General features: G+C 39.9%; 1 protein-coding gene across 1 annotated transcript; it reads right to left on the reverse strand.

Moving 5' to 3' along the window:
- Positions 1-12,319: 12,319 nt before the first annotated feature.
- Positions 12,320-91,609, reverse strand: oprl1 (opiate receptor-like 1). Its single transcript, XM_071477491.1, has 6 exons — positions 89,726-91,609; positions 82,868-83,114; positions 35,539-35,626; positions 33,963-34,145; positions 33,232-33,322; positions 12,320-13,347 (listed from the first exon to the last, which is right to left on the reverse strand). The coding sequence occupies exons 2-6, from the start codon at positions 83,074-83,076 to the stop codon at positions 12,800-12,802; spliced, it is 1,119 nt and encodes a 372-aa protein (XP_071333592.1). The 5' UTR covers positions 83,077-83,114; positions 89,726-91,609; the 3' UTR covers positions 12,320-12,799.
- Positions 91,610-144,179: the final 52,570 nt, after the last annotated feature.

Here is a 144,179-nt window from a genome sequence, read left to right on the forward strand (position 1 = left end):
TTTGCTAATTTTGAGAAAATCAATTCAATTGTTTGGTCAGATTGGCAAATGTTAATAGATTTGCTCTCTGGTTGAATTATCCACTGTGTTTAAAAGTGATGTTGGACTATCAACCCAGGTCAAGGCTGGATGACAGGAGGGAGAGCACATATGAATTAAAACTAACAAGTTCAACAAGTTCTGACAAGTTCATTTTACATGAATAAAAAGGGAAATTTATGTAAAGACAAACTTACTGCAACAAACAGGGTGAATGGGTGAACATCCCATAGGCTGAAGAATATACAGTAACAATACTGACTGGACAAAAATCAATACTAGTTTTTCTCTTCATGGTACATCTGGATGCATCAATTTCATAAAATGGAAGTAAAAAAGATTGCAAAGTCAATTTGGGCTATTTTTCATTTTATTAATTCTCAGTGTGCCTGCTGGCACAAGCCTTTATTGCTAATTGTTCAAGCAGCCAAGAGTGAGAAGGTCAAAGGTCACTGATAGCACTGTATCAGTACATTTGGCAAATATGCTGCTGACCCTACGGCTGGAATACAAATCACTGCACAGATCAATTTGACAACATTCCCTCACATTCATCACTCACAGCTTTGTAAAGGAAATAAGGTGAGAGTTCACAACCCCCTGTGGAGGTCAAAGGTCAAGATGTTACTATGGAAATTTTCTCCTTCCATCATATCAGCAGATGAATGAGAGACATTTATCAATGTAATGGTCACATTGGCCCTTGGGAGAAAATTATGTGTGTGTGTGTGTGTGTGTGTGTGTGTGTGTGTGTGTGTGTGTGTGTGTGTGTGTGAGAGAGGAATTATAATGTGTGTGTGCTAAAGTCAGGTGCAAGGTATATTACTGAACATGCTGTGAGTGTGCTTCACGCTATTGAATGTCATCAGAGTCATCAGATTTTGAGTGGTACTTATCAATATCTTTGATATTTCTGTTGGATCGAAGGACACTTTTTAGCCTCTTAGCTCATTCTTTTGGTTTCATGACACATTAACCACAGTAGGTCTGAGGCTCCGAGGCAGAAGTTGGGTGATGCAGCAGGGCAATGACCCTAAACATCAAAGTAAATCTACTACCTGGTCTGATCACAGGTCTTAACCCAATACAGATGCTCTGGAGTGACCTCAGCAGCTCTGGAGTGATCTCAGCGGCTACTGGTAGAGATTGTTTGAGTTTATTGGAGCCGAGGAAGGTTTGACCAGTTATTAAATCCCAGGGAGTGCTTACTCTTTCCTTTAGCACTTTGAATGTTTAACGGCTGTGTTCCACAACACACAACATGAGATTGTAATTGTTTCTTTCCCTCAACCATACAGGTTGTTTTTTTTTAAACTCTCTGATTCGACCCATAGGAGTGTCTCCTGAAAAAACGCTTCTACGGCGTCAGGTGCACCCAACCTGGTGGTTACAATAATAACCATGCAGACTGTAGAGAGAGCGGCACACCTACCTTTGTCGCCATGGTTACTACAATAACGATCATGGCTTGGTTAGGTTTAGGCACTAAAACTACTTGGTCAGGTTTAGGAAAAGATTGTGATTTGGGTTAAAATAAGTACCTCCGCAAGATCAGAGAGGAGCTTTGTTGTCATGGTTACAATAATGATAACATGGTCATGGAAATGTTAACTTTGCTGAATGGTCATGGATAATAGAAACGACATAAATTAGTACTTCCACATACTTTCACTGTTTTTTGTTGACCCATCCATCCACCGCAACCTGACATGGACTTTGTCGCTCTATAAACTACATCACCACATTTTTCCCTTTGCTCCTGTCATCTTACTACGGCCACTAGATGTCGCCTAGCAACAAAACATAACTATGGATCATGATAACCTGCTGCACAGATGACCTATGGGCTCATTTTTCACAGCAGGTTAGTCTCTCTTGTCATATTAGCTTGACCACATTGTGTTTGTCTATACTTATGACTTAGATAAATATCAGATTTTATGGCCAATTAAATCACCTAATTTCCAAGAGTTCACATATTTTCTTGGCGCTGTATTCATATATTCATGAAGTATATGCTCAAAGCAGGCACTTTGGATAAAAGCATCTACTAAATGCACAGGTACAGGTAGATGAAAAGGAAAGTGAGAGGTAAGAGAGTGCTAGAGAGAGACCCAGGAGTGCATAGAAAGGGTTTGTTATATGATAAATTTGATAAAAGGTGGAGGAGAAGAAGCAGGTAAAAATCACAGGAAAGACAAAAATGGAAGGAGAAGAGGTGAGTGTATGAGAGATGTTAGTGAGAGCTTTGAGGGCAGATATGGGATATCCAAAAGCTTGGATGACAGGTAGAGAGAGGTTAAGAGAGGACAGAGCTGTGCTGTTATATAATGAAAGGGGAGAGGAGGGATGGGTGAGGAAGATAAAAGGAGGGAGGCAGATGAATAGATACAAGGACTTTTACTTGTAAAGACAAGACCTCAAAGTCTTTGTCCTCACAGAACCTTCGCAGAAAGTGTTTTTTTTAATGTGTCATCCAAGTTAATTTCAATCAATAGCACTGACAGAAAGAGACAAAAGACAGAGGAACAAACAAGAAATATATAAGTTTATCTTGAAAACTAGTTGCAATAAATACTATATGTATCCAAAACCATATATACTGAAGTTTATTGCTCTGTGCCATAGAGCTCTATCAAAAACCCATCAATAAGCCTCACTGTTGCACTGGGTAACTTAATCCGAAACATATCCACTGTAGTTTATTTGGAGTTAGTCCCTAACACACCGTCCTTCAGCTGTAAATACTCGCTATAGAGCATCAAATCCACTGCTGAAAATAGGCCCCAAAAAATGCACTATTTATTGTTTGACCCACATTTTCTGCGGAAATTACAGTGCTCAGCTGTTTTAGGAAATTACAGAGTCTTCTCTGAAAAGGAAACTATACGTTTGTGACCTGTTTTCAAAGATTTTCAAATCTTCAGTAGGAACCAGAGGGCTTAAGCCCGAGGGCTCCAGACAGGCTAGGGAAATTAGAAAGTATTGAGAGACCTGCTAACACTGTTGTGTTGGTTTTGGTCTTTTCCTGTATTTTGTTGAAAATAAACTAGTGAATATGTCCAATATTGTTTAATGTGTTGACAAAATGGACTGTATTGTTCTGTGAATTATGTGCTACAGTATACTAAGTTTGAACTGTTGAACAGCTAAGTTCTAGAGGTAGGGTCATAAGGTCATCAAGGTCAAAAGGGTTCATCCTCTGAGCAGAATGAATGTACCCGTTCAGTGTTGAGGTTGTATGCCCATTAGTTTATGAGATCCTTTGTGTGCAAAGGTGACACTTTCTCTTTGTGATGGTGCAAGAGACAAGGTCATTATGTTTTAAAATCAAAAGGGCTTATCCTGTGGGGAGCATAAGTGTCCTTAGTCTAGCAGAAGTCAGCAATCTGATTTAAGTTTAATATTCCTGGGGTACAAATGGTAATTCTTGTCCTGTTGGATTTGCTAAAGGAACGACCAGGGGCTCAATAGGATTACCAGGACTAATCCTAATGAAAATTTAATCTGGTAATGGTGCAGAGGAGACCTACACGGGCCACTATCATCAAAGCATCATGGTCATCTCGGAACCATGAATAGTTGTTGAGATTTCTTGCTCCAGACCAAAGTGATTCATGGATCAACAAAGCAACCCACTGAAATATCAATTTCAAAGTCTGCCACTTCTGAGTCAGAAACAAACACTTTACACTCCATCTACAGTATCCACTATGCTGCAAATATAGGACAGATGCAAAGGCAGGAAACAGCTGACCTTCAAGGCTGAAAGGTTGATGTGGGGAAATTGCGTTAACCTTTTTCCTCTCACAACTACTTCGAAACCGATGAGGTGGGAACTCCGAAAAAAACTCACAGTTGATTGTTATTCACATTGTGTCCTTCAGGGAAACATGAATTTTATTCTACCCACATACCACGTCTTGGTAGGTGGCTAAACTGCAGTTTCTAACTTGTAATGGGTTATTTTTATGTTGTAATATTGATGTTTGTATCAACATACTCCCATGGTGCTGCAGTTTTAACATTGTTGACTGATGTTATGTCTCATCATCTACTCCTGGAGATATTTTCCCTGATGCTCATAACTGTTTCCACTGTCATTGCTATAAGACAAAGTTATATAATGTGTGTATTAGAGTGTTCACATCGAATTACTAGTTGTGTATGTTCCAGATTAGCTTGCTCCTTGAGTTTTAACCATACTCACCTCACACTTTCTCAAGACAGCTCTTCTCTCCAGGCTTGGTGTGATTTTATGGGGTTATTTATATTGCCTGGGAGGAGGCAATGCCTTAAGAGCAGAGGACAGAAACAGAAAGTCATAAGACAGAAAGTCTCCCATGCTCAGTAAACACCATAGATTACATGGAAGAAACTAAAATCCTTTCTTGCAGTATTGCTCTGCAGGATTTGCACTGATATGTATAGCTGTGGCTTTATTTAGGTAGGTCTGTGGTAAACCTGCCTGCCCAGAGTTCGGTATGCACCATACAAGCACCATTACACCTCTGATTGAAAAAAACACCTGCCACAGTCTTTCCAGTGGTAGGTTTGATGCCAGTGGGAATCAATGACTTTTCAAGATAAATAAAGCAGGTGATCTCCCTGGCAACTGTTGATGTGTTACAGACCCACATGCTCACTGCCAGAAAGAATGGGCATACAATAGCGCTTGGTGAAACTTTAAAAAATGACATCATTGTAAGGCAAAACACATGGAAAAACGAAAAAGTCTTAATGTGTGCCTCCGGGGGTTAATTTCAAATTAAATGTGAGCTCTGTATTAAGCTATTTTTAATGTTGGATCAACATTATTTCAGAAAACCAAATAGTTGTTAAGCTGAATGTTGCCATTGTTCTATGTGTGCAGTGTGGGAGGCAGTGTCGGCTCCAAACTACTGATATTAAATCAAAACATACTGACAGTGCTGTATAAAGACCATGACTCATTTTAAAAGGGATAGAGTTTGCTTTTTGTAACCAAGATCGATGCCTGATGTGTTTCTGTGATGGTTGTCTGTAACTATAAACAGGTTTGATTAATTGAGATCTCCCACATGAACTTCAGAAGTAGGTGCTTATGAAAAGCCTCCTCCTAACTAAATAATTTAATGGTAAAAGTTTCTTATTAAAGACAAAATAATCTGTTCTGAGATTTGTGGCCTTGTTGCTAAAAACAGAAATCTTCCACTGCACCTGCACAGTAGGAAAATGCTTATATCTCTATGACCATGAAAGAATAAACTAGTCACCATTTTTGCCAAATAATCAGCAATAGGCCCACAGGACCCAAGAAATGGCACCTGGATAGACAAACAACTGACACCCGGTGAAAAAAAGAAGGGTTTGTTTCTGACAGGCCAAGACCATGAGACTTTTTGATGAAACACATTTGTTACAGTAAAAAAGCATGTGTAAATAAAAAACTACAACTACTACAATAAGTAAAGATTTTTGCTGTTTAAATACATATTTTCAACAAAAAGGACTTTATCTAGGTAAAAATAATGTATACAAAATACCACCTCTTGAGCTAACTAGTGTATGAACAAGCCAACAGGTTTCCTCATTGCTCACAGCTTTTAATCTTGTAGTGTCAGAAACACTCGATTGTGCAACTTGGACATACAGTATAATTAGTGACGAACCCGGGGTCATTGGGTGTTTTGGGTCTTAGGTCATCAGAGACCTTCACCAGGGTGACCCAACCAGTGGTGATCAGTCCCCAGCTTGTGTCCAAGACCTCCTGATGCCAGATAAACAGAGTCCAATGTAGAGACTGCCCTGCTGAGTCTCTGCAGTCCACCTTAATGGGTTTGGTTTGGTATTTGGCATTCTTACACCCACAAGCCTCCTCTACCCGGTCTTCAGGGGACAGTGAATTCCAACAACTTTTACCTGAGGTTTTTTATTCTTCACTTCAGTTTTATGTAGACGATACTCTACTTGCAAAACTAGATGATTTAGTTTATTAGTTTAAGACAGTGTCACACCAAAAACTAGACAGAAATTAAGAGTAGTAACTGTTTTTATATAAGCTAACAGATCATATTTAGAATGCACCTGACAAACAGTCAAAGCAATAAATCAATGAGTCATACATGGCCATCATTTATTTATTCATTTCATATGTGGAGAAAAATATACAATTTAAAATTCAAGCGTCAGCAAAAAGTCTATGCATTGACAACAAGCCAGCTAGCATGTTAGTTCAGTCTGCCATCTGCAGAACAGGAACTCGTAAGTTTATGTAGCTACAGCCAGAGTCATGTGATATAAACAGCTCTGTCACCTGACCCCATTTACAACCAATATTCAAATCCCATCAGAAGTAGTAAATTGTGACTAGATAGTGTCAGGTCAAATTCATACAACTACATTACAACATTTTATGCATCTAGCTGATTTTCTGACCCAGCCCTTACCAACAAAATGAGGTAAGAAAATTTGAAACTACTTCAAGTTTTGTAATCACAGCCACTTTGTGTGTGTGCAGATTTGTGGTTGAAAAAAAAGGGTGAGACAAGGTTTGAGAGATACGGCCTTCACAGCAACAACTCTTGTTGAAGAAAAACTTCTTTAATTTCCCAGCCTTAAGAACTGTTTCATTCCATGACTCAGGCAGTAAGCGATATGCAGTCCACAAGTAATACACTGATACATACCAGACAGTCTCCTGCACAGCAAAAAAACACTAATGCGACACTGTTTTTCTCTTTTGATAGCAATAATAGCAATAACAACAACATCAACATCATATGCTTTTTTATTCTTCCTAGATTTGGATCTTCAACAGGTTTTAATTTGACATTCATGTGGTCTGTAAAATGTAAACGAATGAAAGGAGTCTCCCTGCGTTCAGTTGGCAAGAAATAGTTTTTTTTTTTAAATACACCAAGAATAACAAGAGAAAGAGGTCAGACATTAAACGATGATCAGAACCATGTTTTATACTTTTACATAAGTGTAAGATTCAAACAGAATGTCTATACAGAGCTAATTGATTTCGCCCTCCTGGAGTCCTCTTTATGTAGTTTTGTGCTATAAAAAACACCAAACAGTAATACAAAATATAGTTGCGTCATCAGTTTAAACAGTGACAGTTAAGCACAAAGAGCCTCACAGCTGCGTTACAGCACGTCTTCATAAAGATGAATCATGTCAAAGCCAGTGTCCTTGATGCTCCAGACACTTTTCCTACTGAATGTCTGCTAGGTTGTACGAAAGGTGACCAGTATTCATAAAGCTCTCTCAGAACAGAACAGACAGGCTCCATCGTTAAGGATACTGGAGGTATACCTAAAATGTAGACCTCCGACCAGACTCAGTTAACAATGTTAATGATTATTGTTAATGATTGTAATTTAAACTTTTTCAAGAAAAAAAAGCTAGATACCATCTCTGTAAGCAATTTAAAGATACTGCCTGTTTTTGTTTTGTTAAACCCATTAAGACTGGATGCAATGTATGCATTTCTCCCTTAAGGACTGGTTGAGACTTACTGTGTAGTATCCAATTTTGTGGATTTTAAGACTTGTTGATGTGATTTGCTCAAATTCATGTCAGGGAGATGGAATCCATTATTGGAAATGTATATTTTATTTTTCATTTTTTTTCCAGCGATTTTAGCCCGAAAAAAAAGTTTTTAAAGTCGGTGTTCGGACAATGGCTAACAACCTGGGTGAGCGATAATGAAGCAAGTTATAGGAGCTCATGGTGAGAATGTTAAAAGAAATTTAACTGGACTGAGAATGTTCACCAATGTTTTTTTCAGCCATGTACAATTGCCAAGGTAAAGCCAGTGAGTTACAATAAAAGTCAACGGTTTAAGGTCACAAATGTTTTTTGTTTTTTTTATTATGTTTCTATCTGCTTCAGGGGCAGAGCAATAAAGGTTTTAGTGGATATAAAGGTTTCAGAAACCCTCAAGAGGTTGTTTTCAAACAATACTGAGGTTTTAAGATATTTTTGGAGGGCACCTTAGGTCTTAGGGCACCTTGGATATTAACCTGGGTTAATATTCAATTCACTCCCTGCCCACTCTTTATGATTTGCCACTGAATTTACTTCACTTTTGAGTTTCAAAGAGTGAGCTGAAAGGAATTTTGAGGATTTGCAGGCCACTGGATACTGTGAACAATCATGTACAGAGACTCTCAATGTAAAGAAAAAATGTAGAGTTTGGAGGTGAAGCTGAGTCCTATATTAGAATATCTTGGAGTGTATTATTGTGCTTATGGCATGGCGACCTAAAAGGAGCTGTGAGGATTTGTTTCATCTGTGTAAACTAGTGATTGATTGATCATGTATGATTTTCTTACTCTACAGCTTGTTTTACTTTTATGCAGAAACTGAATTTAAAAAGCACTGAATGCCTGGTTTGTTGAAACATACTGTTCATACTGAAGCAAAGAGCTCCCAAATGTACAACGTTCAGTAAGTGATAATATACTTTGAGCAGACCACAGAGTGCTATTAGGTTATATAACAACCGGGTATCACAGGCAAAAAGCTCCTAATGCAATTTTTCAGTGTCCATGTTGTCAATTTAACCTACTAACAATTCCACATCTCCAAAAGGACAAGAGCATTAATTACACTAGATTTAGTTGTGATATTTTAGCAAATGTTATACATTAATAAAGGACTTAAATCTTATTTTAAGGCTAAAAAAAGCAAGTTCAAGAAATATTAACTAAAAATATCCTCTGGCCTGAGGCGTTCCCTTCTCAGACACTTTATGAATACAGTTCTGGACTATAGTATAAACTAACAGCGAAGCACCAGTAAAAACTAGAACATGTTTTATCCAGCCAGAGAGCGAGTTTCAGTAACAGACTTCACTTGATATTTAAGGCAATGTAAGTTCATAGAATTTTTTTCCTCTCAAACAAAAGTAAACAAAATTTGAAAAATGAAAAAAATAGAATAAAATAATGAAACGTTCTGCAAATCGATTTGTATAGACAGGAAACAAAACAATATAATAGCAACACATAACATAACCATTTGTTACAACAAATGGAATCAACTTTTATCCTGAAACTGATTGTGTTAAAGAAAATAAAAATAGGTGAAAAAAAAAAAAAAAAACAATTTCTGAATTCAAAGACAACCAAGAAACAACAAGAGACAAAAAAAATATAAAATTAAAGGGGATACCAAGCGTAAAACAGAACTCACTGGTTCATTCTTAAAATCTGGACAGTTTAAACATTAACTGCAAACCATCAGAGCAGAGGAAATATCCAAAGCAAGACACTGTGAAACTACATAAATGTGACATAAAATTGTTATTTTTTTCTTTAAAAACCCCCAAGTTACATAAACAAACTGTGAATTTAGCATTGCATCAGAAGATGCACCAACTTTTCCTTGGAACTGGGAAATGCTGACTGACTCTGCTGTTATTATAAATAAAAATCATGAAAATTCTACTATATTATCTACTTGTAAAACTGCCTGTCTTTCCATATTTTTATTTATATATACAAATAAAAGAGATTCTTTTGTTGTATGTAATGAACAGTGTCACAAAAAAGTGTAAATAATTGTTCTGATATTATAGTTTTTGCATTTGCGTAGGACAATGTTACAATGTTACAATTTGTGGTCAATCACAGTATCACCCATATAAAAGCTCCTATAAGTAGAATAGGACTTAAGTAAAAACTTAATTTAAATAGTTTCTGTTAGATTTGTAGTAGTGTAAGAGACAAATTAACAGTTAAGAACTGAAATCAATTATATTCTGAATTTTACATGAAATAATTTTTTGCACTCTTTTGATATTTTGTTCTATTTTTCTCAGTTAAAGAGTCAGCTAAGAGTTTGCATTGACAATGCGCATCTTGACTAATGCTGTCTAGATAATTTCCGAAACTGTCCAGGACCATAAGAATACCAGATGTGATTTCTGTTTCAGGGCTGATTTCCACTTTAAGACACTAAGAAGAGAGAGAGCCCCTTTGTCCCTTGGAGTGGGGTCAGAGCACTGTGACCCCTTCCTCCTGCTTTGCCACGGTGGTGCTGGGAGTCAAAATTACTCCACTGATAACACCCCTACCCAAACCCCCGCCCAATGTAAATGCCCCCACTTCAAAATAGCTCAAACCCAGAGTTTGCCACCAACACTCCCAAAAACCCAGCCTTGACCCCAAACCTGATCACAACCCACAAACAGCTCCATACCTGGGAAAAAACAGCACACCCAGATATGTCATTTTAAAATGTGTGATTATATTGCCTCTAAGATGTTAACTTTGCTTTTGTTCAGAATACCTAATTGAGATGGAAGGTGTCGGTGGAAACACAGCCATAAACTGCAAGCAAGCATATTACCATATTAGACTTTTCCTAATCAGGGGTCAAATTTAGTGGCTTGCATGAAACAGTAAGTGGCCTTCCTTTAAACCTGCCACTTAAAGTTTGGGTTCTTTTTGCTTGTAAAATTCAGTCTAAATCACAAGTTCAAATACATTACTGCTTATGCATAGTGTACACAATATGACCAGTCACTAGTAGTGCTAAAAAGACAGTGGTGACACAGAAAGATGCACACACTTTTGGAAAGTTATTTAGGAGAGGGAGGGTGGTGATATTTTTATGCAGCAGGTATATGCAAAGAATCAGGACTAGGATTAAATAAGAACCAGAAGAAGAAAGAAGCATCAGGATTGATGAAATCAAAATGATAGGCAGCCTGACTAATCATCAGTAGGCCTACTACCAAATATTCATGAGGGTCTAAGCTAAGCTACCATATAGGTGTTTGTCCCTACTCCTGGAAACGACCCATAGCAGCATACCAGCGGTAGGCGTACAGGATGTTCACGGTCGTTGTTCATGCTTAAAAAGAGCAACACTGACAATATGTTGTTCAAACATCTCTTGTTATGTGTTATGTCGACCCATCCACCCACTGCAACCTTGTCCTAACATGGACTTTGTCTGTCTCTATGTTCCTTGCTCCCACTGTAATTACTATGGCCAAAAGAGGTAACTAAGGGACATAATAAGCAGACCTACAGGTTGGTTTTTCACAGGAAGACAGTATCATTATTTTCACTTCATTTTAGTAAACACCAGACAAGGCAGATTGTGTGACACTGCCATCATGTTTTGGGTAATGTGTTTTTATTTTTATTAATTTCCAAACATATATTGGCCTTTTTGCATTTTTGGGTGGATTGTAAGGCATCCTATGTTCCCTAAGTGCTTGAAGCTTTTACGGAAGCATTGTTTATGCCCAGGTTAATGGAAAGATTTATTAATGGCAAACTTTTGAAGTCCTAGCCGTAAATTTAATATGGGTAGATCTACCTTTGGATACTAATTTACATTTCATGTTTGGACCCACCACAAACAGCACTGTCAGAACAAGAAAAAGAAAAAGGGTTAATATCCCTCCTGGGCTTAGCCCAAACACTGAATATTTTGTTGAGTGTTTGCGTTTCTTTCAGGTTACAATCTCACCAGCTTCCCCCCGACCCCAAACTCTAAATTTCTAACATGTGGTCATAGAAAGTTTTCAAAAATCACAAAACCTCTAAGAAACGTGTTTTAGGTCAGGATTTCTTAGGCATATTTTGCTTAGTTGAGGACACATTGAGAAATGTTGTTCCTACTAGAAATAACATTCATGTGACCCATTCCAGGTCCATAGACATAGTTTAAGAAAAACTGTTCAAGAGTAGCTTGTTGCACATTATTCTTCTTCCTTATGCCAGCTCTTGTTTGCAGATATTACATCCAACTTCCTGTCTACATGCCCATTTTAGTCTTGATAAGGGCTCAGCAGCATATTACAATTATGAAGACCCATTTTGAAAGGACCGATCACAATAGAGAACCCACTCTGAGATGAGTATGGGCCACAGGGCTTTTTGTCCACAGCCTCCCACCAGTGCTGATGGAAAGTTCTTCAGACTGAAACATCGACTGATAAAGATACAATAAACTGTAGTGAAAATGTTTACCATCCATTTCACAGAAAGCTTTTCTCTTCCTTGGCAAATCTTCTGTCTGTGGTCCTTCCCACCAAATAGCCACAATCCATGCTTCCAATGTTGTTTATAGTCTTTCTACTAGCACCAAAGTAGTGCATGATGGTTTCAGAGATTTGGTATCAGCAAGTCTTTCAATTAATCCCTAGCTGTTTATAAGTTCACAATAAATGTCTGGTTCCAACCCTTGCTTTCTCATACACAGAGTCAGGCATTGATCTTGAGCTGCACCAACTAGGTATCAGCCTTAGTTGGCAGATCTAGTTTCAGATAATCCTTTCAATTCTTTCGTTTTTGTCTCCAGCTCAAGACAGCTGGATCCTTAAGGAGGTTTCCCTAAACTCTGTGGCTCTATTCCAAAACATTACCACCTCAGTGGGGTTAGGGCCATCGTTGTTCCAAGATTCAGCATCCAGAATGGATTGAGCTACTTGCATATCTTGTACCCAGATGTCAACCACCATTTCCACCCAAACTTTCAATATATCCCATTTCCCTCCACCCATATAAGCACCCTAGGGGGGGTCCTATTTTTGACACCCCCATCCTTATTCTTAAATTCGTTTTCTTTCAATCCCGTCCTCCTCATCCCCCTCCCCCCCGCCCCAGGCCAGTCTTCTAGTTGGGGGGCGGGAGGGCTCGTGCCGCTAGAGAGCTGTAATCTGAGTTAATTCTGTGTTGGAGTTCCCTGTCCCCTGGGTCTCTCTCCTCTGTGGGGGGTCTACCCCCACCAAAGGGAGCTCCACGCCTAGTCATGCTGGATTAGGCGTCCCTCCCCCAGGTCCCCCGCCATCTCCAGCCTTGCAACTGTAGGCCGCTGCCACCTCCCTGGCGATGCTCCTCATCCTGCCTGACTGCTGGGTGTCAAGGCGGAATGGTGATGGGTGGCAGAACTCGCGGAAGCAGCGCTTAAAGTTCTCATCCAGGAAGGCATAGAGCACAGGGTTCAAGCTGCTGTTGACGTAGCCCAGCGCGATGCAGAAGTGCATCAGGACCAAAGTGAACAAGCTGCTCAGGTTGAAGCCCAGTGACTGAGCCAGGACCATGATCTGGATGGGCGTCCAACAGACGACGAATGCTGCTACCACCACCAGGACCATCCTGGTGATACGCCTCAGATTGCGGTCCTTTTCCTTGGAGCCGGACAGGATGCGAACATTGCGCAGGCGCTTCACCATCAAACTGTAGCAAATGCTGATAATAGCCACAGGGATGAGGAAGGAGAAGAGGAAGACGCAGGTGCCGAACACGGGATCCCAGTGACTCCTTGGTTCAGGTAAAACCACAATGCACTCAACACCTAGATTCATTGGAAAGAAGGGGAGAAGAAGAAAATAAAGTGAAAGTTAATTATGCAGCATACAAAATACTGGGTGAAGTGTAAAATTACTAATCTTGCTGTTCATTGAGAAACAACTATCTGGAGCAATGATTTCAGCATCTCACAAGTTCTGTCTCTCATGGGGTCCAAGTTTGAGCTTGGTTGTAAACTGAACACAGCCCTGGTGACTCCTGGATGCTACAGTATCAAACAAAAACATCAGCTTCAAGAAGTTGTATTTTTTCACTACTGACAAACCTTTGTAAAGCTAAGCTAAACAAGTCTAGATGCACAGAGACTGAATGTAACTGAATGTGCATTTCCAAAAATAAACCTTTATTATGCAATTAAACTGGGATAAAGTTGACTTTGTATGTTACAGAGAGCAGTGTGGATGATATCTGAATACTAATTGATTTATTAAAAGTGCTAATTACAAATGCAGATAAGGTAGTGATACTAATAATAGAAGATAGGCACAGAGAATTGAGGGAAGAAAAAAAATAAGTCCACCTCTATAGTTGGAACATGATGACAAAGGTATCAAGTAGACAAAGTATGAAAGGATAAATGAACAATGACAGGGGTGTCAGTTTTCACAGGGAGACGGGTTTAATCAGTTTAATCATAATACAGTCAGCAGCTAAAGGAGGAGGACTGGGCAGGAGAGAGAAGACGGGAAGATAAATGTGTCTGGACCTATAGAGAGATAAGAAGTGACAGGTAAAATAAAAGAGAATGAATGATGACTTAAGACTCTTAGTGGAAGCAGATAGGGTGGTGAAATTTTACATTAAAATAAGAAAGAAAATTTTGCAAAACCTGTGCAGGGGAGCTACATTTATACAATCTTACAATTCAACAAAATAGAGGAGAAAGAGAAATGAGGGGAAAACATGCATCCGCACTATGAGGATATACTCATATACTGAGTTACAAATAGGATGAACAACCACGGTGAATGATAACAGGAGAATACATTTTACAACATTTGTACACAAACACAGCTGCGCGCTGATCCTAAATTACAACAGAAAACAGAGTCCGGGTCCTCCTGATAAGACCTTGATTTCCCAAATGAAAGTCAGATGTTGGGTTTGGACTCTGGAGGAAAATCTTCTTAACATGCAGGGAGCAGTGCATCACAAAATGAAGTGAAAATGCAAAACTGACTAGACAGGAGTGGGCGACTGCTAAAACAGTGCTCCTCTCTACCTCCAGCAGATCCAAGAGGTGCAGTGTTTACTGATGAGTGGGTTAGATTTCCGGGAAATGATGACTCTTAAACATACACTTATCCTGAGTCCTATTGAAGACAACACTGATTTATTCAAAGAGATTCAAACTATGTCAGACAAAGGGGAAAAAAAAACAACGTATTTAATCTTTAAGGGTGTGAGGGATCAATGTAACATGTAGCATGCTCAATGATCGATTAAAGTTAGTTTATTTATTTTGTTTATGAATAAGAAATCTATTTTGACCAATATATATGTATTCCTTTCTTTACACATTAAAGTCTGTACAAGGTGATTATGGTTACAGCATATTAGCATGTTAGCATGCTAACTTTTACAGATTTGCACTAACAACAAAGTGCAGCTGAGACTGATGGGAAAGTCATTATTTCTGCAGGTATTTTGTCAAAAACCAAAGTATTGGATAGGCTGAAATTTTGAACATGGCTTTGATAATGGCTCTATAGCAAAAGTTAACTGATCATCAATGTGATTAAGATTCAATGTGACAGGGAAATGAATGTGTGTACAAAATCTTATAGTAATCCATCCAGTAGTTGTCAAGATATTTCACTAAAAAGACACGGTTGGTGATACAGGGAAAGTCAGGGGATGACTGAAGACGTAAATAAATCCTGTGGGGACCATGAATGTCTGAATATAATTTAATGGCAATACATCTGATAGTTGTGTCGAGATTTCAGTCTGGACCAAAGTAGTGGAGCATCTGACTGACATTGCCATCCCTGGAGTCATGCTCAAAATTATGATCAAAAAGTTTTTTTTTTCCTATATCATATTTTAATGAACATTAAGAGTTATACAGTGGGTTGGCTTGAGAAAATTCAATAACATGCAGCCCTTTCACTGTAGCACTTCCTAAAAACCTAACATTTGAATTTAAGAGGTATCAAGTACTTGAACTGCCTACAACAGCAGTTTAATACTTTCTTGCTTAGTCAGCCTGGCGAAACCACAGCACAGTCTGAGTGTGGTGAAGCACAAAGAGGGATGAGAAAGAAACAGAGAAAATCTTCTGTACGTGCTTTTCCGTAATTCTTTCACATTACACTTGTCAAAGGGTCAAACAGTGACTGATTACATCTTAGAGGTGATGTGGTTCCTGGATTTCTGCCATTAGATGGAGTTCATGTTTTCATCACAACACTGGAGAAAGCAAAGATTAAAGATTTCAATTTTTTGAGACCAAGAAATCAAATTTAAGTGACAGCAATGAGTATGAGAATAGTTATCCAGCATTAATTTGTGTGTTTTTAATGATGTAGTTCAATTTTTAAATATCTTGTCACAAACTGGCTCAGCGAACGTGACAAGATGGGAGTTTCATGTACAAATGCAAACAATAATGCCAAAAATAAATGGATGCCAGCAGTTGGCAGGAACAGGAGCAAGTAAGCGCATGGGCCAGCTTTTATAGTCCAGAAGGCCCAGGTGAACTGCATCAGTTGACGACCCTCCCATGTCAACCAATGGCCTGCTGAGGTTGGCCAAGACAACCTTCAAGGCAGTGGGAGGGGCATACGGAGCGCAGTTTCAAATAAATGATTCTCTGCTTTGTCCCTGTTTTTAAAGAAGAGAAATATTTTGAAATATTAAGTGATAAATCAAGTGGTTGTTTTTCCACCACCAAATAACTTATCATACTTCTGATCCAGTGCCCCTGGCTATAAAAACAACATAATGCAGCGTTTTTGTTTTGAATTAAATCCTTAAACTGTGTTTGCACCAATGGGAAGATAAGGCAGACACACACACATACACACACACACACACACACACACACACTGCAGAATAAACTACACAACAGTCACAATAAAGCCAGATCAAACAAATAGGACTAGGAACTGTTGACGGAAAAAGTTGATCTATTATTCCATTTGGTGGAAGCTTTTATCAGATGCATCTCACAGAGCCACGAGTGCGCACAATTTACAGTGTGTGGGCGTCCCCAGTAAAGATAGAAGCCCCAGCCCCGGCTCCATTACTGCCACACTCCAGCCATTGATCAAAAAACACAGTAAAAGTCTGTGTGAGAGAGCAGGAATAGTAATAACCTGCTTGATAGGGCTGTGAAGTTTATGTGTTTTATAAAAATCACTGTAGATGGCTCTCTGTTCCCGGTGGGAGAGGGTGGTAGAAATGGAGCTGCAGGTTGGTTTTAAACCTAAAAGGAAAGCAACAAAACAAATATAATGATGGTATTCATCCCTCTGGGGAAATAATCCCTCATCATAGAGGGTCAGAGGGCAAACAGAACAGACACCTTCATGTTGTAAGAGGTGGGAATCTAAGAATAGTGAAGCTGCTGCTTAATTTAGAGTTTCGTCTTCTGGTGTGTAATGGAAATGACAGCCCTACGCTAACGCTAACGCTAACGCTAACATGACCGCAGAGTAGCTTCTCATCACTTTCTTCATTTCGTCTTCCCCTTCTTCATCCCGAGGAAACCACTTCCTCTGTCTCATCCTGTCTATTTTTCAGACGGCTCTGACATCTCTGACAGCGACCCTCGGGAGACACTTCAATTTATTATCTATGATTTCATTTTCATTCAGCTCAGAGACAGGCTGACAGCTCATCAGTGCACCGACACACACCGCGACATTCACAACCTCAATAACCACGGCTTCAGCTTCTGAACAGGCGAATATGTGAGCATTTGTGGACACACGTCAACATGCAGACACATACAAACATACGAATGTGTTTCAGATTTTCACTGTGCTGTCTGCTATGGCCAAATTCCCAACAGTATTTTTTTTTGTAGCTTCAATGTCGCACCCCAGCAAACATCCCATTTCAGTGGGAGTTACATCACATAAAGGAAGTAAACATGTCATTACATGAATGTGTAGCTTTGAGGCACTTGACCGAGTGTATTTCCAAGGAACATGGAGAAGGGAGAGTTTATTAATAGCTCAATACTACAGCAACACAAAAAAAAAAAAAAACACGCTTTTTTTGTGAGACCACTGCATTTAATTGAGTGGCCCTCATCAAGGTCATCACAACACACTACAAGACACATTTCAGTCTCTGTTGAGGCGTGGGCCTCAGGTTAACGTGAAGACATTAACCCCCAACAATCTCTGAGGAAACAGGTTTTCCACTGGAACAAAATGCTCATACTCTCACTGTGCACTTTATGAGGTACACCTGTGCAATCTAGTGCAATTCAGTACAACAGCTCTGCCCTAAGTTCTCCCTTTATGAAGTTCCAGCTTTCAGTGATGGTCGGAGCTACGTTATTGTGAGGTTTTTCAATTTTTTGTTTGTCCTTCCTGTTTACACATGAGGGAGGCAGGATATCAGAAACACAAAGCACGTATATCTCTATGAAAAAAAACTAACCAAACAAACATTATAAGCAATGATAGTGATAATTTTGTCATGGAGTGATAAATATGCTTTATGGCGTTGAGATGCAAACTTATCTTCAAGCTAAGGGTTACCAGATGTTCCTACCATAACTGCCTTGGTGGCAAAGGTATGAAAGCTTTGTGGTTTCTTTGTTGATCGTGAAGTTACTGACCCAGCACTGATATTAAAGTGCCTCATCTGAGAACGGTTGCCTCTCATGTCTGATTGACTGACTCATCTGAGAAACTTCGACTTCATCATCTCCTGCAAGATTTCTCCCTTACAGGCATCACTGAATTAGACTTTATAGCAGGACATGATACAAATCATTGTAGCTTGATATGCCCCTAACATGTAGACTAGTATGTTTCAGAGTTTGTGCTCACCCTGTAAATTTCCATAAAGGTTGCTTTGCTGAAATATGACACTTCTATAACAAGAAGCCTAAAAAACAACCAGCTCCTCCGACCTGAACATACAGGTCTTTTTTTTCAACCCTCTGATGCGACCCATGGGAGTGTCTCCTAAAATAGCACTCCAGGGCGCACCGGACCTCGGTTGTCATGGTTACAATAATAAACACGCTGACTGTACAGAGAGCTGTGTACCTATCTTAGTTGGCACAGTTACTATTATGTCGATCATGCTTTGGTTAGGTTTAGGAAAAGATGGTGATTTGGGTTAAAATAAGTTCTTCCTCAAGATTACAGAGGAGCTATGTTGTCATGGTTACAGTATGACAATATGGTTAACTTTGTTGAATGGTCATGAATAATAGAAACAACATAAATTAGTACTTTCACATGGGAATTAAACTGCATTTTGTTGACCCATCCATCCATCCATCCACCCCAACCTCCTCCTGACTTAGTCACTCTGTATTACGTCACCACACTTTCCTCTTCGCTCTTGTCATAATTACTATGACCACTAGATGTCACCTAGCAACAAAACATAACTATGGGTCATAATAACCTGATGAACAGATGACCTATGGGCTCGTTTCTTACATAAGGCCAGTTTGAAAAAGTACAGGGGACATCACTGTGATCTCCATGAGTTTTGTCTTTAAAGATGAACTAAACTATGTCTACAGGTACATTATTACATTATCTATTGACCCTGGTCCCATTATAGACCATAATGCCTATTGAAACAGTTTTCCAGAGTAAATCCAGCAATTTTGTCCATTTCGTCCAAACACACACTGTGAAAAATCTATGCCATTCAAATATCGCCAGGAAATGATATTTGCTAGTGCTTTTCCGCACATGAATACACACATATGTGCACAGTGTCCCTGCCAGCTTTATTCTGACAGGAAATAATAAACAACACTTGATTCAATTCTCTGGGGACATGCTGTCGCCTCATAAATGGCCGTTTTCATGGTTGGCCCAGACCGCCTGCTGCATTAATGCACACACATTCCCACACATGCAAACACACACAAACATGTGCGTTGATGAAAATATGTTGACGTGTGCCCGCAGAATACATGCGCTTGTCAGTCGCTCGACCGGAGACACATCTCTCTGAGGAGCTGATGTCTGATAAAGCATTTCTGCAGCTGAACACAACTAAAGGTCAAGCTGCAATCACTTGATAGCTGTTAGCTGAGCAGCAGTCACTCAACGGCTGTTTCTATCTCAGCATCTAAAATGCCAAGAGATGATTTTTTTTATTTTTTACTTCCCTCTGTTTTTATACATACCAGTATTGTCATTTTTATAATCATGCAGTGAAAGAGTATTTGCCATTAGCACAGATGAACCTTCATTAATTCAAGCTTAATGTGACACAAGTTCATGCCATGAACTTCTCCCATCATATATAAGGAGGAATCTGTGTCCCATCCTGGTCTCCATTTCACACTTGATGATTCTCCACCTCTGCTTTCGTTCCTCTCATTCATCACTTGTTTCCCCTCTATTGCGTTTTGCTCGCCTCTTCCTTTTTCTCTTCCTGTCTGTTTTTCTCTCGCTCTCTCGCTCTTCCCATCTATTTTATTTCAATTCCTCAAACTTGCCCTCTCTTACTTTCCTCACCTCTGGTTCAGAGCCATTATTTTCTCTTTTTTAATTTAGCTTTAACCTCTTTCTGGTCAGTTTTTGCCCAGTGTCTTGTCTTTTGTTGATTTTCTCTATCTTTCACTTTATTCTACTTCTATGTCTTTTCCTTCTTTCCAGTTTTTCTTTGTGTTCTTCTTTCCTGTTAATTTTTCTTTCTTTTTTTTTATCTCCCTCCTCCTCTTAGTAATTTTCTCTTGCCTTCTTTACCTTTACTCTCAGAAGAAAATAAATGTGTTCAATCCATTTCTTTTTCTCCAACCAGCTTTGCTAAAGCTTTGCCTTGTAATTTTTATTTCTTGTTTCCTCCTCCCTCTCTCTCTCTCTCTCTCCCTCTCTCGCTGGTAATCTCCTCTGCCCTCCGCCTCTTTCATTTTCAATCAGAGCAAAACAGCATTCTCCTCTTTTTTTCCTCCCTCCCCTTCACCTTTCCTCACTTTCTCACTCGTCATTTTCTTTCTTCTCCTTCCCCGAAATCTTCCATTTCCTCTCTGAGCACAATAGCTGTGGTCTTGCAGAGATTGCTTCTTGCTGGCCTCCCACCTGAGCGCATGAAAGCTTGTTACCTCCTTTAAACAGCCGCCTCAGTAGCTGCTGAGTCCAAAGATCCAGGTGCCACTTTTGATATCCTAGAAGATTTTAGGTATTAGACTCTCCGGTACTTTACTGAATAAGAAAAGATGAAGGAAATAGAATAGGATATGATAATACAATTCCACTACTAAAGTCATATGCAATTAACTTCACAATGGTTCATTAATTTCAGTTCAATGATATCTTTAATTGCATGGGTTACTGATAAACCAATGATGTGTCAAATGAAATGATGTCACGTGTCATTACCTTCCCTTGTTAATGATGACAAAGACACAACCTGTGAGGTACAAGCTTCCTTCATATTAACTATTGAAAACCTTGACTAAGTAAAATCAACAGCAGAATTAGGTCTGGCTGTAATGTGTGGGAGGCCCCATCAGCTTATTACATATTTTTTTGCATTACTGTGGTGACAGCAGGTGAAACGATACTTCACCACACCCTAAAGCCACTCACAAGCGTCAGCACAAACAAGCCGCTTTCCAGTTTCTGTTCCTTCTCATTGTAAATTCAATCTCTTGGCTCGTTTGACTGACAAAAGATACATTTTTATGATATCATTTTGGGCTCTGGATATGTGAGATGAGAGGGGGTCGCTACATGTTCTTTTATTGTCCGACTTGCAGGACAGAGGAGAAGAGGAGAACATTTAACCAGTCTTCAGCTGCTGTTACGGGGGAGTTACCCAGGACAATCACAGTCTGATACTGCACCACTGAGCTGCCTTTACGTCGTATCTTCTCGGCAACATAACATTGTTTCGCTTTTATTATTTATCTCTGTCTAGCTTGTTTTGCCATTTCTTCACCAGTTTTTATTTGAACTTTGTTTCTTTCCTCTTTACTTTTGTTTTCTCTGTCTGATTTCTCCTGTTTCTCCTGCTGCTGAAAAGGACTCATGATACTTAGGCCTAGAGCAGATGTGGTTGGATCTATTAATAAGACAAGACAAAATTAAAGTTTGCAGTGGCAAACAATTATTAAAAAAAAAAACAAACATTATGCATAAGTTGTATGTGCCCTTGTTTTCCTGCTGTTGCATGCTTTAGGTGGATCTTTAGCTCAGTAAACTTGTTGCCTCGCACACTATTCTAACTCAGACATCATCCACATCTGTATAGTTGACCACAGGTTACATAGAGACACATCTGGGACATTTCCATGCTGCCTGGACTTGAATTTGCTCTGCAGCACCAGCCTTGTGGCTGATGCCTGTCTCTTGTGGACATTAAGAATGCATTCTGCCTCAGGGCTTTTTTCCTCTTAAATGAGTAAAATATGCAGCAAAGGAAAATAAAAATCCCCATCGGCTGTCACATTTTTGGTGTGTGTGTGTGTGTGTGTGTGTGTGTGTGGGGGGGGGGGGGGGGGGGGGGGGGAGTCACTACTTCAGGCTTTAATTCAGGTTTCAGAGTCACATTTGTTTACCTGCTGCTGATTCAAGCTGACGAATGCACTGTGGCAACCACAGACTTATATAACATGTTGAAGTGTGTGTGAGTAAAAGCAAATGTTTGGTCCTGTGTGTGACATTAGTTTATTTACAGCTGATCTCCCACTGTAGATTCAGGCAAAACATAAGGGGAGGAACAGGATTGTTTGCATGACTGTCAGAAGGCTGGGAGTGTGTGTTGGCACGTGTGCAGCTTTACTCCATGAGTGTGTATCCTCTATGTCCCTGGGCACGTGTGCTTTCTCTATGTGTGCATTCTGAGTTAGTGTGTGTGCATGTGTGTGTCTGTCCTCAGGCAATACAACAGTTATCATCAAAGTTATATCTGGCTGCGTCAGCAGGGGAGGGTGCACATGACTCTATTATGCACGGCGATCATCTGTTTTTGTTGCTGTTTTCTTTATGGCTGTTTTTTTTTTTTTTGTTAATATCTATTCAATATCTCACCACACACCAGATAAACTGAACGTGGAACCAAGAGACTGTTCATCTGTTTGTATAATTCCTGCAGAACCGGGGATCAGATCCATGGAAAAGATGTGTGATGTCAGCTCTGTCGGACTCAACCGTCTTTATTCTCCATTATGTTTCACTATCAAGTAAGTATTATGGATGCCTAATGAACTACTTTGTTTACAATAAACAGCTCATGAATAAGCCTGTGATTGTGAGGCATGAATGTCAATCAGTGAGTGCAGACGGGGTTCAGTGCTATGCCTGCGCTAACACTATGCTCCCTGTGGCATTATACAAATACAAGAATAGGTGCATTGCTGCATATCTTAGTGTGTTACCATCACTTACAGATCAGTGGGATAGTGGTAAATCTGTGTGTGCATTAATGTGCATGAAATACACAAAATGGGTCCCCATTCATATGAAAACAGCAACAAGTCCTCCGACCCTCTGATACGACATACCCACCGTCATTGCCATGGTTACTATAATAATGGTCATGGCTTGATTAGGTTTAGGCACTCAAACTACTTGGTTTGGAAAACATTGTGAGTATTTCCTTAGCATTAGAAAATCTTTGTTGTCATGGATACAATAATAACAACGTGGTGAAGTGTGTCACCTTCCTGTGTTTTGTTGACACATCCATCTGCCCCACCCTCCTGTCGCTCTATATACTACGTCACTGCACTTTGATCCTGTCATAATTATTACGGCCACTAAATGTTGCCTTACAGGGGGACAGTCTTGAAAACAGCTCCACAGCACTACAAGCACACTAACATTAGTTCATTTGTTTAAATATGGTTGAAGTGGTGCAAAGTCGAACATCTTCAGTAATGGACTGCTTTCAGCTGCAGGTTTGGCCTGGAAGAAATGCAACACTGATACAGAAATCTACAAAGTTTCAAATGAGCCCCTCATCAACATTCCTCTGCTATGTGAACTTGTGTGTATGTTGGTTTAAGTGACAATAAAGTTGGATTAAACTATTTAAATGGAAGACAGAGTCAGAAAAACCCAAAAAGTCAGAAGGATCGTGAGGCCCCGCTTTCACGGTCTGTATTCATACTGAAAATCAAGATCAAGCGAGCTTTTGCCCTTCTGCTCCACGGGAGGTTTCTGTCCTCCCTGAGCTCAGAGCTTTGAATATGAAAATGTGGACAGTAAATAGAAAAAGGTATATTAGACTATGCATTGTACATCATTAGTATTCCTTTTCTTTGACTTTATGTGCATTATGTGGGGGTGCAATATTTCATGTACTAGAAATCTAATACAGAAACACTCTGACCCAGAGGAAAGTGCAATTAAAAGCACACTGGCAATCCTGATGTAAGGACACAATATTCTTGCCAGCACAGAAGGATAATGCTGGGAAACTGTACTGCTCTACTGAAACAATCCACTGTAAACTAATCCTGAAATGGACCAACCTTGGCTTTTTGAAACCAGATGCTCTGATAGTCTGGCGATAGAAATTCTTAGTCCTGATGTGTATGAGTGCATCTGTGTGTAAATCATAACAGTGATGAAATATAGGATCATACTTTGCTAACATGATCTTTTTCTGGATAAAAAGCGGTTGAGTCTGACACCAACAATCCCTTTAAAACTCATCATGAGTGTCATCATCAAACAAAAGTAATGATGTGTGACACATTACCTCATTATACTGTTCGTATCACTGCTTTTACAATAACTAGCTCAAAAAAGTGATACCATGGCATCACAGATGATGAGGCATGGCAACATTAATTATGCATTGTTAATACAGTGGCACTTTGTTAGCAGAGCTGTTGGCCTTTGTGATTACTCATAAACTTACATACAGTAGCTTGGAGGATATAGAAATAACAGCAAAGACAATAAATGGAGGGAGGGACCCCCGACTTGTGATCTCAAAGCATCGTCACTGTGGGAACGCTGCTAAGGTTCTGCTTCATTATATAAGGAGTAAAACTCCATTTTAATCCATGACTTTGACATAAACAAATGTGTTTACTCTTTCCTGGTTGGGAGAGATTTTACATCAGGGTGCAGCTTGTTTGTTTCCTTCTTTGCTCATTTTCTCTCCTCCGATAACTCTCGGCTCTATCTCTGACCAGCTCCTACACACTCGCTCGATCTCCATCTCCATCTGCGTGCTCACCATACTGAGAATGGTTGCAAATCACTTAAGTGAGCAGTGGAAGCAAACTGTAATCCACCAGCGAAGCCTGCACAGGTGATAAGTTATCTTTCTCAGGAAATTTCTTCTCTCAAACATAATCCACCTCTAAATGCCATTGTAACCAAACTCAATGCATGCCTGCAGACCTTAGCTCCGAGCTTTGCTATGGAGTCTTGGGATATTCTGCCTCTAGGGGGTGCTACAAATTTGTAAAGTTTATATCCCAGAATCAGCTGGTAGAAGACATGTGAAATTTTGTTAGCACAATCTGAGATCATTACTCAGTCGATGAATAAAATTTGGTAATGATTGATTTAAAAATATATATATATATTTAATATACTTATAATCATTCTACCTTCCAAACTGCCAGCCACTGAATGATGATGAAAGTTTGCTTCATTGTAATCTATGTTCAGTTCAGAAGTCCATCACTATATATTTTTCAGAAAAACTTCTAACCTCTGAGTGTCAAACTCAAAAATTAGCACTGGACATAAATTGTTGCTTTGCAGATTCATTCAAAGGGATTCTGGGCTGATCCAGAGGAAAAGTTTTGGAGTTTTACTCAACACTTTTCAAACACTTATGAAGTTCCTTCTCTGAAAGAAAAGTGGACTCGATAAATTCACATGTAAGCAAATTTCAAAGCTGCTCCTACATTTCTTTGTACAGTCTAACCTCTTTGTTGTTGTCTGTATCTGTACACTGAAGCACGAACACACATCTCTACAACGCTGCTACGAAATACACTTTGACACATCTTCTAGTCTTTTGGATGGATTAGTCAGAGCGACTATTACTGACGGCAGGGTAGCTGCTGATTACAGCCTCCTTCCTGCCACTGTGTCCTTGGGCAAAGCTTTTGACCCCAATTACTGGGAACTTTCCCTGCAGCTGTCAGCTCTGTCCTCCTCCCTATTTGTTTAGAGGCGACAGGAAGAGGAGCTGAGAGGAGAGGAACAAAAGCGGAGAGGAGTGAACTTTTATTATCCCTGAATATCAATTTGTTGTACAGCTAGCAGTCATATAAGAACACAAGCAAACAAATTGTAATTACATAGAAAGTAGAGGAGGGTAGAAAAAGAAAAAAAAAATAGTGGATGGATAAAAAGATCAAAGTAAAGTGAGTAAAGTGAAAGTCAGGGCTTGAAATATATATATATATATATATATATATATATATATATATATATATATATATATATATATACACACATACACATACATACATACATACACACACACACACACACACACACACACACACACACACACACACACACACACACATACATATATTCCCCATATTAATGTCTGGAAGAATACAATACAATTTCAATGTAATTTCAATTACATTACAATTATTTTTTCAATTACAATGGAATATACCATAAACCTTGACATAAACGTCTATTCTGCCTGCCTCACTCCATCAGTGGTTTGTGACCTCAAGTCGCTCAAGCTAAATAACACACTGTAGGTAAATGTTAGAAGCAGCTAACTATCTAGCTTGTTAGTACACTTTCTTACTTTTAGAGTTTCCCTAATGTTATGTTATGAATGCAAATGTTGGCTAGTTTCTGGTGTTAGTTAACTAAAGTGTAACTTAAGGCTAATATTATCATCCCTGTTGGAGAACACCTCCCACCCCATGCAGGACGCTCTGACAGCACTGAGCAGCTCCTTCAGTGACAGGCTGCTGCACACACGGTGTGTGAAGGAGAGATACCACAAGTCTTTCCTTCCAGCTGCTGTCAGACTTTACAACAAACACTGTGCTCGGTAACCACACACACCAGAAAAGGACAACTTACTCACCACTGTCACAACCGCACGCATCTGTGCAATATCCCACAAACGCTGCTACTGTTGTTGTAAATATGTAATTTTGTTGTATCTATATATTTTGTATATTATTATATTGTTATTATTTCTCTTCCTAAATATTTGTTATTGCAGTTTCTTGCAGATTTCCTGTTGTCTGCGCTGCCACTTTGCTGCTGTAACACTGTGAATTTCCCCACTGTGGGACTAATAAAGGCAATCTTATCTTATCTTATCTTAGCTGTGTCTAACTTTAGCCTTAAGTTACAGTTTAGCTAACTAATGTTAGCTTGCTGTTAGTGTGCCCTTTCATTTCCAAAAATTTTAGCAAACACTGGTGCTCAGTCAGTAGTAGTGAGACCGTGGAGGATTTCCTCTAGAGATACATGTTTACATCAATATAGAGTTTATTTAACTTTAATTTAACTTTAACTTAAGTGTAATTGAACAATGTTAAAATCCATGTGTGCTGATGGCTAGTATTAGCAGTGGTGGAAAGTAAACACATTTGCTTTCTTAAATAAATACAATTCAGAGGTACTACTACAGCATTTCCATTTTATGCTACTGTATATGCGTATTCCATTACATTTCTGAGGACGATAAGGACTGTAACACTTTAGTTCGTGGAACGAATATTCAAAGGAATGAGATGTGAATGAAATAAATCAAGACGTAAATGAGAATAAATGGAATTTGAATTAAGAGACTGTGAATGAAAAGAACATTAAAGAAATTAAATAATTAAATGACCATTGAATTGAAGTGAATGAATGAGGTGAGGGTGATATTGAAGTAGTAAAATAAAGGGAATGAGAACACATGGTTAGAATAAAATGTAAGCTAAATTAAGAGGAAAGGAATGAAAAGAAAGAAGGACAGATGAATGAGATAAAGGGAGAGGAGAAAACAGGCAGAAGAAGTTGAAGAGAAAGCTACTGAAAAACAGAAAAAGAGACAAAGAAGAAGGAATAAATGGGCAGGCAGTAGATAAACAGAAAAAGCAGACACATGAGAGCAGAGATGAGTTCTAGTGCAGATGTAGCTCAGCTGTAGAGTAGACTAATAAAAATGATTATAAGATTAGGCCATAGCTGCAGGCTGAGAGTGGATCAATATCTAACTACTTGGCCTCCTGTTCCCTTACTAGCTACAACACATTACTCGATTTAACTGCAAAATAGCCCTGATAATAACTGTGCTATGTGTGGGCATGTGTCTGGAAAATCACTGACTGTTTCTGTTAATGATTTTCTTTCTGTTTAGTATTAACATAGATATCAAAAGTGTAATCGATTCAGCACTGACTTTTTTATATGCAGTATTTCTCAAAATGACATCACCGCATGATATGTTCATATACAACAAAAGATAACACAATAACAGGGAGTATATGTAAGTCTAAATAAGTAAATAGATTTAGTAACAGGTACTGACAGATCTGGGAAAAGCAAGAAGAGCTGTCAGAGGTTCTCAGGCCTCGCTGAGACTCAGAGGGGGAAATCAGTTCACATGTATTAGCAAGAACCTGACCATGCCTTCAAAACCAGAACCAAGGTCAGATCTAAAATTGACAGGAACCCAGTGATGGGCAGAAAGGATTGGAATAACGGGATTGTCTCCTCTTGGAAAGTGTTGGCAGTCTGGCAGCAGCTATATGCACTGGTTGCTTTAAGAAAATGTATTTCTGACTGTGGAAGGAAGCCAGCTGCAGTGGTAACACCTGGAGGACTAGCACAAGCACAATGGCTTTCATCAGGTCTGTGGGTGAAAGAAAAGACCTGAACTCTGTGATGTAATGTTCTCATGCAACCGAGGCTAAAGCACAGAGAAATTGTATTTGGTGGTACTGGTGTGAGAAATTAGACAGAGCTCCATCAAAACTAAAAAGAAGCTGGGGAGGTTTTTGTCCATAGAGCAAAAGGAAACACATAAGAGCGGCAGCAGAGGATGAAAATTATACTGCAACAACAAAAAAACAAATTATTTCACAAAAAACTAAATTAATCAAATTTTTGGGTTTTGGAAGGTTTTGGAATGTCAGTTGTCAATTGTGTGTCTCCTCTTTGCAGATGATGTGGTTCTGTTGGCTTCAATAGATCAGCATGCTCTAGGAGTCGGTGCCCCAAGTGAAGCAGTGTAAGTATCTTGGTGTTATGAGCTCTGGGTCGAAGTAGACAAGCTGCTCCATTGTGTAATCTAATTCATAATAAATGGTCTGGATTTTCACCAAAATTTAATGGGTTCTTCCCCAGTCCATGTCCCATCCCTCCACCAAGTTTGGTGCACATTGGTTCAGTACTTTTTGAATTATATTGTATATAATAAAAAAAGAAAGATAGACTTTGGGGTGGAGGTATGTGTGAAAAAAAAACAAGGCAGAAAGAGGCAGACTAATACTGAGAGACAGTGAAAACCAGACAGTAAGAGGAAGAGACAACCAGTCAGATGGATTTCCAAGGTTGGCATTCATGATGAAATTCGGAAATGAAATGAAACTCTTCTGCTTTAATATTTGGGGAATGATGTTCTAGCCTGTGACCCTTAGTTAAACAGTTCAAGCAAAAGATTTGTTCAACAAAAGTTTGGTTTAATACACTAAAAACAAATGTCTGTAATGTGGGATCAAAGTATCCTATAATACAGTTTCAGATTTTCTTTCCAGCCTGTTACAAGGTGTATCAGTATTCTTTATAAATTGAACCTCATATACTTTTGATCATTTAAAGATTCAGTGAATGAAACTATATTTTACAGAAGATCATCTATAATCTTAATGTATCCATTGGAGGATGGCTGAGGATGCTTCACTTCAGCACTGACCTGCTTCATATTTCAGGTTAAATGATAATGAAATATTAATGAACCTAAAGAGAGAAGGACTGTGTTTCTCAGAGACAGGATTGATATTAAAAAGTAAAAGTTGTGTAGTCATTACAATCAAAATGGTTCAACCCATAAGAACCACGAATAGGTTTTGAATTTTGTTGGCTTACATAAGTAGGCCCAAACCTAGAGGTCTACAGCAGGTCATAAGATGAATTGAGGGGTTGGAAGATCCATCTTATCACCAATAAACCAAAATCACAAATTACACCCTATCCTTTCTAACTTCAGCTAAACATGTCATAAACAGTAGAGTCACTATGTCATAACACAGATGAGTAAGCTAGCTAACCAGGCAGTGAGTTACAGTGGCAGTGGGCAGGATTTTTTGTTTCTAAACAGACTAAAGGTCAGAAATTTAATTTTATGAGCCAGCAATCTCAGCAGCTGCTGAAGGAAGGTTGAGCAACTAGTATTGATGAACAACCCTGTTTACCTACATGTGACAAATTATAGTGATTTTGTTCTTTGGTATAAACCTCATGCATTGCCCCTTTAAGGTCATATGAAATCCTTTGGGCACCTGTTCCTGTAGAAACTGAGCAGAATTCTTTCAGTGTTTTTGGCCTTTTTAGACGAAGAGCTGCCATCTGTGAGCTGTAAGTTTGTCATGATATCCAGGGCTGCCAGCACAATCAGATCACACACACACACACACACACACACACACACACACACACACACACACACACACGCTCATCATCACTCTCACACAACCATATAAGGCAAATGCCCCGCTTTGAAATACACACACACACACACACACACACACACACACAGCTTAATGTGTGTAGAGTAGAATGTGTTCCCCTGCAAGACTTTCTCATTAATATTAGACTGTAATTCTGTCCGTGTGTGTGTGTGTGTGCCATAAAGTAAAATATATGAATGCCTGAGCGAGATGATTTATGGCAGCAGCAAACACACACTTTCGCAGTGTATAAAGACAAAGGACTCAGCTAGATCCACTCAACTGAAACTGATAAGCAGCTATAAGAAGAGGAATGAAATGAGCCTATTTCAAAGTGAGAATGAAGCTGCTGTTATCCATCAGGCGTTATCAGGTATCAGGTATCAGAGAGAGAGAGAGAGAGAGAGAGAGAGAGAGAGACTTTTCGAGTTACGCACTTTTGCAGATGATTGCACCACATTTCCACAAGTTCAAATCTAGCTGTGGCCCTTTAGAAGAAGTCCATGACACTGCTCTGTTAAAGTTAGGGCTCTTTTGTCATTCAAACATATGTTGCATAAATGTTGATTTTGGCTTTATTCGAACATGACAAGAGTCTCAGTGTACAGGGAGCAGTCAGTAAAGATAAGGAAGAATAGTGTTTTCTAGAGGAAGAGCAGAAAATCACCAGCTCTCTCTCAGGCTGCAGCAGTGATGGGTTTAAAGGGGATTTTGCCAGTGAGGCCTTAATTAATGCCCATCATAAATGTGCAGGGCACTTGCCCTTTCCTCTCTCTGTAAATCCCCTCATAAATCTTCTCATTGATTTTCTCATTTATTAGATAGAGAATTCTGCAGCCTGTTTCATAATGCCTGACAGTGCACAAGCATAAAATTACAAGACATTAAGTTGGGAGTCTCATTTAATTCCTCTTTGCTCATTTTTATTTCATATTTTAATTAATGAGAGCTGAAAGTATGATGCGGGAATGCTTTCTGATTATTATTATGACTTTATGAAAACGACTTCCTCCCACGCCGTGAAGGGAAAAATAATTTTTATGAACCTCTCTGATGTCAAAAATCTCCTCAATAGGCCTGGGCGAGATTCAAGATCCAAGATTTTATAAATTACAGTCCTGCCCATGTATTGCGATATACAATATTATTGCAGAGATGAATACATAATTGTATTATTGTAGTTATGTTTCAGGTATGAGAGATATACTCATACCTGCCACTAAACAGCAGTTCAAAGTTTTCTATTTGTCACAATGTGGACTAGACAAAGCAGTGAAATGAGGGTTGGACTCAGCAGCAGGGCAGACTTTGAATCAAGTCTGCTGTAGTAAAACTACAGTCGTGAGTTGTTTTAATTGTTAGCGCAGCAAGGAATTGAGAAATGGCATTTTCTCCTTTCCTTTCATAAAGGAAGGTCCAGTGTTTCCTATGCTAAAGGAGATAAGACAGGAAGCACTGAAGCTCTTTTCCTTATTAGAGAATTTGACCAGCTCTAATCATGGCTGCCACTTACATACTTCTGGCTCATTTCATTCAGTTAGGAACATTCCTGAGCAAAAAAGAATTGGACGACAGCCCTGGTCTTTCTTGATGAAACAGGACTTAAACTGACAGGGTTGTGATTTAGCAGGTGAGTGGTCGACAGCAGCAACACTATATCAGTGAATGAAGAAGAACCTGTGGATCCTTTTTGTGCAGCACCAGCATGCTGAGGTGTTTGATGTGTGGGTGGAAATGTCAGTTTCCTTGTTCTTCATTTTTCATGCTCATTGTAAAATGAATGCCTTGAAAACTCCCTGTTTAATTGATTGTGGTTCTGAATTACTTGCATGATAATTCCTCTGCAACTGAGTTGCCATAATTATGTCTTTCTGCTGATTAAATCCCGCTGTATTGAATTCATTTGTATTTTCCTCAGTTAATTTCTACCATGCATATTTATGATGGAAATGATGAGTGTTAGTAATTCGCACATGATGTGTGGGGTGAAAATATTCAGTCGGCTCAACTGTCATTATTCAATAAAGCTGCATGGACCTTGTGCAAAACCTCACATTACACAAATTTGGACCCATACAAACTCATTTAGCTTTTAATAATCAAAACTTAACAGCTAGTGACTCAAGCTGTTGTCTCACGGGTCCATTAACATCACCTCTGCTGATTGGTTTGCATTTGACGAACGAAATCAAACCTTAGGAATCTTTCTATTCTGGTCCATATAAATGTGCACCTGCTGTGTGCAGCTTCATTTCGTGATGCAGGAGCGTTCCACGACAGCGTGCGCTGAGCCCATTAGTCAGATGCTGTGCAGTGAAAGCTATAAAAACTGGGACAGCAATGACATTTGTAAACGGGTTCACTCACATCACACTTCCTGAGGCGATCTCTTAAAATACAACTTGAACCTATTTTTTCCCCCACACCCACCTTTTACAGCAGCAGATATTAAGAAAATATATCTGTGAAAGATGTGTTGTGTGTTACACAACTGAATATTGTTCTGCATATTATTAACACATTAAATTCACAATATTGTAGTCTTATGTGATGCTACAGTATATATGGTGAGACTGTGCAGAGTTCCCTCATGGTTTGGTTTCAGTCCTGGCCTGCTGTGTGAATTGCAGGACCTTCTATACAGAGGCGTGTCCCTTTCTCAACTACGTCCAATCACGTCAATCTGCCACAGGTGGACTCCAGTCAAGTTCTAAAGACAGCTCACAGATAATTACAGCAAACAGGAAGCACCTGACCACAGTTTGGAGCCACAGCAAAGGCTCTGGATACCTTCATAAATGAGAGATTTCAGTTTTTAAATTTTAAATGAATGAGGGAAAAACATGTGTTCACTTTGTGCTTGTGGGTCATTGAGTGTAGATTTTTGGGGGAAATAATTGTGCAATTTGATCTGTTTAAAAATCAAATCCACATTACAATGAAGTGCGTTAAAAATGAAGGAGCCTGAATAATTTCTGAAGCTGCTGTATATGCTGTAAGGTGCATGCATGTGTGTCAGTGCATGTATACTTGCTTTATGTGCTCAGGTATATATATATATATATGTAAAGTGTGCGGGTGTTAATAACTTACTGTTATGCTCTTGTTCTTCCTCAACGTTTCCCATGACCATGGCTGGAACACCAAACGCCGAAGCCAACACCCACACACAGATGTTGACCACCTGATGACATGATAACATGAAGGCAAAAAAACATATTAACATACAGCAACATTCTTTCCAATAACTTAAACAGATCGTCATTTCGTACACCCACATCTAAATCTAGAATGACTGTTGGCATGACACCTACATTCAGTGAGTCAACACTCAGATAATTATAATATAATAATCATTACAATCAATTTGTAGTTTCTCCTCTTTCCACAAAGATTTTATAGAGATTTTTCACATATGCAGCAGCATTCCCCAACACCTGTAAAAAGACTATAAATAAGTTAAAGTCAAAAGAAACAGGAGGCTAGTCTCATCATCATGTCTGACTTTACGTTTTAACCACTGTTATTTCTCCAAAGATGTAGCGCACAGATCGTCACAGCTTGTACACAGTTCTGCAATGTTGTGGAATAAAGGAATAACGTTGCTGTTTCTTTTTTTTTCAGCTTCCCCACATGACAAAAACACACAGAAAGTCAGTTTGAATGGTTCATAGCCTGACTGAACTCATGACAATAATGTCTGAAGAGAGCTGAAGTGAGTGTTGACAGCTGATCTGATGTCAGCGCTCGTTTCCCGGAGAATAATGGAGGTGTGAAGGTTTTGAAAAGGTTGAATATCTCACTTTGAAATGAAATGCTTTTACCTTGGCCTTGTGAGGTGTCCTCATGTCCAGGGCTTTGACAGGGTGGCAGACGGCCACGTACCTGTCCATACTCATCACTGTCAGGGTGAAGGTGCTGGTGAACATGTTGTAGTAGTCGATCGACACCACCGCCTTGCACAGAGCGTTCCCGAATGGCCAGAAGCCCAGGAACACGTCAGTGCCCTGGAAACATTTCAGAAATCAAAGAATGAACACAGAAATGCAGCTGGAGGCAGAACAGAGAGCTCCATTGCTGCTGAAATATGACTCTGGACAGTTAATTATCCACTGAAGTGGAAACACATTAGTGCAGTGGAGCACAGAACCATAACACCTCACAACCAACCAGTGACTGTCCAGATAATACTGAGAGTAAAACCTGATCACTTTCTCTGCACAGAACTGATCATTTCTAAGTAAACAGCACATGTGATGTGGGGTTGTGTGAGGTAGGCTTCTTTTCTATAGTCAGAGTCTTACCCAGCAGTGTATCCAGATCAGCATGCTCCCAAAAAAAGTGTTAGCTTTATTTTGAACATGTTCACCGCTGCATCTTGCTGTCAAATAGGCCTTTCCTGCTGAACTAAAGATTGTGAAGCACTGGACCAAATGGAATGTTCTTATATATATATATATATATATATATATATATACTTTTCTAGTCTTATCAATCACTCAAAGTGCTGGACAATGGAATCCACACCTGTTTGATTCAGAAAGAGCTAAGTGCAGATGCACTTCAGGACAGGAATACAGTAGTTCAGTGCTTAAAAAACTGTAATTTCTGATCTTATAATGCTGTTTTTTCTGTGGGCATTTTTTAAGTGGCTAAAATATGTTTGCTTTTTGGTTTTTTTTGCCGTCCCCGTCCACAGCAGCAGATCGCTCAGCTTCTGTGCTGGTGCTCCTACTGCTTCTCTAAACTGGCAGCTCGCTGATCCGAGTATACTGCAGGCACACAACCCCAAGTCAAATAACCTGAACTATCACTTTAAATAAGTTGTTTTATGCGTAAATTCATAGATTTGTGAAGATTTAAAAGCAGTAGTGAAAAGTCACTGTATCTTAAATTTAGAAAAAAATATATATATATTACGAGATGATATACTGGACACTGGTGCTGCATGATAAGGTACAAAGCAATAAATCACTCATATATGAATGTTTTAATATAAATCATAGAGAAACCAAATTATACCTTATGTTAGTATGTGAGATTTGAATCAGTGATGTAGCGCAGAGCGAAACTATTTCCACAATATATCATAGAAATAGTTATTCCAGGATGCACATGATAAAAACTACATCTGTGTGTGACCCACAAGAAAATCATGGTCAGGCTAAAGACAGGTGATTCAGTGGTTACCTGGCAAAAAAAAGAAAAACAAAAAAAACAAAACACCACAATGCTGTTTTTTAAAATACGGCTTTAATGAAAAAGACAGAGTGCATTTTGCAACCTGCAAAAGCAAAACGCACTCTGCCTGATGCTGTCATTCTTCCTGGCTGGTCAGTCTGGGCAAAAAAAAAAAAAAGGATTCCGGTCTTAATGTGTAGCTGGTTGATAAATTCCTACCTGGAAGGGTAAAGTAGCCAGGAACAAAGAGTCAGCCAGAGCCAGGTTAAAGATGTAGATGTTAGTGGCCGTTTTCATTTTGGTGTATCTGAGGAGACACGAAGCAGAGAGAGACACAAGTTCAGTGAAGACAGGAAGCTCATTTTACTGTAGGTCACACACACACCTTTAACACCTTAATCAAGCTTCTGCAGCCAATTCAGGGTTTAATCCAGTGAAAGACACTGTGTGTGGCTGCAGGTGCATCAAACCATTAGGATGCACAGAGTGTTTTTATGAGGAGCTGCGGCTCAAACTCCTGGTTGTAATGAGATTTGGTGTGGAGGCTTTTATCCAAAGCACCTGGCAGCAGCAGGAGTGAGGACACTGTTAACACCGGTGGTGACTGTGGGAACCAGACCCCAAAACCTGGCAATGCTAATTGAGTGTCGCAGGAATGAGTCCTAAAACCTATTAATTAGTTCGCATTTTAGCTCTTCTGGTCCCCTGGTTCTTTAGACTCTGGGTTTTTTGAATGGGTTTTTGGTTAAATGGCTGAAATAAGGTCTGTGCTTAACAAAAGCTCAAGACATTTTCACGTTTTATTCTACGACATAAAAGTCAGTAAATGTCAGTATCATAAACTGTTGTTTGAGTTTATTTTCTGCAGTAACCCAAAAGCCCAAGTAGAAGTCCCATTGGGTTTTTGTTGAGGGAACCAGGGCAATGCTAACATCTGGGTTAGCCTTTGAGGTTAATAAAGAGTACAGCCTGTGGTGACTTTAAACTTTTGTTGCCAAGTTTGAACTGTATGTTTTATAATATTCCAGCATTAAGCCTGTAGTTTGATGAAACAGAAGTAACATGATGTGAGCTATAGTCAGATTTGTAAAACATTATCCATTCTGTTAAAGGCAACAACATTTATTGCTCATCTGAATGCTAAACATTTGGAATAATAATTAAAAAAAAAAAAAAAAACATTATTATGAATTAGATTTCCTTAGAGCCTTATCAGTGGTTGAGCTACAGTGTAACTGCTGTAAAAGCTTGTCCTGAGGTTGGATGTTATGTGCCCCCTCTGCTGGGCCTCTGTGGCTTCTGTCCTGATCTGTCCTCTCCCCTACGGTGACGAAGTCAGGAACAGGCTCGTCAGCCTGATCTGACCTTGTGGTTTTCTGCTTTGTTTAGTTTCCTGTTTCCTGTCGGGGTTTGGTTCTCAGTTATCCGTTAATCTTTAGGGAACACCCCAGGTCTGATGGTCCAGAGTCTGGTTTGCCTGAGGCATTCTTCTTATTTTTATTTCATCTTGCCTGTCTCTCATGGTCAGACTGGCATCCCTCGCCCAATGTCAGCTGGGATTGACTCCAGCCCCCCAGACCCTGTATGGATAAGCATTTTTTAATTTATCGATTTATTTTTCAACATTTTTTGGTCGACGTTTTATGCTTTATTGTTTTTGGGACATACACAATCATCACAAATAAATATGTGTTTACTTTCTGTCTTCTGACTCTGTTTGATATATAGCAAATAAATATCAACACAAAAATTAATAGGAATCTTAAAAGTAATGATAAAATAATAATAAAAAAAAAAGTTCATGAAGACATTAATTAGCCACTAATTATCTGAATGTGTGTGGGCGTGTCCAATGTACTTCTGTGCCTCTTTGGCCTGGGAACAAACTGAAGGCTTTTCTGCTTCAGATGCCCTCAATAAAACTTTACAAAAACGCACTGCAGTCAAATGCCCCCCCCCCATCCCTCCACCCCCTTCATTCAGTTTGGCCTCAAGCTCTTTTGCACTCTCCCCTCTTCTCCTCAACACATCCCCTTCCTTCTTTTTCCCCTTTCTCTCCATCTCCTCCTCTGCCTCCCTTTTCCTCTTCATGTCCTCTTTTTTCCCCCATCTTCCCATTTTAGAAGACGTTCACTGTACTCAACACCCTTCTCCATTTTTTAGGTCTCTCACTCATTTATTCCCTTGCATCTCAGCATCTGTGTCTTTCAGTCTTTCATCCCTCTCATTACCTTCCTCTGACTTTCAGTTTGTATCTGTATCTTCCCTCCTCTTCACTTGTTATCTATCTCCACACCGCTTCTCTCATCCTTCCTGCCTCAGTCTGCATCATATCTGCAGGTTTCAGGAAGCCACTGAATTTGAGATGTTTTCAAGACTTTTAGAGCTCTTTATGCCTGGAATCAAATCTACACTCTTAATAACCAAAACACAGAGACATAGGACTCAAGAACTGTTGCAAAAATGCTTTTCATGATTTTAAAGGTCCCATATTGTCATTTTGTGGGTGCTTACAACTACTACTAGTTGTTTTGAGTCTCTTGGAGGCTGCTTTTGTGTGATCCTGCATCTGTTTGTGGTTGTTTTTTGTCTCTTTGTGGTTGTTTATGTGTATCTGTATTCAAGAAATGTTAACGGTTACTTCAAACGGAGGCTCTGGCCCTGAGGCCGTCTGATCCATTCTGTCGTCACTCTTCACTGCCCATCTCTTGATCACCTATTTTCTGCCTTTATGTTTACTTTCTCTTGTCCCTTCGCCCCATCATTCACCTGAGCTCTCGCTCTCCCCCTCCCTCTTCACCCCCTCCATCCCAACCTCACTTGTACCTCAGCTTCTTTACATCCCTCCCTCCCTCTCTCTACATACTGAAGAGAGAGCCTGAGAGCCTTCAGAGAGAATATTTCATGGCTGTTCAGCTATCCGGCCCTCTTTACATCGGGGACCAGAGTCGATCCACCCAGACCTTCTTTTGCTGTCTTTCTTTTTCTCCTCCAGAACATCTTGTCTTCCCTCCATACATCTCTCTGGGTCTCTCTTGTCTCCTGGCTGTCTGTCTCTCTGGCGAAAAAACATCCTCTCTCTTGCTCTTTATCTGAATTCAGAACATCTCCAGATATTCATCCCTGTTCCCTGTTCTCATTTTCTTTCTCCATGCCTCTCCCACTCCCTCTCTGTCATTCAGTGAAAGCATAATTGCATTATAATTATGAGTTCAAGGCTCCTGGCAGCAGCAGAGAGAAGAGACGGAGAGAAATAAAGAGGGCAACATGAGAAAAGAAAGGACAGAGAGGCGAGCCCCGAGCAAAGAGAAGCTCCAGTCAGTAACGTACAGTGAGGGAAACTTTCAGGCAAATCTAAGGCTGCGACAGCAGGCGAGGAGATTGTGTCACTGTAGTTACTTTGATGATACAGGAACATCTTGTTTGTTGTACATGAATGCTGAAAAATCACAGGAAGCGTTCAAATATAAAGGAAGGCAAATGACTCGTTCATGCACAACATAATGAAGGCGTATCTACAGACAAGTCGCATCACAAAGAAGAGTAAAAATACAGAGGCAGAGATCCATGTACTGTGTCAAGATCTTTGTGGCAGGAAACAGTAAAGTAACAGTCTCATCGTTCTTATAAACTGGTCAAAGAAGAAATGGAAAAAAAGTTAAAAAGTTAAGAAAAAAAACAACTTTGGACATAAATCTTTAACTCAACAACATTAAAAAAGTGACCTGATCACAAATTAAGACAGTTTTAATCAAATCTAATTTAATTTGTTAATTTCTTTGTCAACCAACTCCTCAGTTAATTCACAAACTCATCCTCAGCAGTGAGTTAAACACTGGATCAAAGCTTTTCTCTGGATCAAACTGGAAGCTCGGCACACGGTCCTGATATTTCCAACCCGTTAGTGCATCTTACTTCCATTCCTGAAACGCAGCAGAAACACACTGATCTCTTTAGACTCTGTGTTGTTAGCATTCACTACTGTCGGTCTGCACTTAAGGAATTCCACAATCACCAAAATAAGCATGAAATATTCAACCATTACATCAAAGAGGGTTTACTGCTTCATGCCTCTCTCATTCTCCCTTGTGCCGGCTAATTCCTCTGCTCGCTATCGCTAATTCTCTTTTGACTACTTCTGTCTTCTTTAGTAAACACTTAGGCTGGTCTAATCCTCTGAACAAAATTCAATCTGCAGGCTAATACCAGAAGATGATTGCAGCTCCCACCCCTTCTGCAAGACACAAGGTTCATATTTTAAGATTCTCCAAAATGGTGGGACATGAACTCCAGAGTCCCATATAACATTTTCTGATTTTCTACCTGCTAGCCTCCTCGTAAGTTTTTCTATCGCTACATGGCCATCGGTAGAATTAGCAGCTGTTTACTTACCGGTTCTGCCAAGCACTTCAGTCATCATTACGTTTACAATAGAGGAGGTTATAATACACCTTCTGAGCAGCGCTATGATCTGAGCAGACTGAACGATACAGCGACTCGGTATTGGAATGTGACGAGGCTGTGCCGGAGCTAGCTGGTTAGCATGCCAACTTCAGTAGAAAAAAAGAAATGATAGAAATAAAAGCCAAGTTTGATGCAATTTGCAGAGTTTCCTCTGGAGTGGGAAGTAGTAAGGCTGCTCTTGGTTTAAGCTCACACTGCTCCATCACCTGAAAATCACTGACTGCACACACAGGTCACAAACACTAGATCGATGTTATCTTTGGCCAGTTTGGCAATTTCTGGTGACCTGTCAGCCTGACAACAAATTTACAGACTTGAATTCAGTTGATCTAATTCCAGCTGAACATCAATGCAGCTTTGCTAAACTGTTCTCGCTATTGTTTCCCCATTTCAGTTGTTCATACCTGTCAAGAACACTTGATATGAGCAGTGGCTCAGACTTCTTTTTGACACCTTTCAAAGCAAAAAGCTGCTGGATGTGACTCTTTACATTCATATCAGCGATGTTTTGCCTCATTTCCTGCCCCTCTGTGAAACTACACCATTAGGCCTATAGCTGTGGCACCACCTGAGACAGATAACATCATCCAGCCAAACAAACTGAACCAAAGAGGGTAACACTCAGTTCAGATATACTGTTTCCAATATGACAAAGCTATGAAAATAACAAAACGATGTCATGTCACTCCTCTGATATACAGACATGTAGCGTATTCTTTCTTTCCGTTGCTGTTCATCTTTTTTCCTCTTCATCTTTCACCTTTATTTGCATGCATCCATGATCTTCTAATTAATAAATGCAATTAATGGATTACCCCCTTTGAATCTTCCAGGAAGCACATTTCCAGCCGATAATGACGTGTGCTGAATTTGAAGGTGCGTGGTGTATAATTGAGGGCTACAGGGTCAATATTCTACAATTCATCCAACAGTGACTCCATTTTTTATCACAGAGGAGGGAGATTAAAATCGCACATCTACCAGGAGACGGATCACTGAGAGGCAAAAACAAATTATGGTTATGGTTGTTACAATATTGGCATTACTGAGAACGCACTTACATTACACACACACGCACAGACACACACACACACACAAGCAGACCTGACTTGAATTGTAGCTCAGTCTTTGATTTGCGAACGTAATAAAATGTTTTTAGATTCACATGATTTATATATTAAATCACTCCGAGGAGCATAGGAGCATAGGTGCCCCTATAGTGACATTTTTTTCCACCCAGACTGCAGTCAGAATACTAAAACACTATCTTTGCCTATGCAGTGTCAGTTCTTGCATAAAAGCACAGAGTAGAGCACAATGTATTTCTACAGGTTGTTTATTTCCTCCTTATTTCATTCCACATTTTTATCGAAACAATACCCGTGAGTAAACTATACCACCAGAAGTGCAAGTGAACAAATGCATGGAAAACAGCGATTCAGATAACTCAGTCAAAACCACCACTTTAGTCCAGACTGAAATATCTCAGCAACTATTAGATGGATTTCTATGCACTTTTGTGAAGATGTTCAGCGTTCCCAGATGTTGTCTTGCTAACTACTGTGGATTACAATACCGTATGATTCACAGAACTGAAATGACTTAATGACCCATTAACTTTTCATGTAGCGCATCATCAGGTCAAAATTCAAAGTTGTTTCTTTGGTTTATATCTAAATACTAAACTAATGACATTCCCATCAGCCACAGCTGGACTTTGTGCTAATCAGCCAAATATTACTATACTAAACTAAAGATGGGAAAAAATTACACCTCCTTAGCATTACATGTTAGCATTGTCATTGTGAGCATGTTAGCATACTGATATTACCATTTAGCTCAAAGCACTGCTATGCTTTAGAACAACCTCACAGAGCTGCTAGCATGGCTGTGGACTCTTATACACGTCATACTTTTATATACTTTTGATATTGTAATCTAATCTAAAGGCGACATAGATCTTGCTCATAAACCTAATTTAAGTTTGTGTCGCTCAATGTAGGTTACATTTACTTAATTCAAACAAAGTATGACATAGGAACAGATGAATGTGATGTTACATTGAGTCATGACATTATTTTTTTGCTGATGATGTTGTCCTGTTGCCCTCATCACAAACTTATAATCTGTATTCACCTTCCTTGATCTGCTCTTTTTTTCTTCATCTCTTTTCATACTATGCTGCTGCTTCTTCTTCTTCTTCTCCCCATTAATGGATGGCAGAGGAAGGAGGATGAAAGGATGATTCTTTCATCCGCCGAGCTGTTCGGTTTCAAATATTAATAATCACTTTGAATTATTCACACACTGCCGGTCTGCACTGTGTCGGCTTGAATGAGCTGTCACATGCTGGCAGAAGTGTGTGTGTGTGTGTGTGTGTGTGTGTGTGTGTGTGTGTGTGTGTTTGTGTGTGTATCCATGCGCACATACCAGGCTACGTTAAACCTAATAAGAATCCTCTGATGGGACAGAACACATCAATAGTGTAAACCCACTAGAAAGTACAAAATTAAAGTAATTATTCACGACATTCATGGAAATAAATGCTTCATATGTGTGTTTTTTTTTTTATTTAACACTTTCCTGTTGCACAGATGCAGATCCAGCAGCTCTATATCAGCACCTCCTCTCTGCATCTAACTTTTCGACAGCTGCCACATATCCTGAGGCAAGTTCAGATATCTCTACCTGTTTCATACCCAGAGGGCAACACTGCTCATTCCTCATTGGTATTCAGTTGGTGCTGGAATAGTGTACTTCACTTTTTATTGGCTCTTCATGGTTGGGGCTTAATAACAAGGAGGAAGAGAAAGGAGCTCCATCAGCAGGTCTACATTATAGTTTACTACTTAAACCTTGTGTATGTCACATCCTCGGAGATCCCTTGTACAGATTTCTTTACTTGAGGATATAAAAGTAGCCTGAAATAAATAGTTTGCTCAGCTTGCTCTTCCTTTTTTCTTCCAACACCTTGTAACTTTCTGCAAGAAAGAAAAGTTGAGCTATACTTTAAAGTTTCTCTCCAGACATGTTTTAAACTGGATCAGGCCTTGTGCACCGCCCTCCACTTCCGCTTGCACTAGGTTGTCAGGTGAAAGAGCAGAAAGTATCAAAATGGTCAGAGGAGGAAACATCAGAGAGACTGAGCTACATGTTTAAGCCTCAGCCAGTTCCAGACTCAGGAGTTTTTCGTTGTTGACCAAAATAAGCGACTTGAAGACGCATCAGAATGGTTAGTATAGTTAATTGGTTCTGTTGTTTGTTAGCTTGTAACTGGCAGTGGCTGACACAGTGTTCATGGCTGTGCTAATGCAAACTCTTGCTCTCTGTACTGACAACTTTAGGGTTTACTTCAGGTTTATTTTAGTTTGGCCAGCTGTCTGAATCTGTTTTCTTGACACTGTCATTGGTTCAGGGCTGTTTCAAGTTGGAAATGCGCGGACATGATGCTGACTGATTATTTCACTCTTTAAATTATTAATTTGTATTACAGAAAAAAACACCATACAGACAATGTTAACAGGTTTAAAAACTCCATTTTCATCAGAGGGGGTCTTCAATAACACAACAAGTGCAGAGGAAAGAAGAAGTGAGACAATGAAAACTATTCTGCAAACAAGACGTCGGATCATTTTTGCTGTTCAGAGAAAAGTTACCGTGTAAACTAAGTACACACAAAGAGTAATCAGGTCATGTTTGAGCTCAGTGTGGAACAACAGATACATCTTCTGAATAAATCAAAAGATGTTCATGCAGTAATATCATCAGCAGCTGAAGAAGAGCATGTCCTATTTGCATCACAGACACTCGATTCAAAGCAGCTATCGAACCTGAGAGCCTCCCACAAAGTGAGAGTCCCACAAAGTGGCTAAACAGGAGAAGATGCTATGATTTTTTATTTTAAATTAAGGTGGTGAGGGTTAGTAATCTTGTTTTCCACTGTGGCTCATTGACCAGAAAAACAAAACAAAACAAAAAAAACATATAAATCTACTGTTTACCACTGATAAAAATGTTCTCTGCATGACGTCTTGAGCCCCACAGGCATGAGATTATTGTTTCATCCATCGAGCTGTGCAGCTTTGACTAAGACAAAATGTTACCTCGGGCTTCTCTTGTCTTCTCTCACGGCAAAAAAACAAAAAAACAAAAAAAAAAAACAAAACGTTTCTAGTGTCAGAGAAATGTTTTGTGCCATCTGTCCTCAGAGCTCTGCAGAGGTCTGTGACCCTTTGCTGCTGAGCTGCCTATTGATCTAAAAACAAAAGTTTACTGTGACCTTCACAGCTTCATTCAGTGTCTGAGGAGCAGCTATTTGAAGTAAAACTACACTTTAAGGCTTTTCACTGCACATGAATGCTTCTCTGTGGAGCTCAACAACACCTCTGTTGAAAATTATGTATAACTTCTTTTCAAAATGCACCTGTAAGTTGCTCCACGAAAGCAGAGGCTGAATGGTACAAACGTGAGTTAATGTAATCAGAGTTAAAGAATATCTCTGCCACATTCCTCTTTCAGCGTCATAGAGGGAGAAGCTTCAGGTATGATGATGACATGTAGAGAAACAGCATGTACATTTTTACAACTGTTTACTTAAAGGTCCCATATTTTACACTTTTAATGTTTTATTTTAAGTGTTGATATCCACAAGAAGAGGTTTCAAATACCAAAACCATCTCCATGTAGTTGCGTATATATCTCCTCTCTCAGGCTTCTCTCTTGTCAGAAAACAGTCAGCCAATCAGAAGAGAAACTCTGAGTTTCTCTTCTGATTGGCTGATTGGCTATAGCAGATTTCAGGTAAATCCTGCAAGGGTGGATGGTGGGTCCAGGTGGGCAGGGCTTGGGGTATGGCTGAGAGGGTTGTCTGCTTTGTTTTGACGTCATAAAGTTACAGAAGTCCTGACGGCTCATTTGAAGGCTCAGTTTCTAAATACAGGCTGTGAGCACTTTGATACTTTCACAGTATTAATATAGAACCTATACCTGAAAAAAAAGACTCACTCTCTCCAAACAGCAGAGCATCATTAGAGAGCAGAACACTACAATTCTGCCAAATCCGCTGGATAAATGTCACTTAAATCCTTTGCTTTCTCTTTTGTCTGTTTGTGTCTTATCCACTCCCTCCCCTGCTGCTCTAATGACACAGTTTCATAAAGACCTATTTATCTGCATCCTGCCACAGTATGAGCCCTTTCATATCCCCCTGCAACTTCAGAGGAAAGAGCTCTTGAAGGTAAGCCTTTCTTGATGAAAATCGCACAATCCAATTCACGGCGGCCAGCTGCTGCAGATGCACCAGCGCGGTGTTATTATCACAACCCTCCTCTGGTGACATCAGCCCTATTCTTCAAAATCTTACAGTGTCTCTGAAAGCCATTGAATGCATGTACTATTATCTCTGCCAAGTCAAGAGGGGATTTAAGTGAACAGTGAGAAGGATTATGGGAGCATATATACTGTTGTTGAACAGTAAATTGTGAGCATGTATTTTGAGGATTACAATGCTCATTTTAACATAAATACTTTGGGAATTCATGAAAGCATACAGGGGTGCCTTTTGCTTTTTGGCAGACAAAGGGAGTATTATTCACATTGTCACAATCAGAATGATCCACTGAAGCAAAATCACATCATCAAAATTGTGCCAGCACATCCTGTTTTTGTCGTGGTAGCTTTTAATGTATTTTAATGTGTTGAAAGCAAAGCACTTTTTTTAGAAGTGGTGGGATTTTATATGAAAGATGGACATGAATCTGCACATGACAAATGCCCTCAGTTTGTAATGCAGGCCTTTTGCTGAATATTTAATGTCTCCAAGAATGTGTTATTTTCTTCAGCTTAAGAAGAAGAAAACATCATGCAGCTTCTTATAGGCTGAAGACTACGACTCATGACTAGGCAACTGATGTGATGTTTTACATTAGTGAGGAGGTGAGATTATTCAATCTGTCTGTTGAATGAAACTTAGGAGTTTTGAACAAATGTCCACTTTATTAACATAATTCTGCAGTCCATCTCGCTAAATGAAAAGAGACAAAGACAAAATATGTACAACAGTATCCTGTCTCAAAGGTCCCATATGGTGGGAGCGAGATATCCGTGTGTTCTTTGATTATAAAGCAGGTCTAGGTTCTATATTAATACTGTGAAAGTATCGAAGCCTCAGTCCACAGGAAAATGCACACAGCCTGTATTCAGAAACTGAGCCTTAAAACCAGCCGTCAGGACTTAACTGTCACAACAAAGCAGTCACCACCCTCAGCACCTGGGCCCTCCATCCAGCCTCACAGGATTTGGTTTCTCTGAGTGTTTACCTGAAGTCTGCTATATTTCTTATTGAATTACTCAGAAAACAGTGAGCCAATCAGAACAGATTCCCTGCGCCTCTCTTCTGATTGGCTCAATGACCTGTTGTCAATAGAGGTCCAGAGAGAAGCCTGAGAGGGGAAATGTAAAAATACACTGAGATGGTGATACTTAATACTACAAATATATCTTCTTATGGACATCAACACTTGAAATGAAACAGTGTAAAAGTTTAAAATTTGGGACCTTTAATTTACCCTCATCTTCTTGGGGACAAGTTGTTGAAGACAAACTATGAAACCCTTCAAGTAAAAGCCAGAAATATCTCTTTAACTCTGGAGTGTAAGTGCCAGAAAAGTCCCAGAAGAAGCAACAGTGAAACAAGAGCTGAAATCAAAGGCGAGGAAAAATGATTTTTTTCATCTTCAGAGAAAAGCTGAGTGGAAGTGGAGTGATATTGAACAAGAGGATGTCAGAGAGATGAGGCTTCAAGCCTTTTAGTCCTGATATAATACTTAAAAGTGCTGATCCTGGTGGGTCATGTGCCTTAAAAGCACTTTGGAAATCCAAACAAGGACTTACAAGACCCGGTGGTGCCAGAAAAACTTGAAGATGGTTTCTCTTTTTGTCGTAAGAACCTTTAATTCCCATCATAAAGTCACATTTATTCATTACAGCACTGCAGCTTTTCACACAATGTGGCCCCTTTTATACCCTCACTGAACTCAAAATCTCACAACACAAAGTCTTGTGGTGCCTTTCTTGTGTCAGGTAACGTTTGATTCACATTTTGCCACTTCATTCAGAAAGATTGGGATTGATTTTAGCTTTGTGTTTGAAAATTTATCTGTTTATTTATTTATGTATTGAACTTTTGTTTCAACCAAGCTTTTTTTAATATATATATATATATATATATATTCTGAATGAATAAGGATCACATTTTGAACCACTTCCTTAAAAAAAAAAAAAAAAAAAAAAAAAATTGTCTATAATCAATATTTTAATAATAATCAAAGTCCAGTTGGCTGAAATTTCAGCAACAACAATCAGGATAATAAGATTTAATCAAACCCCATGATAATGTTTCATTTTCCCAATTACCCTTGAAAATGCAGCTAAAGATGGTGACGTCCATTAAACTCCCACTTTTAATTCCAGTGAGCCTGATTTTTAAATGGTCTAAGTGGCTATAAACCATTCAGATGTCTTTTTAATGGCTAATAAGATAAAGTTGTTCAGCCATTGTGGAGCTCCCCCAGTTCAATCTCATTCATACCACTCCCTGCAGTCCCACAGGTCACAGTGCTAATGGAGAGTCAGACACATGAACACACACACACACACACACACACACACACACTCAAACACATGCTTTTTACGCAGATACGGAATCAAAAATCCACTTAATTGAGCCAATCCAGAGGAAAAAGAGACTGGAGCGGTGCTGATGAGCACATGAGTGGACACACATGAGAACACACTCAAATGCGCTCAGCTCATCTGATGCACACACACCAACACTGACATCATGAACTTCTGAAACTGGGAGTGTTCTGGGAGCAGCACTGATTCAGTTCATTGTGACACCTTTGTTGCATTGTGCGTTTATGTAATATTTTGTGTTTTTTGTACTAATCAATGGCCACTAACACACACACACACACACACATATATATATATATATATATATATATATATATATATATATATATATATATATATATATATATATATATATATATATATATATATAAATAAAGTATACATATATATAAGAATTCATGATATCTAACAATCATAATTAATCGTTTGTTTTACATATACATATTCAGTATACAATCATGTAAAACCAAGAAAAGTAGCAATTGTCAAGCAATTGATTTTTTTTCTGAAGTATTTGGAATTTCTTTTCAGTTTTTCAAATTTTTAAAATGTGGATAAAAATAGCTGGATTCAAACGCACTTAGTGATTTCCTTGCAGCTCCCCTGAAGCCATCAATTTAATCTCAACTCATTTGTCTTAAGTAAAAAAACAAACACCTTACTGTTGGGATCTCAAGCCATGCATCCTGAAAGGAACAAAGGAAAGGACTGCATTTCCCTCCAAAAAGTTGAGCCAGAGCTGGTCGACCGTTTGAACAACGGAGCCACGACCACCCCCACAATTCACACCTATGTGTGAATCAGAGTTTGAAGGGAAACTCAGCATTGGCCGAGGCCAGGCATTCTCAGCAGGGATCCCCGGTGACGTCACTCAGGTGATAAAAGCGGCGCTGCGACCCTCCTCTTTCGCTTTTTACCGTGCGTCGTAGTTGCTGCAACAGCTGTGACTCCGATCGCTGAAAGGAAGCAACACAAACGTTTGGACATTTTTGTCATAGGCCTGAAGTCTTCAACTCACTGGACGAGCCAACAGACTGTATACAGTCGCTGAATGTACTGGATCTGAAGGAGACAGCCACTTCGCGCCCGCTGATCTTTAACTTGATTGCAAAGGACGAAGGATTTTCCGTCGGAGGAAATGGACCACGTTTTTCCCTCCACCAAGTCGACTCTGCTGTTTCTTCCATTGCCCCGAAGAACAGCCGCCGTTATTCCTCACGGAACGAGATAACGGCCCCGCCAGTTTTCAGGACCGCGCTGAAGCTGCAATGGCGGATCTCCACACCTCAACTCAAAGTAAGAGGCTTGTGTCTACAACCGAAAGCTCAAGCTATTCTAATGATTAGGCTACATGACTCAACCTGATCCTTTGTATTGTCATGACTGATGTACCAGTCTAGAAGAAAGATTGCAAATTCACCAAGAGCTGTCTTCAGTGGTGGAGAGCAGAACATTCAACTCAGCTCCAGTCTGCCTCATCACTTTCCCTGCCCTGTATAACCTGTAGGTTATAATACTCTCTTCAGAGTATTATAACCTCTTGTATTTTAAATGCAACGATGGCTGAAGTTCTTGCCAAGACTCTTAACTAAACAGCTGTTAATGCTAACGCTGGCTATGTAGCAATAGTACAACTCTCAAATATGTCCTTTAATCCAACAGCAATGGACTGCTGCTTTCAAATGCTTAAATGTTTAGAACAGAATTCACGTTTGTGATCCAGGTTCAACGCATTTAGACTTCTAAAAATTGTGAAAATGCTGCTGCTGAGCTTAAGTGAACCCTACTTCCTGTTCTTTTTACAATACAGATTTCTCTCTGATTTCAGCACCATCAAAAAAGTAACAAGAAAATAAGATGACAAAGGTGATGATTCTCCTGAAGCATCTTAAGGCACTGTTGTATCTTTGTTTTCATCATGTAAACATAAAAGGAAACGAATTGCACGCTTGGTTCTAACCACTTCTCACCTCTATGCAGCGTTCCTCCCTCATGTTCTGCTCTTTTATCTAAAATCACTGTTTCTGCTGTAATAAGAGCCTTTAAAGGCAGCTTCAATCATTTGTCCTCCAGACATCTTTTCATATTACTGTTATCTGCTTGTTTTCAACAGTAAGGACCTGTTGTCATTGTCATGCTTGAAAAAAGGAGAGAATATGTGAAATATATATATATGCTCTGGAATCAGCTATTCTACAAAACAAATGCCTCAAAAGACACACAAAAGACATGCAGTACACTGCATCTTTGCCTCCTCGTTGATCACATCAAATAGGTTTTCATGTCACAGCATTGTTTTTTATAGCTTTGAGCAATGTAAATGTAGTTATACTGTCTAGATTTATCTTAAGTAACAAATATGCAGTTTTACTGTCACTAAAGAAATCAAATGTGACTTCACTGAAACGATTTGCAGAAAATTGTATACTTCTTGATGTGATTTTCATATAAAACACTAGAATATAAAGAATATAAAAAGTATACATCTTTGTGTATGCTTTTTATGACACAGAAACCAAGTTGAAAAGTATCTAAAGTAATTATTTGTTTTTTTGGTTGAAACAATATCTTTTTTTTTCAAACTAATGGACTTGTACCAAATAAGCAATCCATATGATCTGTGTATGATATGTATAAAGCCAAATAATAATTATGTTAAATTGCTTATTCATGTGGCACTTCTGATTGTAGCATGGCGCATATCTTTAACACTTTATTTCACATTCTCAAAGGTCAAAATCTTTCACATTTAAAATCTGACTTTCATGAAATTATATACTATACTAGATATATATCCACACAACATATGAACATATACACTATATACTATAGTTATATACTATAATATATATATATATATATATATATATATATAACCAGTGTCATTCTACTTCCACCTTGCTTCATGGTCAGGTAAACACAATCATACATCATCAAGTCTACTGTGTCACCTTGTTCCTGGACCTCATCCCATTTTCTGCACCCCCACTGACAGACTGATCCACTGATGTCACATCAAATACAAAACAGGAAGTACAGGTGTTTTTTAGGCATACTTTTTACACAGTCCATTGCCAGCAATTATGTCTTACATGACTGTGTTTGTATGACCACAAACCACCAGCAGAACACAGGTTTTAATCAATCTCCTTCTGTAATCATCTGTGGGGCAATGTCAGACTATACACCCCCCTTCTAAGTACTGACTCCCTCTGTATTTCCTCCTTTAACACACACACACACACATCAAATATCAACGTAATACCAGGCAAAAATAATAAATTGTCAGAGGGAGAGATATCTTTTTCTTCAAGTACACTATTGAAAAACAGCAGTTGAAAAGTAATCTCCCCTGATGCTGTTAGCTAATGCTGGGAATGAAAATGGAAGAGAGAGGGGACGTATTGTGCCTCTTAACTTGTCTTTTCCACTCCAGCAAAATAACATTGTTTAAAAAGAAGCCATAAACACTTCTTTTTGTGTTACGATCTGACTTTATGATTGGAGAGGTATGAAAGCATCAGGCCATATAGAAAGTGTCACTGGATACTGAGCAGACAGTAGATACACTAAAATATAGCAACAAATGAATGCACGTGCCAAATACGTCAAAATACCTAACAAACAGAAATTGTTAAACAACTAAAATCCAGAGATGCACACAAAGCAGATGTCATCCATAACATTCACCTAAACATGACTGAGTTCAATCCTTCTGCTGCAGATCTTTTTATCCTATAGTAATTCACCAAGGACGGCTGCTCTCATCTTTACTGACTGAGATGTGGAAGATTAGCTTTGACTGGCTATGTCCACTGTACAATAACACGTGATTTGGGGTTACAAGCCAAAAAGGTTGAGAGCCATCGCACTAAGACATGTCTCTCAGCCCTCATTTTAACGGAACACTTTTTCACTTGTGTAAAATCGACCAACCACCTGCTACTGTCCAAATTACAACGTGACGGTGACAATTAGATGAGTCTGATTCAGTCACAGCCTTTCTGTTTCTGTCCCCAGACAATTACACAAACACTCTGTTTCATTTATTCTTATCTTTGTTTGCCAGTAAATCATCTCCAAACTTTATGGCAAGAGGACAAAACAGAGATAAATAAGAAACTGTGAAACACAGAAAATTGTGAGTCACTTTTAGCAGATATGATCAAAGTGAATTCATTTAATCACCATCAGCTCAGTGTTTCTCTCCAGAGAAACAACATAGCCTCATTAATTATTTTATTTTCTTGACTAATACTCCTGCTTCCAGACGACTGATGCGCAATGAATGTATCAACCATCAAAGCATCGTCACTGTTTCTCCTCCAAATTTATTCCCTGACCTGCTGCAAAAGCAGCAGAGCATCTCACACAATAGAGCCGCTCAGATGTAAAAACATAATGTGAGCAGAGTAATGTCCAAATGGCCTTGTCTCTCAAGCATTACAGGCAGGCTGTGGAGCAGAAAAGCAACATAAACCAAAACTTCTGCTCTTGTTCTATAGTCTCTGCTTCACACTTAGTGGGAAAACATCTTTTTTGAATGTAAAGGAACAAACCATCCTGTAAAATTGGAAAAGCATAATTTAAAACATAATTTATGGAGATAGTATCAGCATAACGCCAGCAGGCTTGATTTATTCACAAACCATATCTCACTGCTTTTCTAATGGAGCCTGCTGCTAATTTATATCCGCACATAATGACAATATTTTGATTGAGGATGCATTTAGACGCTTGGAATCTAAAGCGAGAAAAAGGCAATCGATGAATCTGTCCTCTACAGTCAGGTCATCGGAGTTTACCGCCTCCAAATATGAGCAACTTTTCTTCAAAGGCTTCTTTAGGCTGCATGTGTTTAGCAAGTTTCAATCATCAGGTTTTAGTATAACAGAGCGACTATTCATCGGCTGCTTGTGTGTAGAGGAGACACCACCTCAGCAGATGCTTCACTCGCTGCCGACTGGGGAAAGAGATAAAAAAGTAACAGCTCTTTCCAGTGAAAAATCAGCTAACGTGAACACGGTGTCAGGCTGAATGAATGGCAGTTCTGCCTGAATTATGAGGCCATTCTTTATTATTATAATTTCAGTAAATAAAATATTCATGTTCGGTCACCTTCTACAGAACTGTGGTAAAAAAGTGAAGTGCAGTTTTCCTTCATTTCAAACCAGCCAGAAGGAAAAGGCTTTCTCCTTGAAACTTTTTAAGTTTATTTTTCTGGAACTTACAAACTTTGGATGTGCCTCTTCATTCCTAGTAATCATGTTATGATTGGAACATTGTTCATAATTGTGGTGCATGGCATGACCACACTCAATTTTCACCCATTAAAATCATTAATTATGTTCACTAACAGCATGGTGGGATAGGAAGTTAGTGGTAAAGCAGTTGTGGTTTGGCTAAGTGCCTTGCTTAAGAGCTCTTAAACATTACTGGCTTTAATCTGAGGGAAACTCTCTGAGAATCCTGCTTGTGTTCGTTTGTCTCAGCTTCCAACAAAAGGAACTGAGTTAAGACAGGATCTGATGTGTTCAACATTCAAATTACATCTTGACTTATACCTGGTTCAGTTCATTTTACTGAATGGATTATATGACTTGAATACATCTGCTTGAGCTGGCTGTTTGCAAAGCCAGTGATGGAGAGTAAGTGCTGTGCTCACACTATTTTGGATGAACGTGCTTTTGGAAAGGTTGTTGTTCAGCAACCAGCCAATTATTTCACCAAACACTTAGCAGCAGAGGTTTTCAAATCATTTTCTAAAAGGACATTGGCTTCTTTTAATCTTTAAATTTATTACTGGCTCAGGTACATCAGCTCTTATAAATTGTTGCTGCACAACATGACATTTCGTTGCTGCTTTTATCTGGCGTGTCTGCAGAGTTAATGTAGGTCTCCACGGAGCTCCACAGTAACTAAATTTACAGTGGAGGTGTTAAAGAGCCTTGGGGACAGATTGTGTGTATTCACTTTTATTCATTTGGTTCTAAGTGAACATCAATTCAGAGAATTTCATGACATGAAATACATTTTAAAGTGTTTCAAGGCTGTGCTTGTGCTTTTCAGCCACTCTCCATCCTATAGGCCAATTGAATTTTTCCTAGACATCCCTGAATAGGTTTTTTCTTCTTCATCTTTCTTTTTTACTCACAGTAAAACACTGAAGCCATCAATTCAACAGTTAAAAATGGATATGGTTGGATTTAAGATCAAATTCATCAAATACATAAACTATGTTGTAAACTTTCACTATTTTCTGTTAAATACAATACAAAATCGTGTAAAATACAATAATAGTTTTACAAACCTTAAATATAAAATACAATAAAATACAATAATACACAATAGTATTATATATCGTGATATTGCAATATTTGGGCTAGACTGCGTCAAGATTTTTTGATACCGTCCAAGCCTACCAAAAACCAAACCATAACACCAAAATAATATGTTTACCATAGAGACTGGACTTGTGTCCTCATATGGGAATCGAGTCCCCATAATGCAGCGGTGTGAACAGTCCAATATGTTCATGCAATCATGCTACTTTTCTCATCTCTTGTTCACTTGGGCTGCACAATTTGGCTTCAATTAATCATTTACTTCAGCTTTAACACATTTAAAGTGTGTAAAGATATTGTTCCACTCTCATGACATCAGACATAACTCATGATGTGCAAATCAAAAACTAACTTATTTTGCAAGTATTTGATTACCTTTTTTTTTTTTTTTTCAAATCATTAATTGAAACAACAAGAGGTTTTAAAATGATAACACTATATGATCAAATATTCATCAAGATTCCACTAAAAGTCAATTAATGATAATATTGAATTATCAGCAGTTCTTACACTGGCTGAGTCAGTGGATGAAGATTCACACTGATATAGACCCATGGAAAATCTACCCCAACCCAATGTGCATATATTAATTTAAAACATCTAAAGGGGAGTGAACACAGTTAAAATCTATAGACCTGATCATAATTTCCCCTGAACAGACTCTAACAGAGAGAGACGTCAACACTGGCAGCAGTTTAATGCAGAGCCAGCCAATCAGATGGTGTCCAAAAGTGCAGGGATACATGTCCTTCTGCCTGCACTTCACACTCCACTCTCAACATCTTGCCTTTTTTTTTTTTTTTTTTTTTTGGAATGTTTATGACACGCCAAGTGATTGAAGATGATAGCAAGTTCACTTTGATCTGCTCAATTATTAGACACACTGACACACAAAGACCTGCAACAAAAGAAGTGATTACAATTTGATCCCTCACTTAATGGAAACCAAAGAGCTCTACACGGAAAGACAAAGATCTTCTCTCCCTCACACACATACACACGTACGTTCCTTCATGCATACAGAACAAGCAATGCTGCCCTCATTATCTTCAAAAGAGAGTCACGAACTGAGATCTGAGGATATTACTGAGAGCGGGCGACCATACTCTGGGATGAGATGTTCATTAGAGCCTCACCTGACACTCTGTCACAGTTTCTGCCGCTGTCAGCAGCTGCACATTCTCGCACTGAGTCATGCGACACCTCCCTCCTGCACAGCAGTGCAATAATGCATACAGCGGCAGCCCTCCGCAGCCTGTAAATAATGAATGATTTTTCTATAAATCTGGGCACGGTCTGCGGAAGTGCTGAGAGCGTTTGGTCGGCCGGCATCTCCTCATTTGACAGCCTTTTCATTGCTGCTGCCAGCCGGCCAGCCTCGCTCAAAGCTCTGCCAAAAGCATTAGAGTGCCGGCCTTGTGATTGCTGACTGCTGTCTCCTGGCAAATATTGTGCATTATCGGGAAACCTTTCAACTCCTGTGGACATTACAGGCGAGGCTTTTGTCAGCCACAAGCAGGTAAAGGGCGCCATGTTCTCATCGAGGTAGTTGATTAGGACCTTGCGACTGCAAGAGGAACAGACCTGTGACCTTTGTGTTACAGGATACTAGCCATTAAAGCTCCCTATTACCTCGCCTCTTCTCTTTCAACCTTATTCATTTTTCTCTCTCTCTCTCTCTCTCTCTCTCTCTCTCTCTCTCTCTCTCCACCTGTGTTCTCTCAGCTCTAGCTGCTCACTTCCCATTTTTTGTAGTAGTTAAATCTGCCAGTGCAAGTGAGATAATTTAGTTTATTCTGCTTTATTAATCTTCCGTCCTGCATCATGGAGCATTGTGTGATTTGTCAGTTGATGCACATGGTATCACAGAAGGGTGCATCGTCAGAGGAGTCTTCCAGAGGTTTGGGAGTCTCTTCACAGTGCAGAGTTCTCTGTTATTATGTTTATTGTAATATAAACTTTTGTTTATATAAGGTTATTTACAATTTATATGCTGTTCAGCATTTTAAAAAATATTTTGACCTTAATGTATCCCAACCTTTGAACTGCCACACAGGGGACCATGAATGGCTGTTTCCAAAACCAGGAAATAAGTTAGTTTTTTCATGTTTCCTGTTCAAGACATTTTCATGTTTTACTCTACAACATAAGATTTATCAGTTAATACCCCAGTCCCGATTTTTTAAGCTTTTATGTCTGTTAAAAAAGGCCAGTCTCTAACAAGTGTTTATCCAAGACTACAGAGGTTGTTGTTATAGTCTGAACCGACCTACTCACCAGTCCACCTTTGCAGCCTCTTTGTGTGTATACTTGCAAACTTATACTTACAAACTGTTACTAACTTTGTAAGTGGAAAGGCTTTTGTAGAAGAGTTGGAAGTTGGAAGTTGGAAGTTTAGTGGTGGTGACGTTGAGGTCGTGTGACCATGATGTAGTTGATTTATAGCCTAACATTAGCTTTTTACCTCGGGTGATTGTATTTAGACTTCATGAACATCATAAAGTGGAGTTGTTAGTGAAGATTATCCTGCTGAACAAAACGTGTCAGCATCATAAACCTTTGCTTGTCACAGACTTTATTTTCTGCAGTAATCCTAATGCCCATGTAAAAATCCCATTGGGTTTTGGTCGCGGGAGAGGTGCTAACATCCGAGTCAACAAAAGTGCTTCATCCTTGCTTATTATATTTAAAGCAGAACCTCTGTGGCCAGGACTAAGTGTTTCCATCACTGGCTCTTATGTCACTATGATGGATTCAAATTTAAATTTTACTTATTCACAATTCAGTTTTCTCAAACTTAATTTGGTTAATCGTACATTACAGACACAAGACTGGCTAACCCAGCATGCTAATATTCTTTGCTAGTTATGACCCATTAATGTTTCTTTTTTTTTTTTTTTACCAGCATATTTTGTTTGCATGAGAATCATGAATTTATTAGATCAACTGTTAACTTGCTAAAAATATGTTATGTGATGGCTAACACAGCTTTTATCTGGTACCAGCTGAAAATGGCTTTACAGTGGCTTTGTGTGTCAGTCACGATTCCAAAAACAAGAGGGCAAAAATGAAGTTGTGAGATCTGGAAAGGGTTTTATAATCGAACTGGTCATGCAAGTTCAGAGACTCAGCGCCTTTCACTCCAGTATATATATGTGTGTGTGTGTGTGTGTGTGTGTGTGTGTGTGTGTGTGTGTGTGTGTGTGTGTGTTTTACTGTGGCTTTGGAAAGTTTTGCAGTTTTGGAGTTTTGCACAAATCTAGAAAAGGGTTTTAAAGTTGTCTTCAGAAACTTTCACTAGAGTTTGATGGCAGTCGTTTGTTTATTCATGCATTTAATCATGATGACACCAGGTAGAGTTCAGTGTAATTTAACACTGCAGGGGCTGATTCACCAAGTCAGATAAGCCAAGCACATCAGTAATAATTTGTGATAATTTAATACAGGACCTCAGTAAAGTTTTTGACTGGCATTAGGGGTAATGAAGTTTAGGGTGTTGTTATGTAAGACTTTAAAATATGAGAGGAGGGGGTGGAAATTTATACAAATGAGACCTGAAGCTGACTGAGCACCACAGCAGAAGGGTTTGCGTCAGTGACTGAGGATCTGGGACAAGCAGGTAAAAACATTCGCAGCATGTTATCAGCCTGTCAACTTAATTCAGCTGTAGGAGCTTTTGTCAGTGTGGCAGAAAACATTTGACCAAGAATAGGGAGTCATTTTATGGGCTTTCAATTTATGCAATACTGCAGTTACAAAAATACTCACAAATTCAGTCAATGACCTGTTTTGAGCAGCATTATTTAACTGCCGTTTCCTTCCATTTACATTTCCTCTTACAGAAACAACGTGCAACTGAAGGTCTGAACTATGCTGGTTGTTTTCTTCAAATAATATTTCTAGTTCAGCAGCACAGAACGTACTCTTCCCTCTCCCCCTTAGCCCTCTCAAGACATGCACAAGATGTATGTTTAGCCTAGTTTCAGATGATCATTAGCGTCAGTGCATTCAAATGAACTCAGCTGCAGCTGTTGTCTTCGTAAACACTAAATTTAAAAGAGGCTGCGATGCAAGATTTAACAGCCGCAAGAGTCATTTGCAGTAGGTTCATATATCTGCACCTTTGTGACCTGTGGTGACTGTACCCTCCTCTTATTTTCTGACCCTAAACTCGTACATCGTCTGTGTGCGAGTCTCACCCACAACATGACCGCGTTTTAAGCATTTCTTGCCTCATATGTGTTTTAAACTGGCTGAACATGGGCTGCAAACAAAAAGCTGTTGATTCTGCTGGATTCATTTCTGTTTGTTTTTGTGCAACAAGCTGAACTACACTCTTTGTGTAAATATTTCAAGAAGTCATTCTTGCGTTCACTTCAAACTGTATTATCCTCGGTGATGTCCTGAGTCCACATTCCCTATGAGTTGTCATCATACCTATCATCGCACTATTGTTCTGAGGGCACGGGTGTAATCATGTGTGAAATTAGTTTGGATTGGGTTTGATGGTGCTTCACGTCTCAATGGATAAATATAAAGCCCATCTAATTACAATCAGGAGCAGGAGAGACCAATGACCTGTGCCACATTTATCTGCTGCTAATCAGAATCATCTGAGAGGAGAAAATTGTCAAAACGGCCTTTGGTTTTTGTGTCGAGTCATTTTTTGTGGTAAATTATGTAACAATTCAGGCTTTAAGAAGGTACTGCTTGTACACATTTAAACACTAACACCACATGATTGTCTCTTTAGTTCACTATCCTTGTACAATTTGGGTCAATTGTGCAGGAGACACTACAGGAGAGACAATAGAGTGCTGCAGGTATGATGTGTTTTTCAGGCCAACATGGACATTAGCGTCATTCTGGTTCCCTCAACAAAAAGCCAAAAAGCTTCAGGATTACTGCAGAAAACACACCATGTAATACACAACAGTTTATGATTCTGAAACATGGTTTGGTCTGGCTTGACTGTTGGTTTGTCTGACTGCTCATGTTGCTTGTCCTGTTGGACCTATTTTTAGCCATGTCACCTCAGCAAATAACTTACAAGACAAAGTTATCACAGCTTCTAGAACTAATCACTACACTATGAAAATAAGATGAAAGTTGCAATCAGCCACAGTTTTCCTTTAATCACAGCAAAGGCAGAAGCCTCCAGCCGCTACGGGGCAACTCTGCTGGTTTAACACATCAAAGTGTGTTCACAGGTGCTGGGGAGAGCTGCTGCTGAAATGAAGAAAGCTGTGAAAGCCTTTTGTGGCTCCAGAGGGAGCTGAACAAAGTCACTGGCATTTGGGGCTTAAGACTACAAGTTTCAAAATGACAAAAAAAGAAAAGAAAAAAATCTGGGGGTGTGGAGTTAAAAAGGAGTGAGATATAGGCTACCACACCTCCCTCAAGGCTACATTAGCTGCTACTAGCATAACACACCTGAATAAGAAATACAATATTTCTGGTTCTTCTTTTTTATTGTCCATCATGAGCCATAAGAGGCAAATTAGTTTTTTTTGTTTGTTTGTTTGTGTTAGTTTTTTTGCCAGATTCATTAAAAAAACAAAACAAAAAAGCAAACAAAAAAAAACTCTTGGGGTTTCCATAGTTACAGGAGTGCAAAGCCAGATCTTTTAGATGAGACCACAAAGATCAATTCAACACAGCAGAAATTTTGTGTAGCCTCCTGACTTTTTACTCGGGTATAACGTCAGCCTTTGCTTAAAATAGAAGACAATTATTCACACATTCTAAAGGTCAATAAAAACATCATCAGTCCATCTAAGCATTTGAGAAAATGACCGGAGCTGCTGTTTTATGTGTTGAGGACAGTCTCAGTCTGGCCTGTGCTTGTCCGCCTGTTGCTCTCTCAGCGTTGCAGCCGCCTCATCCTTCATCATCGGCAAGAAGAATCCTGTTGCCGTTTCCCTGTAAGGCCGTGAATCATCTCCTCACCCTCCTGAGGGGATCCACACAGGTTGAGGAGAAACATCGCTCCTCTCCATTTATCACCCCTCGGTCCTTTCACATCTTCATCATCCTTGTTTTGTCCTTCCCTCCTCCCTCCTTCCCTTTATATTTCCCCTACTGTGCCTCCTGTCTCTTCAAATTTAATCTCTCTCTCTCTCTCTCTCTCTCTCTCCACTCGCACCTCTTCCTTCATTTCTCATCCTACTCTTTAAACTCTTCCTCACTTATTATTGCATCCACAGATGACAGAACTGGAAAACATCAGATTAACCTTTAGTGTTTTGTTTTCCTACTTCGCCTGCAGTCTTGTGATTTTTCTTTCCTTCTCACACTCTTTACTCTTCATTTGTCTTTTCTCCAACTGCTCCCATCTCTCCTTTCCTTTTTCTTTCTCTCTTTCCCTCCACTAATTCCCTATTTAATACCTCTTTATGTCCTTTACCCCATCTCTTTTGTCTTTTACTTTGGTCTGTCCTCAGTTCCTCCATCGTTATCTCTCAATTCCTCTATGCTACTCTTTTCTCACCCTTCTTCTTTTCTAACTTACTCTCCATCATTTTATCCTTCTTTTCTTTATACTAGACTCGGCCATGCAAATCCATCTTTTTTTATTCTAAATGGCCTTGAAAAGGTTTTTAAAACATATTCTCTTGCTGTCCTTCCTCCCCTTCCTCCCTCCTGCCCACCACCAACAACCCCACCCACCAACTCTTCACACCAACAAGTGCCGAATGAAGGTCCTTGTTTGTGCTCAACCACATGCTCACAAGTCCTCTAATGCTCCAACTCCATCTCCCCTTTTCACTCACTCCTTTCCTTTCACTTCTCTCCTTCCCCACCTCTCTCCTCTTCAGTTCTCCTTCCTTCCTCCCCACTTGTCTCCACCCACCCTCCTCCTCCTCCTCCTGCAGCTGGTTTTTAATTACCCAACATTCTGCACGGTCACATTTCATCTCCCCTGTCTTGATCTTTATTCTTTCCCTCTTTGCCCTTTTCTTCTGATCTAATTAAGGGCATTTACATATGAATAAGTGTTTGTTTTGCTTCCTTCTACTGTTGTAATTCAACCAGTTCAAACTTTTCTGAAAAGCAGGGGGCCAGATTTCTTCCTGCGTGTAACTGCAACCTGATTTGCTAAGAAAGCAGCTTCTTATCCAATCAGAGACTGGGACTGCTTCGCAGGTGCAATGTGTCATATGAAAAGATAACGCGATGCTGCATGGAAATACTCATTTAACAAAGTAAAAGTAATGTGAGTCCAAAACTTTCACTTCAACTGCACTAAAGAAAAAATATGGAAATTATAATATGTGGAGCCATTTATATTGTTATGAATAAGAAATTGAAAAAGATGATGAATAAAATAAGACGGCAAATACAAAAAAATAAAAAATACAAGCCCCACAGTTGCTGATGGAGATGTTGTTTTGTAATTTTTGCAGCTGAATCACTTTTTATTATTTTTAGTGAAGAAGTTCCTGCAGCTCATTTAATATTTAGTGCGTTTGGTGCAGGAAGAATCAGAACTTCTTACTGTTTAACCACTGCAGGGAGTGAGGATAAAATTGATTACATATTATTTATACACATAATATTTACAGTCACTCTCTATACACTCGTGGTCTCCACTTATACTTTCTTTTCGAGTGCCACTGACTGCTTCACATTAAAAAAAGTGGTCAACTGGCAAAAGGCAGGGACACTTTTATTGTGAAGGAGCCACAGTAAATGTGAAGGGCGTAGAGGAAGAAGAACGAGCTGCCACAGTGAGCTGTTGGGCGTGGAGATGTGGCTGCTCACCATCCAGCCACAGGTGAGGCCACACAGCGAAACAGACATTTTTTATTCACCTGTTATTAAAGAATCAAAAACAAGGGTTACAAGTTTCAACGTTTTTGTCTTCAACCATTTATTTACTTTTAACTTTTGTCTGTATCTTTGCCTCTTGTCTCCTAACCCTCCTTCTTGTTCCAATTAAACTCACACCCTCTTCCTTTTTAATTATCTTCCATCTCTTTGTTTCTATTCTGTTTCTTTCTCACTGTCAAACTGTAGGGAACGTGCTGCTGCATGTCAGGCCACTCCCCCTCACTCACCCGCTTATACCAACAAGTAGCCAATTAAGCCTGTGGCCACAAATCCACTCATCTGTCTCTCCCTCTCCTCCCTCCTCTCCTTCAGCTCTCGTCTCCAGTTCTTCACAACCCTTTCCTCTCATTAAGTTGTTGTCTCTCAGTTTCTTCTCTTGCTCTCACCTCTGTAGCCTCACACATCTCATTTCAGTCTCTTTGTGTCCTAGAGGATGAAATTGCAGGCCAGCCCTAGGTTGATTTATTTTGCTTTGTTTGTCTTCCCTTTAATGACACACAGCCACACAAATACCACTGATGAGGTTTTAATGAATTCCAATATTTCTAAAATTAGACACGCACAAGGGTGTTAGGCAGCACCACCGAAAGCTAATGAGAAGTTTAGAGTCATGTTGCAACATCCTGTATGCATAACACAAGTTAACACAATATAAAAATATAATGTTTTCCTAAGGCAGAAAGAAAATCAACACAACGAGATGCATTCATGTCGTTTTTCTGCAGAATTTACAGAAGGTTGTTTTTTTGTGTTTTTTTTTTTTTTTTTTTACCTGGCACCCCTTAGCGGATAACATTGTTTGTTACTAACCTTTCAAAATACATATAACCATGAAAAAAAGATGCATATAAGCGTTTTCTGATCTTCTACAGCTTAGGTTAAGCCCTGATGAAGTTTAGGCAACTATTAATACTTGAGTTTGAGTTCAGGGAATTTTTGTGGCCATAGTCAAAAGAACCCAAACGCGACTGATAGTTAGAAGAAGACAGGATGTGGTCGATGGTCTTCTGTGTCAGTCTGACACCTTGTATCACTAACCATCCACTTACATCCATTTTAATGAGCTGCTCTGAGCTATTGCTTTTCACTTTTTATCATGCAGAAAGTGAAATAAAGAGGAACAGTAAAGATATACTGTAGATGCAATGGGCTTTTTATTTAGTTTGCATGAACCAAATTATGCAGCGACTGAGAAACGTCTGTAAAACACAGTTCTTCTTCTGAGGTTTTTTGGCGGTTGACACACAGGTATTTGGTGCATTACCGCCACCTCCTGGTGCGTGAATGTTCATTAATTGCAAACAGATATGTCCAGTTCACTCGCTCTTGTAGCAGGTTCATGCACAACACTGTTCTTCATTGTTGAGCCTTGCAGTTCATTCATCACCTCTGAAACATTTGACCATATCCCACAGAAAAACTAGCAGATTGAGTTCCCTCAATTGCCATGTTCTCATCCTAAAAGTGCTCATGTAACTTCCAAATTTCTACAGTTTCATGGCAACAGAGCGAGCTTCATCGGCTGATGACAAATGTGATCGGGTCAAACGATCCAGATCAACATGGTCTTCATAATTATTGCTGGTAACATGTTATTTCAGACTTGATAGTTTTCTGTAGGCGACTGAATGCTCTTATTCAAAGTAGGTATTTTTAGTATCAGGCCATGTGAGCACTTCATGTGGCTTTTCTTTTGCTGACCCTCCCACCTCAAAAGTTTCAGCTGTGAGATGGCGTCAGCTGCAACCAGCCCTGCTCAAAGAAACTGTATAAATCACCACCAAATTCCAACATTCACCCGTCCTTTCATTCACCATCAAATCCCACACAGCTCCTTACTGTAATGCAAATGAAGCACTCCCTGGTCAAAAATCAGCTGAGCCCTCCATTGTTAAAAAAAAATAAAATCAAGAGAAAGTCCAGAGGCCTGCCAGTAAACAGTGTGATCAGGGGTGGGGGGATCAAGTGGTGCCACATTCTGGCTGGGAAGAGCAGAAATTAGTCGTGATGATGGTAAATGGTCTGGTTCTGTTTCTCCATATGAGGCCCTCATTAAGGGAAAATAGCTCACAGAGGTCCAGAGCAGGGATGACTGCACACCCTGTTAACCCCACCAAGACTGTGTGTGTGTGTGTGTGTTCCCTCACATTTGACTCCAATCTAATGCCAGTGTGAAGAAATAATACATCACTGTCCAACCACATGCTCCGTCATATACGCCAGATGTTTCTGGCCAAACGCTGCCATCATCTCACTAATCCATCTGTTCTGAGACCAATTAATTCATCTCCTCAAAGAGGACTTTTTTCAGTGACAATAACCAAAAACAATCCAACATGTTTGGAACTGCAACGCACTGCAAGGCATTATGTAGATATTGGCACAACTAACAAATTTATAGGTCCCTCATTATTTAGAGATGCTATTATTTAAGTTCCTCTCCACACATGTTTTAAACTATGTAAAAATACTCTACTGTGGTTAATATTATATATGTTAATATATATTATAATATTATATATTATAGTATTCCCACATAAAAAGTGAAGAAAAAAAATGGACAGAGTATGAAGAAGGTTAGAGGAGGAAACATCACTGAGACTCAGCCTCAGTCAGATGCTGATTCAGATGAGGAGTCTGTTGTGAACCAAACATGTGACTAGTGGACGTATCAGAACGTTTAGTTAGCTTCTTTTATTTGTTTATGTTGTTTGTTAGCTTGTAACTGGCAGTGGCTGACACAGGATTCTAGATTTGATGTTGTCAATCTCAAGTTTACTTCTTAACCTTACTGTTGTGAGTATCTCAGCTCAGTCACCATCCTGTTATCTTTCTCGGCCATAGAAGAGACTTTAAATTTATTGGATGAGATAACATGAACAGGAATAGAATAGAACAATTTAATAATAATAATAATTAGAATTACCACCTTGTGGTTGTATGTTTCCAATGCTCACAGACTATGTTTTGTGAGGTCACCATGACCTTGACCTTTGACCTTTGTTGCCAGGCATAAAAATTAAATAATAATACTTGATATCATTTATATGATACGCTGTCAAGGTAATGGTATTACATCTGACAACAAAAATGAGAATATTTTAAAATTTGTACAAAATAAGTTAAAAAAGTGTAGTGATGCAATATCCAGTGTAATACACTATGATATGTATTATTAAATGAAAATCTTAGAGATTTGAGATCCTTCCAATTCGCCTTCACATTACATTCTCTTATCTTCTCTTTTATGAAAAACCAAAAAAAAAGCCTGCTGTCAGAGATCTGAATATGAGAAGACAAAGTGTGAAATCCAAGAACATCAAGTTGGCAAGTTGACGAATGTCTCCAAGTTATCGGAGCACCAGAGAAGCGTCTTCACAGTTGGAGATGGACTGGGTGCACTTTGCATGAAGAACAGTACTAGTCATTGTTTCTAGCTCTTTCAGTTGTATCTCAGGGAAGTCACCATCTGGTGCATCCTTAACCAACAAATAAATGTCCTAGATCTTAATGTTTCTTAATGTTCATAAATATATAAACTATGTAATGAAGTTCAAATGTCAACACAGATTTAGAGAAAGTCCTTGTTTTGTCCTACACACAGAGTCCTCCTGTATGGATACATAAAGTTCATATAGCACTCATTAGCTGCAAAAGAAAAGATGGAAGAGAGAACAAATGAGAGGAGAGAGAGAAATGCAGAGATGGGAAATGAAGATGACGATGAAGATCAAAGCATAAAAATGCATAATGAGGAGTCGAGAAACAAAAAGAAAGAAAGGCTTCCCCTGCTTCCCTTCACTCTCCTCTACCCTCCATCTGATCAGGTCTTAACACAGAGAGAAAAAAGCCAAGTGCACAATACCCAACATGAGAGAAAACAGTATGAATTATGTGATAGTATATTCATGTTTTTGTATATAAGCACAATATGTGTAACTTTTATATATGTTGTTGTGTTAGAGAGCTGTATTTTTGTAAAGTTCCGAGCATATATTGTTTCGTGTTTTGTCTGTAGCCTCATTCTGTCTCAGATTTGCACAGAGAAAACCAAATAAATGTGTTTAGACTGAATAAAAGGCAGACCGAGTGTCTAAATGTTTAAAGCACTGCAGCTAAGCAAAAGTTTGTGCTAGAAAGATTAACATCTGAAAACTATTTATGGCAACTCTTTTGATTATCTTCAGATACAGATAGCCCGTTTATGCCTTTATTCTCAAATATAGCTTTACAAAGGCAGTTCTCTATACTCAAAATAAAAATTTAGATCAGTCAGACTTTAATAAAAGATTTTATATTTAACCAGAGCCATTGCAAACACCCTTCAATTAAATATTATGAAGAATTTTTAATAATGTTTTAACTGAGCACACATGTGCTTAAATGGCAAAGTCATACAGAGCTCCAACAATCAGACGGTCCAACAAGCAACAACCTGACCAACTCTGACACCCCCAAAAAATGCCTAATAAATGTATTTTTTCAAAATAAAACTGTACATTTTAGAATGGCCTTTTATTGTGACCAGCCCAAGGCGCACCTGTGCAGCGATCATGCTGAGTAATCGTCATGATAATGCCACACCTGTCAGGTGGATGGATGATCTTAATAAAGGAGAAAAGCTCACTAACACATTAGAGAGGAAAAGACACCTTTTGTTTTTATAGAAAAAGATAGATCTTTTAGTTCAACTCATTAAAAAATGGGAACAAAAGCAAAAATGTTGCATTCATATTTCTGTTCATTAAAGAAATATCGCACACAAAAGAACAGTGTTACAAATTAAATCTGCCAACTCACAACAAGTTGAAGTCTCATTGATTCACTTGTCACCATTTTATCATGGAAAACGTACAGAAAAGACAAGATAATGTGTATTCATCTTGGACCATGAGCCTCAACATATGAGAAATACCATCCTCGACATGTGGTTGAGGCTCAGAATCTTTTTGTTAAGATTTTAATTTATTCATTTGACAAGCTGCTGTCAATGAGGTCAATATTGAACCTTAGAGCTCAACTTGAATCATTCTCATCTTAGATTCTCAAAGTCTCATTCATTCAGTGTCGTTCTGCTGGAGGGATGAACACCATTCATATTCCTCGTCTTCATGATGGTGGGAGACAACACTGACACGTCTTAAAATCTCCCACAGGTGTTCATTTGAGTTGCGAGCTGGTGACTGATGATCGTCATCATTTTCAAATCATTCAATGACCCCTTGTGTGGCTGGAGGCATCTGTACACCTTCTGTTTCTTCATTCGGTTTTTCTCCTTTTAATTGACACCTGTCTGTACATATCTGTGACCTTCAAACTCCTAGGATTTGCAGAGAAGTCTTTCAGATATTTATAACTTTTGGTATTAATGTGGTAAAACTACATCCTGCAGTTTCAGCAGCACACAGAACCATGTTGGACTAAACTTTAACAAGATGTGACACTTGTTATGGAACCGAGTAAAAGAGAAAATCCTGGTGTAAAATTTGACCTCTTATTGGCTGTGTGGAACCACTTAAATAAAATCCACTGCCGAAAAAAATGGTTTGTTAAAATCCACTTCAACACAGATTTAGATAATGACCCCAGTATGATTACATTACACTGTTAAACCAGCCAGAGACAGAGAGCAACATATGGTGAGAGAGGAGAGGCAGAGAGAGAGAGCTGGGAATAGAATCAAGTAAGAAAAAGCAAATGAGATTTTGCCAGTTTTGGCAAATCATCCTATTTTTTTTTTTTTTTTTTTTAACGAAAGATGTGTTGGAGAGAGCAGGGAGAGGGAAAGGACATATAGTAATGTAATTATAAGAACAAACTATATAAAGTGAACGGTTTGGACCATTTATGCCAATGACTTTGCTTTCAAGTCAATCAGTTTGCTTGATTTTAGACGATATGTCCACAATCAAACTGGAATATCACGGGCAAGCAGAACAGAAGCCAAAGGAGAAAGGAGTCAAAACAGGAAAAACGAGATGAACACAGATACTGAATACTGTTACTGTACCTGGCTTCTCACTCATGTCAGAGTGATGGTTTAATCCTCATTAAAGGAGCTATATGTAAGTTTTTGCCATTGCTGCAAAGCTAATGTTAGCATTGACAGCTGTTTGCATTGACACTATTCTAAAAGAAATGTTACGAGTTCAGCATCAAGAGCAATGGAAAGCAACGGTAATGTTAACTCTTAATTTGTTTCTTTTTTTTTTCTACTGAAGTTAGTTTGTCTGGTAAATACAACAATGGCTGAAGCTCTTGGAAAATTACAATCACCACCACCTGCTCCTGGCCAAAAAAAACAAAAACATGTTCAATGGGAGAGAAAAGTGCCTCAGTCAGTGAAATGACCTTAAAAACCCAGCAGGTCCCCCAGAGGTACTCACACATCACCAGGAAGAGGAAAGACACCTACATCTGAGCAGAGTTTTACACCAAACCATCCAGAAGATATTTGGCAGACTATCACTTTAACGTTAACGTTTTCTTAATGACAGCACAGATGCTGACAGATTGTCTCTCACCTTCATTACTCATTAGGTGGTGTTTTGTTTGGTCAAAGTCAGTCTCACTTTGGAATCTTTAATCATCTGGTGACAGTCAAGGATATAAGGGGCAGCCATTAAGTGTCTGCTGCTTTCAGGAGAATACAGATAGAAGTTTGACAAAAATGACCCATGGGACACAGAGTTTATTATTCCTCAGTTTCTCTGTCTAATGGCACCAGGAAGAGCATCTGACACATGAATGAGTAGAGTCATGTGTCTCATGTTTAATCACATCATCGCCCTCCAGAAAACTTCTGAGGAAATGCCTCCTGACGTTTCCCTTGAGGGGAACAGACTTCAGCCTCAGGCTGACTTCACACCACGCAGGAGAGAAACAGTAGGAGCATGAGTGACGGAACATAATCGGTCTCTATAAAAAGTTTAACGTTGAGGACAGTTGAACGAGCAGTGTTGTGGTCTGTGCGCGCCTCCGGAGTGGGACTGCAGGCAAATTGTGTGAGGCCTTAAATGTCTGCAGAGACTCCCTCCAAACAACAACCAAAAACACTGCGGATCACCAACAGGTGAAAAACAAAATGGGTTGTTTCATTTCTACCATGAAAGGTTGTTATTTCCCCTGACAGCTTCTGACAGGGAGGGAGTCATATGCTGCCCTCACTTTTCAAAACCCTATTTGTGTCCACTTCACTTTTATAGATAAGAGATGATTTTCTTACTAAGATCTCCCTGAACATTGTATTCACACTCCAGATGAGAGAAGAATGAAGCTGATTAAAATGTTGATGCTATTACCATGTGTTTGTTTTCGCTGGACATTTTATTTTTCCTGGGTTTTGCATTTCAAGCAACATATCAAAACTCATCATTCAAAGACAATGCAGTAAAGTAGTGAAGATGGAAATACAACATTATCATAATGAAGTTTCAGGTGTCCATCAAGCAAACTAAACTTTTAGTGCATTGCTTTGAAAACACTGAGGGTAAAATTTTTGTTTTGTTCTTTTGTTGGAAAGTACGATATATTGATTTAAATGTATATGAATGCAGAATAAATATAAAGGGTATAAACTTTTGTGATAACTATTTTGATGGAGAGTAAGAGCTAAACTATACATCAAGTTAATGTTGATGAAACAAAGCTTTATACATCTTTTTTCTTAACTGTGTTTTGTCTGCTTTCTTTTGCAACCAGTCCTCCAACCTGAACAACCATACAGGTAGTTTTTTAATAATATCGCCCCGACAGCAACGGGCGTACCGGAACATGGTTGTCATAGTTATAATAATAAACGCGCAGACTGAACCGAGAGCAGTGTACCTTACCTAATGGTCATGTCTTGGGCACAGGTTGGTTTGGGCACAACTTGGTTAGGTTCAGGAAAAGATGGTGATATGAGTTAAAATAAGCACTTCTCCAATATTAGACGGCATCTTTGTCGTCATGGTTGCAATAATAATCACAAAATGTAACTATGGGTCACAATAACCTGCTGTACATACTACCCATGGTGCTTGGTTTTTACAGTCAGTCTTGTCTTTTGTTCCAGCACACTGAGAAAAACAGGATCAGCTATATTATTTGTTTCAAACTACCACATGAACAAAAAGATCCAGTACATACACTGACGTGAGGCGAGCACCTTTAACAGTGACCAACCAAGCCAGTGGATCCAGAAAATAAGACTGAATCATGAAATCCATGTGAGAGCAGCTTACTGCCTTCACATATGTCTCTATTACATCTTCCTAAATAGACTGCAGTAAACTAACTCTCCAGGGTGCTTAGTCATGCTGCAGTAGTATCCGAAGCATCTGTGAAATACAAGAAAGACAATAAAAGACGGAGCCATTGTCCTTCTCAAAACAATGTTGCCAGTCTCCTAAAAGCACGCTGCGATCAACTCACCCAGACTCTTTTGACTGAGTGAGTGAAGCTTTCACACCTGCTCTTTCACATGTCACCTTGAGACTGCAAAATATTGTAACACAACACGACCTTGCAGTTTTCAGAGCTAAACATCGAGAGCTTTGAGAAAAGATTGTGCATTTTCACTTTTTCCCCTGAACCTTTTCAAAAGCCCCAAGGCCTTAATGTCACGTTGTGGTTGCAAAAAGCCTCTGATACCACATTCAGTTAGTGAAGAGGACGACTATCAGGTATCACTTTTATAAGAGCTGAGTTGGTGAGCTTGAGTTCTTTCTGAAACAACACCGGAAAGGATGTGCCATTGAGTACTATAGTATGCCTATTTATTTCAATAGACTTCTCTGATCGATAAATGATTCCTGTATTACTTTAACACCTTCTGTTACAGTATACTTACCTCTTCAGTGAAGAGGTTCGCCCCATTTCTGACTCCTTTTCAGGTTTTTAAATGTTTCAAAGTGTCTACTTCACCTATGATCATATGAATGTTGCAAAAGCAAATTTCTGGAAAATTGTAGTAAACCCCTCTATAATTGTTACAACCTATTAAAATATAATTCATAATCAGATTGAGCTGCCTAACAGTTGCCACGATCAGCTAACTTTGGGATTTTTAGGATGATTAAAGGAGCCATTTGTAGGCTATTGCTACATAGCCAACATTAGCATTAATAGCTGTTTACTTACCAGTCAACAAGAAATGTTGCGAGTTCAGCATCAAACTTCACTCCTTTACCCATGAAGAGTTGTCTGCAGTAGTGGAAAGCAACGCCAATGTCAACTCTTGTCTTGCTTCTATTTCTATCACTAATTTCCTCTACTGAAGCTAGCACGCTAACCAGCGAGCCATGTCTCGTCACTTTCCGATACCGAGTCACAGAAGCACCAGGTCTGCCCTGTAGAAGTACTGCTGCTAAGAGGATGCATGATAAACTCTTGTCTTGTAAAAGCAATGATGGCTGAAGCTCTTGGCAAGCAACCATCACCACCACCCACGAGAAACTACATCTTGCAGCAGAGAAGAGTTGCAAACAGCCCCTTTAAGAAATACGGTACACAAGTTTACTAGTTGCTAGTCCTGTAAGCAGACTTACAAAAACCTGTACAGCTGTGTCAACATTGTCAACAAAGATGTTTTTTTCACATATTTTGAATCCCACCTACTGTATAAACTTCAGATTGGTTCCTTTTTTATGATTTCTGATGTGATATATCCATAAATATGCTCAACCACGATAGCAATATCTGAAAATTTAATAAACTAAATTTCTGTCTTGCACGTGTCTAGATAAGAAAATTTATATCAGTTTGATCATTGTGAAATGGTAACAGCGTAGTCTAGCTTAGCATGAACAATGGAGACAGAGAGACACAAATAAAACTAATGAAACTAGGTCTATTGAAAGACACTACTAAGTTGTATGGTGGTAAATGTAGGATACAGCATTTTTGGAGTTTGACCCAAGTGGTGACATAACAAATCACTGGATTACCCCTTTAATCTTCAAATTTGACTTTGGCTAAGACAGAAAACAAGTGTCTTCCGCAAATTGATCCTTAAAAAAAGTTTCAGTTTTATTCAGGCTTATAATATAAGCTGTGGCATATGTTTTTCATTTTACACAATCCTTCACAATATCAGTAAAGCGTAAAAGTGTAGGTCAGTAATACACCATATTGTTCCACACTTTGAAAATGAATAACAAAAGAGAGGCAATGGGAGAAAGGCAGAAAGTAAGCAAGACAGAGAGTGGAGCTACAGGAAGGACATAAAGAGCATGTCCTGAAAATATGCAAATGAGAGGGTGCATCTGTGTCATAGAGGCAGAGAAGTCATGTGACAACCAGCTATAATTGGTGTCTGTTACACACACAGATACCCACGCACATGCAGACACCCTCTGTTCTCAGTACGAGAGATTCATTTGCAGTGCAGAGTAAATGGGCTCATAATTCACCGTGGTCATTAGGAAGGAGGAAGACACAGTCATTACCCTGTGGCACACACACACACACACACATACACACACACACACACACACACACACACACACAGACTGACTAGCACACAACAACAGGTACAACCAGAAACACCACACACCACCACCAGCACCACAAGCTACAAACAAACAAGAGGAAACAGTCATTTCCCCGTTTCGGTTTTGATAAGATCATTATATTAACTGCTGTGTTGAAAGCTTTTTCATGCTAATAAATTATTTTCAGCTCAGTTCCACTCAGTGTGAAGAAACAGATGAAAACACACACACACACACACACACACACACACACACACTCATACAAACACACACATCATCATCAATCCATCTGCAAAGTATCCAGGTCACAGGGTCTAGGACTCTCTTCTCTGCTGGTTCACTCTCGGTCAGGGATCCACAATGAGATGACCCCAACAGCACGACAGCGGCTCCCTTTCTTTTTTTGTATGTCTCTCTCTCTAAAACACTTTTGCTCCCTCACCAGCCGGCCTTTCAACCGCTCACCAGCAGTTACCATCAAGGTGTAATAGAGACGTGAAGCCCCACTTCTTCAGCTAAATGGTAGCAGAGAACACAGCAGCCTTTGTCGGTCTACTGTTTACCACTGAGCCTTGTATGGTGAACAGGTGACTACTATGACTCAGACTGTGGGATGGCCTGCAGCTCAGCTGATAGGTGATACAAAAAATTATTTGGATATTAAAGAGGCAATGGTATGTTATGATGGTAACTGATCCATACTCCTTCACCAGCGTTGCACATATGAGAAAGCACTGTTGTGTATGTGAAACCTGTTGTATAAATGCGTTTGAGGCTCCACAGGGAGCTGTGCAAAATTTGATTAATGTCCTCAAGTGATGTCACTGGAGTCAGCATCAGCTGAATCTAATAAAAAGGTTGAAAATGAGAGAAACCTGAGGGTGTGGAGTTACATCAATGTTATACTTTCCACATCTGCAAGTACACAAAGGTGTTGGTAGGTGTAGGGACAAGGCTAAGCTAGCTCCCCCCCTTGCTTTCAGGTGTGATGCTAAGCTAAGCTAACCACACCCAGAGTTCAGCTTTGCACTTAAACCGCAGCGATGAGACTGATGTCAGACTTCTGCTTAACACATGTGCACACACACTGGTTGGTGGATCAGTCATCAGTTTGTGCCTTGATGCATTATTCCCCAAATTTTGTCAAAATCATGCAGCTGCAGATAAATGTGTGCGATGGATGAAGGAACAGACTAATGAATAAACAGATTTCATCAGGAGGATGATAATGGCTGTCAATGAATTTAGATTACACACACACACACACACACACACACACCCTCTCACACACACACATACACATGCATTCTGATTAGTAAAATGAACTATAGAGGAGATGATAAATGAGAGGACATCAGATAATGTGGCTTTGGATACTCCCCCCTCTTTTTCTCTCTGCCCTTTATTTGTCTCTCCTTCTCTCTGTGCCTCTTTCTGTTTTCTCTAAAAAAAAAAAATAAAAAAAAACTCAGAATAACACCCCTGAGTTCAACCTACACCTGCGTACATACAAACACACACACACACTCAGAGTTGATTTCTCTTCAGAATAAATAAGCAAGAAGAACTGTCCATCAGCTCAGAGACCGGCTACAGCCTGTTTACCAGCAGAGATCCAGATAACTGGGCAACTCTCAGCATCTGAGAGTCCGGTCACAACCTAATTAGAGGCTCCAAAACCGCAACTCAAATGGCAGATCTGCTGCACAGCAGATGGTCAAAGCTGACACAAACTGAAACAAACAGACCCGACGCCTTGGAATTAAAATTGCGGTTTCATGTTTCAGGGAACAAAGGTGGAGATCATGTTTAATGGCTTTTTTTCCCACCATAGAGCACAGAAAAACACAGGCATTACTTAACCAAACAATATATCAACATAAATTAATATTTAATGTTTTTATATACATTTTATAAAAATAAGCAAAGAAAAGAAGAAATAGTGTCTTCCCTTCCTTTCCCTCACTATAGTTTCCTAACACAGTTTATGTGTGCAGGGAACACACAGAAAATAAACACTTCCTTCATGTCAGATTCATACTTTCTAATACATTTTTCCATCTGGGGTTTCAAAAAAAAAAAAACAGCAGGATCCAGCTTTTGTTTTGATCACTGAGCCAATCAGTGTGCAGCACTCAGCTGGCTCAGGTGTGTCTGCGCTGCCCCCCAGAGACAGTAAAGATTTCCTTGACAGCTCTCCTCTCAATCTGTTGCCCTTCTCTGTGAAGTCCCTGCTTCATCCCTCCTCTTTCCCTTCTCCTGCATCCTTTCCTCACTCCTTAACCATTGCTTTGCCAGAGTGGAGATCCTGGCCAAGTCAGATCAAGGAGCTTTTTCTGTTGTGGCTTGTTTTCTTGTCTTACATCTCGGTTTGTTCATATGAAGGTGCTTTTACATGACGCAGTAATGGCACATATGAAACACGTCCCTTTAAGACGCCCAGTGTCCCACTGATATGAATTCTGTCATCACTCCCACTAAATTAAAGCTCTCAGAAAAATGTAGAAAACATCTTCATGTGTCATTTTTTTTGAACAGCTGGAGAGGCCGCACTCAAAAATCAGGCATTCAGTGCGCTGTCATCGTCGGACACTTTTACTTGTCACTTTTAATTGCATGAGATCCACGTCAAAACACTCCTCCAGAGCTGTGCTTTAGAGGCAACCTCATATTTTAACACTAGATAACACAAAATTAAACAGGCATATGTTTGAAAAGTGCTGTCAATGTCTATGTCAAAGTGGAAAGCCGTTTTTAACAACTTGAAGTGCGTGGTTTTACATTGAAAAGCAGACACACAAAGTGGTTCAGAAATATATACAAACAGTGTTTTTGGACAATTCTGCAAACTTCATTATTTCATTCAATGATGGTTAGAAATGGATCTAAACTGTGAGGAGCAGAATTATAGTATGTGGATGTAACTATACAGAAAAATGGGATAATTTAAAGGTTTATGCTATGGCTACAGAACTTCAGCATTTATTCTAAGAAATCCTGTTTCCCAGCAGCCATTGCGCTGGAGAGGAAGTAGGCTAGAGGACCAGAGACTGCTTCCACACTGTGCCACAGGTAACTAAATAATCTGCCCGTAATTTTTTTAATTTCAGTTCTGTTTATTTAACTGATTAATTGTTTAGCTTATAAAATAATCAATGAAATATCAAGAGAAAGTAAATGCAATAGTTTTACAAATACCTCCCAGGTGATACTATATATAAATGTCCTGTTTTGTTTTAGGACTGAAACCCCCGTATTTTCAGTTTACAGTGAAATAAGGCAAAAAAAAATCATCAGATCCTCTGAGAAGATGGAACCAGAGAATCTTTTGGCATTTTTTCATTATTTTTGAAAAACAACTTAAACATTTAATCAATTATCAAAATAGTTCCTGGTTCATTTTCTGTGGAGCAACTTATCAGTTAGTTGAATAGTTGTTTAAGCTGCACTTCAGACCTTTAAACTCTATGATTGGATGTTTCTCAGTGAAATTCTCCCTGGCTGACTTGGTTGCATATCTATTGACTTAATCAAATAACTAGACATTTGCAACCTGGACAGTTTCATCATCATTTTACTGACCTTGGTGTCTCTTGGTTTGTTGAGCTAAAACGCTTGTCTGGACAGAGATCATTTTAATTTTAAAACGCCATTTTAAAACAAAAACGTAGGATCCTGGATGTGGCCTTAGTTTTGAACATGGAGGCAAGTTTGTTCTCTCACTCTGTTCTTACCAGCAGGAAACAGCTTCATCTGAGATGTGGAAGATTCACATGATGCTTCCTCAAGCCTGTTTGTTCCCAATGGTTTATTATTTTTATTCATTTATTTTTATCTTTTTGCTTTAAGGAACTTGTTACTTTGATGCCTCAGAGGAGATGCTGAGGGATGATTATGTCCTAAAATGTACAGTGTAGATTAGTCTGTTGTTATGGAAACAGAAATCCTTTTCCTTTACAAAAATCCCTCTAGGCACCACTTTTTCCCTCACAAAAAAAAACTGAACAGCGCTGCCATCCTCTCCTCTCTCTCTGCCGGCTGCTTGGTGCTGATTTCAGCGTGATGCTTCTCCCTCCCTGTGGCCCACCTTCTTGCTTTTGTAGCCTGTAGCACTCAGCAGATGCTCACAGGAATCCCTGCTCGTGGCTCTTGTTGTTGCTGTGAGCTGACAACACGCCTGCACTGCGGTGCTCTGCTGCCCAGAGTTAAAACTCTTTCCCTCCGCTCTCTTCTGACAGCGCTGAGAACTGAGAACACACCGAGCTCGCAGCGCTGTCAGGAAAAGTGCTAATAAAGCACATGTGGGAAAAAAAAGAGAAGGTTCCCGTCAGACACACAACCTCAATTAAAGCTGCTTGATGGCGTTTGCAGTGCGCCTTTTAACGGATATGCTTTCTGTTTACGAGGAGGCGGCGGATGGACAGCCACTGTGTGCCACTGCTGCTTTCCATCTGTCCTTAACTCTGGCATTTTCATGATAATTAACTGCTGCTTCATCAAGAACAAAATTTGAACAAAACTTTTTTGCAAAGGTTTCTTTGCAAATAAAGTCATTCAAATCCACAAGTTGCAGTTTCATTCTCTCCTTTAAGACACAACAGAGTTCAGACGACAGCATTTTCATGCCTCTGCCTCTAAATGACCAAGTGATCTCACCCACTGGACAAATCCCGGAGTTCCCGTGTCCTCGTCTCTTTCTGCTGCTGGTTCACAACGCAGGCCTCTGTCTCTCTCCACCTCACCTCCATCTGATGCAGCCATGAGTTTGACATTTTACAGTAATGACACAACAAGCGTGCGTTTGTGTTGAATGCCACATCTTTCCATCTGGCTCAAAGAGTGACTACATGGACTTAGCAGTGACTGAGCTACAGCAGCTCTCACACAGAGAATAATCATCAGCATCATCATCAGAGTCACGATCGTAAACAATAAGTATGACTCTCCACATCATCTGTCTTTATTATCTGCACTGATTCAGTCAGTTTTAACTTCAGTTTGTCATGTAACCAATGTCCACAGTGTGTGAAAAAAAAATACACAAGTCTTCAAGAATTTGTCATAATTATTCTCACAAACTGGACACAGATACAGAATGATCATGTGCATATCTGATATTTTGGATGCTGAGCTATTTGGTGGCAGGATCCTGTTCTATGATCATTGTTTGGATAAAGACTGAGTGAGCATCTTACACCCACTGCTCTGTCATTTTCTGAAGATTTAAAAATAAATAAATTAATAAAAATGGCAGCTGAGCGATACCCAAGCACTCTGAAGGATGGAATAGTGTCAGTGTAGCTGGACCATCCTGCATCAGGTTCAAGGTGTCTCTGGAATGTGGCCTCAGATTTAACACTGTCAGACTCACAATGGACAGTTACATTTAGAGCCTTTTACATGCAACCTGCATTACCCATGATGCAACTCAACTTGAGGAAAGAGCAACAGAGGTTTGGTAAGCTCACTTCTTTTTTCTTTTTTTTTTTTTTTACATGTGCAATGGCGCTCAGACTGGTAATCAGACTTTAATATGTAACAGTCTGTGAAGTTCCCCTTTAATGTCTGAGCATGTAATCTACACAGAAGGGAAGTATAATGGTTCACATTATAGTTCTATTATGAAGAAATGCTCAAGGGGAGGTACACTTGCATGATCAGTGGGTCTCTCCCTATCAGAGGACCTCTGATTGACCCTCCTCATCTTCACCATGCAGGTCAAATGAAGATTTTATGACTTCAGTAACCGACAAATATGGTGACGATAAACAGCGTTCAACCCAAACAGCTGTGAGTGATGTCACAGATGCTGCTGCAACATTTTCTACTGTCTCTGCGCAGAAGACAACTGGTGCAGTTTTACAGTTTTGCCTTTTATGTTCAACACAGTAGTAGTAAAGTATGTGTGTGTGTGTCTGTGTGTGTGTAGGTTAAATGTCACCACTTCCCATCTTCTACTAAAGAACGCCTCAGACTTTTCTGAGCTGTGAGTATTTCTTAAAAACTGCATCAAAATGTCACATCTGGTGCAGAGTTGGAACAGTCTTCATTTACATTTTTCTTTTTTCTTATTTTCATTCTCTCTCCGCAGCCTCTCGTCATGAATAAGTGAGTTGATCAGGCGGCCCACGAGGCATTTGGATCCTGAACCTGCTACGTCTCGCTTGGATAAAATATAACTCTATCCCAGGTAATTACACACAATCCATCATCCTAATACCAGCTCAAGCTGAATCACATTGGGCCACATTCTTTAAGGCTTTGGGATAATTGGACATCTTTAAATTCAAAGCACTCAGCTGATGCTGTGACCTACACTCAGTCTGAGATTATTCTTTACAGCTTTCCAGCTCTTTAAGGAGTCTCGAACAACCAGTGTCATTTACTTGTGCAGTGATAGCGCACATGCATATCTTGTATGGTGGTGTAAAAACACACACTCTGATTTAAGATTTGATTTTACAGCTATGATCTGAATTCAGATTTTCAGATTCCTCAACAGTACACAATCTTTGTTGTCATGGTTACAATAATAAGAATGTGATTAACTTTGTGGAATGGTCACGGATAATAGAAACAACATAAACTGCTACTTTCACATGGGAATCGAACACGACTCTCCTGGGTCATATTCATCCATCCACCCCAACGACTTTGTCGCTCTATAAACTATGTCATCGCATTTTTCCTTTTGCTCCTGTCATAATTACTCCGACCATTAGATGTCGCCTAGCAACAAAACATCACTTTGGGTCACAATAACCTGCTGCACAGAGGACCTGTTTTTACAGGACAGTCTCCTTGTTCCCTGTATTATTTGCATGCTACATTTACCACAATTCAAAATCCCAGTAAACACTGGCTGAGGGCTGTGTGATGTAGCGGCCTCTGTAACAGGACATGAGGAGAAGGTGATGAGGAGTTTTGTAGGTTGCATCTCTAACTTGCCACAAACTATGTTTGTGTGATGTGTGTAAAAAGTCTAAAAGTGTACTCATGTACAAAAAGTCCTACTTGAAGTGACTTACATTTATAAAAAAATTTAATTAAACACCTGCACACCTCACTCCTCTACCTACCATAAGATCTTTCATTTTGCTCAGTTGACCTCCTGATTACCCACTTGTGGGCATTCAAACATGTAACATGTTATCCCATTCTCTGGCTTCTTTTCATTATGCTTGTTGTAAGACTCAGTAAACCTCTGGAGCTGTGTGAATAAAAGACGATCAGAAAAACTCACCGTGGAGCCTTTTGCCTGGAGATTAAGGGCTAACGAGAGCGCAGACCTGCACTCTGCTCTGCCTCATTTGGTGATGGCAAGTGTTGTGGTCGGCCATCTTGTGCAATCAGCCCTTTCATCCAACCTGACATGGTTAAATGACGGGGGCCGCTGCCTCCTGACACCCTTGATGAGGGCAAGTTGTCGGGGGCGGCCATCTTTACTGAGGACAACGGCTGAGAGCTGGCATTGCTGAGCAAGAGGGCGACAAGGCTACAGCAGTGATTCAACACCTGTGTGTGTGTCTGTGTGCATGTTTCATGCGTGTGTGTGTGTGTGTGTGTGTGTGTGTGTGTGTGTGTGTCTATGACTCATCTCTACACAACTACATGATGCATGTCAGAGTGAGAATAAGTGTAACAAGGATTGTAATTATCTATAAAAGAGGCAGTGGGGGGTAACACACACACACACACACACACACACAGCACAAGCTAAAATTTCCAACATGTCATCATTCCCTTTCCACTTCATGTCTCCAGTGCAGCATCATCAACATAAGCTCCTGTCTAACTTGAACATTTAATAATGTTACAGGAAACTGTGCAGAGGACTCTGAGTAAAGTTTAATAAGTTTCATATCAGTATTCTTAGTTCTGTGCAACCACATGTCTCAGGACTATGAATAATTATTACGGTAACACACATCTGGAGTGAAACTGTCACTGCAAACTACTTTTAATGGCATTTCTGCAGAAACTTTCACTGACTCAAATCACCCATCTAGTGCTTTGCAGTATTTCATATCAAACTTCCGATCATGCAGGAGGAAGCAAATGAACAGAATTAATATCATGCTGCTACTTCTTGGCTGTTCAATCTGCTGTGCCATATGGGAATCTGAGAGCAAAATAGAAGTATACTTGATCTCAGAAGAGGTAATTGAAAGGAAAATGTGCAGCTGTGGCTGAACCCACAGTGGGTCAATTAAAATCCTATAAACTGTCTAAGAAAAACAGACTATCTTTATAGAACTTACAAGCTTACAAATCTCACAAGCTCAGTTTTTTTTAGTGTGAAACATCACCTGCTATGTTTCAGAGTGAAAGAAGCTCGGGAGCAACTTTCTAAATCTGGATTTGGATGGGTGAGGAGTTATAGGTTCTGTACGTGACCTTCACTGCCACTAGATGTCGCACTAGACCACCAGCCTCTCAGACAAAGGCTTCCTTGGCCACCCCTTGATGTTCTCAGTCAGTCAGGTGTTACGAAGCACAACTAGCACTGTCATCATGTGCTCCAACACAATGCAAATAGTTAGCCAGCTAGCAATAGCAACATCTGCCATCTGCAACACATTCATATCGGCAACAGCAAGGTAGCAAACGTTTTCATGATACTGTAGCCGGTCAGTAATGAAAACAGATATGCAACATTATTTAGCATCAAGTTACTTAGACATCGAGAAGAAGCCAGTTCCGAGTCAAGCTAGAGCCCTTTAGCAGCTTGTAAAGGTCCATCTCAGTAAAGTCAGACGAGTGCACGAATGTCACTGATGGAGCTGGTAAACACTTGATGGATGGTGGTCTCATTTCTGTCTTTGTTGGAGCCTTTTCAGCTGAAAAAATGGTTTCTACAGTGAACGAAATTCTGGAAGGTCGCCTTTCACCTGTACTGCACTGTTCTATCTCACCTGTGGGCGGTCCCTGTGTGTTTATAAACATGAGGAGGACCAATGATGTAACAGGAGGGAATCAGATGTACTAATGTAAGATGATATTTATTTTTGTTAAGATTTATTTTGTACATTACGTTATTTCGCTCAGGTTTATTGGGAGAATTGAAATAATTGAAGTGATGGTAACGACAGTGCCATCAGTGATGGTTAAGATTGGCGGAGTGACATGATGTAAGGCCATGTTGTAAGGCTGTCAGTGGTCAGTTTTCAGAAGCAAACATTAAAGGTGGATCACCTGATGTCAGTTGGATTCCAGCCCAGAGATTTTGAAACAACACACTCTCCACCACCATCATTTAAACACCAGACTTGGGAAGTATTTGACAAAGAGTGTTGGAGGATTCTGTCACAGCAAGAAGTTTATGGGCTTATTCAGAAACTGATTTTGGAGGACAGTATAGGAAGAAATTTGAGAGCACTTCCCCGAACCACCATGTTTTCTCAGCCTGAAAATCAGGGGCAAGCACGGAGCTGTCAGTCATGTGTTACACGGCCTGCTTGATACAGTCTGACATCTGTCTAGAGCAAACAAACACTCAACTTTAATACAGAGCAAAAGTACTGCAAAGTATCCCGACAATAACAAAGTCAACACACCCACCCACACACACACACACACACACACACACAAACTCATACACAGTCTCCTGGTTTAACGTGACATACATGAGCAGACAGCAGCTGCCCACCAGGCCAACCCATGACTGCACACATACACAAACTCACACAACACCAACACTTGTTTCAATCAAATCCAACGGGGAGTACTGTGTGCACGCACGCACACACACTCAGTGGCACACATGACACACACGACCAGACAGTTAGCTGCCAGGCTCTCTATAAAAATATCTACGCAAGCTGGCATGTGCACACACACACACACACACACACACACACACGTAAACACATGAAGCTGCATGCTGAGAGCAGCCTGAGTGCTTTGAAAGATCACCTTGAGAAGTCGATGTTGGAAAAAATAGTTTGAAGGAGCCTGATGTTCTCTGTTGCTTCACTTTATCATCATTTTTATTACATTCATTTCATGTAGCTGCAGCAACTCATCACTGGTTGCATGTGGGGTTGGATGATAGTTCAAACCTTTTAGAAGCCTGATGACATAAAAAATACTCAATAATCCCCAGAAAAAGGCAAAGATTAGAAAGAAACATCAAAATCTGTTAAGAAGTAATGTTTTTCTTCAGCTTCCCTGTCTGTCCATTCTGAAAGCAGCATGCAGAGAAGCGCTGGTTTAAAAATCTCAAAAATAAAGACAGTTGCACATCAGATGTTTCCAGTGCAAAGATATTCAGGATACAGTGAAAAGATACATACAAAGGCGTGAATTTACCTGATAAATCGCATGAGATCAGGTTGACTTTACATGACAAATGATTTAAATGACTGTCAAGATTAACACTGACTAATTTTCTTTTAATCAGTGAATTGATTTATGGACTAATAATTCAGCATCATCATCGACAGACTGCGCCGGAGGTGACTCAACCTCTGACAGGCACAGTGCAGCTGTAGTGACACTGAGCTGTGACTTGAATACAATATCTCACAGCTGGAAAGATTTAATAACCTTTTTATATGTTTAGGCTGGTTTATTTATAGATGTATTTAAATATTTTGTCATGTCAGTTTGGATCGCTGAGGCAACAGTCGTTATACCATCATCCCTGACTGTAAAGCTTTTGATTTAGAGGAACGGCTGAAAATGCAACATCGCTACACCAGAACTAAAAACTCTACATGTGTTTGTTTGTCTTACCTTATGATGACATACATGACCAGGAAGTTTCCCACCAGGCCGATGACGCAGACGATCATGTACACGACCACGATGGTGACCTTCACCCCCGTCGGCAGTAAGGCATCGGTCTCGTTGTAGGCACCGGTGAAGTTGTTCTGGAAGAGTGAGTCGTTGTAGAGCTGCAGGTGGCCCAGCTCGGCCAACAGGAAGTCGTCAGGGAACTCCATCTCTGGCCAAGAGTGAAGGCAGGGAGGCTCACAGCCACCTGGAAGAAGGAAGTCATAATGTTGTAGTGTGAAACATCAGCACATGTAGTAACAATTAAACCAGGACTCCCTGGAAATGTGAGTGTTGCTATCTGGGCTGAATTTGAACAAATTGAAATGATTGATTCAGTTCTCACATATTCAAGCTGGATTTTTTGAAAAGAAATATAATAAACTACACCAAAACCCCAAGAATCCAGAGATATTATGTGTATATATATATACATATATAGTAGCAACAGCCTTGGTCTGACAAGCAATAATAATGCAAAAATATCCCTAGAATCCATTAAGATACTTGGCCTTCTATTTACAGTCATGTGACTTCTTTCAATGTGACCTCTACACAGTATCCCTTTCATTTTATGCCATTTCATTATACAACTGTGCCAGCCTCAGTTATTTTCTTCATTTGTACTTCTAATTTATACAGTATATTGTTAGTGCAACGGTGCAATTGATGAATTGATGAAGGTCACAGAAAGATAATCCTCACAGTTTAGAGAAACCACCATTAACAGTAGGTGACATGATGCAAACCCTGATCTTCAGTGTGAGAGTCACTCCATTTCCTGCCTCACTGCTCAATGTAAACAAAGCTTGTTTTAAACAGAGGGTAAATAAAGCAGGGGGTAGATGGGAAATATGGAGAGGTGGGAGAGAAGGAGAGAAGAGGACAAGAGGTACAGAAATAAACTGGAGGAGGGAGGGAAGAAAAGCAGGAGGCAGTGAGGAAGGAATTCAGGGTGGAAGAATAGAAAGAAGAGGGGCAAGGAAATGGGGTAAAAGAGGAGAGAAAAAGATGAGTAGATGGGGAGGAGGGGAAGGAACAAAAGAAGTTGAGGGATGGAGGAAATTGGAAGGAAAAGTAGTAAAAAAAAAAAAAGGAGAGAAATTGACAGCATCAAATTTTCTATTAATGCACTGCCACGTGAGGAATATATTACTGCCAAGATGTGTGAGGGAGAGAGAGACTAAGGAAGAGAACGAGGGGGAGGGGGGGGGGGGGGGACATCAATATTTATGATTGTTAATGCAGTGAAAAGAGAAAGAAGAGAAAACAGTACACAAACACACACTTCTAAAGCAGAACACAAAATGAACAAATTCATAAATTTAAAGGAAAAGGTTGTGTTGTTCTATATTTTTCCTATCGTCAACAGCCAAAACTGACAAATGTAAGTCCATCTCTCAGGACATTCTGACTTCCTTATTCTAATCCCAAATATGAATTTCTGATTGTTGAACTTTTTCTCTACTTGGGGGAAACAGTGGCCACGACACACACAAGATCTGTTTGACTTGCTGAACTAATCTAAGATGTGGGCAGTCTGGAACCGGGCTAACACAAATGCTAACACATTTGGCTTATCAGTATTCAGTTTAGCGCCCCGCTTCACTTTGTGGATGATGGGGTTCTGCTGACTTCATTAGGCCGTGACACCCAGTGTCTACTGAAGCAGTGAAGTGTGAAGCAGTGAAGCAACCAGAGTCAGCACGAATGGAGGATTGCTCACTCCAGGTTGGGTGTGAGCTCCTGCCCCAAATGACATGAAGCATCTTGGAGTCTGAAGATGAAGCTTTCCATGTGTTGGTGCATCTACTGATGATGTTTCTTATGGAGGTATTTTGGCATCCACAGAGAGAGGATGCCAGGGCACACCCACAACATGCTGAAGGGATTATGTATATTCCATCTGGCCAGAGTAGGGTAGCTAGGGTACCTCTTTAGCCTCCTGCCACAGGGACCCAGTCCTGGATGAGTGGCAAAAATGGACAGAAGGAGACTTATATACTGTACGTGGGACTGACTCACTGCAGTGCCAGTGTTCATCGTAATAAAAGAACACATCACCCAGTGCAACAGTGTGGCTTATTAATGTGATTTTAAAATTTTCTGGACAACAATGGAGGCCTCTGGCACAGAGGAATAATAAGCTGCATCAAGCTTCGGCTACACAGGCGAGACCCTCTTTCTCTGCAACACCCATTCACGCAAGCTGCAGCAGCAACACGTCAAAATGCTGCCATGAACCAGGCTCCCCTCGCTCCCCCTCTGCCTGATCATGAATATTCATCAAATCAAAACAGCAAAGTAACTCTGCTGCGCTGCTGAATTTCCCCGGGGTTACATCCAGGCTCAAGACACATGGCTCATATATTCCAGTATCTCTCGCTTCCTTCCATCCTCCTTTCCTCACCTCTCCATCCTTATCCGTTTACATCTCCTTTTCCCTCCCCCTCTCTGACATCCAAACTCTCCATTCTGATACTGCCTTTTGTTTTCCAGGTTCAATCTCCTTCGCAGCCGCAGAGTGTGTGCATGTTGCCATGTGTGTTGTGGCTGCCTGAGCGTTGATGAATGAGGTGTTAAACTTAGAGCCTCAAGTGTGTGTCCATGTAAGGCAGCAGTGCCACTCTGGGTGGGCCGCTGTACCACTTCCACTATGTGTGAGAGGACAAAGAAGCACTAATGAAACTAATCTTTTTATTACTGTCAGTGCATGTACCAGCACAATGTGTATGTAGGTAGAGTAAAGCTACAGCAGCTACTTTTTACTCCTCAAATGGTGTTTTTAGTGTCTCTAAGTTGTGAAGTTATGATACCTGAAGTAATTGAAATGATGTCTTAAAATCCTCTGAAAAGTCAGCATGTTTCTTACTAACCAATGCTGCACGCATTGGTTAGTAAGAAACATGGAGGATGCAACAAGAACATGCAACATAATTCATTTGGATCGGATTCATTTCATTACTGTTTCCAACCTCAGATGGCATTTTTCTTATACTAATGAATGAATTTGTCTTCTCTGATTCGTGTGTTGTGTGTTGTTTGTGTCGGCTGCTAGGGAGACAGAGAATGGCAACAAGTGTCTCCAGCTGGACTCAAACTGGGGACATTCAGGACAGCCATCCATGCCCTTTTCTATTTTGTAGTTTGTTTTTTTTGGGGGGGGAGGGGGGGGGGGGGGTGAGGGGGGGTTCTGATGAGTTCTGCAACAGTGAATAACAGTAAGTGAAAAGTGTTTTTCTCTACAGAACATGTAGTGATATAAATGATAAACTGTGATGTCTCTTAGTTGGGTCTGAAGACTACAAGTTTGAAATTTAAAAAAAAATCTGGGTTTGGCTACATTAGCTGCCACAACACATGCAAATTTCAGCCTGAACTATCAGGGGTTGAGTAGCTTTCTATGTAATGTAGGCACCAAGTTCTGACGAGAAAGAAGAATGAATCAAATTAAAAAAGCTGTGTCCTAGCTCAGGGGCTGCATCCTTCAGAGGTTGCATTTGAAGACTGCTGGCATCACAGCCGTGCAACTAGATCCCATTTTGAAGGCTCCTTCAATTGACAATCATATGGCAACAAACAACACCTACGTAAAGCCAGAGGATTACACTTTTAAATCTAAGTATTGCGTTTCAGCTCACTTCAACAGCTAACAGTACAACCACGGGCCTTAAAACCTCAAGTTTTTGTGAAAAAAAGTTGCATGTTGTCAAGGTTGGTAGGATGCCACGCTTTGCGACGCAACAGTAAGGGCAGGCACAGCTTGGGAAGCCAGCAGAAATGCACCCTCGATCAGACCAATGCACTTCAGTTTGGCCTCCACGGTCTCCAACAGCTACAAAGGGTCACTCTTTCATAGACCGTAGCACAGATAAATAATCACATTGAACCACATTCGTTTTATTTTTGCAGATGACCCTGTCTTTTTTCTTTTTTTTGCTGTAGATCCCTGCATTGCCACCCCCACAAGTTTCATTCAAATGTTTTTTTTTTTCATTCAGGGCTAAGGTTGGTCTTAATACAGCCATATACCCTCAGTGAGACTCAACCTGTAGGAATTTTCACAATGAAGTCATTAGGTAAACTCAACAGTAAATATCCACAGAGACGGACTGTGAAGATGGATTGATATTAAAAGTGGACAATGAGTAAGAGATCAGCGAGTTGTAGAACAATCCTTTTGTGCTGGATACCTGCAGGCACAGAGCTCCTCCTCAGAGGAAACCCATAATACAAACAGTTGTTAATAAGTCCAAACAGTTCAGGTAAACAGTGGAAGACGATACATTCTCTGCTTATTTTCAGCCTGTCCACATGGTCACAGTTATCCAAATGGACTGATGCTGACACATGTTGCTATACTGCTTTAACCCTCCGGGTGCTCAGAGTACAGTTCACTTGTCAGTCTCGTAAACAGCAATATTTGGCAAAGACATGGCTGAGACATGTAATGGCTTGGTCTAGAAAGTCTAAAAAAAAGGATTAAAAGACAAAAGAAAAGATCATTGACCTACAAAATGCTCTGGGACAGTCAACTTTGCTCTCCTCCATTTCCCATTTAATATACACAAAAACATTTCCTCCGCTTGCTGAGAGACACACAAGAAAGTGAGAATGTGTAGTCAGTAAAAGATGCCAGGATTATCCAGCAATATCAGCAAATGTTCTGCTCTTAAATTAGGCAGTGGGTTACTTCCCTTTCAAGGTCTGGGACTGCAGGCAGACAAAAGCCTCTACTGAAGATACACATACACCAAGAAAGCACATATTTATAGTCGTGCACTGTACTTTTTATGGACATTTGTTCCCTGACTTTTCTCATGCCACAGATTTCTCCTCCTTCTCTGCACATGTTAATAACACATCTGCCCCATGAGTCACGGTGGCAAACTCCAAAACTGAGCCAGATTTTTCCTCTGCTGACTGTAAGCTGACATTGGGCTGTACGTCTATTGTTTTCAATTACAAGCCCTGATGGAAAGTCTGACCACATGCTGTATGTCACTTCTATCTTTGCTGCTCTTGTTGTTGGGGTCGTTTTCAACCAGCTGTTGTGTTTATGGTCTTTTTTATGTGGGATTAGTTACAAGTCATTAGTCATTACTGGAAACTGTCACATCTCTCACATCACTAACCACAAATATGCTTTCATCTTTAAGAAGCACTAAGACCATTCTGCATGACTGCATTCATCCAGAGAGAGACGACATTACTGGGAACTGTCTGAATAGTTGACCATTCTTCTTCAGAGGCAACGCAGATAATAAGTCTGACAAGAAAGTTTAAATATCTACAGGCTGATGACAACTGAGCAAATCTTATCTGCTGATGAAGTACACGCGGCACTGTTGAAAGCTTCAGAATGAGCAAGTAAGTGGGCTTTAAGTTGGGATCAGTCATTCACATCATTAGTTGGTGAGTAGAGGCTCTGAGCCTCTCCTCTGATTGGCTGACTGTATTCTGAGTGGTCGAAAAAAAAAAAAGATTTCAGGTAAACACTCAGAGAAACCAAATCCTATAAGGTTGGATGGTGGCTCCATGTGGGCGGGGCTTGTGACTGCTTTGTTGTGACATCACAAAGTTACAGAAGTTCTGACAGCTGGTTTTAAGGCTCAGTTTCTGAATACAGGCTGTGTGCATTTCTCTGTGGACTGAGGCTTTGATACTTTCACTGTATTAATATATAAAATAGACCTGCTTTATAATCACAAACACATGGAAATCTCACTTCATACAATATGGGCCCTTTAAGAGTTTGGTATTATACTGTAATGTGATTTAGATGACAACTCACTATAATGCACTGATGAAAACTAAAGTATACAGCCATAATACAGAAGTTTCTCTGTGGCAAAACTATGGAAAAGGCTCAAAACTAATTTAGGCACTAACTCAGGGACTTGTTGATAATTTGAGGAACAATGAGGACAGAATCATGAGTTTAGCAGATGCCCTGAGGACACAATGACACAATGCTTCATTTATATCCCTGGCATGCAAAGTTCAGCTGACACCAAAACACAATGTAATGGGTATGACTTGTCAGACTCCACCTCCTCAGTCATGTCCAATCATTTGTCCACAAATGTTAGCAATATGTTAACTTTGAAATAAACCAGTAAACCAGGTACTCAGATGTTCTCAAAATCTGTAAAAAAAATTTAAAAAATGCTGACTTGTCTGACCTGCATGAGTGCTCACAAATCAGGTCTTAAATGTATTTTATGCAGAGTTTGTCACTAACGTGGCTCCATAAAGATCTGCTGCAAAGTATCTCAGTAGTAGCAGCGGCCACTCACTCACACAAACACACTCTTACAGTGGAGACACCGAACTTCCATCTTTCTTTGCAATGCAACCTGTCACCTAAACGCACCACAACACGAAGCAAGTATAGACGCACTTAAACGCACCACTGCAGACACCTAAAACATGCACGATAAATGCTGCATAAACCACACTGTAAAAAAAAAAATTATATATATATACATATATATATATATATATATATATATATATATATATATATAAACACACACACACACACACACACACACACACACACACACACACAAACAAGTACGCCACGCACGCGCCGCGCCACGCCACGCGCCATCAGTATGTCCACAGTGGGTTGTTGGAGCCGTTCAGCTTCAGCTGCAGCTCAACATAAACGCAGAGACAGACTGCAGACGGGCAGAGGCGCGTCTTCTCACGCAGTGCGCACTGGGGGGGTCCAGGATGCAGATGTATGTATCTATGTGCATGCGCCTCTGTGCGTGTTGTCAGTGTGTTGCAGCAGACTGTGCAACATCCTACCTTCCTGCTGCCAGCAGCCCCACAGCTCCCGCAGAAGTTGTTGTGTTTCTGCTCTGCGTTACTGTGCACTGTCTTGGTCTCCGGCCGCTCTCTCTTTGGGTTTGGGTTTGTTTTCTTTAATTTCGCAGTTTCCTTCCGCTGTCATCACCAAGTAGGAGCCGGTGTCAAAATCCCGAACCTCCGTCCGTCCAGGTTTCCCGGGATGACGAGGGGAGAGAAAAACCCGCTTCACCTCCAGTCAGCATCAGAGAGAGAGAGAGAGAGAGAGAGAGAGAGAGAGAGAGAGAGAGGAGGGGTCTGCAGGGATAAAGATGCAGCCAGACGCTGCGCTTTCTTCCACACTCTCTCTCTCCCTCTCTCTCTCTCTCTCTCAAACCGATCGATGAGGGCTTGCTCAACACCCCACCCCCTCACCTCCACCCCATCTCTCTCTTTCTTTCTTTTTCTTTCTTCTCTTCTCCATCTCCGGCTAGTAATCCATCTTGTATGCGCATTTGGATGTGGAGGGAGCTCTGCTCTGTGTTTATGTGTGTGCGTCCTGAACGTCTTTACATCGTGCTACTGTGTGTGTATACAGGACGTGTAGCTGTTTGACTGTGTTTACACCGTGTCGTCTGGGCTCCACTGAGGGAAGCTGGAGCTAAAACATCTGAGGAGGAACATGAACACATGATGGGAGTTATACTGCCTGTTAGTGTAATCACATTATCTTTCCCATTAACGAGCCACGGTCACATTAGGTTTCTGTCCAATGAAATGTTCCTTCACTCAGGATGAAAAGGTGATGTCATGGTTCTGATGTGGGTTATAGATAAATAGTCCTTTTGAGAAAAGTGATCAAACAGTAAACACAGTGCAAATAATGGGAATTGTTGCTGTGTTTATGGTCTGGTTGTGGGACATAATGACTTCTCTTTGTCCCAATTCAGTGTATGAGTCTTGTGCAAATTCATACATCAAAGCTGAGCAAAAGTGAACTGTTCTGATACAGACACGAAGTCCCACAGACACACAAAACACATGCTTGAATTGGTCAGGGAGGATTCATTTGAAGCAAATGGGAGACAGAATCAATATTTGCATTAACATTTCAAAAGTTAAAAACAAATTCAAAGTGGCATGAATCAAGCAGTCATACTGAAGGTCACCAGAGCAAACAACCTTTGACAGGAGTGTGTAGGAGCTAATGCTTAGAGAGATTCAGATATTTTTGCTTTGTCTCTTGAATAAAATATTGACTGGCAGATGAGGCTGGATGCTGTGATAAGTGGATTTATTTCATATCTTTTGAATAAACATCAAAGATAACAACATTGATCTAAAAAATAAATTGTGTCTAAAGAGCCCGTTTTACCAAATTTGCATCATGACATGATCAGATATGTTAGTTTCCCATGATCCACTGCTCAAAACTGGTGATGGAGTCACTCGGTACATTTACTTAAGTACAACTTTGAGCTACAGGCGGACGACTCTATACTTCATTATACTGGCTCTACACTATATTTCAATGCAGACTGTTGTACTTTTTTCTCCTAATGCATTTATTTGACAGCAAGAGACACTGGTTACTTTGATCCTCCATAAAATGATCAACTAAATGATCAATGCTTTATTATATATTGAATAAATATCTTTAGTTATTTTACCTGCTCAGGTTGGATGTTTAGTCCCGCCTGGACCTACCATCCAACCTTGCAGGATTTGGTTTCTCTGAGTTTTTACCTGAAATCAATCTTTTAGTGGTGCCTAAGTGCTGTAGTGTTGCTATTTTAACGGAAGTAAAGGATCTGAGTTCTTCTCCCAACACTGCTCAAAAGCAAACTACTCGCAACCCACACATATCTGCAAAAACAGAATGACAAATAATTTGTGAAATCTGTGAGATCTACTGTACATGTAAGTGATGCTCACAGTCGCTTAATGAAATGAGCCCAAGGTTTAAAAATACCCACACTTGACAACGAACTCTGACACAGGAACAGTTGAATTAACAGCTCAGAAAAACAAACCAACCACAGCTTGATCACAGAGATCACGAAGAAAAAATTACCACTCAGCTGCTGATAAACAGAAGCAGATGGTTTTGCAGAAGCTGTGCAGCAGTAAGAAAAAGAGAGAAGAACAAAATACTGTTTCTGGCTGCTCAGGGGAAATAATAATCCAAATTAGACCAGTTTCATCTCGTTCCAGCTGCTCGAGTAATGACTTATAGCAGTGATGACCTTCTTCTGAGTCATCTCCCCAACACTGAAATGCACGAATAAGGCAGCAACAATAACGGCACCATCCCTGATCCACATGATGCTCCACACACCAACAAAATTCAGACCTCAGGACTGTAACCTGAAATAAATGGGGGCATAGAAACATTTAATCCGACCACTAAGGCACTAATGTTTGTGTTTTCTGATCCTCTTAAAGTTTTTATGCTTTTATAAATAAAAATGATTTATTTCTTACATTTTACAAATCCAGGAGCAGAGAAGGAGCCAGATGTTGCATTCAGTTGTATGTTTGATTTGATGGTGATAACAAAGCTTTGTTTTGTATGTGTCTGTTGTTGTGTCTAAAAGAACACCATCTCTCAGTTTTTTCACAGAAATTGTTGACTGAGTCGAGATGTTTAAGTCACCACTTGTTCACGGGACAGAGAAAAACAACCAAACAAGAAGATGAGCGCATGAAAAGGTCGGTGCTGTTTTACCACAGTCTCAGGGATTCAGAGTGGACTCCTCCTTCAGTTAGTCACATGCTGTTTGTGACCTGACCTGAGCCCATCAGCCAAATTGCTGGTTAAAGAACCCACTGTAGTCTGCACCCACATTTCTTTTTTTAATAGAAATTAAAATAAATTCCCAGAAATGTTGGGGAAATGTTTGGTTCGTAGAACTGGGTCAGAATAAAATTCACTGTACTTCAGGTAATTAATCGTGGCTGCAGATCATGACCATGTTTACCGCTCCTTTCAAATGCTGGGCCTTGTTTCCCAAAAGCCTCTTAAGACCAGGATGACTGTAAAATCCATCTTAAGAAACCTTCTACCTTGTGTTTCCCAAAAGCACTGTCACTAAGGATGCTCCAAGAAATGGTTGTAGATTAACAGGTGCCCAATATCAACTCATAGGGAAGCTGTGACCATCTTAAAAAGCCTCAGAATCTGCAAGAGAAACCAAAAGCTATGTGATTTATCAGCTTTTACTGTTGAAGTCTGTGGTTTTATCATCAATGTTCTTTGTGACATTTGATGCAAAACGAGGGACAATATTTAAATTACAAAATAAGAAAGTTAAACTGAACTGACACTAATATTTTATTGTATTTCACTTTACAGAGTCACTTGTTTGATACTGCTTCTTGTTTCCAGACTAATGTGTGGGTCTTCCTCTCTCCCCAGCAAAATAATGTCCGCAGATCATGAACAGTGTCTGGACCATCTCTCACAATTATGACACGTTTTTATATCTGATAAGTACTTGAATGCATCACAAAGAGGGACACAGATCAGTCTGTCGTTTTAACACTATGGATGTGTTTCATTATGATGCATGAGACAGACTGAGCAAGTTCCAAGGCTCTGCGAGAAAGTTAGATTTACTGCGTCTGATTCCGGTGCAGACCAAACACAGGGCTCTTTGTTAGTATATATGTGCTTTTAGTGGTGACCTAAAATATAAACTACAGATACATTTAAGTGATCCATCTGTGCATTGTGGTAAAAAGTCAAGTAAGCAATCTCCTATATGGAAATATTATTTGGTAGCCATGGTAACACCTATGGTGTCAGCACGAGGGAGAACATTTTATCTGATACATCAGAAAGTGAAAAGGGGCCAAATAAGAAGTATGAGGTGTTTTTGTGCTGCTCCCTGTATGTTGATGTATAGGCTACTTTACCCAGACAATGACTGAGGCAGGTTTGTGTGCTGTGGAGTGAAACTTATTGATGTGGTACTAGAAGATCATAAATATTGTGACATGAAAGTGAAGAGAACCAAAAAAAGGCATGAAAAAGATCATCCAGTTTGTCTGGAGGGGAATCAAAGAAATGTTTGTCTAACCCACAGACAGAGACGTGTGGTTTAGGGGTTTAAAAGGCTTCAAACTCAACATCACACTCCTATTGTTGCTCTGCATCTTTTTGTTCACCCGTGTTTCAACAATAAAGTGCCTGGAATCTGCCATTCAAACGTTTGCTGTGTCTAACGAGCGCTAACACCCTGCAGGTGCAACTCTGCGGGACACGTGTGCAACAGGTGTGACACGACGTGTCGTCACAGGCGATCATGAAAACCTTTCCAACGCTGGCCTGTTCGTTACTGAACCATTAACAAGTAGGACACAAACAGAGTTTTGTCTCATCTACAGGGGGAGCTGGAGAATCAAATATTCACTATGCTCCTTGTGAATCTAACTCACTGTTGCAGACACACCGACCGTCATGGATTTGAGTCAAAAATCACCCCCCTCCTCAAAGTCATAACTCAGACATGAAGAATATATTGAAATCATTCAGTGTGACTTACACTTCCCTCGGATGTCATTGTCTCTGATGTCCGTTGCAAATAAAAGTCCTTAAATCTGTTTAGACAAAAGATTCAGAACTTCATTTTTAAGTTTTCTCCCGTATCACAGTGATAACTGATAATAAGATAAGTGATAATTGTCTCTACATCCACGGGTACAATGCAAACAGGAACTGCTAATAGCTAATTTGGCATACTTTTAATTATGCTAACTAGACTCAATGTGAACAAATGTAGGCAAAAAAAAAACAAACTGAGCTTAATTAAAAGAGCACATCAGTATGTAGCTGTACAACAGCCCGTTAGACAAGCTTTCAAGGGATCCTGCACTTCTGATGGTTTTAAAAACAGTACAAGCAGCTATTCCCATAAAAAAAAAAAAAAAGATCCACTTTAAATACAAGGATGGAATTTAAAATACAGGAGGATCAGCATGTTTTCAGAGAAAGAGAAGGTAACTGTGGCTGCAATTAAAGGTGAAACATGACTCACAAATCACAGGTAATATTAAAATCTCACCACCTCCGCTAGAGAAATAAGTCCAGCCTGAACGGGGTTTTAGACTGCAGAGAAGCAGACAGAGAAATCCATAAAACATCTAGTTGACTTTTTTCTCTCATGCTGCAAAAAAAAAAAAAAAAACACTGAAAAATCTGCTTTAAGTGAACTGATATTTACAATTTATACAAAATAAAACACAGACAAATATGGATTAGACAGGCAAATATACAACAAGAGGCAGAAAACTCCACATTACAAATGCAAACCAGACATTTTAAGAACTCGATCTTTGCTCTGTTAATCAAATACAATAAAACCATAATGTATGTATGATGAGAACATATTGCTTCAAGTACTGTACTGACCTGACTCCTTGAACTCTTGTGATGTGTGGGTGAAATGAAAGGCAGGGAACTGAATGAACAACCCTCTGGTTATTTGAGAAACACATCTCGCCCCAAACCAATGAGTGAACTGCCAACAGCTGCCGTGGATGCTGAGCTGCTCTGAAATGAATTTCTGTGTGGGTATAAATGACATAAATGGCTGGAAAAGAACAAACATGCTCAGAAAATGACCCAGATGAAGAAACAATAAAGATGAAGAAGTAACAGGAAAGCCAGTGGGGATAGATTTTGCGCTCTATAGTGTCCTTTATTTATTGGCGCTGTCTACAGGCTCCAAAGAGCTGAGGGAACCTGGAGACCACAGAGGACTCATTAAACACACTTGTTCTGCAGCTGATGGACCTCTGACCTGAGCTCAAATCTCCCAACTTCTCCCATGAGAGTCTCCTATACTGTCATTTTGAATATGAATAATGGATTTGTAATACCCTGCAGAAGCAACACAAATGACGTTAGTGTTAGTAAAAGTGGCCACGGTCACTCGCCCTGACTGGCAAAGACAGAGGAATCACTATCAGTGAGTCTGGCTCCACAAAAGCATCTCTGGTGCAGACACCAGCATCCAGAGGAAACACATGTGAACCGGGCAACAAGATGTCGTCCTGCCGACAGAGGCAGATCACAACATGCTTGTGTGTTGTTTAATTTGGAGAAGGTGTTGTCCCTGTGTGGTAAATGTTTTACTGAGCACTGTCATATTTGAAGAGATTTCAGTCATATATGTGTAAACATGGACCTTCTGCCTGAACATCCTCTGGCTGGAATATGTATGAGACAGATCGAAAGCAGAATTTCTTTCAAAAAGTCACTGAAACAAAACGTGCTTCCTCTTAGTTGCTGATATTTTGGAACAAGTTTCTCTTCTACCTTTTAACATGCGGCTGCTACATCCACTTTCTGATATTTATATCTGTCTTGCTGTGTCTGTTCTTGATGTACCCCCCCCCCCAGACAGACTGGAGACCACTTCCTGGAAGCTAACTTGGATCCATATAAAGACCAAAGGTTGTGTTTTGAAAACACATATTTTCACTGCTGTTGGTAAAAAACCTGCGTGAGTGATATTTAAACAAACTCTGCTTGCTGCTCTTGTGTCTGCCCTCGGTTTACCACCTACCCTGCGGGTTTTTACTTTATCCTGTGGATGAAATACATTTTCTATTACATTAAAGCTCTCAGAGCAGGAGCAGGGGTGTTCAATACCATGCTTGTGCTATCCTCCTTGATTAATTAAAATTACATTAAAGATTCAGATTACACAAAAGTTGAGGTAAAACTGTAAAAATGGTTCCAATATCCTTTTTCTTTGCCACTGATATTTGTTTTTGTGCCCTAGAGGAGTCTCATGTATCACGTATCATTGTATAAAGACAGAATAAAACATTTTCCATCTTTGTTTTCGACATTTTAGCAGCGTGACTCACACCACGAGCAGGCATTATGTTCAGACTGGCTCAGCATATATCTGGACAATCTATTGGGTTTTTGCAGGATTCGGTGCTTTGGGTTTGTATTAAATAACAGTTTCTGCCTCAGGTTGACTCTGCAAGACCTTAGTTAGGGCTGTATTTTTTTGTTAAGTTTCCTGGAAATGAGACAGATTTAGTATCGGTGACATTTACTCCTTCATGTAAATGGATTTAGTACACTTGTTTGAACACCCTAAAATCTAACATTTTCTTTCTTCAAATGAAAGCTGTGAGCACTTTTCAAGCTTAAGTAAAATCTGCACTCTGCAGATCCCTGATCGTAAATTTGATGCTTTTTTCCAAGAGAAATTTACAGTGACAGGAACAGGCTCAGTGTCTTGCTGAAGCAAAATAAACTTTTCCTGTGTGAAGAGTAATAAACGACTCATGCAACAATATTGTGGAGAATATCGTGGAGAAACACACTGACGGACACTGTGGCTGGAGGGAGGGAGAAGGAGGAGGCATGCAGAGCCTCCCAGTGTTTTCCTTGTACCAGCCGTAGGGGGCACTAACGGTCAGCCTTAGTGGGAGGTAGAGCAAGAGTGGGGCAGGTGTGTTGTTTACATGTGACTCTGATGATTTATGTAGTATAACCTACAGATCAGGGTGAGGGATAGAGGATGGGTGGGGGGGGGGACATAAAAAAGGAGTGATGGACAATAAGCAAGGGAGAGAGGGGGAGAGGAACAGGGGGGTGACATTGCTGGTGTTTAACTCACCTGATTCGACAGCATTACAGACAGATGGTATAACAGCAAGACACGAAAATCAGACTGCAAAGTCAAAAACACAGTGAGAATCTGCTGCTTCCGTTTTTATGTGTTAGTCAGTCATGTTGCATAGTTACAGAATCTCCCCTTAGATGGAAACAAATCTGCTGTCCTCAACTTGAAATTTTACTGTTGCTAATTTAATAAGTAATATTATTTTTGAGAAAACGTAAAAGGTCCCATATTGTGTAAAGTGAGATTTCCATATCTTTTCTGATTATAAAGCAGGTCTAGGTCCACAGAGAAATGCACACAGCCTGTATTCAGAAACTGAGCCTTAAAACCAGCCATCAGGACTTTTGTAACTTTGTGATGTCACAACAAAGCAGTCACTGCTCTCAGCCATGTAGCAAGCCCCGTCCACCAGGACCCACCATCCAACCTTGCAGGATTTGGTGTGTTTACCTGAAATCTGCTATATTTTTATTCAATCACTCAGAAAACAGTCAGCCAATCAGAGGAGAGGCCCTGAGCCTGTGGTTAATGGCCTGAGAGAAGAGATGTAAAGCTACACAACGATGTTTTTTGGTGCTTAAAAGCGCAAATACATCTTCTTATGGATTTCAAAACTTAAAATGAAAAACTGTTAAAGTGTAAAATACAGGACCTTTTTAAACCAAAGTCAGGATTCATTATTTTTATTCTGCAAAATCAGAAAAATAATTCCACAAACCAAAGACACCAATGACATTAAAAGTATTGCAGCAGCCTTTAGAGTTAATTTAGGCTTTTTGTCTTTGCTTCACAAATTTAATGAGGAAAGATGCCAAAACAATTACAAAGTAATAATCAACAACCAACGGAGGTCTCTGGTCTCAACAGTAGATGCAAACAAGAAAGAAAATAAAGACAATGCAGACTTTGAATCCTGAGAATAACTAAAGGTCTGTGATGCATTGAGGGATAAAGAAAATAAAAGTGGCTGGCTTGTTTTTGCATTATTAATGAAACAAGTAGTAAAGTGAAATGAAAACAAGTATTTTTTCATTTTGTAAAGCATGTTAGCTCTTACTGCTTTTTCTTTTTAACGAAGGTGACCCACTTTCTGCAGAGTCACTGTAACAATTATATGATTTTATGTTAATGATAAATGACAACCTACGTAATATTATCCTGGCTAGTGAAATTTGAGTACCCTGTAATTCTAACCTAACCTGCTTTGAGACAATGGCCCTCCTCATAGTGTTTACATGGCTGCTGTATAGGCTGCATCTCCATCCATCTATACATTCACTGTGAGCCAATGCAAACCATCCACCTTTCACACAGACCATAGACAAAGCATAATTAGACCCTGATTCATATTCATACTGCAATTCTAGGGCCCCTCTTCAGTGCTACACACAAAATACCTCTGTAGGCGTCAGACTGCTGCATCATTTCATGGGCAAATTAAGTCAACTAATTGCAGTGGGGATGAATGGATTCCTGCTTCTTAATACTCTTGAGTTAAGGCAGTGTGAAGTGACGCCCACAGGGATGGATCCGAGATGTGGAATTTAAATTGAGGTGAACAGCGAAGTGAGCGAAAGAGAGAGAAAACCTTTCAGACTCAGACCCACTAGTTTAAATTCTCTGTGTGCTTATGATGTTAGATCAGCAGTGTAAGGCTCTGGCTCTCCTTTATGAAGCCTCTGTCTGTTAAAGTGGGACCATGGTAAAAAGAAGGCAGACAGCGGTCCGTAACTGAGATACTGCAGCCATGAATTTTCTGTTATACAGCAGTCTCGTAGACCAGAGACTCTCCTTGAGGCTCGTAGTTAGTTACTCATAATCCTCCATAAATGTGTTTAAATTTTAGTACTAGGTACTGATATCTGTGACATCAAGCAAGGGTTCAAATTAAATAAAAAACAACAGTCCAGAGTGGTTAAACCATTTATATATCCTACTTACCTGTAATTGTAAATATTACAACATACAGTGTGTCTGGAAGAATCTTGTAGGCTACTACTATTTCAGACACCCCTAAAGTGGACCGTACCTTTTCTTAACCTTGATGTAATACACGTTCTTACCTTTTAGGGTTTCTGAATTAGGCTTTGTGAAGTATCTATGGATAGAAGCAAATGTTAGCTAGTTTCTAACTTTTGCCCTAAGTTACAGTTCAGCTAACTAATGTTAGCTAGTTTCTAACTTTTGCCCTAAGTTACAGTTCAGCTAACTAATGTTAGCTGGTTTCTAACTTTAGCCTTACGTTACAGTTTAGCTAACTAATGTTAGCTAGCTGATAGCTCACCTTTTCATTGCCAGTGTTGGCTTGGCATTTCTTTACCAATATAAAATGCCAAATATTATCTAATTTTAGCAAATACTGGTGCTCAGTCACGAGCAGTGAGACAATGGAAAATTAGTTGCTGTAGAGATGCATTCTGACAACAACAATTGACTTCAAATGAGTTTTTAAAGCACTATTTTATTTGGTAATGATTTTGTGCTACAGTAAAACCTTTTTTTTTTTTTTTTTTTTAGATGGAGAATAAAGGTGACTATATTAACCAGTCACTCCACAGGTGATGAGCTGCAAAATGAACAAAAACACAGCTTTATGACAGCAGCTGTGGTCACCTATACTACCATTTAAAATTAGTGAGAGAGAAAATTTAATCCTCTTTGGAAGAGCGATGGTGTCTATTTATGCGCTGTAATTTCATCCTATTTAATCCATCAGGTGCCTGCTGTTTTTAGCCAGATTAATCTGAATCGATGCCTTTCTGAGATAAACGACACAGCAGTAAAACAAAGTCAGACAACAGGAAGGGCTATCTGTCCTAACTGCAAGCACCTCATTACACTGGTCGAAGAGCCTCATCACTTCAGCCGTCACTCTGCTGGACTCTACAGGCTCTACGGTGCTAGCATCAGGTACAGGGAGAGGCAAGCACAAGTGATCTGAGCTGCGATTGGTCACTTTCATGAGAAATCTGTGTGTGTATCCTCTCCTACTGCAAATGTTGCAGCACACATCTCTGCCCTGCTTATTGTAGTTGTTGTGGAACATAAGTGCATTTACTCAACCAATACTTTAAGTGGAATATTTCTATATTATGTTGAATTATACAGTACTTTTCACACATTGGAGGAAGAACTCAAACCAAATCACCGTCTCTTCCTAAACCTAACCAAGCCATGACTGTTGTTATAGTAGCCATGGCAACGAAGGTATACAGCACTCTTTGTACAGTTTGTAACCATGACAACCAAGGCCCAGTACACCTGCTGCTATAGGAGCGCTGTTTCAGGAGATAATCCTATGGGTTGTATCAGAGGTTTAAAAAAAAAAAAAGCGACCTGTATGGTTGTTCAGGTTGGAGGAGCTGGTTGTTGGGTGGTTCCTGTAGAAACCATTCACGGGGAGTGATCAGTATAAATGGTTTATTTACATTTACATTACATTACTCTGTGAATTAAACCTCCCACCCCTCCCTGTTTACGTCTCTCCTCCCACCTGTGCTCCGTGTGCTCTCTGTGCACAAAATGAATTTCAACATCATTGCTCACGCTGGTTGTTGTGCCGCCATGAAAATATGGGCTCACCACTGGGTACAGATAGCTGCAGGGATCATCTAGCAGAGAGTCTAATTGCACCCTCACAGCGCATGACGATATCAAAAGAATCGTAGATGTATTAAATATGATATATAAGATATGATAGGAGAGTCAAGATTCAAAACACAAAGAGAATTCATCAACCGATGTTTTTTGTGACAAACATGGTGTCTTTTATTCCTGCCAAATCTTCAAAATGTTTTTTATTTTCAGGAAGATTCCCAAACAACAAAAAATGTCTCAACCACTAAGAAGCTATTTTCTCTTTAAGGAAAAAAAATCACATCCTAAGGCTGAATGTTGTGTGTTAAATGGATCATGGCTGGCAGAACAACACAGCCTGTCTGATCTGTTTCCACTCCATTACTCTGGCCGAGGAAGTGTTTGGCTGTGTCAGCCGCAGGGCCACTCAAAGGAGGGAGACCTCATCAGTCAGTCTGTCAGTCTCTGGACTCAGACAGTCTCTTTACTGACACTGCAGCACGAGGAGGGAGAAGTTGTCCGGACTCCTACTGGTCACCCGTAGAGGTCATGGATCCTCCAAAGTTCTTACTGAAGACAAGATGTCACATGTTTCATCATCTTATTCAGTGGCATACTTCACTACCCACTCACTGTATACTAGTTTTTCAGAATAAAACTAGAAAGTTATTTATAATTTAAGTGAAAAAACAGACACCAAGCTCACAAGAGTTTTCTAGACAGATTAACAAAAAATCTTTATTAGATAGAAAATGTGCTGTCATTTTTTTTATTTCACAGGTTTGGTTGATGAAAATTATAATGTCATGTAAAACACTGAAGGATATTGACAATCTCCAAATCCATTATTTTGCATTAAAATATCAAAGACAAAAGAATCTATTCTTATAGGCAGGGCATTTCCAGAGCTCGCCTGTACAGCAGGTGTGGGAATGATGGGATGGAGGCTGTCAAGATGCCACCATCGATGCCACCATCGGTCGAGGCAGATGGCCGCCCACCCTGAGCCCGGTTCTGTTGGAGGTTTCTTCCTGTTAAAAGGGAGTTTTTCCTCCCCCCTGTCGCCAAGCGCTTGCTCGTTGTGGGAACTGTTGGGTTTTTCTCTGTAACAAAGTAAGGTCTTGACCTTACCCTGTAAAGTGCCTTGAGATAATGTATATTATGATTTGGCGCTATACAAATAAAATTGAATTGAATTGAATTGAATCGACAAGATTTTGAGCTACTGGAGGAAAGTAAGAGGAAAGTATAACATCAATAACTACAGTAGACATCATCACCATCTTTATTTACTGCAGATCAGCTGCTTCCTGAATATCCGTGGAGGCTTTACAGATGCCCAGCATGTGGCTGGCTCTGACAGCTTGTCAACATGAGTGACAAGTGTTGGAATGGGAACCGGAACAAGGGGATGAAAGCGGAAGAGAATACATTTCCTGCCACAGGTTGACAGGATGCAAATGTCAAGAGAATTTACCTCAAGAATGTCACACTTAATAACCATTAAACCAGGAGTTTTTTTTGTAATGATTGTTAACACAATGTAAGTGTGGAAATTAGCAGTGAATGGGTGAATTGATTTATTTTATAGTAGTAGTAGGAATATATATTGGTGAACATTGCAGTTCTTCAGACTGTTGAGGACTGACTTCAATGGTTTCCACCTGTCTTAACTTTATGACAATTGACCTCATTAGCAGGGTAACAATTAGCCCCCTCAGCTGCCGGTACACTGCTGATAGGAACCTGCTTTTTAATAAATTGCGCTGCAGTGACTTATGCTTGGTTCACTGTGTAAATTATTCATGAAAAAAAAGAAGTCAACATTAACCAATGAGAGAGAGAGAGAGAGAGAGAGAGAGAGAGAGAGAGAGAGAGAGAGAGAGAGACCCAAACAAGAAACCCTTACTACTTCTTAAATAAACAAATATTTTTTGAAGTTCACATTGATAGCAGAGTTATTTGAAAACCACCATCAAGCAGTCCATCGCAGCTCTTCTGACTCCTGTATTAAACCAGTCATTACTTCTTTGTAGTGTGGTTAGGATTACATCCACATGATTATTTTCTGGTGTGTGTATTTGTTTCTTCCTTTTGGTTTCTATTGGTGCCACAATGAGGCTGACATTTGAGAATTTCAAATCTCGACAACTGTTGCAGGGGTTGGTGTGACATTTGGTGCCCTGACTTTGTACCGTGCACCATCATTAGGTCAAAAAACTTTTGTCCACTACTTTGGCTTTTGACAAGATAGACACTGCCCTCAAGGACAGATTGTTGCAATGGTTAAAAGAAACCAAATATTAACTGGTATGACACAGGATGTAAACTGTAGTTTCCAGTGTCAAAGTCGGAAGCCTTAATGACGGCCATTACAATGTCAAGCTACTTACCTGTCATGTCAACCAACCAATGCTGTCAACTTTCTAGCGAGAACAATTCAAACATGGAGAATGCAATCAATTAGGGAGCTGGGGAGTGTCAGTTCCACTAGGCTGGGAGTGGATCTGTCTGATGTTAAATCAATAAAATTGCTGACTTAATTAGCTCAGGTGCTAGCAGTTAGTAGGATTAGTTTACAGTTAATTAGCTTTTTTTTTTTAAATATAAATTACAATGACAAATATATTTGATCTTTGTAGGTATTAAATTTGGTCTCTCCACAATATAAGGTTTTCCAAACAAATAATTATGTTCACGTTATTTGTTCCAGCTCGAGGGTGTTTTATTTTTATCTTTTTACAACACAAACATTCTGTACTGCTCAATTAGCTGTTGGCTCCAGCAAATCACAGAAGAATGTGTGAAATGAGGCCAGAAACAATTTGGCAAAACTGAAAATGAGCAACATGAGCATTCAGACAGAGAAACAGCTGAGTGCAGGAGGACGTAATGGGGTGAAAACTGACCTGGGATACTTCAGCCAATTGTTTCGGACGGCTCCCCGACAGCTGTAAACAAACTTCAGGTCCCCTTCGTCTCCCCGTCACTTTTCATTCAGTCTGATGAGATTTGAATTGATTCTGACAAGCAGGGTTATTAAAACACAGCACCCTCATATCCCCAAATGTCCACAACACTGCTGAGAATAGATGCTGACATCTGTTCATCTGTGGGGGGTGAAGGTGATGTTAACATTGTGAAGGGAGAGGAGAGAGAATAGAGGACAAAAGGGGAACAAGGCACATTTTCCATTTAAACCATATAATATTCTTTTCTATTCGCTCTCTGTATCCCACTTTGACAACAACTCTCCAGAGAATAGCAACAGTGACTGTTGAATTGCCACAATTTAGGCAACATTATGAGGAGAGGGAAATGACTGTGGAGAAGATCAGAAGGCAAAAAAAAAAAAAAAAAAAAAGGAGAGTAATAGTGAGAAAAGATCCTCGACTGCAGTGTCAGTATTAGTCAGTGTGATATTGGGGTTATTTTAATAATTTTTTGGGGGCTTTTTGTGCCTTTATGATAGATCCATGGAGACTGACAGGAAAGGGGGTAGAGAGAGGGGAATGACATGCAGGAAAGAGTCAGACCGATCGGGAGACAAACCGGTGACTGCCTGCTAAGAGCGTCTTGCGCTCACACGGTACGCACCCTAACCACTTGACTACCGGGCCGCCCGAGTGTGATAGTTTAACCTCTAAAGTAACTGATTTCAAGTTGAGAATGAGCAGATATAATGAAGGGAACGAAACACTGAATGCAGGAGAGATTCAAACAGTAAAAAGTAATGGGAGGAGAAATGACAGAGGCATAGCAACAGAACAGTGGACGTCCTGTGTTTGTTTGTTTTTTTAACTCACATAGGAGCCGTCAGTTTGATGGAATAAAATTTTACAAGATCAGTGTCTATGAACAGTTTTTTTTTGTTTTGTTTTTTTAAATCAAATGGACATTTGGAGGTTTTAAGAAGCTATTTTATGGTTAATGTACTGTCTTTGATTATTGTGTTTGTGAGTTAATGACAGTGTCATTAAATGGCCATTGATTCCATGAAGGCTGCTCAGCATTTGCCTAGCTCCTAGTTTCATATCTTCAAAAGGAAAAAATAAAGTTTTTAATGTTATCACATAGACCAAGATAATATAATTTTATACTCGTTAATTTTATACCTCATGTTTATTGTAATCATAATGAGTCTGATCTGTGTGAGAGCTGCTGTAGCTCAGAAAGCTCAAGCAGCTCATCTAGTTCACAGGTAGACAAACAGGTGGAATTAATGGCTGCATTCCATTTTTGTCCCAGTGCCAGAGTCATGGTGTTGTGCATGCTAGTTTATTGACATGGCTCCCTGGGATGCCACAATGCAACAAAGCTGTTAGCTGATCCTCGGAAGCTGGCACAGTCAAGTGTGCCAGAGCAGACATGTTTTTCATGGCACACTGGGGAATGCAAGCCAGGATTAATGTTATTAGCCAAGCCTGTATTTGTCATACCAGGGAACTGTCAAGGATTCAGAAAAACAGTGATGAGAAATACTGTTAATGGGCCAATCTGAAGGTATAGAGTATTTCTTATATTCAGTATAAGATGTACTGCACCCGATACTCCTGTATTCAACAAGCTACGTTTCCAGGTGGATCTGCTTTAATCTACTTGTAGGAGAATAGATCTCTATGATGGCACAGTGAACAGAGTGTAATATATATATATATATATATATTTATATTTAAAAAAAAATCAAGCATCAAACACTTTGAAAAGTGGATAATAAATAAATATAAATATTCATTGGCAGCCCAGTTTGTTCTCATGAGCTCATAACTGCTGCTGAAAAGATAATGAAGTGAATTATGGAGTTGATTCATAAGTTTTTTGCTATGATTTTTCTGCTTCCTCTATCAATAATAAGATCAAGTCCAGTGATTCATGATAGAATCACAGTTGTTCCTGAAACTGATGTCATCACTTCCAAAAGCCGGGAATCAAGAAATGCCTGATCTCCTCGGGATGACATGTCTCCAGTAGTCTGAGAATGATGTCAATATTCATGTCTCCTGACCTCAAAATAAAACTCTTCAGAGAAACAATAATTAAATCCTGTGAACCCAAATTTACTCTTCAGAGCACAGTGTGGGCAGCACGTTAAATTCAGTGCTTTGTCAGTGTCCACACAGGATGCGTTCAGGCACAGTATTCAGTGTAGGTTTTAGCACAACCAATGTTGTGATGCACCTAAAACATTGGAAAGTGCTAAAATACTGTATGCTTTAGGACCAAGGTTAATTGTTTTGTATTTTTCATTAGCTTTGTTTGTTGCAAATGTTTGGTTGTCAGTTAATTATTATTAACTTCATGAATATTAATTACTTCAGTAGTTATTATTAAAATGTAGGAATATCGGGGCACCACCCTGTAACCAGGGACTGACAGTCAAACTATAATGTTAGTCTCAAGCATTTACTAATAAGTGTCCATATTGGAAATATAAGCACTTATAAGGCAAACGATGAAGGCTGAATTTCGAGCGCTTACCATCCCAAACGTTATCACTGCACACATGCACAAGTAATCACAGACAATGACTGTTTAAATTAAAAGAGGGGTTTATTAACAATTGGCAATCAATATTACCTTTTAATCAAATTCTTACTACAGCTACGTTAAACAACTAACTCTATATTAAACAATCAAGGCAATTGGTAGGCATGTGATATGTGTAAGCGTGTATGTCCGTCTGTGTGTGTGTGTGTTAGGACGAGCACGTGTGTGTGTGTGTGTAAATGGAGGCCAAGACCACGTAGGTGGAGTCTAAAATGGCACGGGATTTAACAAAGGATTGAGGGACAAAGGAGTTGGGGTATGACCTCTCACGTGCTTTTAGTGGAAAGATGGCGTGGACGTGATCCAGGTTTTTGCCACGCTATCCAAGCACAAAAGGGGTTTGTGTGTAAATGCGCGTGTGTGTGTGCACGTGTTAGTAGGGAAAGTAAAAGAAGGAAAGAGAGACAGATACAGAACCTGAACAACAGGGTTCTGTTAGTCACCGAGAGATCCAGTAAACTCTTTCTTCACCACACAGTAACAGGGTGGTGAGTTAACACTCATCGGGCCTGATACTGGTCCTTTATCCAGTTAAGGAATGAGTTCACTGGCTTGCTCACGGTAGCGAGCCAGTGCAGTGACACCGAAGTGTACAAATGCTACAGCTAAGCTCCGAACACCCAAGATAACAAAAGAACAATAGCAAGTCCTACTTTAGCAGAGCAACGCGGAATGTGCCAACGCTAGTGGCTAATGTTCATTAAACAACAAAACAGCAGTAAATAACAAGGAATAATGGTAAACACCAAACGAAACAACAGCATAGGATGCAGCAGTCCTGATTCGATTTAAATCAGAGAATTCGATCACTGATAATAAATGGCACCTTAACTAATTCTCTGCCCAGACACAAGCCTCTTACTTTGAGATGAGGTGTGGAGATTCGCCAATGCGGCTTCAGGGTGGTCCTGAAAGCTTGCAAGGAACACTCCGTTTCCTCCGACGAAATCCTTTGTCGTTCTGCAGGCAAATTACACATCAGCTAGCGCAAAGCGGCTGTCTCCTTCGGATCCGGTAAATTCAGCGAATGTGAACAGTCTATTGGCTCGTCCAGCGAGTTGAAGACTTCAGGCCTATGACAAAATGTCCAAATGTTTGTGGGGTGCTTCCTTTCAGCGATCGGAGTTACAGCTGTTGCAGTAACTACGACGCACGGGAAAAGCAACGGAGGAGGTCACCAGGGATCCCCGCTGAGCGTGCCTGGTCTCGGCCAATGCTGATGCTGAGTTTGCATTCAAACTCTGATTCACACCTAGGTGTGAATCGTGTGGGGGTCGAAGCTCCGTTGTTCAAACAGTCGACGAACTCTGGCTCAGGCTTATGGAGGGACATGTAGGCCTAGGTTTTAGAAGATTTATTTTGCCAAAAAACAAAACAAAAAAAAAAAAAAAACCACACCACTTGTTTGAATTGCAGAGTACACACACACACTTGACAGTTAACAAGTTGAAAATCAACTACCAGTGACCAGTGAAGTCTGTTTGCCCTCAGAAGTGAGATGAAACCATCTCTACTGTAAAAGTGTCCAACAGCTGCCCTGATGGACATTTTATGGTTTGGACTTTGATTCTCTTTTTCACCTTTTGGTTCATTTCCTGTTTTATTTTGTATTTACTTCCTAGTGCGTCTCAAGTTTTTCCTTCCTGTTTTTGTCATGTTTTCCCTCCTTGTTGATTGTCTGCCCTACCCTGATGTGTTACACCTGTGTTCAGTTGCCCTTGCCTTCCCCAGTTGTTTCTGGTTCTTCGGTTTTTGAGTTCTCTCCATTTTCAGTTTTGTAAGTTTACTTTTTGGTTAAATAAAAATCGCCTTTTCTCCCTGGATTGTCTGCATTTGGGTACTCAACTCCACAAAAACGTGACAACCCCACTGTCACCTTAAAGCTTTCTGAAATGTTCTACTCACACTGGTTTCAATTAAGAGCAGGCAATTTCAATATCTAAAGTACTCTGGTTTTTAATTTCCCCAGCACTCTATTCATTGAGGTGTTGAGGGGGCACAGACAACCTCACATAAGCCAGCTCTATAAAGTCTATTTACAAGCGACAACAAGGTTATTAATTACAGTTTTACACTTTTAAATTTGAGTGTTCGTTCATCTGATTAATCAGCTGCTGTGTAGTGTCAGCCAGGTCTCACTATCTGTGTGTGTACAAGAGGCCTCCTTGTAATCCACTCAGAGGTGGCCGGCCTTTCAGAGTGCTTTACACATCGAGCGGAGAGCTGGAAACTAGACTTGCAGGATAATTTGGTGCAACAAATAGCACACTCACTTAAGTCAGGGTCACCTAAGACATTTTTGGCATGAAGGTTTGCACTAAATTTATGGGGCTTATTATAGCTGCGAGGTAAAAGAGTATTAATTATTCTACTCACTGTAATTTATGGACCAAGCCCTCTTGATTTAAAAAAAAAAATCACCACCCAGCCTAATGCATAATCTAAAGGCAGGGATAGTTTCAGTCTGACCCAGGAGGCAGTGGACATCAGTGTAATGTCAGACAGACATTAGACTCTAACGATGAACAGACTATAAGTTTGAGTTGGAAATGAGAATCAGGTTGATGTTAAAAACCTAATATTGGCAAAATGACAGACATTGGGTTTGCCCACAACTAGGATGTTGGCAAGACAGCGTTAGGATAAAACGTTTGGAAAACGTTGGAGTTACTTAACAACACAACTTGAAACCTGCGAAGCATCAGATGTCGTCTCATTCTGTGTCAAACTGACTTTGGAATTACTTGTGTTCTGACATTGAATTTTAGTATCTGACATCACAACCTAGATTCAAATATCAATGTCTTATGACATTGGTGGCCAGCTGTGAGCCTGTAGGGGAGGTTCCACTCAGAAAAAAAAAATGCTAGAGCTTTTGCAGAGACGATGGGGTTAAATCTCAAATGCTTATGAAAAAGAGGGATTGGATAAATTACCTTTTTTGTGACTTGGTTTGCAGCATAATCACAAGGTGTTTCATCACAACATAGAGTTGGCAGTGGCATACTCATCACTCATGCACTGACAAATAGGGTGTAAAGCATGCACATCCAAAAGCACTTTACAGGTGCTGGATTAAAAAGATTAAACTGAAGGCAAAAGCTCCACACATTGTGGTAACAGTACAGCAAAGTTTCAGTCTGGAAGGATCTTCATCAGGCACTGTTAGAACCCAAAGCAGAACAGGCACAGGCTCATCACACAGGTGATTCTAATCTACAAGACTGAGACTCAAACCAGCTAAAAACCAGCTGGACAACACTGCCTGATCCCACCACATGGGGGATGGGGCATGCCTCCAAAGAAAGAGCACGTCAAAGTTCAGTGTCACACAGAAACACAGGGTACAGTTCATCAAAAGGCACGTCCAACATGATTCATGAATCAAATAAAAATTGAGAAAATCACTACAGAGAAAAATAGCAAAATAACTATATAGAAAAATAACAATACAAAACTATATAGAAATATACACCGGATACATGGCCAAGACTTTCTGGATTGCAGGTAATCCAGTCTAACAACTGGTCAGAGTTCGCTGACACCTGCAACAAATAAGGATGAAAAACATAAAATCAGGGAAGGAGGCTGAAAAGGGAGGTTAAGATGTTTTGTAAAAAGAATCAATCAGTCAATCACACTTGGAAGTTATATTTTGTTTTTTCACTGTTACCACATACAAAAAAGGTTTAACATCAAAATCTAAATCTCTAGGTGCCAGAGTATTAAGGGAAAATATATAAAATGCCTCTTTCTTCTGAACCTTGCACCAGAGAGGCTGGTCCAGACCAGCTGGACATCCTGCTCAATTATTATGTTCATTATTTCTTAAAAATGTAATGGCTTGTGGAACAGATGAGAATTTTGGATCAATTTTTTGATGGATAGACGGGGACAATATCGCCACCCAGATGTCGACAGTTTTAATGGAGAGGCAAGCAGGTGCCTCTTGTCACCCACATGATTGCCTTATTCATCAGTCTTTCTCTGTCAGTGCTCCCCATACTTGGTATCCTGATCCCTGACAGTTTACTGGCTGTTTTTCTTACAGACTTTTTCTCTGCCTCAGTGGCATTGCCAAACCAGCAGATGATGGTTTGGCAATGCCAAACACAGTCAAACATTTGGAGCATTTAGTTGTGGACTGTTGCCATGGCGCCGTGGATGGCTGCCTCGGTGTGTTGGTGCGCACTTTTTTGCCTTATTTTCTTTATAAATTCAGTTTTCTGCCTTGGTTTCCAGAGCTCTTTCACCAGAGAAGAGCTCATTAACATCAGAGAAAGAACTCCAGAGGATTTTTTCCACCTTTCTCAACTCACCTGTGGAATTATTGGACATTTTGGTCAGAGGTGCACTGACCGTTGCTCTCGCAGTGAAACGCTGGAGGAGAGGAAAACGTGCCGGTGCGCGTCTCCGCCGGCGCGGACTCCGCACACCGCTCCCAGGTATCTTTCTCTCCAAGGTGCGTTCACTGCCCAACAAGCTGGATGAACTTCAGCTACTGGTGCAGAAGAACAGAGACTTTTCTTCATCTTCCGTCCTGTGCTTCACAGAGACGTGGCTGTGTGGATCCTTTCCGGACTCCTTAGTTATTGTCCTTGGTGACTTTAACAAAGGTGACCTCAACCACGAACTACCCAAATACAGACAGTTTGTTAATTGCCCGACCAGAGAGGGGAACACTCTGGACCACTGTTACACCACAATCAGTGGTGCTTATCACGCCGTCCCCCGGGCTGCACTGGGCCACTCTGACCATGTCATGGTCCACCTGATTCCCACATACAGGCAGAAACTAAAACTGTGTAAACCTGTTGTTTACAAGAACCTCCAAGAACCTCCAAGAACCTCACCAGCACAAATTCCTTGTATGTGAAACATAATTGGCAATAAAACTGATTCTGATTCTGGACACTAAAGAGTCAACAGCAACTCTGCCCCCTAGAAATCATGTCTCCATTGTGGTGACAGTGCTGGACTGTAACACCAGATTCTTGATTCTTCAGTGTAATTATTTTTGCAAATTTGCCTGTGCATTACTTCATTACACTTCCTCTTTATGTTAATAGAAAATGTACTCTAGATGGCATCACATTTCACTCGAAATGAAGTTACTGTTGCAAATTATTTGGATATGAATGTAATTTCTAGGGAACATTGTTAAATAAAGACACACAGTCTGTCAAATGTATTAACTCCCAAACTTGTGCATCACTGGGAATCCTTTTTGTTTATCTTATGAATAAGCCACATAACGTATTGTAGGAATTTTTATCATAACCTCAATAGAACTCTTGTTCCTGCACACTTCAGTGCCTGAAGTCTGTTTGTGCATAATTTGCAAGATTTAAATGGAGCTTTCATAATCCAAAGTAGTTGCATTTAGCAGGTACCAACATTTTTAGTTTAGTTGAAGTTTTGGTATCTATGGGAAGATATATTTGTGGTATCAAAAGCAATCTCAATCTAGTTTAACATCTCCTCTCAGGCTTCTCTCTGGAGCTCTAGCAACAGGAGGTTGGTGAGGCAATCAGAAGAGAGACTCAGAGCCTCTCTTCCTATTGGCTATTTTATCAGATTTAATAAAAAATAGAAGATTCCAGGTAAAAACTCAGAGAAACCAAATCCTGCAAGGTTGGATGGTGAGTCCAGGTGGGTGGGGCTTGGGGCATGACTAAGAGCAGTGACTATGGCCGAGAGCGGTGACTGCTTTGTTGTGACATCACAAAGTGAAAGCACCATGCATTGTGTTAGTGTTACATCCAGCATCCAGTCAAATTGTTGTAATATCCAACGAGATGCAAACTGATAAATGCAAACTAATTGCGCAAACATTATGAGAGCTCTGTGATTTCAAAGCGATCTAGTACACACACATTTGAAAGTAACAGCACACAGACATAAGAATAAAGAAATTACGGTACAAAAAAAAAACTCATAGCAAATGAAGTTGTGCAGAAACTTGAGGTGCGTGCAAACTTTTTTATAGCACTCAGCATTCATGAGAGCATCTATCAGTTGCAGCCAGTGATTTGAACTGACAGGCTCCCAGGCAAAAAGCTTGTTTCTCTAACCTTCAGCCTGCAACCCCCCCAATTTAATCTTGTTTGACCTGACAAAGACCCAGAGAGGACTTTAAACACTCCACCAAACAGACATTCTCCATGAAGGGTCAGAAAAGTATTATTTAATTTCCTTTTCATTCTTCTTTATCTCACAACTGTTTTATTGAGACTGACAGCAGCAGAATCTGAGTGGCTGGGGAGAAGTGAGGCAGAAATCCAGTTGAGATTTGACCCTCTGCCAGTCTTCACCTCATTAATTGAATAACCCATTTTAATCTTCCAATAAGAGGCCTTAAGTTCTGAAACCTGGCTTTGAAGAATATCGCAATAATCCCTCTAGCACGCCCATGTGACCTCATCACCCTCTCTTTCTCTACTAGACTCTTCTCCCGTTCGAAACACTGAGGACAGTGGAGAGGTTGCAAGGTTTCATCAGTATATCCTTGTACAAAAGTCCAGACAAGAGGTTTCAAGGAGCAAATTTCAACGACTGCCGCTATCTTTAAATCAGTGTGATGAGTGACAGGATTTCAAGGATTTCCAAACCTATACACAGCGACGAACAGGATCTGGGGAAATTAAGCACTGAAAGGTTACAATATTGTTTGACTCTCTTTGAAAGTTAGTCAAAAGGCAGCTTGTGGCCAATATTGCTGCAGGCCATTTTCTACAGCCACTCTCTGAAAAAGAAATATCTCCGACAAATGAGCACCAGGTCTCAGAAGACAAGTGTAATTTATTACAAAGCTTGGGGGAACTACAGATGAGTAATTACTGAGAAAGCCACTTTCAGCCTCAGCAGGAAGCAGCGGTGTCCGTATCTAGTTTACCTCCACAGTCCCTTGTTTTGGGATTTCTTTGACATCAGCTCTGAAAAGTCTCTGCTGCTTATAGTTAACGCAACACACCCTTTATGGTTCCTCAGTACTTTGGCACCAGTGGCTGAAAACAATTGATAATGATCCAGAAAGTGCAACTTGGTAAAAGTGAATAAACTGTGGGGAGTGATGGAGTGAGTTTTTGTTTCTTTTTTGGGGACATTAGAGGCATTGTTTATTTTACGGTTTGGATCTTGTTGTGTTCGCAAGCTTACCACCATATGTGTTAGACTTGCTGAATTGAATGGGTAGCCTGGCATTACTCAAAGCTGCTTACCTAGCACAGATGGCAACTGCAGCTTTTCACATGGCCAAAATGATAATGAAATGAATCAAGAATAATTAAATTGCCCTGTGCAGATGAAACAATGCAACTAATGTAGAGTGATATTAAGAAGAGTAAGACATCATTCCTCTTGTTATTGTTATTGGAAAGTTTCTTCATTTATGCTGAATTGTATTTTTTTTTTTCCCTTTTTGAACACACTGCACCTGCTAGCCTCTAAAATTATTAAGGTTGTGCTAGTTTGGCATTTAGAAATAACTGGAAGAGACTGACTGATTACTCTCCATTTTACCTGCAGTTAGTATGAAATGGGGTCAAACCTGCCCCCTCACTTACGAGATTGTCCATAGACAAAAGCCTCTGTTACATCACCCTCAGGTTTCTGAGGAGTGGTTTCTAAGGTCAGAGTGGGCTGCTTCACTGTTGTCATCTTGGCAGTGCCTGACTGCCTAATCCCCAGCTAATCCAAGAATGGGCAAAGCAGTGGGGCATGTGTGGAGGTTAGGCTTTGGTGCGTGACAGTTTGTAGCAAGCATACATTCATCCACCTGTCACTCAAAGCAGCCACACCCTCAATTACGCATAAATTTATAGTATGTATAAAACCAAAACAGTTTTTTGGACCAGGCTCTAAACATGTTTATTTCTGCTGAAAAACTGAACATTTTAAGATGGGAGTCTATGGAAGTTAGCTTGTTTTTGGAGCCACCATCAAGTGACCATTCAAGGCAAAGTTTTTAGCAGTTCAGTGCTGCCTTCATTTTTCAACCCCTGAGGTTGCCGCTTGGTTTTGTGCAGTTCTTAGTGAAAGCTACAAACCTTAAGAGTCGTAAAGGAAGACTCTGTTTGGTAAGGGAAGATATTTTGTCAATAATCATTCTCTGTGTGAGAGCTGATGTAGCTCACACAGTGCTGAGAGCTCATCTGGTCACAAACCAGTTTTGTAACAGAGGTTCAAAATTCCTTTTGGATGTTTGAGTGAATATTTGTATAATTTGCTTCTTTGAAAGAAATACATTTTTTCAGCAAAGAAACAAAACATGTATTCTCTCTTTCAGTCTTAATCTTTCTTTTAATGCTGACCTAAATTTCTTCCACATATCAGCAGCGATGCAGCGGCCGTAGATGTGTTTAGGAATGTTTACTTATTCCAAAAAGATTTTCAATGTTTGATTTGCTTTAAGAATAACAAAATTTAAACCTCTTTGCAATGCAAGTATGTGTACTCTGCCCACACTGCCTTTGATCACAGCATGAGTCTGTCCGTCTGGTTTTGAAGATCTGATAGAAACTGTGTGCAACATCACATTTACTCGGGCATCGGGATGTATCACTGAATGTGTCTTGGCATGATGATAAAAGCAGAGCCTTAGCTTCTGTTGGTTGGGATGAAATGCAGTAAGAGCAAAGCGTGTTTTCATGTACTAACACAGCACTAAAAATCCACTTTCATTGCTGTGTCACTTACTGATGTTGATATGATGGCTTGTATCAGAGTTGAAGGCTTCATGGAGGACCGTGTTCAAATAGAGAGTGAAAATGAAAAATAAACTGACATCAAGAATCTTCAGTCTGCCACTTGCATAAATTTATGGGATCAGAAGCTAAACATGCATCTGATGTAAGGTCAAAACAATTTTCAAAGCTGTGATGATGAACATTTCTCCAACACAAGGATGTGGAGATTCTCAAAAATGCTCTCTGGCATCTGATGTGCAGCTACAAAGATACAAAGTCAGATTCAGGGGAACTGCCTGAAATGAAAATTAATGATTATGCCCATTCCATTTTATATATATTTTTTTGTTGGTGTTTCTTACACCATAATCAAACAGTATGATTAAGTTTGGTGTTGTGGCTCTGATCTGCAGACTACTGGGAATCAAGCTGTGGATGGTTATGAAGAGAACCTGCTGCAATAATGACAAAGGTGCGTAAAGGAGTCAAAACTTCAATGAAACTTAACAGTTGCACATGGAAAGACATATGGAAAAACTCTGTTGAACAAAAAAACATTACACTCCATCACAGCTGTACAAGATGGGAATACGGGATGATAGTAAATGCATATGGTGTGGTGTGGCTGAAGGTACTCTGCTCCATCTGCTGTAGGACTGCATGTACAGTCTGAAAACACACAACAATAGCAAAACAAGCAGACAAATAAACAAACAATTAACACATTGATTTATAGTGTTTCTGTTCATAACGGGTCTAAACACTGGACTTAAGAGAGCTTATGAGCGTGCTCACAAACACATCCACCAGTGCATCATTCAGAATATTGTGTGGTACAGTACGCCAAAGCAGCACCAGCGACATGTTGCAGAGCTGCATGCTCACCTACATGCATACCCACAGTAATCTGATTTGACAGGAGGTGAGCAGCTGTCAGTGTTTTGGCAGGTATGAAAGGCAAACTGTCGGCTGGTCACAGCACTGATCACAACATGGGATTTCAGACCTCACACCAGCTTCATTACAGAAGCACTCTGTTGTTTGGGATTGAGTGTTTAAAGCTGTAATATGCAGACTGGAGCACAACTGTCGTTGTTGTTGTTGTTGTTGTTGTTGTTCTTGTTGCTGGCGGTTTCCAGGCAACGCAGCATGACTCCTCTGAGACAAAACACCAGGAAAAGACGATTGCAATTAAATACACAAACCCGCCAACACAATGAGCCCCTGCACAGAATCCCACACAGACATACACATTTCATTTGCATAGACACATGGTGGCATACACACAATATACACAAGAGAAGCCGCACACACATAAAACACGTCTCCCTCTCGTCTATAAGGTCAACGCTAATCACCGTTTTACAGAATGAGGGGGTGGAGAGGAAGACCAGCCAGCAGGAGAGGAGGATGAAAAAGAAGGAGAGTGGGGAGTGAGAGAGAAAGGAGAAAGAGAAGAGAAGAGAAAAAGTTAGGGAAAAGGAGAGAAATGAGAGAAATTAATTAAATGAGAGATGAAAAGTAAGGGAAGACCAGAAGAAGAAAAAGGATTAAGGGAAGGATGCATGGAACCAGAGATGAAAGAGTGTTAGCAGGAAGCAGAGGGAAGGTAAAGGATGTGAAGCATACAGGAGAAAGAGGAAGTTGAGAAAAGACAAAAGGAAAGCGGAGGTTTCCCAGGAATCCCTGCTGTGGAGCTGTGGGTCATTCAAGTTAATTTGTTGTGGAAATCCAGAGCAGGTGTGAATTTGTAGTAGGGAAGGACGTGTGGCTTTTCTGCCTGCTTTAATTAAAGGTGACCTTCTGTGCAGTTTGAGTATTCTGTGCGTTAGCATTTTAATTAAATGTGGCTGGGGGGGGGGGGCAAGCGTCCTCAGCATCTGTCTACAAAATAACCTGGAAGACTTTTATTTTTGTGACATGGACTTCCTGTGAGTGACCCACACACAACAAATTTAAATGATTATTTTGGGTTGTCAGCCACTGCAATATCTGCTTGTAAATACAAAATTATTAAAATCCTCTGAGCCCGACTGACACATCTTCATCCCACTCAGGGACATTCCTTTGTATCTGTGAATTCACTTTGAAATCAGCTCCTTATACTTCATAATCTGAGAGAAGATTGGAAAAGTTTAAATGTGATAGGCTATTACAACTCAGCATCAACAACAGCATCACAAAGCACTGCATCATCCAAATTATAGTATCTGCAAAAGAGCACAACTCTTAAGCTGACTCTCCAACTGAATCTGTCGTGAGATGGTCAAACAGCACCTGACGCTGGAACTGGGGTCGGGGCGGGAACTTTCCGAAACTGACGATCCAACATCCACACCAGCTGTGCAGAGGTGAGGAGGGAGCCGGGGTTCATCTTCTTTCTCAAGCTTTCTTGGGCACTTTTCATGAGTGCAGTCGAATGCAAGGAGACTTTACAATATTGTGTCTGTCCCCTCTTTGTCCCATCAACCTGCTGGACAACATATCATCATGAAAATTACTTCTTTTTGAGTATCACCTGGTCCGTACACCTTGAAATTCACTGAGGTCACACAGTTAGCTAATTATCTAGTCAATTAGCTAAGCTAAAAAGCCAGGTATGGTGAGCGCAGCCACAGGTGCCTGCTAATTAGAGCTAACTATCCATCCATCCATAACCTAAACCGCTAAAGGACAAAGCTACATAGTCTAACATTTCATTACAATTGACAAATGTGAGTGGAGGTGGGCAATGAAGCTGTGTGTCTGAGGGAAGTTAGGAGAACTGAGAGCTCTTATTTTCAAGTTAACTCCACCGGGAACACTGTGGTGTAAATTTCAAACCTGCCATGTTTCCAGGAGACAGAGCTCTTACTGTCCTCGTCTCGGTGAAAGGAAACCACACCACTGTGCCAAACTCACTTAGTAGTGACATGAGTTGTTTTACATCAAGACTAATGAGCTGGATACGGCGAAGCGGGCAGACAAACAGGATCACAGAGCTCTCCTGGGTCCTTAGAGGTTGATCCGGTTTCGAAGAGAGAGCGATGGGGTGGGGGTGTGAAAATGAAAGAGATAATGAAAAAGATATGAGCAGAGACTGATGAGGAGAGAAATAAGATGGAGGAATTATGAAGGGGTAAATAAGGATAAAAGCCAGGAATTACAGAAATTATAACAGAAACAGAAATATTTAATGTGGTTTATATTCTGGTATCATTATGCATGGTCATTTTTCAGTACATAATGCAATAGATATCGATGGAAACATGAGTTGAGTAATGACTAATTCTGCTTTACTGCAGCACAGTTCAGAAGTAGATTTGTTCAGTGATTTCATTTATTGCGTAAATGCACTTCTCAGATAACAAAATAAATCCAGCGCATACTTGGGCCACATTCTTGCTTTCCCCTGACCCAGTATACGCCTGGTTCCACGGCCCAAATCTGGCCCATTTAAAGCATGATAATAAGATGCTACTTCCACATTTGGACCAATTCTAGCACAAACACAGAAAATCTTCCTGCTGTCAGTCAATACAAGAAGATAACAGCTGGACTCGGCCAAGATGTGAAAGTATATGAACCAGACTTGGGCAGAGAACCCAGACATATGTTGAGAGCCTTTTGTTATGTTTTTTTTTTTTAGGTGCATTTAAAGTGGTGTGAAAAGCTGTTGCTTTTTAAATGAACCTGCTCTTCACTGCAGCTCCTGTGTGGTGACACGGAACAGCATAAACAAGTTTTCGCCGGTGGGATGGCTATTAAGAAATATGCACATGCCTCTCCCACCTCCTGTAATTTTATACAGACCATAATGCCATCTAGAAGGCAGAGTATAGTTACAGAGGAGCTGTAGTTGTAGATAATGTAGTTTTTTTTTGTTTGTTTTTTTTCCTGTGCTGCAAACACCAGCACAAGTACAATTGCTTCCAAAAGCAATTTGTACAAAGCCTCTCCTCCACTCCAGGCTGATCAGAGAAGTCCATTATTTCCTATTTTCAGCCCACAGGAAAGAATGTGCAAGCCCCAACACATTATGCACTCTGAAGTAATCCAAATATATACTCAATCTATTTAGTGTAAATTCCCCTGAAGGCAGACACTCTAGGCATTTAAATCACAGGAAGCCCAAAAATGGCCATGTTGTGTTCTATTACTATGTTTCTCTATGTGCTTATGTCCTTATATTTTATTTTGCTTCATTATGTTTTTGATATTATACCAAGTCATTTTTGTATATTGTGTGGGGCAGTGTTTTCCCATTCCACATCGTATTACTGTTACATTATCTTGGTATGGATGGAGGTTTTCCTATGCCATATGATGTGGTCATATATTACATTATGCAAGCTGGAGAGTAATATTTGTCTGGGAGGCCATTGCACTGACAGGAGAATTAACTATATGTTTATTCATATGAAATATATGGCTTAAATTTTAAATCCCCAACAGGCAGGAGTGAAACTGCAAAAGGAAAAAGTGTTTATAGAACAAACAATGTACATATGGCTCTATGTATGAAGAGTAAAGGTTATTAGAATTTTTTTTTTTTTAAAAAAGAGGTATAAATAAATGATTAAATTTGGGTTGCTGGTCATCTGGAAGCCTAATGTTTAAGACACATACCACATAACCACAGCATCAAGGGTTTGAGTCCTGGCTTGGGGACCCTTGTTGCGTTTCTCTCTGCCTTTACTTCCTGTCTCTCCCTCTACGCTATCAACTGTCAAACAATTCCCAAAAATAACCTTTTTAAAAAAAATGTGGTAAAACAAACAGAACATGACAATTAGCTTCTTATATCATGATATCGTGTGTGCAAATGTGATATTTTGTACTCATAATGGTTCATCTTCTGGGGAGCACGAATCTGCACGGTGAATTTTATTGCATGAGATTTTAATATTTTTGTGTCACTGCTCTGTCTTCCTTTGCATGCTGAACCCGTACTTCCCCCTGGATTTCTATGGAGCTTTCAAGACTTTCCAGCCTGGGCACGACAACTGAGGCTGCTCCTCTCTGCACACCTGTCCCCCATTCCTTCATTAAGCCCAGGTGTAAACAGTCCATTCCTTACACCCACTTGGGAGATCATCTATTTAGCTCACTTGTCATAGCCATCCAGTCAGCCTTGCCTGTTCCTGTCAGCCTGCCCTTTTCCTTTATCTCCGAGTCACGTTTGGACCTGCTACCTGATCTGCCTTCCAGCATTAGTAGTCATACTTTTTCTCCTGTTTGTGCTGCCATCAAGCTACTAACAATAAGCTTTATCAGCTGAGGTTTCTAGTACAGAGCCTTTAATTCAACATGCTTTGTCTAAGTGTCTGCATTTGGGTCAGCTTTCCTCTTCACAAATACCCGATACAGTTATAAATTTCCACATGTGGAAGTTTTAACCACCAGAAGGAGGTATTGTCCAGAGTATGATTAGTTTGCTCTTAGCAACAGCAAACCATAAATACTATAAAAACTGGGTATGATTTCATGGGTATATTACAGATTCTATGTATTTATATTCTGTGAATATCTCTCTATATATTATATTTTGCTTTGTTAATGACAGGGTCTGCCATTTCTGCACTGGATTCAAATTACCAACCTATGCACAAAAGGTTCACAGGAGACAAAGCCTGAACTTCATCCAAAATTAGAGATTAGAATTTTTTTCTCATTGATATCAGCCTCATTGTTTACTGTTCATTTACCCGTAGTCCCATCAGTGCTGTATCAAGTTACTGCTAATGCAAACCAAACATTTCCCCCTCCGGCTGCTTGTTAAGATTAAAAGCATTGCCTCGAAGTCACACAATGCATTTGACTCTGACTGAGTATATCAAAAGTCCGGCTATAAATGTTCATTTTCGGCAGCTTTTATTTTTGCACGGAGACAGTGGAGGAAGACTGAGCAGTAAGCTGTTCAACGAAGAAGTGACAGCACCTCTCACCCGTCAGCGATTAAGGAACTTTGCTGCACCCTGCTATCGTATGAGAAACAGCATGAGACCAGCATGAAATCAGAATGTGGTTGCAATTAATATTGACAGACTTCATGCATATACCAATCACTCAAAGAGTGAATGCTGTCTCCATAATTCATACGTGCTTTATACAGAAAGTAGTTTAATTCCAACAAGTTGAGTTTCAAGGGTCTTGTCATGGATCATTTTTCATCATTGTTTTGTCACTGATAAGTAACGTCTACTGGCCAGAATTTGTACTCTGTACACTGTATGTTTCAGAAAAGGCAGATCTCAGGATGCCTTCACTGGTCAATCAGAATTTTTTTGTTATGAGTTATTTGCTTAAAGCAGGGGGTCAGACTGACTGGCTGAACCCAACGTGAAACCACAGCAACCTCTTCCACTGTCGCTAACAAGCTAGCCAAGTGCAGTGGCACTGATCAGTAAACAAAGAATTCATCCTCTCTTCCTTGCTAACAAGACGGGCTAACAACTCCCTCTACACCTTGACAGCTCCATTAACTAGACAGAATTGTCTGGACCGTGTTTACCCTGATGCCCCCGAAGAGGAGAGGAGGGAGAGAAATACAGTCAGAGGATGAGAGGTGAAAAGAAAATGGAGAGAGAAAAGATGTGAAACATTAAATGAGAAAACCGGCGAGCCACAGAGTGTAGAGTTAGAAAAGTCGAGACAAGATAAGAGAATAATCATAATTGGACTGGAGGAGTCTATGCGAGACTGAAGCAGAGTTTATTACTGTTTTCCACAGCGGGCTAACGTCTCCCTTTATGCCCAAGGAAGGAAGGAAGAGAAATTCAATTTCAAAATACTGAGTGACAAACAAGCATTAAAAAAACATTAGACAAACAGTAATTGCAGTTAAATATTTTCCATTTTCCACTCATGCATACATATGAATACAAAACAACTGACAGAACAACCCTGCACATATGAATCAGGGGATGAAATGTTGGCAACAATCAGCTCCAGCAGAAGTACTGTATTAATGCAATGCAGAGAGAAGCCTTCAAACTATGACTTGTTTAATATTCAACTTCAAGCTTATCCAAGTGGTTTGCTTGCCTTCCTTAGCTACTAACTAATGCTAAGCTATCTCAGCGATCTCCATGACAACAGCGCAAACTCCAGCTGCTGATGAAGACTGAGATGCAACTGAAAGCTCAATCAAAAGCAAATGTTAAGAATATTTTGTTAAACTAATTTAAAAGTTGAATATTAATGTAATGCTGAGGTAAAATACTATAACTAACTAGGGTGTTACAGATTGGGCCCTTAAAAGGGAAGAATATGGGTGGGGGGACATGTTTGCTGTCTCACCCTGCCATGTCTCAGAGCTCTCATATTTGTGACAATAATAAAAACACACATGCAGTTTACTGTGATAAATACTGTGATAGCCTGCCTGTTTATAGTAAGTTTCAAGCCTCTGCAAATTGATTACCATTATTCCACATAAAGAAAAAATCTGGTAATGGATTAAAAGCTTTCCTTTCAATGTGACGTGAGTAGAAAAGGACTGTGTGTAAAAGAGCAGCTGCTGATAATGCTGCCTGCTCTGCTGCTGCCGTTGTCATCTATGATCGATCTCCCACTTGTTTTTCAAACTTTATTCGTCAAGGGCAGGCTTGCTGAGCATGTCAGTTGTCTGTCTACTGGTCCCCTCTTTCAGCTGTGACCCGTCTACTCTGCGGTTTGACAGGTGTAGCCGCAGTGGAAGTGTCCTGCTTAAAAGGCAGTCAGGCATGGCTCAGTACATGTAGAGGAGTGTGCAAACTGTTGGTTCAGACCGTCATTCGCTCCTCATATCTGCTGAGAAGAATCTGCTCTCGAGAGGCTCCTCTCGCACTAAGACGATCACACAGAAAAGTATCAGTATTCCCCCCTCTCACATCTGAGCCTGAGGATGGAAACGTCTATTCGTCCAACATTTCGGTCCAGAGCAAAAAGTTCATGAAATATAAAATTGAAAAGACAAAAAAACAAAACAGAATGTGTCTGTTTCTAAAACCTCACCAACATAACTGAAATAGGACTAATGAATTAAAAACAGGATGGAAATGTGCATAATGATCCTAAAGGGGTTCTAAAAATATCTAAAGAAGTGGATATTCGTAGTCCTCAGAAGATGAATCCTTATGGCTCAATGAGTCATGAGCCTTGAGTCCTTTTCTAGCGTGACCATCAACCGAAACTGTATGTACTGTCGGGCGTAATTACTCTAAATAAACCTTTCTGTAGTATTTCAGAATTTCCCGCAGCAGTGGAAATCCTACAGTATCACTTTCTGCTGTTGCGTGACATCCTGTGCCCCAAGACAGGTTTGCAGTCTGGCAGTCGTCATCCTTGCCATCTATTTTTCTAAAGCTGTGTCATTCTGTGTCACTGTCAGTGTGTGTGTGTGTGTGTGTGTGTGTGTGAGTGAGAGAGAGAGAGAGAGAGAGAGAGAGACTATCTTTTTAGTAAACTGTATGCCCTTGGTGATCATCTGTCTGGTAATATTTCATGCTCCTGTGAACACATGTTGCAATAGGCTGCAACAGTTATTCTCAGTTAGGCCGCTCCCCTCCCCTGCAGAGAGAGAGAGAGACACACACACACACACACACACACACACACACACACACACACACACACACACACACACACACAGAACTAAGTTGATAAAAAGTGCAGCAACATGACTGACAGTGCAGGTTTTTCTCTAGTGACGAACTCTAAGTGTGGTCTTATACATTTTAGACTATAAAAGAGAATTTAATTTTTAAAGTGTAGTAGAGTAAAAGTCTCAAAGTTTCAAAAAAAAACAACCTCAAGTACAGATACTGATGATGGTGAGGATGATGTTCAGGCCAGTGGAAAAAACTATTCCCAGTTCACTAGTTACCTGCTGTTTAATATTTGTACGTATGCGATACACATTCCCCCCGCCCCCACCCATCTTTTCGGCCAGTGTTTGGGCAAAGAAATGTGCTTTCATGGTGCCATTTATAAATGTCACCTCCCCCACACCTTTTGTACCTTTTTTGTGCAGCCCCATATCATCACACCCCCCACCTCCATGTTTCAATCAGTCCTATGGTCATTGTAGTGGACCCCTTCTCATCCAAACAAATTCATTTTGCTTTGATCTGATCAAAGAACGTGCTGCTGGCATTCATCAGCCTCTTTTCATGTTCTTTGGCCAAGTTCACACTTACAGTTTTATGAGCAATGGTTTTCTTCTTGGACAGCGCTCACAGTGCTTCACACTGTCTGATCTGTCTGATAGTAAATTGTGTATGGCCTTCTGTTATTGGAAATATAGCTTTTCCTATAATGTACCCCCTACAAACTGTGTTTCATCTTAATCTTTGATAATTAATAGCTGATGCTCTTTTACCTACTCACATCTTCATGCAAGTCTCACAACCTGGTTTCTTACTCCCTCACCATGTGGAGCCGTGTTGCATCAGACACAGCCAAGGCAGAAACTGAAGAATCTGCGGTGTTCACAGGTTCTTTTATCACCTTGTTCATGCAGGTTCACATTGGCTGGAAATCACAGCTGTACTCACTTTTGTTGCCTTGAGGAGCCCATATTTTCAATATAGTCCATCACACCTGTTTGTATTTCATGATACATCATGTGAAATACCCCAAACCTTAACTTAGAAATAATACAATTATTGCAAGATGGTACAATTGGAATCATTTAGCATTTTAGAGATATTGAACAAGAGTGTACTCAGTTTTGTTGGATACTCTATACTCTACACATGTATAAATACATCTAAAGCATTCAGTCTCCACATATAGAAAACATTACAAGCAGACATGTGTTTCTGATTTCATACACACAAAAAACACACTTCTACATATTGTACACTGACGACATATTACTATCTATAGAGGATGCTAGGAAGACACACATAGTTTCACACAGGGCAAAAGCACAAACTTTCCCTGTTGCTGAGAAATTCTATCCAGTGAATCTGCACCAACCCTGAAATATAAAATAATTTTATTAAGAATTCCAATATGTAGCTTCAAGCTCCAGTGCACATACATATTTTATTGCACTGCATCTTCCATGGCTGATATATTTCCATTTCATAATTCTGCAAGACATGAGTTGTGTGTGTTGCAATAGAAAGGCAGAGAGGATACAGACTTTTTTTATATTACATTTTTTTTTTTTTTTATATTAAATATAATCCTAACACAAAGTTTTGTTTACTTCTCCATGGAGTTATTGATTCACTGTGTGCTTGTACCTCGGGACGTTTTTGGCAGCACATGACAGAGCTCTCGGATGTTTCTGGAGGCAGTAGGTGGTTCTGGTGTTTAACAGCATTTGGTCACAAAGTTGGCTGTTGGAGCTGCAAGGTGAAGACTGAGAGTAGATCCAGCTATCGTGCAGGAGGCTGGAGACACTCAAACAAGTGGAACTAACTGTGCATAAGATGATCACATTTCAGCTTCCCTAGGCTGGGATTGTCTGAAGTGCAGAGAAGACACAGCATTGCATTATATCTCTGTGATTTTTCTTTTTCATTGCATAATGATCATGTGAAAATCACATAACAACAATTTTTTTCTCAGCGGGCCGTGCATCTGTTTATGTTTCTATCATTAACACCAGGAACAGGATGTCCCTTCAAAGCCAAGTTTGGATTGATTGTGGAAATGTTGCAGTCATGGCCAAAACAACACACTGGTTCTAATTCCTATGCAGCACGAATTGATTTTGGCCACTAGGTAACAAGAGGGCTCCGAAGCAATCTGACAGCAACAGACCCTTGATATATACATTATGGGTAATGTGTTACCCAAACAACTGCATATTTGCTCTTCAAACAGAAAAGTTAAAGGTCCCATATTGTATAAAGTGAGATGCCCATGTATTGTTTGATTATAAAGCAGGTCTAGGTTCTATATTAATACTGTGAAAGTATCAAAGCCTCATGCACACAGCCTGTATTCAGAAACTGAGCCTTAGAACGAGCTGTCAGGACTTCTGCAACTTTGTGATGTCACAACAAAGTAGTCATTGCTCTCAGCCACGCCCCAAGCCCAGCCTACCTGGACCCAGCATCCAACCTTGCAAGAGGTGATTTCTGGGTGTTTACCTGAAATCTGATATATTTTTATTTAATCACAGCTAGAAGACGCTGAGAGCCTCTCTTCTGATTGGCTCACTGATGTGTTGTTACTTGAGCTCCAAAGAGAAGCCTGACAGAGGAGATTTAAAACTACATCGGGTTTAACAAAACTCTCTCTCCAGACTTCTAGAGGACTGAGAAGAACAATGCACCACTGTGTAATGTGCAGGTATGAGTTTGCTCTTTGCCCTGCTGCTCAGGAAGTAATGAAAACAATTTTTATTTTTCAGTTACTATAAGAACATTTTAACATTTCCAGCTCTTTTTTTTTTTTTTTAAAAAAAGCAGCATGCTGGGCTGCACCATTTCAGACCCCTCAATCTCACAGTTGATTGTTTCTATATTTAAATAATTCCTCAAACTGGGATCTGTTTGTGTATGAGGCCATATTCACATATTAGTGACACGAACATCTTTACCAGCCTGTGTAAAAACCTATGATTAATACAAGCGGTTTAGAAACACATTACAGTTTTAAAGTGATTCTGTTTCAGGGACAAACACTGGGCTGCACTGACTCTCTCTGATTAGCTCATCAGACTTTTGTTTGAAAACAGAACCTATTAGCCTAATTAGATTCAGCCCACCATTACAGCCCGGTCAAATTCAATCAAGGGCGCAGTCGGTCTGACCTGTAAATCTATTATTTTAATATAGGCTCTGTTTTTTTCATGTGGATGAGCATCTGTTGACAGCCATTACAGTGATGTGTACCATGAAGGGCTGAGACAACAAGGAGGTTAGAGATCAGCCTGAAAGACTCTGTTCACAAACACTGATTCCAAATTAGAAAGATTTTTATCCATAAAAATGTATTTCTATTACTTTGTAATAATTACTGTTATACAATAGTTGTAACTGGATTGCGCAGTGTAACTGACCACATAAGTCTGCACTTTATGATGTATTTATAACGACCATAACTTCTGTTTTGATATCATATTAATATAAATACTTAATAGAACAACATAGAAACGCATTCTGTCCAGTCACTGGACAATAACCAGTGATCTAATCAGTGCAGCTATTTAAATAGGGGTTGATGTTTTGTTGATGTTAGATGCTGATGTCAGCTCTATTTGCTAAAATGTAGGTGTGAAGTGATGACAACACATTAAACCTTGAAGAGAAAATATTGGACTTGGAGCAATATTTTATTGCTGAAATGCACAAGGTCAGTAAGCAAATAACTTACTTGGTTCAGAATTGCGATACAAAAAGTAAAAATTGTTCTTATGTGATGTTTCAAAGAGAGTTTATGGTGTATAAATGCACCAATTTTTTTTATTTAGAATACCTTTTCAATATTAATTATATCTATACATATTATGACTTCATCCTTCTTATGTAGGTTCCCAACAACCATGAATTTGGTTTTATTCAGAGTTAATGATAATTTATTTTCCTCAAACCACATTGTATATTTTACCCTTTCATTTTCAATATTACATAAAAGTACAATTTTGTATTATCCGCAAAAAACAAAAAAAAACACAAACTACAATATTTTTGATACTTTATAAATACAGTTAAAAACATAAAGTTTATGGCCAAAGGTGGATCCTTGTGGGACACCACATTTAATCTTCATACATTCAGGTTTACTGGCAGCAAACTGTACACATGGTTCTCTGTTATCCAGATACGTTGTGAACTATGCCTCTAATGTGTCTAATGTTTACACTTCTCCAGCACTGTTCTAATCAGAGCACAGTTTTCCAGACATGAAGCCAGTGAGAACCTTGTGCACTTCAGACCAGCACCAGAGCCTTTCTGGGCTCCTCAAGTAGAAAATTCAGGCAGATATTAGGGTTATGATGTTCATAATTTCCCTGGCTCTTCTTTAGTCACAGCAATGTCTTGTGTTTTGGTGTCTGTCCTTTTGATATCATTAACATTTGCAATATTGGTGAGGCAGGATGTATAAAACACTCAACACAACATGTAAAATATTATACACAGATTCAAGTATGCACGTAATGATACAGTATGATTTATACTGTTCATCTCAGCATGTTGGCAGGATAATGGAGCATGCTCATTATAATGCATCTCCCTACTGTACAGTGAGGCTGCTTGGCCTGCTGGTCACATTGACCATGGTAATGATACCTCCTCATCATGCATTTATGCAAATGAAAAACATGTGATGCATTCACACCCTCTGGGACTCACTATTTATAACTGAACAAAGCTTCATCAGCCCGGCTTCAGCCTGATAGGCCCCACGTGGCCTGACAGGTTCGGGTCAGTTTCAGGACCGCAATATGATTATTACAATTAAATGTTCAGCATTGTAATATCTTATAAGTTCTAAATACAATGACAGATTGATTGCAGTGCAGGCTGGTAACACCCCGATGTAATTACTTTTCCAAAATGTGGCTAAATGCACAATGTTTGAACTTTGCTGGCGTTTGACGGTCTGACATGGGAGATGATGCTGCAGCATAAGTTTCTTTTTTTTGGACATTTTCATATGTTTGGCTCCACCATGAAAACTTCCCAGCAGCCTCTCGCTCTCTGTGATGAAGCACACTGAGCTTCCTCTGCCTCTGTGCCTTGATATGCTGCACACCATGTGGGGAAGATTTAAAATTTCTGATGTATGTTCAGCCTGTGCCTATAGTCTGAAACTCCCTTTAGATTCTCTCTGCATAAATAAACACCTTCTCAATTAAGCATGAGATCCTTCATCTTTTATTTTTAAACCTGGGGCTGAGAACCTTCAGGCTCAGACTTACACAAATGCGAGAGCAATTTAACGTGTTGGTCTCATGTCTGAATAAAACCCCTGGGTCACTGTCCATAAAAATTTCAAAAGCGATCAGACTATGTTAACACCTAATGATTCAAATCTGTATTGAGCACTGTGACATTCACATTAAGTCTACAGCAGGTAGGTTAAATGCAGAGACAGGGAGGAGGAGCTCTGTTTATGTGCCCACACATGCTGTGAAATGGTATCTTCCTGCGTTTCCATTTTGCTTGTCTGTCCGTTTTTTTTTTTTTGAATTTTTTACATTTTTTTTCAACCAGCTGATGTGTGATCAATCCGACAAAAACAAAAAGTCAGTTATGGCACAAAGACCTGGTCACTGATTACTGAAGGCAGATGGTAAAGAGGACACTCAGCACTGAAACAGTCGTCCAGACATATTGTTCCCCTCCTTCATTGTGGCGTATGCACACACCCCATTAAAACCATACAATCACAACCTTACACACGTCCACTGCAGTTATACTGTCTGAAAAAAGAAACTCACTACATCATAGTTAAGTCAACTCAAGTCAGTTTATTCATACTCTGTCAAATAAGGGTTTTACCAGAGTGTTTCCATCATCTTCCACAGTCTCTGGGTCTGAACCAGAGACTGCTGCATCATGCTGTCTTACATAGAGGCAGCAGCGACCTGCACAGGTGTGCTGAATGCAGATAATACGTAGGTAATGGGTTATGTTACCTAATTAATGAAATTGAGGCAAAGTTTTGGTGTTATCTAAGTCATTTAACTGGGGAATCGTGTCTCTGTCTCCTTTAATGAGTTATAGTTGTTTACTTGTGAGAACTGGCAGTAGAGTTGCAGATTATGTGAAACAGGAGGTAATTGATTAAATCAGCTTTTGGTTGGTTCAGGGGGCAGGGGCTTCGAGGCTTATAAGCCTCTGGCCACCGAGGCTCTCGAGAGCGAGGGTGGCTGTAAATCAGAGAGGTGACATCTGCAAGGTGTGTGTGTGTGTGTGTGTGTGTGTGTGTGTGTGTGTGTGTGTGTGTGTGTGTGTGTGTGTGTGTGTGTGTATGTATGTATGTATATATGTATATATATGTATATATGTGTGTGTGTGTGTGTGTGTGTGTGTATATATATATATATATATATATATATATATATATATATATATATATATATGTATGTATATATGTATATATATATATATATATATATATATATATATATATATATATATATATATATATATATATAAAAATATTAATTATTATTCACTCCCTTTGCAAACGTCTGAAGGCAGCAGGTATCGATTCCATCTACAGTCTCTAACAGGGGCAATGATACAATTACAAATAAGCAGATCACTGTGTGCAACAAGCATCACACTGTTGCAAAAATAACCACAGACACAGACTGAGCTCGTGTGCAGTCTACATCAAATTTGTGTTTTGAAAGAACTGAAAACAGCTCACACAGTCTCATGAACAATCACAGATCAATTAAAACATCCCTCTCTCTGCTAATAACTCCCTCTGAGCCACAGCAACGGCTGAACGCTCCATCCTTAATGAGTCCTGCCGAAGTAACACAAGGAGGTTTGCATGTCTGATTACAACACAGGTAGCAATAGCATGCTGCTGTGATCACAGACATGATGTGACAGAGACTGTTCATTATCAGATTGTCAGAAGTAATTTTTCCATGTGAAACAGGCAGTTTCAGACTTGCACCATTGGAGCCGAGTGTCAGAGCAGCAAATTGCACTGCCCTCCATTCTATCACCTTTCTGTGTGTCCATTACAAACTGTGGTGTAGTCAGATAATCTGAGACATGTTGGCTTGTAAATGATATGGACCTGCTGTGTGGCTGTTCAACAGTGCTTAAAGAGACTGAGTCTGCACCCATAGGCCGTCTGTGCAGCAGGTTATTAGGACCCTTAGTTATGTTTTAGTATATGTAGTTTATAGAGCGACAAAGTCCAGTCCGTGTGTTTATTATTGTAACCATGACAACCAAGTTCCGGTATGTCTGACACTCTGATGGGTTGTATCAGAGGGTTGAAGAAAGTGACCTGTGTGGTTGTTCAGGTTGGAGACTTGATGACAAAAAAAGGTAATAATCGTAATATGTTTAAATTTGTGACGTGAATTTGTCACAAAGTGTAAAATTTGTCTTTCAGTCGACAGAAGGATTGACTGAATGACTGTGGTAACATCCGCAAACTGCATCTTCGTGAGGATGATTAAAAAAACAAAAAAAACAAAATCCAATCCAGTCCCACTGCTCACAGGGAACAGGAGGAGGGGATCCTGTGTTTCAGAACTCGGCTCTGACATTTGCAGGAATCTGGCTTTTATTGACATCGGCTTCATTAAAGAAGACAGCAGGGAACAATGGTGGATATTGGTGGTGGAGGGGGGTGGGGGTGGGGTCTATTGACACAGTATTACTATTGATGTTAGAACACAAAACGGGGATGATAGATATGCCGGAAGTTCTCTTTAAGGCTTGGGGGGGCGGAAAGATTCTATCAGGGATTTAAGATCACAGTTAAAACACACACACACACACACACACACACACACACACACACACACACACACACACACACACACACACACACACACGTGTCATTAAAAACACACATAAATGTACACTCACACAGCCAGTATTAACTGTATAGTAAATTTACTAATAAATTTGCTCTCTCAGCTCAGCACACACCCACAGATCCCATAAAGCTGAAGTGATTTCCTGCTCAACACAGGTGCATACACACACACACACACACACACACACACACACACACACACACACACACACACACACACACACACAGACAAATTTGCCCTCTCAGCTCACGCCCACTGACACCAGCAGACTGGAGGCGGCTGAGGTGATTCCCTCAACACAACATCGACTCATGAGGACACACAAAGATGCTAAGCAAAGATGCTACACACTCAAAGACGGAGCCAAAGGAGCGCTTTTCTATTGTAAAGTACTATAAGAATTGGCTTTATGCTCAGATGCTTCTGAGCACTAACTATGGACCGGCAGCCACTGTGCTGTCTTCATCAGTTTCCTCTTGTTATCAAGCAACTGATCCACCACAGTTTTGGTGATATTAAAAAGCGTCCCTGTGTCAGACCTTCATCTCTTTCTGTATCTGATTTCAGTGACTTCATAAGATGACAAAAAAAAAAAAAAAAGCATTCGGCCTGGACTGGATTATTTTTGGACATTTTTGCTTGATAGATGATTTCAAAAATACGTTAACAAAATGTTGTAAAACAGGAAAATAATGGGTTCATTGTACAATCACTCAGTATTTGGATGATTAATGCTTATTCCCTCTCAAATGGTAAGAAGACATCAGAAAATCAGCCACCTTACTGCCTATGAAGCAGCCGAAATAATTTGGTATTAAAAATTCAGCATTTACTGATATGACTTTTGGGCCCTAATTGCTGCAGTTGGTATAAAGACTTCTTTCCAAGCAGCTGTTACCTTGAAACACATACCGAGGGCCCTGTAACATCTGCTGCTCCACTGTGAGAGCTGGTCAGTTTGTCTTCAGACACACTGTGTTGCCAGGAAACAGGTGACAGAGGAGTAGACTTGTGCATGGTTGCCATTAACCCGGCCACTAAAGTGTAACCCTCGTGCTCGCTGTCAAGGTTCTGTTGTCACAGTCACAATCACTTTACATCTTCTTGTGTGTGCATATAGGAGGAGAGTTAGGCTTTGGCAACTAATTCATTTGTGAGAAAATTATAATATGTACCCATTATACCTGACTGAATGCAGAACTGAGACTGGGATACCCATCATTTTCTCACTAGGATTCTCATATGCTCCTGGAACCAAACTGGCAGCAAAGATTCCTGACATAAAATAACACTTTGAAAGTCAGAAGCTTGATTTAATTTTCTGGTTCATTTGCTTCCATTTGGCGATTTGGTTGTGAGGTTTGTCCATGCTCGGTTACTCGGTTGTTACTCGTACACATTGGTCTGCACAGCTGCTTCAAGCTGAAGCCAAACATTTCCATGCAAACACAGAAGGCAGATATAGATTCCTGTTAAAACTGAGTGTAAACAGGCTTTTAAACAAAACCTGTCTAGTCTTAATTACACAAGCAACCCAGAGACAAGACCTGAAATACTGTGACATATGCAAACATACACCAGATGGTTTACTTTAAATGAAAAATGTGGATATATTCACTTTCTTAGCTGATAGTTGGATGAGAAGAAAAATATATGAAGCTGCAGCCAGTGGGTTTGACAACTGGGCGAACAACAAATCTCTCCAAAGACTGCAGCACCTCTAAAGCTCACAAAGGTTTGTAAAACAGACATTTAAACAACAACAGACATTCACTCCAAAAGGTACCAATTGTAATCCCCAGTAAAAACAAAAGTGAAAGGTTCTGTAAACTAGATTTTAAACAATAGTATAACAGTAAACAACTATTTTCTATAGCTATAAGCTATAGGCGTCCTGAGCAGAGAACAAAGTCTTCTCTGTCTGTGTTTTAGTAGCCGGTCTGGAAAACTTGTTAGTGCCTGTTAGTGCACATACATGTCCATGTGAGTCTCTCCAGAGTTTTCCCACAGGTGAGATGGCACAGTATGCAGTGTACGGGTGACAGTGACCTTCCAGAATTTCCTCCACTGGAGCAACAACTTTTATGGCTAAAAATCTATCCAACAAAGAAAGAGATGAGACCAGAGCACAGTTGGACTGGCCATGGGTGACTGGTGAAAAACACTGTCACCGCCAAAACATCCATAAAGTTTTTACCGGCTCCATCAGTGTCTTTACCTCCCAGCTCCATCAGTGTCATTCGCGAGGCCGGCCCAGTGGATAAGTCTAAGGCTGATTTTCTTTTTCCCAGTCAGACAATTGAGCCAGTACTAGTCTGGCTTTATGGTGATGGAGAACCTTATGAGCTGCTAAAGGGCTCCAGCTAGACTCAGAACTGATATTTTCTTCTCTGCCATGTGAGGGTAACTTGATGCTACACAATGTTACATGTCAGTTTTCATTAGTGACCAGCTACAGAGGCTTGATAATGTAAGCTAACTTACTGTAACCGATATTATATGTGTTCAGCAAATGTTGCTATTGCTAGCTGGCTAACTGTCAGTGTTGCTGTGGAGCATGTCACGGCAATTCAAGAGTGGGCTGATGGTTGTGGCTGGGTCGTTTTTGTTGGCTCTCATGTATACAGTGTCCTTCTTGTCCTGGTTGTGACTCCATGTTTTTAACCTTTGGACAGAGTCAGGATAGCTTTCTTCATGCTTTTGGTCTATGTAAATTTAATTTTACAGACAACTATGAATGTGATGTCGATACCTCTTGGAAAAACAGCGAATAAGCCTATTTAGGATGTAAAAACTCAGTTCTTCCAGGAAAAATCTTCTGTGAGAGGAAACACAGACATCAAGGTGATACAGGACCACCACATACTAAACATTAATGTGTTCCCTTTCTGAATCTAACCGTGTGTAACAGGAGCTTCTTATTTCTACATGGAACAGATATTTGTTTGTGGTCATGTGAGTGAGCCACCTCTCGTGCTTCACTGTGTGTGATGTAGTGTGTGCGCCAGTGTGGAGAGTCAATTTACTGCTAACTGGCACCGTCTCGTGGGACTTGTGTGTCACTATGGCAACAACTGGAGACAAAGATCAGGGTGGGAGAGCGACAAGACGGAGGAGAGACAGGGAGAGTATGAGGGTCGGGTCTGCATTGTTTCTCTCCATCTTTTTCTTCCTCCAGTGTTTTTGCAGTGAAAGGAACTGGACTGTGGACCCTGGCTGTTCATTAAGGAAGTTTCCAATAAATTATTTGTTATTTAGCCTACAAAATGTCAAAGGGGATAATGAAAATCCTCACATTTGAGAATTTTATATTTTAAGTTTATTAAATTAATTCAGGGGTTTTCAACAGCATGTGACTCAGGGACCACCATTCTGGCTAAGATGAAATCTGAGGACCACTGTTGCAGGGCATGAGGAGAGGGACAGACATTAGGTTTTTTTTCTTACCTGTTCTGTTCAACAGACCCTTCAAGTACTACTTTTCACCTAGACTTACAAAAAGGCCTTTTTGTTGGCTAAATGAAATGGTAGCATATAGATGTAGGTCGGTAAACTATTTACTGACGTGAATCTGTATGTTATACATACACATGTGACACCAGGGACGCATTCCAACATTAGCAAAGTACAGGCTACGAAGGAAAGACTGGATGGGCACTATTTTAATCATTATTTTAATAATGAAAGTCGCTTCTATATTTTATGTCTATTTATATTTGGATGAATTTGATTATTCACAAATAGCAACTAATGCATGGAAATGTATTTAAAAAAAATAAAGAATAAAATTTAAATAAAATTCCTTCACATACCACTAGGGCCTGAAAATCCCTGACTTAATTGACTGATCATCATTGGTATAATTAATATAGATTATCAGCATCACTGTCATTGATTATTCAATTAAAATGACCAACTGTCCATTAACTAGACAATCATTAGACTAATTATTTCCCCATAAATCGGGACAGTAAATGTGAAAGGTTGCTGTATTTATTAAAAACATGTACAGCATATAATAATGCTGCTTCTGACTGTTCCCATATAATTCATAAGCAGCTTCTTATGATAACTTTAAATCGATATCATAGATCAATAGACAGATCTAATCAAGTCACATGCTGTATTGAATATCGGGGGTTATGTGCTAATATCTGCTGATGCTGAGCCTGATCCGATACTTATATTAACCTGACTCACCAGCAGCAGAAGATATGCAGCGTTCATTAAAGGCATCAAGGACATAGAAGCTGAATTTTGGCAAACCTTTTTTCACAGGAGTTCTTATACGGTTGTGTTGCACCGTGAAGTCTCTTCCCTCAAAAATTATCTTTGTTGAGTATACACACTAACAGCAGGCAAGTTTTATTTTGGCCTGTCACCAAGTTGTTAATCTTAATTAGTAACAGCTGATATGATCTGATGCCTACAACACTTAGCATTTTAACCGGCAAGTGACAGTGAGGGCAAAACATGAGAAGCTGCAGTGGTGGACAGTAACGGAGTAAATTTACTTGAGTACTGTACTTAAGTACATATCCAGAGGATTTGTACTTTACTTGAGTATTAGATTTCTTTGGTACTTATTACTCTTACTTGAATACATTTCCAAGACAAATATTTTTACTTTTACTCGAGTAAATTTCTAGGAAGGCTGAAAAGTACTCGTTACTTTCAGGTCTGCTCTTTTTGGAAATTTTTTTTTTTTATTCTAAAATACTATTGGACACAAGCTGTGTTTGTCAAAGAATGAAACCTATCACAGTGCACGCTCTCCACTGGGATCTACGTAAAAGCGGATAATAGAGACAAGAGACAAGACAAGACAGACATGGGGAGACAGACATTGGGAGACAGGCACGGAGACAGACAAGACAGACATGGGGAGACAAGACAGACATGGGGTGACGGACATTGGGAGACAGGCACGGAGACAGACAAGACAGACATGGGGAGACAGAGTTTGTTGTGCTCCTATATTGTACTGGTACATGTCCTTCCTGGAAAGTCAAGTGACTTCAACATTGAGTTATTGAAAGCAGAGATGTAATTTTTTGTAAAGCAGTGGTTCTCAACCAGTGGTCTGGGGACAACATTGGTCTTTGAGGGGGTTCCAGTTCCCAACTTAGCTAAATGATAGAGAGTTAGTTGGACGGTGCAGGTTCATTTGGTTACAATTTTAATGATTGTTAATAAACACTGCATCTGCAACATCTGCTGTCCTCTTACGATCCCATTCATTTTATTTGTTTTTATAGGTGTTTCTGCAGGCTTTATATAACTTTGTGGTTCTAAAAGCAAGCACATCAGTGCAGGTGGTTTCAAAGAGTTAATTCTCAGAAACAAGAGTTAAAAGGTCCTTAAATTCATTTAGAAAAAATTATAGTAATTCATTGATGTGAAAAATAAGAAGTTTACTCTTACTCTTACTCTTACTTTTACTTAAAGTAAATTTAAAAGCATGTACTTTTGGATACTTAAGTACCTTTAAAAGCAAGTACTTTTTTACTCTTACTTGAGTAACATTTAGACTGAGCTACTTTTACTTGTAACGGAGTAAATTTTGACCGGTAGTATTTGTACTCTTACTCAAGTACTGGGGTCGAGTACTCTGTCCATCTCTGAGAAGCTGCTATCTGAATGTTTGGTACACTGCTCTTTAGTAATAAGGGAGAGGAGAGGACGCGTCAGAGCTATTGGCAAATCAAATCCATGTAAAGGCAGAACTCATCCAAAAAAATCTTCACATATATGAGCTCAAAAAATGTACTGTACACAGGATCCAAGGCTGTGAAGTTGTGTATGGCAAACTGCTGGAATAAACTTGAATAGGACCTGCTTATCATTTTATTCTTGTCATGACTGTATTAGATAGAGACACGGGGATGGAGGGAAGAAAAGAAGTGGTGATGGAAGAAGGGAGGGAGGGAAGGAGGGAGGAGTTTTGTCAGGTACAAGTCAGACAGACATGAAATCCAATCTGACAACCTTGGAAGGAACAACATCTGCACTCAAATGGCATTTTTTACATTCAACTCGTCAGCTGATGGAGAGGAGAGGAGAACATGAGGAGGAGGAGGGAAAGACAAACAGGTAGAGCAAAAGTGGAGACTAACATGGAGAGGAGGGTCAACTGGAGGAATGGAAAAAAGGCAGAAGGGAAGAAAGGGTGAGCAGGAGGGAGGAAGGACAAAGAGCAACCTTTTTGCTGGGATGGGCTGTGTGTGTGTGTGTGACTGCAGACATAAAGTGTGTGTCAGTTCTCTCTCTCTCTCTCTCTCTCGCTCTCTCTCTCTCTCTCTCTCTCTCTCTCTCTCTCTCTCTCTCTCTCTCTCTCTCTCTCTCTCTCTCTCTCTCTCTCTCTCTCTCTCTCTCTCTCTCTCTCTCTCATTAAACAGAGTAAACACACTTTGGCACCACATGCACATGTTGACTCAAAGACTTCCAAAATGGACTGATGGAGGGAGGAGGGGGAGGTGTGTCTGTGTGTGCATTTTTAGTTTCTCTGCTGCATCTCCTCTTTCTCTCAATAAATGTAAACACTATATATCAATCATATAGGTCGTTTTTTTTTAACCCTGTGATATAACCAAAGGAGTATCTCCTGAAATTTAACTTTCAGTTTGATTTGTTCATTACAACACTTTGTACTTGAGTTGTTATTACCGTGCACTCACAGCATTTACACTTTACAAGCAGCAGAGAGCCATTTGAAGACCTTTCCCCGCCCCCTGGGATTCTGCCTCTCAGGCAACAAACAAGCTGCCCTACCTTCATGGAGGAGGTTGTTGCGCTGTAAGCAGTTTGTGAGGAAGATTGCAGACATCATCCTGAAAAAGTCACCTTCCACCTTTTCAGGACAAGATAGTGAAATGTTCTCTGTTTGCAGTTAATCAAGATAAGAGTACTCTGACAGAACTCTTTGTTAAAACATGATTTATCAGGCAGTTTCAGGTCTCTATCAAGGAATTTGTAGGTAATTTACTCAGTTATTACATAATAGCTCAGCAATTTACGTGCAATGAATTATGGAAAGCATTATGACCAATTGCTAATTTATTATTTCCTTTACTATATTAATATGTTTATATTATATTTGTATATACTTGATGAAGAACCTCTGACACACAATTTCCGGCTGTGGCACAATGAAAGACATTTTCAATCCTGCCTAAAAAGCACTGATGGGCTCACTTGGTTTTGAGAATGACTGAGGTAACAACTGTCAGTAGATGATACAGAGCCTATTTGAATCGCTTTAAAAAAATCAAAAGGTTTTGGGTGCTGAGAGCTTTGAAACTGTGATGGCATGTTGTATTTTGGCATCTTCTATGAAAACCCTGGAATATTTGACTGTATCTTCTCTATAGTTGGGAGAAATTGTCAGATATAGCATCTCATATTTCATTTTAGCTGTTGTTAAGTTGAGATATCCTTCATGATGCTGGTCACATCCACCTGTGAGGACATTGTGTTTAAAAATTAAAAATTGAAGTTTAAATTGACTCATCATTGTGAGGCAAGCATAGAAAGCATCCGAATTTAAATTATTACTGCTTGAAATTATTGGCTCTGACAATGTTATCATTGTTGTAAATCAGCATTTTTGCCCATTGAAAGCTTGGGTCTACACTGTGCCCCCTGTTGGCTAACTGGTCCACTGTTGGTTAGTGTGTAACGCCAGCCAGATCATCAGTGCTCCTATGAACCATCAGCCTCGTGCAGAGACAGTTAAAGAGCACCAACCACAGACTGAGCTGAACAGCCGCTCTCTGAAAAGAGGGATGATGAGAGGATGGATGGATGATAGACAGCTGATAGAGGAAGGACTGAGAGAGTAAACACTGAGCAGAGAGGGCCCAGGCAAGATAAGAATGTGTTGATGACCAAACAGCTCAAAATCTGGCAAGTAAACAAAGAGTAAGATGACAGGATCAAAGACAGCAAAACAATGAACTGCACTATTCACATTCATTTCAATTCTGAGTCAGTGTTTCTTTCTTCTACACACACACACACACACACACACACACACACACACACACACACACACACACATATTTACCAAGCAAATACCAATTAATTTAATCATCCAGAAACGCAAAAATAACAAACTGTTCTTTTGTTTGATCTTATTGGTTATAACCTTGACAACCAAATGGAGAAATGAAGGTGACATGAAGACCTGGGGCTCGTGCAGTACTTGTGAGGACCCTGATTGATATGCTGTTATATATTCCCCTGACCTTCACCCTCATCTTAATCTAAATCTGACCTTAACCCTAAAGCCCAATCTTAACCCCTAAACAACATTTTGAAGAAGGAAGGACTAAAATGTCAATATGTTGTAGAGACATTCACACAATAAAAATGTCCTCACTTTTCACAAATAAAAGGGTCTACATCTGTGCTAGCAGCTCTGTGAAGCTATACTTAGGCACTGTGGTGTTTTGAAGCTTATGGTGCTAATGCGCACAATGACAATGCTAACATGCTAATGTGTACTATGTTGACCATCTTAGTTTAGCATTTAGCATGGGGATCACCAAACTCAATAGGATTCATCGAGACTGTTCTCCTGTAAAAAATAAAAATAAAAATATTAAAAAATTTTAAAAACAAGCTCATAGGTCATAGCAGGTTATTATGACCCACACATGTTTTGTTGTTAGGAGACATCTAGTGGTTGTACTAATTATGACAAGAGCAAAGGGAAGAGTGTGGTGATGTAGTATATACAGCGACAAAGTCCATGTCAGGGGGAAGTTCTAAAAGTATATCCCACTGTGTAAAAACCCCAAGAATCCAGACATATCCTTCATAGGTTCTTGCAAGAATCTGGATCATATTTGGAGTTTTTTTGATATGACATTTTGCAATGCAATGATCATTATATATGGGTCATTGTGTGAAATATGTGGGCATATCTACATATCTGGATTCTGGGGCATTTTGCACTTTGTACATCCCTTCCAAAATATCTCTAATTTCCACTATGAATCTTTTTGAAAATGTCCTTATTTTTAAAAAAGATCCCATCTTTACAAAATGTCCCCACTTTCCAGAACGTTATCATTTTGCATAAATGTCCACACTTTCCCAAAAGGTCCACTATTCCCAAAAATGTCTTCACTTTCAAAATTGCCTTTACTTTTGAAGAAATATAATTTTGCATAAATGTTCCAACATTCAAACATGTCATCTCAAAAATTGAAGTGAAACAGACACACACTCAACAAAATATAAAAAAGACTGGAGTCACCTTTTACTGTCACATACTCTCCAACAACAATAACAACCCACAAAGTTAGTTACACATGCATATGCTCACCAAGGTGACAAAGAACCACCCACACACGTCCAGACACCAGAGACAAACATGCACATCACCTCCTCCTCCTCTGTCTAACCCTTTAAACCCAAGAGAAAATGGAAATATAAAAGAAGTGTGAATCATACATGAGCTCGTGCCTTTCGTCTGTGATGCAGTGAGCTGAATAACAGACAAGGACATGGATGGGTCATGTGAACATGGAGGAGGAAGCTCCTCCAAAAGACATTCGTACAGACAGTTATTATGAAAGATGAATGGAAAAAAAGATGTGAACCGTCTAACTACAAAAGGTCACTGAATGTATCAGAATGATTGTGCTGTTATTTCGATTTTTGGTAACTTTTTCCTACTTTATACATAATTATGATCATTTCATATGAAGCTGTCCTGTAAAAAACAAGCCCAGTGTTTGACATTGTTAACCAAAACATGTCATGAATCCATACCCTCCAAAACGATGGACAAGCTATCATGTTGGAGACCTTTGCCTGGCTTAAGTCTCCTGTTATTGCAGATCTTGTCCTGCAGTTGCCTCAGCTCTGCATCACCTGACCTCTCCACCTGCCTGCTTCTCGCCTGATTTGTATGGCTTTTCCAACAGACCCTGCCTGACCTGAATAAAAAGCTTTTTGACTTTCACATGCCTTTTTCACAAGTCTTGCTTTTGAGTCTCAACTCCAGTTTTCAGAAACCATTACGTAAGCATTTTCTGATCTGACATCATCAGGATAACATAATTTTTCTGTGCCTCCTCAAGACCATTACTAATAAACTGTTGTTTTTATAATGTTGGTTTTGTTTGGTCTAGCACAAAAACAACTTGATTAGGTTTATGGAAACCCTAATTGTTAAAATTAAGGGACCTCTGTCGTCAGGGCTACAAGTGTTAAAGCTGATGTTTTGTTGTCCCATCCAACCACCCCAATGTCCTCTCTCTGTGGATTTTATACCTTCAACAACACCCCACTCTCTCCTTGTCATTTTTCCTTCACTTCCAATAGACAAGAGTCACACCTTGGTTGCTAGATGCCCTATTTACTTGGACATAAATGTGTATCATTTTGGGGGGATTTTCTGGAAATACTAATGTCGTTTTCCTTGGGAAGACAGGCCCAACCTTAACCCAAACCATAGTTTTCTTTTTAAAGCTGTTGAACATATTGTTTTTTGTGTAAAGTACAGCAGAGCATCATGACTTACCATGGGTAACATGCCATTGCCTTACTTTAAAAGAGAGCAGCTTTTAAGTTTGTTTGTTTTTCAATTAAACTTGACTTGCAATTACACCATCTTTAATTAGCTGACAGGGCAACTGTGATTTTTTTTTTCTTATGTGTGATCAGTCGTGCACTGGGTTGTATAGCTGTGTGTGTGCACTTATGTTGGAGTGTGTGCATGTGTTTAATGACCACAGAGTGTGTGAGTGGTGAGGTGGAGGTAGTCAGTGCCAATTAGAGAAGTAAAAAGGGAGATGTGTGTTGAAGCCTGAAAACCAACTAAGTAAGGCTGCACCTTGCTTTGAAACCAACACACACAATAATTATGGTCATTGTCCATGTGGATGCAGGTATCTCCACATTCAGCCACCTACTGCACAGTAAATGTACGTGACAGTGTGTGTTTGTCTGCCATCAAACCTTTCACTGACAATTTCAAACTGATTGTGTGATTGTTAGGGTTAAAGGTCCCACATTTACATGGTTACACAGTGTTTTATTTGAACTGTTGATCCACAAGAACATATATTTGCAGGTTTAAGAACCAAAACCCATCTTAGTGTAGTTTTACATCCCACCCTCTGGAACTCTAGCAACAACAGTTTAGTGGTAGAGGCTCTGAGCCTCTCTTTTGATTGGCAGACCAAACTGACTGTTTTCTGAGTGACTGAATAAAGATGATGTAGATTTCAGGTAAACACTGAAAGAAACCTAATCCTGCAAGGTTACTGGACTTGGGGCATGGCTGAGAATGACTGCTTTGTTGTGATATCACAAAGTTACAGAAGTTCTGATGACTCATTTTAAGGCTCAGTTTCTGAATACAGGCTGTGTGCATTTCTCTGTGGACTGAGGCTTTGATACTTTCACAGTATTAATCTAGAACCCAGACCTGCTTCATAATTTTAAAAAAGCCAGTCGAGAATTGAACTGGCAACTGACCAGGTCAGAGCATTTGTTTAGTTTCATCTGGCTTCATAGATGAATACAGCAGTGTCATCTGCGTAAAAAGAACATTAAACTGAGTGTTTCATGTCTTGGTCTTGGGTTGTACCTCATTTGTACATCTCTTTGGATTAAAGCATCTGCCCAAGGAAGAAATGTCTATGTAAATGCCTGCTACTTGAAATATGGCTGTTGATTTACCACTTTTCCAACATTTGTCACATAGGTGATACTTCAAATTTTTTATTCTTTATGTCAACTTATATGTTTATATACAGGGAAAATAGCATTATTGGAATTGGAACTGATCCATTCCCTGAAATGATCTATAAATCAATTCTAGACTTGGCCTGGCCAGACCCATTAATTTAAGACTTGACTAATAGGCTAATCTAATATGCTCTGAACTGCAGGTGTCACAACTTCAGCCAGGCTTTAGTTTTTCATTTGTCTGTTTCCTGTTTTGCCACACTAAGTCTCTTATTATTTCAGACTCCGCCACTCCCTCCTGCTCTGCATTACCTGCTGATTTCATTCACCTGGCCTGGCCTGCCCCGCCCCCTCACTCACCTGCTCCTCATCAGCTAATCAGCCCTTAGTATATATACCGGTCCATTTCCCTCAGTTCTTTGCCAGATTGTCTTGTGTGTTTACCTAGCTCTCCAGCATCCCGTTATCCTGATCCTGTTCCTGTCTGTTCGTGTTTTGACCTACCTTTTGGACTTTGGACCTTCCCTTTTGCCTGCTCCTACTGGATTTGTTTGCTACGTGGATTGATTACCTGGTTTGACTTTGGCTTGTTATTAAACACCGTTCCTTCACCTGAACTGTTTCTGTGTTGTGCTATTGGGTTCTTGCCTGCCACTTTGTGGGACCTGACAGCAGGGGCACATGACAAGGAGCTAAAGAAATGTTAAAGCATCAATACATAAATAAATATAACCTCAATGACAAGCAGATTGTGCAGGCAGAAACACCTTGCAAGTTTTTAGAAAATTTGTTTCACTTTAGTTTCCTCCTGCTTAGACCAGCACAATGTCACACACAATTAACGAACACCAGAGACG

This window comes from Trachinotus anak, unplaced genomic scaffold (assembly GCF_046630095.1).
Source record: "Trachinotus anak isolate AG129_WGS33_773 ecotype Australia unplaced genomic scaffold, CSIRO_AGI_Tana_v1 ptg000004l, whole genome shotgun sequence".
NCBI classification, from domain to species: domain Eukaryota; kingdom Metazoa; phylum Chordata; class Actinopteri; order Carangiformes; family Carangidae; genus Trachinotus; species Trachinotus anak.

Excerpts from the sequence above, each read along its gene's own strand:
- oprl1 (XM_071477491.1), bottom strand. The coding sequence starts at position 83,076 with ATGGAGTTCCCTGACGACTTCCTGTTGGCCGAGCTGGGCCACCTGCAG. Across the intron at positions 35,627-82,867 it reads GTCATGTATGTCATCATAAG|ATACACCAAAATGAAAACGG; the intron begins GTAAGACAAACA and ends GTGTCTCCTCAG. Across the intron at positions 33,323-33,962 it reads GGACACCTCACAAGGCCAAG|GTGGTCAACATCTGTGTGTG; the intron begins GTAAAAGCATTT and ends TCATGTCATCAG.